The sequence below is a fragment of the Gallinula chloropus genome (genome assembly GCF_964237585.1).
Source record: "Gallinula chloropus genome assembly, chromosome: 13".
In the NCBI taxonomy this organism is placed as follows: domain Eukaryota; kingdom Metazoa; phylum Chordata; class Aves; order Gruiformes; family Rallidae; genus Gallinula; species Gallinula chloropus.
The window spans coordinates 21,784,809-21,898,574 of record NC_140098.1 but is presented as its reverse complement, the minus strand read 5'-3'; the positions used below and the strand labels follow the sequence as shown (position 1 = coordinate 21,898,574).

At 54.6% G+C, this 113,766-nt stretch overlaps 6 protein-coding genes across 7 annotated transcripts; 5 read left to right on the top strand and 1 right to left on the bottom strand.

Moving 5' to 3' along the window:
* Window positions 1-6,611: 6,611 nt before the first annotated feature.
* On the bottom strand, window positions 6,612-19,801 carry CENPT (centromere protein T). The gene is made up of 13 exons (XM_084270275.1): window positions 19,700-19,801; window positions 19,142-19,268; window positions 18,626-18,719; window positions 17,316-17,449; window positions 16,623-16,656; window positions 15,829-15,971; window positions 14,963-15,397; window positions 12,134-12,307; window positions 11,192-11,395; window positions 10,220-10,310; window positions 8,770-8,925; window positions 8,251-8,355; window positions 6,612-7,201 (listed from the first exon to the last, which is right to left on the bottom strand). Exons 1-13 carry the CDS (start codon window positions 19,784-19,786, stop codon window positions 7,078-7,080), a joined length of 1,908 nt encoding a protein of 635 aa, XP_084126401.1. The 5' UTR covers window positions 19,787-19,801; the 3' UTR covers window positions 6,612-7,077.
* Window positions 19,802-20,133: 332 nt separating this feature from the next.
* On the top strand, window positions 20,134-21,674 carry THAP11 (THAP domain containing 11; the record flags this gene model as incomplete). The annotated part of the gene is made up of 1 exon (XM_084270277.1): window positions 20,134-21,674. One exon carries the CDS (start codon window positions 20,134-20,136, stop codon window positions 20,878-20,880), a length of 747 nt encoding a protein of 248 aa, XP_084126403.1. The 3' UTR covers window positions 20,881-21,674.
* Window positions 21,675-25,697: 4,023 nt separating this feature from the next.
* On the top strand, window positions 25,698-44,333 carry NUTF2 (nuclear transport factor 2). 2 transcript variants are annotated; one of them, XM_084270279.1, is made up of 5 exons: window positions 25,698-25,764; window positions 35,745-35,869; window positions 39,543-39,614; window positions 41,977-42,075; window positions 43,755-44,333. In XM_084270279.1, the coding sequence occupies exons 2-5, from the start codon at window positions 35,771-35,773 to the stop codon at window positions 43,866-43,868; spliced, it is 384 nt and encodes a 127-aa protein (XP_084126405.1). In that variant the 5' UTR covers window positions 25,698-25,764; window positions 35,745-35,770; the 3' UTR covers window positions 43,869-44,333. The 2 variants fall into 2 exon arrangements, with proteins under 2 accessions (XP_084126405.1, XP_084126406.1); XM_084270280.1 differs by lacking the exon at window positions 25,698-25,764 and adding an exon at window positions 33,164-33,180.
* A 1,788-nt stretch (window positions 44,334-46,121) lies between these two features.
* Window positions 46,122-80,567, top strand: EDC4 (enhancer of mRNA decapping 4; the record flags this gene model as incomplete). Its single annotated transcript, XM_084270113.1, has 29 exons — window positions 46,122-46,200; window positions 50,649-50,805; window positions 52,112-52,223; window positions 52,838-52,937; window positions 55,708-55,897; window positions 56,858-57,005; window positions 57,377-57,481; window positions 58,347-58,456; window positions 59,304-59,387; window positions 59,917-60,012; window positions 60,831-60,933; window positions 61,368-61,548; window positions 62,979-63,051; window positions 63,499-63,590; window positions 64,136-64,332; window positions 66,198-66,286; window positions 67,029-67,182; window positions 67,779-68,242; window positions 69,912-70,013; window positions 70,889-71,041; window positions 72,359-72,395; window positions 73,295-73,475; window positions 74,139-74,294; window positions 74,847-74,962; window positions 75,563-75,728; window positions 76,617-76,803; window positions 77,548-77,767; window positions 78,412-78,575; window positions 79,806-80,567. The coding sequence occupies 29 exons, from the start codon at window positions 46,122-46,124 to the stop codon at window positions 79,996-79,998; spliced, it is 4,209 nt and encodes a 1,402-aa protein (XP_084126239.1). The 3' UTR covers window positions 79,999-80,567.
* Window positions 80,568-81,016: 449 nt separating this feature from the next.
* On the top strand, window positions 81,017-83,559 carry NRN1L (neuritin 1 like; the record flags this gene model as incomplete). The annotated part of the gene is made up of 3 exons (XM_084270261.1): window positions 81,017-81,074; window positions 83,036-83,195; window positions 83,286-83,559. 3 exons carry the CDS (start codon window positions 81,017-81,019, stop codon window positions 83,557-83,559), a joined length of 492 nt encoding a protein of 163 aa, XP_084126387.1.
* Window positions 83,560-91,724: 8,165 nt separating this feature from the next.
* Window positions 91,725-108,435, top strand: PSKH1 (protein serine kinase H1; the record flags this gene model as incomplete). Its single annotated transcript, XM_084270155.1, has 2 exons — window positions 91,725-92,669; window positions 107,918-108,435. 2 exons carry the CDS (start codon window positions 91,725-91,727, stop codon window positions 108,233-108,235), a joined length of 1,263 nt encoding a protein of 420 aa, XP_084126281.1. The 3' UTR covers window positions 108,236-108,435.
* Window positions 108,436-113,766: the final 5,331 nt, after the last annotated feature.

Genomic DNA, 113,766 nt, shown 5'->3' with positions numbered 1-113,766 from the left:
TGTGCTGTCAGAGATGACACAACACACTGAGGAGAGAATCCTCCTCCTCTATCACAAGACAAAGCCAGCACCACCCACAACTCCCAAGGGGATTTCTTTCCCCTTTTCATTTAGGGAGAACAGACCAGAGTTACTTGGCTCCCCCAGCTGGTGCAGCCACAGGCAGTCACAGTGAGGTTTGTTTCTGATACGAGTCAGATCAAGACCTCGGGGAGAAAGCAGAAGATCAGATCCCTGTTTGGAGAAGCCACAGGTCAGTTCCTGGGTCTGTCTCTGCCCCAAAAGCACCCGAACCAGCCAGGATTCCAGGTCTCAGTCACTCCACAGAACTCCTACTCTACAGGGAGAAGCACAAACCTCACAGAGGGACCAGAATGGCTTTCAAAGACCTGTATTTGTTTAACCCTTAAAAACAGACACGTCCAGAAAGGGGTGGCACAGCCAGCAGCTTCCTGCTGCTCCCACCAGTGTTGCCTGTGTGCACTGGGACAGGTACCACCACCCCACACCCCCGGCTGCCTGTTCAGGGCAGGACTGGGGCGAAGCCACAGGCTCACCAGCAGCTGTGTCACACTGTCTGGCTCAGCGAGAAGGCATCGGAAGGGGGGCAAAGAAAGGCTTTCTGTGGTTTCCACAGAGAAAGAGAGAGAGGGAGAGAGAGGGAGGGAGCTCAGCAGCACACACAGCCAGGGAGGCCACACAAACCGAGGAGAACACCGGGGGGGGGGAAGTCACACTCGCCCTGGCAGCCTGAGAGGGCAGCAGGGGGGTCCCAGCCCGAGCACGGGGAGGGTTGTGCTGGTCCCGCGGGGTATCAGCATCACCTGACAGGCAGGAAGCAAGGCAGGGAACGTTCCAGGCAGGGAGCTCCACTGGCTGGCACGCCTGTGCTCCCTCTCCCACCCTCTCTCCCAGGCCTGCCGAGGTCCCAGGAGCCGGGCTCAAGAGCTTCTCCCATCCAACACGTAGCAGCGATACACCAACCCTGTGACCAGCACGACCATGGGGATGAGCCACGTGGACCAGAACCTGTGGGCAGAGAAACCAGAACAGAACAGAACACACACACAGGGTGTAAACAGTGTGTAAACCAGAAGAAAGGACCGAGTTCAGAACTCCCTCCAGATGTCCATCACTCAGCACACGTCCCTTCCCACCCAGGGCTGGGACAGCAGCTGACACCCACAGTGCTCCAGGGCCCCTGCGCCTCGGGGGGTGGCTGGTGGCTCAGAAACCAGCAGCTCAACTGCTCAAGTTTCCAGAAACCAACCTGGGGCGTTGGTTGTCAGTGGTGGGGTTGTTAGGGGGTTGGTTTTTTCCCTTAAATAAGCCAGGCTGTAATTTGTGCTGTACAAACAGCCAGCTGACTCAAGGATGGAAACGGCTCCCGCTGCCCCACAATAAACCTGCCTCGTGCCTGAGCCACGGGCTCAGCTCCAGCAGCCTGCCCAGCACAGCAGCTCTGCACCAGCTGCAGCAGCACAGGGCCTGGGCCTGGCTCAAAGAGCTCCTGGACCTGCAGGGAAACGGGGCTGACTGCTGGGAGGACCCTCCCAAAACACCCCAGGTGACACTGGTGCTGCATCCAGCTTGGTTTAACTGCCTGAAACCCCCCAGGATTGTTCTTCCTGCCTGTTGGAGCTCACATGTCGTTTTACAGACAGATTCCTGACCCCTCCTCTTGGAACTCCTGATCTAAGAGGATACTGCCCCTGGCTTGGCCTGGGGATGTCGTACTCGGACCCTGGAGAAGAGGGAAAGAGACAAACACTCAACAGCAGCTAAGGAGGCGACCAGGCTGGACATGTGATTACAGACACAGGGGAAAAATAACCCTCCCCTGCTCACCCAAGCCCCCCCATCCCAGGTGTGGATGTTTCTGGGGGTGTTTGCCAGTCCAGCCCCTCCCCAGCTCCACGCCAGGACTCACACCCCTGTCCAAACCAGGGTCTGGCCGTTACCTCACCAACCAATCTGCTCATTTCCTGAGCTGAGGAGGATAATGGGCACTGGGACACAGCCCATCCCTTCCCTGTGACCCCTCTCCAGACCCCTGTCCACATCCCCCACTGCCATCCTGCTGCCTGGCTGCTGAAATGCCCAACCACAACGCTCTCTCCAACTCCTCCCCCTGCACAAAACCCCCTTCCAAGCTTCTATACCTCTCCTTTCAGCAAGCTCAGAGACTTTAAACCCTTTCCCAGCCAGCTGAAACACCAAAGCCTCCTTCCTGCCCAGCCCAAAGAGAATTCTCTGTGCTCCTGGAGAGCCTCAGTGCTCCTGTTCCTGCCCTGACACTCTCAGTGGATGCTGAACACCGACGCTTCTCTGTGGGGAGCGACCGCTGAGCTGTGTGACCAGAGAATGCAGCTCCTTTGCTGTGGTTTCCCCTGTTTGTCTTGGGCATTTCTGATCTCTCTCTCACTGCTATTTTTAAATTACACTCAGACCTGCTTTGAAACCAGGGACACCTCAGCTGGACTGAACTCACTGGGCTTTCTCCTCAGAAGAGGAAAACACTTTTGAAAATAACTAAAGAAATAACTCCTACTGAAGGCAGCTACCCAGAGTGCTGCTCCTTCCTGGGCACACCTCAGGCACGGGATTCTCCTTAGCACAGAATCCCAGCCTGGGCTGGGTTGGGAGGGACCCCAAGGGTCACAGAGCCCCAACCCCCTGCCACAGGCAGGGACACCAACCTCCAGGCCTGGAGCTACACAAGGTTGCCCAGGGCCCCATCCAGCCTGGCCCTGAACACCCCCAGGGACGGGGCACCCACCCCCTCTCTGGGCAGCCCCTTCCAGCCCCTCACCACTCTCTCTGCAAAGAACTTCCCCCTAATATCTACCTTAAACCTCCCCTCCTTCAGCTTTAATCCATCCCCCTCGTCCTGCCATTATCTACCCTTTTAACAAGCTGATTCCCCTCCTGTTCCTCTGCTCCCTTCAGGGACTGGGAGGCTGCAGTGAGGTCCCCCCACAGCCTTCTCTTCTCTTCTCCAGGCTGACCCAGCCCAGCTCCCTCAGCCTCTCTCCATAGGGGAGCTGCTCCAGCCCCCAACCATCTTCACAGCCTCCTCTGACCCCTCTCACCTCTCAGATGGGATCCCAGTTATTACCAGTTCCCACTCCCCCTCCATTTCAAAGGCATTTTTCCAACACCATGCCCAGTTCTAGTCCAAGAGCACCAGAGTTTTAGGCAACACCAATGGTTACAGGGGAGTTAACAGGGAGTTCTTGTTCTGGAGCCAACACAGCCCAGCCAGGCCCATCTCCTGGCTGCTGGTGACAGCGCTGACAGCTCAGTGCCCAGGGGACAGCCAGCACTGCAGAAAGGGCTCTGTGGCTCCTGGGGTGGAAATAACACTGCTGATGTCAGGGGTGAGAGGGCACAGCAAACCTTTCCAGTTTCACACTGCAGGGACCACTGAGCCTCAGAACAAAAACAAAGGTAGGGTTTGCTCAGAGGGTTTACTCCTCACTGCAGCCTGTGCAGACATCCAGCCACAAGCTCCATGGGGAGGGTAAGGGGGGGGAAAAGGCCTGTGACAACCTCTTTGTTCATTCTGTGAGCTAAGATTGCTTCCACAGAAGTCAGCCAGAGAAGTAAAGCACCTTTCTTACCTTAGAACCTTCTTTTTTATGATCCTGCTGTGAAGGGGAAGAAAAAAGACAATAAGATAAGCAGGGAGATCAAGAGAAACCTGCAGGCTTAATGAGGGAATTGTTCTGAACACACTGCTCATCACTGGGGTAGCTGCCTGGACTCAGTCTCAAGGCAACCCTTCCTTCAGCACCCAAAGGCACCCACCTGTCTGTGCAGCAGGTGGGACTCTGGTGTTCTACGCCCCTGGGGTCCCTCCTGCACTCTACACCCCGAGGAAGGGGAGGGGGCTGCTCAGGGTAACTTCTTTGGGTGCCCTGGTTTAACTGCAGGGAGAAATCTGTTCCAAAGGGTGGGAGGAAAAGCCTGGTTTAGCTCTGCTGCACACCCCACGACCGGCTCAGCCTGGGCTGCCAGCAAACCCATTCAGCCACGTTCCCAGGATCCCTGCCCGGCTCAGCACCCACCACTGCAGAGTCCTGGGCTCTGCTGAAAACATCCCTTGTTTCAGCAGCCGAAGGTGCACGTGCTTCCTAAGCCACGTTTCCAGTGAAAGCCAGGAAGGAATTTTGAAGGTCTGGCCCCCAAAACCCTGGCAGCCTGAAAACCAGCCAGCTACACCAGCAGCGGGGGTGCTCGCACCGTAGCAGCAGCCACACTTCTGTCCCTGCCTGTCCCCGTGCAGTGCGGCGCCGAGGGAAACTTTCCCCTGCAAAGGAAGGAGTCGATCCAAGAACTGCTGGATGTGAGCAGGGGGAGGCTGGACAGGGCCCAGGACCTCATCGACTACAGATCCAGCTGGTGATACTCACGTTTTCCTTTAGCTTCCAAGCCTGGTTCAGGGTTTGGTGGGTTTTGTCACTCCCTGGGTTCATCAGACTAACAAAGTGGCAGTGCCCACCGCAAGCTGTGAGAGCCAAAGGCCACCTGCACACAGCAGCAACAGGAGCTCCTGCCTTCCCTGAGACAGGGGTTCATCCACATCCTTTATTGCCACTTCTCACCTGGATATTCCATTCCTCAGAGAGATGAGAGTGCACAGGAGGGGGAAGCCCCTCTGGCCTGGAGCAGACCGCAGTGCTAACGCAGCTGGAATTTCTTGCAGGATGAGGAGGGGAACACCAAACCTTTCGTGGCAAAGCTCAGGAGCCAGGACGTCCAGGAGAAGCAGCAGTACCTGAGGCAGCTGAAGGAGGAGCTGGGAGATTTAACGTAGCCATGGAGGGAAGGGGTGGGGGGAAGAGCAGATCAGGACAGCGTGTCCGGAGGGAACCTGGCTGTGGACACAGGAGCGTGGGCACTACAGAGAGCCCCAGCTCAAACGTGGCAGTGAGTCCCCAAACCTGGCTGAGCTCTGCTCAACAAAACCCCACACAGCATCTGCTCCTGACCCCACGTGGGGATCAGGTCTGCCGGGCAGAACGGCCGTACCAGCAGTCAGTACCCAGAGCCTCGTGTCTCAAGGCTCCTCTGCTCCCCCAAACCAGCGGTCGCAGCCCCGTGTATCCTCGGAGTGGGAGGGGTGAATGGGCCTGACAACTGTGCAAACAGGAGGCTGTGCAGAGAAGCAGCCTGGAGCCAGGCACCGGGTACACCCAAGGCAGGCAGATGCCCACTGAGTTGAGTCCTGCCTGAGCTGGGTGCAGAGTTAGCCAGGGAAAAGTTAGTTCTGGACTAAAGGCGAGCACAGCAGCGTGCCCCAGGGTGACAGTGTGGTCTTCCCGTGTTGTCATGAGTCTCAGAGCCCCTGACTTCAGTTGGGAACTTTGCACTTTGCTCTATTGCACAGATGGGTAAAAACCAAAGGGTGGCTGGTGGCTGGCAGAGGCAGCAGTACCGCAGCCTGCCTGTGCCCTGTGCTCCCAGTGGCACAGATCTGCACCCTTGCTGCAGACACAGCAGTGCTGCTGGCACACACAGGGCACGGCAGTGAACAGAGGTGTGAATGCCTCTGACCTGAAGACCACTTTCCACGCCATCGATCCCCACACCGACGCCCAGACCTTAGACACCTGTGGGGCTGGTTTGATGCCCAGACCTCAGACACCTGTGGGGCTGGTGTACCTGGAGCCTGAGGACGTGGTAGATGTGGAAACGGCGCTGGGCACGCTGTGGGCTGGGGACAGGAGGCGAGCTGGGCCCTCGCCCCGAGAGGGAGGTGGGCGAGCAGACTTCCAGCACTGCAAATACAGAACCACTTGATCTCCAGGCACAGATACCTGGTTGGGAGTCAGGGTTATTCCCCAAGGCAAACCTGGTGGGTTGGGATAAGGAGAGTTTACTGGGACAGGAAAAGGAGGGGGAAGGAACACTGACAGGGCATTACAGCAAAATACACCAAAATACACCCTGGCTGGGGCCAGAAGCTCAGCAAAGCCACTCTATCACTCCTCTTTACAGCTGGACAGGTGAGAAAATAGATAGAGAGGGGCTCAGGAGTGGAGCTCAGGACAGGGAGAGATCATTCCACAATCAGCATCACATGCAGAACACACTCAGCATGGAATAAAGGAAGGAAAACACTCTAATTGATGGCCCAGCCCTGCCCTGCACCCCCAGGGACACCAGAGTCAGGTGATGAGACATGTGGCCAGAGCTTAAAGCACTTTCCCCCCACCCCTCCTTCTTAGCAGACTGCACTTCAGTCAGGATTTCACTCCCTTCTCCCCACATTGCGGCACAGGGAGGGGCAGGGACTAGGGCAATGGGGGTTTGGGTCAGTTCCTCACAAGTTGTTTCCCTCCTTACCCAGGGGCGTGGGGGGCATTCATTCCTCACCCCCTTCCCCTGCCCCAGCGTGGGTCACTGCTATGGGTGCAGTCATCAATCACAGAACATCTCTCAGGCCCAGACTGCTCCAGCCTGGTCCCCCAAGGGGACAAAACTGAAGAGATCTGCCCCCATCCCTCCTACTTCACAGGCAGTGAGCCTGCCTGGAGCTGGCTGACACAGGGTACACCAAACACACGCAGCCCCCTGCGTGGTGCCCACAAACATCACCTCTCCCATGGCCTTAAATTACTTTATTTACATCTCTCTCTATTAAATGGGAAAGGAACAAGCAGCAAGTATAATGTGTGTCCCCCTGGATCAGCTCACACAGGTGCAGCTGTGGTCGCAGAGGGACGCTGCAGAAGGGGGACAAGCGCGCGGGTTGGAAGCCCCGGGTTCATCCCGCTGCCACACGCGGCATCCCCAGCACGGGACTGCAGACTGCACTTCATTTGTTACAGCTCTACAAGTACCCAGAGGCAACAAAAAGCCTGGGGATCGGTGAATTACTTGTGATAGTGGTTGGTGAGGCCCAGCAGGCTGTGGACAGCCACGGCACAACCCACCTCAGGTCAGGAGAGCATCCGGGGGCTGGTTGTTGCCCCGCTATTTACACACGGAAGAGCGTCAGGCGGAGCGGTCACACCCTGAGTCGCTGGGAGGGGGCCGCCCACCCAGCCCAGCGCTGACAGGAGGGCACGCTCACATGCAGGGGATCACTTTGTTTCCACCCACGGCCATGGGAATCAGGAGCTTCCTGTACTCCAGAGGGAAGTTGCGCTCTATCAGCACGTGCAACGGCATCCTGTCTGTCACCAGCCCTTGTCTGGGTTCAAAGAGAGAGCAGAAACAGAGAACAGTTTGCAAAGAGCGGGTCCCCTCACACTCGGGGTCACAGAAAGTCTGTAAAGTTTCCTTGCAGTGACATTTTTGCATTTACTGGCTGAAACGCTGCACTGCTTGTGATGGAAAAGCTACAGGCTCTACCTGCAGGCCAGTTCCCTGGGGATGCACTAGGCCAAGAGCACCAGTTCGCTCACACGTGAGAGCAGAGCAGGAGTTCCCACAGAGCAGCTTCCCACAGCGTTCTGTGCTGACCCTCACCAAAGTGCAAGCTCGTGGCTACTGAGCTCACAATCCGCTCGCCCTCCAGGGACAGGCACAGAATGATGGAACACAACAAACAGCTCACTACCCAGCAGGTACCCATGCCCACTCCAGAGGTGGCTGGTGGTTTCCAACTAGAAAATGTAGTTTTCTAGCTCACCATTTAGCTGAGCAGCCTGATAAAAAAATCATTTCCTGGGCTTGTAGCAAGAACTAAAAGCAGCATTTACTCCTGCTTTCCATGGGGAAATACTGTTCTTATTCATGAACCAGCAACTGCTCCTGAGCAGTGGAGACCTGCACCAATGATGTGAAGTGAGGAGTGAGGAGTTTGTTTCAGGCCTCACATTTTACAAGGACAAATCCCTCAGGGTTTTGGTCCCAGGACAAAGTTCAGCCATCAGATGGGGGAGCTGAGGGGAAGAGCAGCAGCAAAGATGCTCTGAGAACAGTTGGTCTGGGAGGGCAGGGGTCTCCAAGAGGCAGCTGGCAGAGGAACAGAGCTGTAGGACAGGCCAGCCCTGGCCTGCCAGGCTGCAGCCTTCTGGTCCTGCTCCAGCAAGGAGCTGTCACACTTTGAACCCTTGGAGCCAGCTTTTCCAGTAACCTCATCCTTATCCTTACCCTGCTGCTCCTACCGTTCATTTCCTGGCCATAACCACTTTGCCCTCACACACAGCCCCCTCCTCTCCCAGCACACACCCTGGCGCCGAGGCCATCGGAGCAGCACCAAACACTACTAGTGGCTAACAACAACCCTCCCTTTACCTTCTCATGAGGACTTCCAGGTCAGCCATCTCCACTGTCTTCCTCCCTGCATGGCTGCTGTAAGCTTCCAGATCGTTGCACAGCTGCTTGAAGTATTTCTCGACGCTGAAGGAGGACAGAGGAGGGAAGTAAGGTCAGGCTGTGGGGCGTGTAAATCTGCAGCGCCAGTTGTGCTAGAGCAGCGTGCTGTGTGGGTCACACACAGCCTGACAGGGAAAGCTGCAGGAGAAGAACACTCCAGAGCCCCCCACTCACTGGGGGAGCTGAGGAGCTCTGCTAGCCAGAGCAGGCCACCAGCAGTGTGAACCCCAGAAGCTCCCAGAAGGTTGTGTTGGTCACAGGTGCCCCGAGGGCAGCACAAAGCACCCAGTCCTGTCCCCATTCCCATCAGACCTCCCGTGACTCTGCCCAGCCGAACGGGAGGGCTGTCAGCTTGTCAGCAGAGCTCCTGAGAGGGCTGTTCTTTCAGGACACCAAGGCTAAACAGAGTGGGAAGAGGAGTGCTTTGCTGCTGCTTACCATTTCTCAAGGACTTTGACTGAATCTCTGGCCACTGGCATTTTCACATAATGGCTGAATATCGTCTTTATCAAACCGCTGGCAACTGCAGGCTCAGACTTCTTCCTCCGTGACACTCCCAACCTCTTTGGGACTGGCTTGGGCTGCAGCACAGGCCTGGAAGGGAAAATGGGAATTCACTCATCAATCAAAAGGCATACTGGAGAAGTAGAGAATGCCAGGTTGAGACTGAAGGGGTAGGAACTACTTCCGAGCTCTTAATTCTTCCCCCCTTCCCTATTCTTCAGGACCCACAAGGTACAGTTTGCAAACACTCCCCTGGCATTATGACTGGGGAGAGCCAATCTATGGTGAAGGTCTCTGAGCCTGCCAGCAGAACAATCCATCAGCAAACTCTAGTTCTCTCTGATACATAAAGGTGGTTTTCACTCCAGCCCTGCAGCTTCCACTCTCCAGGAACACAGTCTGATGCATCCACAGGCCACCTCTGTCTGCAAACAGCAGAGTCCCGTCTGCAGGGAATGCTCCACAAGTTCTGTCTGCGGAGAAGACTCACCAGAGCTCCTCTCCTGATAGAGCTCCTTCCACAGAACAGAGAGGCACAACTCTTAGACTGTTCCAAACATTTCCCCTGTTGGGGTTTGGTTGGTGTGGTGGAGTTTTGTTTCCTTAAACAAGAGGGTAAGTCCCAAAGCAAGATCCCAGAGCAAATCTGTATCTGTTCAGCTCCACTTCAGCAGAGAATCAAAGGCACCTTCTTCTGTTTTAAACATTTCACTGTGAGTCAACCAATCACCCCACACTTTCCCCAAGCATCATTCACCTTTGTTCCCTGCAGTAAAGGGTGCAAGGATTTGACTTCGTTGTCTTAACAAACTAAAGTCTAGAGTCGTGGGCTGGAACATTCCCCCTGTTCCCCAGGACCTGCTGTTAGGGTTCTGATGAAGCTTTGCTGCATTTCTAGTTAAGAGGGTGACAAATGCTCATTAATCTGGAGAGGACAGGTTCAGCTCTGCCTCTTTACCCAGCACATGGCAATAGCATAGAGCTTTGGGTTCCTCATGTCAATACAAACATGCCATTTCACGTGATCAATCTACCACCACCTCTAAGTCCCTTCTGCAAGGGCCACTGCATCCCAGACTGGAGTCTATGGCTCCAAGTAGAAAAACTCCTAGGAAAAGGGTTTTGGCCTTCCACACAAGAAGAACGTGAAGTGAACAGTCACTGGAGACTCAAAGCATCAGAGCAGCCCTGGCAGAGTACTGACCTTCACCTGACAGAGCTCCATGTTCAACTGCTGAAGCAGCGAGTGAACAGAAGGCTTCACAACTGCTCACTCCCTGCTAGAGCCAACACAGCCCAAGTGACAGGGCTGGGCTCTGCACCCTGCCCCTGGCACTCACACCCCAGACACCTCCAGGCCCCTCTGAAGGCAGCACATACTTACTTGGGCGATGCCGGCTTTGCGGGACGCGGCTCTAACAGCAGTGACTTGTAGGCTGCAGCACGGACAAACGTGGGTGTCTTCATGGAAACCTCTAGAAAGGGGGAGGGGGGAAACACTTGAGTATCTGAACTCTATATTCAGAGTCCCTGCGACAAGCCAGCCAGCTTTCCACACATCTGCTCAGGCTGTGGCTCCACAGCACCCCACACCAACACAGCACTGGCTGCGGTGATCCCACCCACCCCACTGCCTGCTTCCCTCTGGCCAGAGCTTCTGCTGCAGCTCCTCTTCCCAGACAGAGCTTCCAGGCAGCAAGGCAGCTCATGGCCAGCCTGCTAAACGAGAGGGGAATTCTCCTGATTTTACTGCTCTGCTGGTCCCCGTGTTCAGGTGACAAGGGCCAGTCTGAGCAACCCCCATGCTTAGAGCTCTTCATCAACCCCCCTGAGCTAAGGTGAGGTTGTTTCAGTGCCTCACCTCTGCTTTGCTGTGAGCTACCCATGCAGGTTGCTCCAAGCCTAACCTGCATCCTCCAGCTTCACCCCGACACTCTTCCCTTCGCAAGAAGCGAGGGCAGGAGGGAAAACCACGTTAAGAGAACTGGAACTCTGAGCAGCCACCTGTCTCAAGGAGCTGCGGTCACAGAGGGCTCCTTGCCTGCCAGCTTCCCTTGCAAGCTGAGTGCAGCCCAAGAATCCAGCAGGTTTCTCACAGTGTGAGCCTCACAACCCTCCCCAAGAGCTAGCACACCTACCCCGTTACAGAAGATGGGCCCAGCTACAAGTGGCCTCAAGTCCTACTGAGAGTTAGAACTCCCCAACTCAAGGGTCTGGGGTGTCTCAGAAAGCTGGGCTGGGTGAGCTACCAGGCTTCCTCTTGTCAGCCTCTTCTGAGGAGCTACTTCTGTGCACAATGACAGCAGGGAAAAATTTCTCCAACTGCTTTCTGCTACTGCTGCAGGAGTTTTCTTACCTTCACTCTCAGAGTCTTCAGCTTCATCCTCAGTAGGCTTTTCTACCAGATCATTGAATTCTGCCACGATAGCCTGGTCCTCTAGTTCACCCCCTTGTTCAACAGCTTCTTTTAATGGCTTCAAACCAGATTTTTCAGAGGAGGAAAAGGCCTGAGAGCCCCTGCCCAGATTTTCAGCTCTGAAAGCTTCAACAATCTCACGCTCTAGATTTGTAAAACAGGAAAAGTCAGTCACTGAAACAAGTGTCATAGCTAAAATTTCAGAGCAGTCCTGAGAATGAAATCCAGCTTTCTGTTCTTCACAACATTGCCACCTATTATATTCCTCATCTTCAAGGATTAGGATGTCAATACATTAAACTAGATAAGCTAAAGCTCTGATGAATCCTCAACTTTTCCCTCTGCTACACTTAGGTGTGCCGAGGCTGCAGAAGAAAAATAGCACTTGGTAATGTAGAGAAGCCATGAGAACTCAGTGAAATTTTTATCTGAGCTCCATTTAAATTAGTTTCCTTCAGTAAAGACTTTTCTCTCAGAAGAAGTCTCAGCAAAGCCCTCCTGCTGCACACACAGCACAGCAGACCCCCTGGTTCAAGCAGAGTAACTTGGGAGAGCCCGATCTGCCAACACACTCAGGTGGTCTCCATATCTTACCAATTTTTGCCTGATTCTGGAACTTCTGCTAGTAAATTTTAATTAAAGACACCTTCCACAATTAGCTATTTCTAAGCACTATTCCCAATGCAAGTTTGGTTTCTATTTGAGCAAAATGAAGTCTTTCAGCTTAAAAATGCCAAAATTAATTCCATCTTTTGCCAATATTCAGCCCAGATTCCAGAACTCAAAGCATCCTACATTTCTCCCCCAGCACCAATGACAACAACACAGCTTAAGAAGTCTTTGGCATTAGAGATAGCCTTCAGTATTAGAGGCTGTCCTCACCAGCTTCAGGAGAACCTTGGGGTGGTGCAACACTGCCTTCTGCTATCCCTTCTTCTTCTGCAGGGGCCATTTCTGTTTCAACTGTGGCATCCTGTGCCTTGGTTATCTGGGATTCTCCTGTTTTGGTCAGCTGCTTCTCCAAATGCTCAGAGTGTCCAGCACTTGCATGATGCTCTGCAGATAAAACAGGACATTTTATCATCAATCTTACCTAGAGAAACCCCCAACCAACACCAGCATGCAGGGTAACTCAAGATAAGTAAACTCCCAACCAGCATAAGCTATAAACAAGGGAAGCAGATGCTGTTCCTTTCCAAAATTTTACAGCTCAGAAATGCACAACTTCTCCTGTGTTTGCTCCACAGCCACTCAGTCAGGGTGCTGGTGAGATCCCAGCGAAGGGATTTCACTTCTCAGCAGGCAGAGCTCTGCCAGTCTGCCACCTCTACAGCTATTCTCACTTTGGGTGATCCTGTGAAATCTGATTTCTTTCTCCTGTAAGTCTAACAACACAGCGAGTTTGGGCTCAGATTCTCCTGCCCATTGCCTCAGGTTTCCTGAATAAGAAATTTTGGAAGAGCTAGATTGCACTACCAAGAGGAGAGCACCTGGCAGGGCTCTGAACCCTGCAGAGACACTTCTTGCAGGCAGGATAAAGGGGAATAAACGGACACTTGATGTGCATGTCTTTAAAACCTCCAGCTACTGAAGTAGCTATCTGAGGAGTACTTAAACACTCCTTTTCCTTGCATACCCGACAGCACCAGTCTCACTAAGGGGAACACTGGGCTCCCTACACCCCCGCAGGGCACAGTCCGGCTCGAAGGGAAAGGAAGTACCACAGAGCGTCACACTAGCACTGCCCGAGGCGGCACCCGCGGATCTCCGGCGCTACCGGCTCCCTGCTGGGACACGGCAGCTTCGCAGTGAGTACCAGATGCTGCCGATAGGGGCAGGCATCGCTTGGACCCGCTTCTTCCCCCGCTGCTGGCAGCAACCCCTCCTGTAGCTGGGTATAATCCTCCGGAGCCAGTTGCTCCTCTCAAGCCTCTGCACTGGCAGGTCAGGGGGCTGTTTGTTCCCATTTGTTGGCTGAAGCCCCCCTGCAGCTCAAGGCTTTGCTTTTTAAACTTCTCCTACTTCACTCTCACACCACTTGCCTTTTTTCCAGGCTGAGCAGTCCTTATCTTTAGTCATTCAGTGTACAGAAACTGCTCCATATACTGGATTATCGTTCATGGGAAAGCTTAAGTTTTAGCAGGGGCAAGCAACTCCTCATGAGCACTGCAAGAATTCAGCTTAAAGTTCCAGGAACAAAACTGTTGGTGCTGCAGCCAGTCCAGTTTCCACACTGCCACAAGGTAACTCCTCCAAAGCTTCAGACATGTCATTAAGCCTCAGGAAAGCCTCACAGCACAGGGCTTCTCTCATTTCTAGCCACTGCAGAAGGAGCAGTGGGGAGGGCTGTAAAGGGATCCTAAACTGGGAAAATTCAATTCAACAAGTCAGGGGAATTTGTGTCCACAGATACCCAAAGCTTTATGTCAGGACTAGGTAACACCCACTGCCCCCAGTGTCTGTGCAGTTTTCAGCATCTGATTCCAAGGCAACAGGGTTTCTGAGCAAACTGGGAAGGTGCTTGGGAAAGCCAGCGACCTGTGGGATTGGCTCTCCTGGGAAACAAGGAGGTATTAAGGCCCAACCTGCTACTGACACTCTTTGTTACTTAAGGGTGGGCAATCTTCAAACCCTAACCTTGAGAGAGAAAGATGCTGGGTGTACTGGAGAAAGGTAACAGCCAGCATGGTTTAAATGAGTAAAGTATTACAATGTACACACAAAGAATGGGCAGCTGGGCCTATTCCTGGCCCAGAGGGAGCTATTCATGTCTCCTTCAGGAAGACAGGCAGTGCTACAACCCACCAAACAGGAGAATTCCTCCCATTTGCAGTCACAGTGAATACAGGGAATGCTGACAAGAGAGCACATGAACCAGTCACAGCCTATTTTTAGCAAGCTCGTCTGGAAACACTCACAGTGCCCCTGACGTGACTGGAATTAAATCATCTCCAGCATCTACTGCACAATGGAGTCTGACTTCACCCTGCAAGTCACCTGAAAACCTCTTGGTTTTAATTAAAGAACTCCAGCCCCTTGCAACACTGGAAGCAAAAATCTCTTCCTGTTCCACTTCCTTCACTGCATTAGCCATCTCTTCTTCTGTACTGCTTACATCTAGGTCTTCAATTCTATGGGAGACAACTTCTCAAAGACATGCTGAAAGATCTCTGAGGCTTTAGAGTAACTGGGGATCCCACATTTCCTTCGACTTCTGGATGACAAAGAGGAGCTCCATCTATCAACAGCTAGAAATTGAGAGCATTAACGTGCCCTCAGTTTCTTTTTAAACTTTCTTTTCCCTTTCCTGGTAAGTAAAGAAACCAACCAAGCAGAGAGGGGGATACACATAAGGAAATGCAAGTGTTTTGGGTTGTCTCTTAGGAACCAATTGGGAAAGTTCTTGCAACTATTTTGTAATTCACACTGAGGAGCACCATCTCCACCAGCCACCTCTGGTGAAACAGCAGAGCTGTGCAAGCTTAATTTCTGAACAGAAGCACACACTTATTCACTGTAAGGGTTACAGAGCACTGGAACAGGCTACCCACTTTGCAGTCTCATTTCTTGGAGGCACATAAGAACTGCCTGGACACAGCAGCCCTGCTCGAGCAGGGGGGCTGGAGATGACGACCTCCAGAGGTGCCTTCCTACCTCACTCTGTGATTTTAGATACCTACTAAGCCCCCAGTTCTAAGCCACAGTACTCACCACCAACCACCACCTCTTCAGTAACAGAAAGCTGCTCCATAGGGGTACACTGCTGGGAATGATCTTGCTCATCTGCTTGTTCTTTCCTGGGTGCTCTTGGAGATGCACAAGTCATTCTGTCAGCATGCTCACGATCATGATCCTCAGAGTAACTCCGGGTCCTTCTCTTATTTGAGCCCACACTGGATGGGCTCAAATAAGAGGGGCCCACCAGCCCTGCTTCCTCTGGAGCTGCATTAGAAATCTTGCTTCTCTGTGCTGAGGGCTTTGAATCCAATAGCTGTGGTTCAAGAGCAGAGGGCTTGTTTTGGCTCTGTTCACCCAACTGAGGCTGCACAAAGAGCTCCGTGTTGTTCAGCATGATTTCCATGTCGCTCATCTGCAGGGCTGTTTGAATCCCAGATGCTGTCTGTGAGTCCACAAGATAGTCCTGCACTGTTCAGATAAAGTTTTAAAGCTGGTTTTATAAGAAAAACTGCTCAAGATCGTAAGGACACACTTTTCTTACCAAGCTGCATCACTCAAAATTTAAGTCATTCCACCAAATTTTATTCACCCTCTGCAGATCAAACTTCACCACCCCCAACTTTCCGCCCCAAACCATCTCCCTACAGCTACTGAACATGATCCCAAACAGGATACGACTCCTGTGGCATAAATCACATGTGGGTGGAGCACACATTGCAGTGCACAGAATCAAAGCACATGCAGATGCCTCATTCTAATCTCATCTCCCCAACTGCACTGGGTTTCTGAGAATGTTCCTTTAAACCCTAAGATACAGACCAGGCTTCAGCAACTGCTTCTGAACATCACCTTATATAAGGCCCTCCCTCCCAGAAGAGAAGTAACACCACAAAGCAAACCTTTCCTCTTCAGCATGTTCTGTTCCACTCCACCTTCAAAAGCTTCCATGTCAACAGCTCTGCGATTTTTCGGCCGCCGGAGTAAGCCTCTCTTCTGAACAGTGTCTGGTGCAACCAAGGGACCAAGGGACATGCGAAGAGAGCTGCAAAGAGAGGGGGGATTAATTAACATTCCTGACTTGCACACTCCTGTTTTACCCCCAGATTACACACCTGGCACAGATCCCTTCGCTTGGGGGCACTTCCCAAAAGCCATGCCAGTCTGCTTTAAACAGAGAGTTGAATTTCACGGCGTCGCCTCACATGTATCACTGAGATCGGGACACGGAGTGATTTACAGCCTCCCACCTTGAGGGGGCTACAACTATAATCTAAGAAAAGGCTCAGGACTTTTAAATAAGAAAAAAAAAAGGGAAAACAAGTATTTGAGAGTCAAGATGCCCTCTAGATGACAGCAGGATAATTGGATGACTTCAGGAGGAGTCTAAGCAGCTGCTTAGCATGAGCATTCACAGCCAAGTATGGCTACCAACACGCTGCAACTCTTTTGAGATGGGAGCTGAGATTCCCCCTTGTCTCATCACCTGTCACTTGGGTGAAGAGACCAACCCCCACCTCTCTACAACCTCCTTTCATGTAGTTGTAGGCAGCGATAAGGTCTCCCCTGAGCCTCCTCTTCTCCAGGCTGAACACCCCCAGGTCTCTCAGCCACTCCTGCCACGTACCCATATTGCTCTTCCCAGCTACAGAGGTGATGAACCCACCCAATTAAAGAGGCTTTAGTTTAAACTCACCTAGTCAAAACAGTGCTGTCCAAGGTTGACTGAGCTAGAAAAAAGAATCATGACACATCAGTTGAGCAGTTACACTACCTGAGAAATAGCCTTCTACACAAAGGTCTGGAGGAACACCCCATCGACTCCTCCTCCTTCTAGAGTCAGGAGAATCGAGCATGAGAGCTCTAACAAGCAACTTCTGAAAGGGTGCAAGAAGGTTATTTCAAAGTTAATTTAATACAGCACATGCCCTCATGCTCAATATTCTTCTTGCCACATTAACAGCAAGATGCCAGGACGGGGTCTCAGTCACTAAAAAGACTGCATTTTCTCAAGGAAGCAGTCTGTAACCTAACTGATGTAACTGCAACACAATTATGCAGCTTGTTGTGTTTTCAAGCTTCTGGAACTGAGGGGAAAACAGGGATTGCTTCTGTTGGAGACACTTCAGAACTCAAAGAGCACCAAGTTGGAAAAAAAAAGAGTCAAAAATCAAATACAGCCATGGCAAAGCCTGCAACTTGGCTCAAAAAGGCTCGCTTCTGATTTGATGGGAAGGACTTTCACCTTCTCTGCAGAAGATACTGCAGTTCTGAGTCCAGACACACAACTGCCCAGCTGAGAAGTTACCAAGAACTAAACTGCAGCTGATGAAAATGAGTTGACAGCAAATGCAGTGCTGAAGGAGGTCACTTTTGCCCACGGCCTCACCTTGGTTCTGGGGAAGTCGTTTATCTGCTGCTCTCTCAAATTCAGAAATGCTGACTTTCTTTCTCCTCTTATTCATATGGAACATGGCGATGGATGTGTGCTCAGGAACAAGGTCTGGCAGCTGCATTTCCACCCTAGCAATACAAATCAAGCCTTTAACAAAGGACAGCAGTGTCAATTAACTACCCCAGAAGGCTCCCTGTAATGTCACTGAACAGCAAGTGACAATTATTCGTCCTTGCTACAGCAGAAGTAAGGAACTAAACAGTGATCAGCTCACCCAATGCAGGAACATGCTGCTCCCTCCTACTAAATCAAAGTAAATTTCATGAAGAGAATCAAAACTTGAGTGGACATGTGAAACAAGTAAGGTCAGGCTAGAGGGAGAGCCTGGACTTCCAACAAGCTCCACAGCACTCTCCTCCCAACAGCACACAGGAGCAATCAGGTCTGTCAACAGTTCCAGTGCAGATGAGAAAGCTGTCACCACAGTGACATTAGGTATCCCACTGGCACATGGAATGGACAGGCAAGAACCCCACCAGGCACTGCACCATGAGCAGAAGGTTTCTGGGGTGTTTCCCCTCTTCATGGAGAAATCCCAGAACCCCACTCACAAGGGTCCCAGGCAGGCAGCGACTGCTGCCAGCGCCGCACACCACGGCCACGGACCTCGAGCAGTGTCCCTCCCACAGCTGAGACCCCACACTCAGCAGTGTAGGGTTTGCTATCCTTTAGCTCCAGCATCGCAGGAAGGGTGAGGTGGTCTTTTTATGGGTCTTTTCCCCTTACAAAACACACTTCCTACTACTTCAGAAACGTGGCTAAGTTTCCCTTATTCCAAACATAACGTAAGCCTACAGATTGAGATTCACTGGCTTGTTAGGTGGAACTGTGGTGGTTTGGCCCTGGCTGGAGGCCAGACACCCACCAAAGCTGCTCTATCACTGACCTTCTCAGCTGCACAGAGGAGAAAATACATATTGAGAGGCTCAGGTCAGGGAGAGATCATTCCCCAACCAGCATCATGGGCAGAACAGACTCAGCACAGAATAATGGAAGGAAACTCTCTAATTGATGGCCCTGCCCTGCACCCCCAGTGATACCAGAGTCAGGTGATGAGAAGGGTGGCCAGATCTTAAAGCAGCTCCCCCCACCCCTCCCTTCTTAGCAGACTGCACTTTATCCATGATTTCACTCCCTCATTGTGGCACAGGGAGGGGCAGGGACTGGGGGAATGGGGGCTTCAAGTGGGGTGACAAGGCTGGCTGAAGCAAACTCAGGCCCAAACCAAAACCCAAAGTACTTACGTGCTGGATATCCTCTTTGATGGGAGCTCTGACAAAGCCTCTTCTGTTGCCTCATGGTTGGATATCCGAGGTGCTAGAGGTGAAACTTGAGGTTCTGCCAACAAAACCAAATATTACTTTCCAAATTCCACCCAGCAAGAGTGCCAAAATGCAGCAGTGTTATAGCTACTCTATAAAATAAAGACCCAGGGAAAGCTATTGGGGTGAAAACTCCTGGCACACAGAGTGACAAACGGCAGCACAGAGGTTCCCCATGCTGCAGCTGAAGGTTGCAATGATTTGCATGTGATCCTACAGCTAAAGGAAGCAAGATGGTTGCATGCTTGTTCATGGGGATGAGTGAAGACCTGGTCTCTGACAAACAGCTGTGTCGTGTGACCTCATCCAGCTGCCACTGGTTTGCATAAACCAGTCACCTGCTGGTCTGGATTTCTGCTCCACGCAGCAGGGTAAGAACAACGAGGTACCAAACAACACTTCCTACTCTCAGCACCAGAACAGCGTCCGGGTACTTACGGGTCTGGATGATCCTCCTGAGCATCAGCCGCGGCGTGTCACTGCTGAGCTCGGGGAACCCCGCTGGCCGCTGCTTCGCCGAGCTGCTCCTGCGAGAGCGCCTGGCCTTCCCCGGACCCGCCATGCCCTGCAGGCACCAGGCAGAGGCAGGCAGAGCCGTTACCGGCGCTCACCGGCCCTCTCCGCAGGAAGATACCAGCCAGCGACCGCAAAACGCTCCCCGAGCCCCGCGACGGCGCCGAGGCGGCTGGATGCCCATCCCCGGCTGAAACCCGGGCCCAGGGCCGCGTCACCGAGGGGGGCCCGGCTCCCCCCGCGGGCAGACCACCCCCAGGGAGGCCGGAGCACGGCCCTGGCCCCCCGCAGCCCCCGCCCAAACCCAGCCACCCGCGGAAACGCGAGGAAAGCGCGGCGGGGCCGCAAGGCCGGCTCGGCCCCGGCCACCCGGCGGGCGCGGGGCTCGGGGGGTCCCGCCCGCGTCTCCTCAGCGCCCTTCGCGCCCGGGCCTCGCCCGCCCCCTCCGAGCACCCCGCGCACCCCGCGGCCGGCCCAACGCACCCCCTGCGCCTCCTTCGCCGCCGCCCGCGCCAGGTACCGGCCGCTGCGGCTCAGGCTGCCGCGGGCCGGGGGGCGCCTTTCGGCCATGGCCGGGGAGCGGCCGCGGCGTCTCCCGCCCAACCGGCTCTCGCGAGACCGCGGCGCCTCACGGGAAGGGCGGGGCCCCGCCGCGGCACCCCCCGGGAGCTGTAGTCGGCAGGGGCGGGGGCGCAGCGCAGTGTGGGGCGGGTAGTTCCGGCCGCGGCGCCGCCGCCGCGGTGCATTGTGGTCCGCGTAGTTCCGGTGCGGCCGCGGCGGGCGGCGTTGGCGGGCGGCGAGAGGCCGCGGTTGGCCTTGTGGGAGCTGTAGTTCAGCGGGGGCCCCCCTCGCCCGCTCTCCCCGCCGCCGGGGCCGCCCAGGGGTGCTCCCCGCTTCCCCCGGGAGGCAGCCCCGCCATGCCGGGCTTCACCTGCTGCGTGCCGGGCTGCTACAACAACTCGCACCGCGACAAGGCGCTGCACTTCTACACCTTCCCCAAGGACGAGGAGCTGCGGCGCCTCTGGCTGAAGAACGTCTCCCGGGCGGGAGTCAGCGGCTGCTTCAGCACCTTCCAGCCCACCACGGGCCACCGGGTCTGCAGCGAGCACTTCCAGGGCGGCCGCAAGTCCTACCTGGTGCGGGTCCCCACCATCTTCCCGCTGCGCGGCGTCAACGAGCGCAAGGCGCAGCGAGCGGCCCGCCGCCCCCGCCCCGCCGCCGCCGCTGCTGCCGCCGCCTCCGCCGCCGCTCAGGGCTCCGGTGCAGCCGCCGCCGCCGCCGCAGAGGCCCCGGCAGGGGGCGCGGCCGAGGACGTGAAGCCCATCGACCTGACGGTACAGGTGGAGCTGGGGGCCGGGGCGACCGCTGGGCCCGGGCCCGGGAGGCTGCCGGCGGCGGCGGTGGTGGGGGAGGAGGGCCCGGTGGAGGGCGGCCCGCCGGACCACTCGTACTCGTTGTCGTCGGGCACCACGTCGGAGGAGCTGCTGAGGAAGCTGAACGAGCAGCGTGACATCATCGCGCTGCTGGAGGTGAAGATGAAGGAGATGAAGGGCAGCATCCGCCGCCTGCGCCTGGCCGAGGCCCAGCTCCGTGAGGAGATCCGCGAGAAGGACCGCCTGCTCCACGCCGCCAGCGCCGGGACCCGCAAGCGCCATGGCCTCTGAGGGCCCCCGCGGCCCAGCACGGGGGGATACCCGACACGGCAGTGGGGCTCGCCACCCTGGAGCCTCTGCCACCCTTGGGTGAGGTGCCTGGACAGAGCGGAGACACGGGATGGGCTGTAGCCCCACAGCCCCCCCCCCCGGCTCTCGCTGCCTGGTCCCTCCTGCCCCCAGCAGGGCAACCCCGCGCCGTCAGATTCCCCTGGGGTGGCCGCTGTCAGCTCCGTGCCCAACCCCGTTCCCGATCCGACATTACCCCCGAGCTAGCACTGCGGGCTCCTGCCAGCATCCCGGCTGTGCTGGGCCCATCAGCACCCTCTCTGCGCCGGCAGCGGCGGGAAGCGCTTCTTCTCCTGCCGATGGGACCCGTGTCACCACTAAGTGGACCTGGGGTATCATTTTCCGGCAAATAAACTCGCTGTGTGTGAAGTGAGGTAGCAGCAACACTACCCCCTGGAGAAGGTGTGTCTGAAAGCGTGGTTGGCACTGTGCCCTTCATAGGAGCGAACGACGATGTCGTGTTTGGCCTCGCCTAGCAGAGGCACGGGGAAAGCTTTAGAAACCCTCTCAGGGTGATGTGTTCCTTCAGTAAATTACTGATGCCATAAAAGACTACTGTTTCTAGTAGAATCCCCACATTAAGAGAGTGCTCTTGTACTATGTAGCTTTTGCTTTTTCTGCAATACATACGTATTTGTTACAGACGTCTCGATGCTCTCAACACTAGTAAGGATTGCGGTCTGGCACAAAGAACCTGGCAGCATTTGACAGCTGCAGTTTATCTCATTGGCTTAAGAACTCCCTCTAATGAAGCAGAGGCTTTGCAACACGTCGGATTTTAAATCTGTGGCTTTCGTTCAGTGAAACAGGCTGCAACAGAAGCAAAGCCAGTTTCATCTGCAGCGGTTGTCTGATCCTGAACTAGTTGGCATGACTAATAACCTGTACATTAGGCAAGACCTTCCTGAAATGTGCTTGCGTGTTCTAAACCAAGATTTAAAGAGTATTGTAACAAATCTACGTGGAATGAGTGTGTCGTCTCTGTTCCTAGCCAGCATTTTAGCCCCCTCGCTTTCCGTGACAGGAAACCAAGTCCACGTTGGCTAGAAAGATGCAGTGAGGGTAGCCAGGCTGCCAATCCAGCCTGGATCCGTACCTCTGGGTTAGCTCGTGGAACAGATACCTCAGCGCCTTGGAGGAGGAAGAGGAAGAGGAGGAAGGCATCTGGCCGCTTGCATAGCTCTGTGGGGGTGCCCACTTTGGGGGTCCGGCCTCAGCAGCGACGGATGTTGGAAACAAAAGGCAGTTCACCACAGTGTGCCCATAATTGCACTCGAGGGAGGGACGCTCGGGTGTCTCTGGGTCTGCGAGACCTTTCTCCTGTCGTCAGAGTGCGTCTCGCGCGCTAGATCGGAATGTCAGTTTTACTAAATTTTATAGAAGTATTTTCTAAATGTAAAAAAGTACCTTTAGTTTGCAAACATGGTAATCTTTGTAACACTGGCTAACAACGCAGCTTTCCAACTGTCCGTTTCGATGGTCTGTGTGAGTGAACCGAAGGGCGCGCTGGGACTTGGTAGCTGGAGGTGTCTCTGTCGTTCACGTAGCCCGTTCAGCTAGCAGCACCGGCTGCCACAGCCCCCTCTGCCATGCATGGGTCATTGCTCTATTAACGTGTGTACCGAGTCGGGTGGTCGGCCGTAGGGATGCTACAGGTGTGCTCATGTACTAAGTATTTCCCATGACTTCGTTTTAATTTATTTTCTCTGGTCTGATATGTAGCTCTTACCTTCAGCTCCGCAGTGTAATGGATTTCCTGCGGCTCGAGGAAGCAGTGATGTTTGTTTGTTGGGTTTTTTTGGCTTGGTTTGTTGCTTTTATTATTATTTTTTTGTAGGGAAAGTTAAGATACCTGCTACACCATCAGATTTAACATACATCATTGGTCCAGCAGATCTATATGCTCCCATCAAGACAATAGGCAGCACAACGTGTCTCCTCACGGGCAGGAGGGGTTGTGGCTCCTAGCTGCTTGAGAGCGTGCGTGTCGCCACAGTCATGGTACTTTTTCTACCATTGGAATGCACTTCAGGACGTTCAGCCCCTCGGCCTGCTGGACTGGTTAACTGCTGGACGCTTCCACTTCCCCAGGTTACACTGAGGTGCTAACATGCTTAATTTTAATAAAGTCTATTTTGTTTTGTTATGTTCCCTGTCTCCCTGCTGCCTATGGATTCTTCAGAAAGGCTGGTGGCTGTAGCTTGGCTTTTGCAGTGTTGGGGTTCTTTTTATTCCTTGTGAACCTGACTGCTACAACAGCGTGAATATGTACCTGTGGGGTGAGGAAGAGCAGTTTGAGGTCTGTTCAGTGTATTACATGCCTGCCCATGCAGGGCTGTCAGGACAGGGGCAGCTGCTCTCCAAAGAGCCAGGAGGGATCTGAGCAGCCAGAGCCAGGCTTCCTACACGTGGCATCTGCTGGAGTGACAGCATGAGTCGCCCTTGCCATGCGTGGTAGAGAGAGGTAGAAGCCCATCCTCCAGCCTAGCTCAGGGAAGAGCCAGCATGGAGTCTCTTGGAATTTGTAATTCCACTTCCCAAAATCCCTCATTTCAGACTGGGTCAGAGCTATCGGTCTCCAGCGAGTGTAAGCAGTAGGAAATTTCAGCTGTGCCTCAAAAGTTGTATGTTGGGGTTGAACTGGGAATGTTAAATGAAGCTGCACGACAAAAGCAAATGCTTTTCCTTGCTTTTCCCCTTTTGCTGCTAAATTAAGGTGGGCAACGGCACTGGCAGTGAATTAAGAGGCTAATTCAGTGGGGAGGTACCTTAATTTGTTAACAAATGAATTGTATTATTGCTTTTTCTTCCATTCCAACCTTTCTGCATCCTGTATTCTAACCCAGCCCATACCCTCATGGCATTTTTCCTCCAGCATTGACCATCTTTGGTTGCCACATCCTTGTGGATATATACTGTCAAATGTGACCCCAGAAGGGGACTTGAAGAATGGCTTTTGTTGTTCTAAGGGCTAAAACCTTACTCTGAGTGAGAGCAGCCTTGTAACATACGTAGTTTTGACCCAATGGCCCTCTGTGTCTGTACAAGCCAGGTGACCCAGGCCTCTGGATTAAACAGGAGTCCTTCTGAAGGTGGTGTGCCTCATCGCTTGGCTCTGCCCAAAGTGTCTGCGTGTCCAAGGACTGGGGTTTCTGAAACCAATAAGGTAAAGTCAGCCTTTGGAGAAGGGCAGGGTCAGCTCAGATGTGAGGGAAAAGTTCTTCCCTGGCAGAGTTGTGGGGCTGTGGCACAGGCTGCCCAGGGAGGGGGTTAAGTCACCGACCCTGGGTGTGTTTAACAGATGGGGAGATTGGGTACTTAGAGATACAGGTTAGCACAGGAATGGCTAGCGTTAGGAATGATTGGACTTGATGATCTTAAAGGTCTTTTCCAACCTGGGGATTCTGTGATTCTGTGTCTGAGGCTGGCAGCTGGAGATCTGAGAATATCAGGATTAAGGCAATGAAAAAGCTCATTTTCTGCCAGCACCTCAGTCAGAAAACAGGGATGGGGTGATGGGGAAGAGCAAAGTTGTCACCCATTTATTGTTCTGCTACGCTTCACCTGGACTCAGCAGAGTTCTAGCTGCTCCCGGTCTCCGTTTCCAGGGTAAGAAGCTGTGACAAAGCAACCAGAAGCCTTGGCACTCAGTTTTGCCCTTTTCAAGTGGGAGAAACCTGTTGGAAGATGTTGTCGGTGCGACATGAGAAGCTGGACAAGAGGCTCAGCATCAGCCACCTCCATCTCCTTTCCCCCAGCAAGGCCAGACCAGTGCTTTGGGGACCCACCTCGTCCCAGGGTTGCACAATGCCACCTCTCTCCAAGAAGCTGAGGGAGCAAGCGGGGTTTCTCCAGGGCCTTTGGAGCTGGCCCTACACGGTGTTCTGGTCCGGGGCCGTTGCTGAGCTTCCAAGCTTGTCCCTTGCCTGCTAACAAGACTGCTGTGCCTCTGTCAGCTGCAGTGCAGAGGGTGTCGGCCTGCCAGGGCTTTGCACCCGCTTCCCTGGGAGTGTTTCTGTGAGGGGGGTTTCCACCACCCCACACCGTCACCGCTACCTTCTCTTTCACCGTAAGCACGGGTTTTTTTAAAGCTTTTTCACTGTTCTGCGCTCGTTGGGGGAGTTACAGTCACTGACCCACAGCCCTGGCTGCGGCCCCTGGCCACCCCCCCACGCAGGGCCGGCAGCCCGAGGAGGGAGGAAAGGAGCCTGGCCCCCCTCTTTGGGGCGGAATCCTGTCACCGGTACCTCCCGGGGCCAGCTGTACCCCGAGCAGGCGAGCTGGGCCCAGGGCGGGCCCCGGCTCCCCTCAGCCACCGGAGCCGCGGCCGCCCTCCCGCCGCCGGCCCCCGGGGCAACACGGCCCGGCGGCGCCTTCCAGTCAGCCGAGGCCTCCCACGGGGGAACGATGCGGGTGGCTCCGGAGGAGGATGGGTTGGTCGGGAGAGTGGGGGGAGTGATGGAACGGGGCCCTGACCGGGAACAGAGGGCGTGAGGCGGGAGAAGGGGCTGGCCTCCCCCTCCCCGCGCTCCACCACTATCCCACAGTGCTCTGGGGCACCGCCCGCGGGGCCAGCGAGCGCGGTCCCCTTCCCTTCATTCAAATGAGCCACGGCGGGCGGCGCCGCGCGGCACGTCGGGAGTTGTAGTCCCTCGCGCCCCTCCCAGCGCGGGTTCCGGCGGCCGGCGGGACTCGGCTTCCCGGCGTGCCGCGGGGCAGGGCCGCCGGGGCGGGGCGAGGCGGGGCGGGGCGGGGAGCGCGGGCGAGAGAGGCTGAGGGGGTTCGCGCCGCGCACGGTGTCGTCGCCGCCATAGTGGGAGCCTCGGGGTAAGTGTGAGGGGCGGGGCGGCGGCGGGTCCCGGCGAGGCGGCGGCGCCGGGAGCGAGCCCGGTCGCTCGCGGACCGGCGCCTGGCGCCGCCCCGCCCCGCGCCCGCCGGTCGGGGGCCCCGTGGTCCGGCCGCAGCCCCGCCGCGGGGCGCTGCCGGCAGCCGCGGGCCGGGCCGGGCGGGAGCGGGCGGCCGGAGCCGCCCTGACCTTCCCCGTCTTTGAGGCGCCGGCAGCGCGGCCCCTGAGGGGCAACGGCCGGCACCCGCCTTTCCCGCCTCCTCCGACCGGGCCGCCGCCGGCTCTGCCCGGAGTTGAGGGGGCCGGGCGCGGCTCGGCGGGGCCCTGCGTGTGGGTGGGTGGTGCTGGGGAGCTGAAGCGGGGAGGGGGGGAGGGTTGGGAGGCTCCGGCCCATCCCCTCTGCCGGGCTCAGGAGAACGAGGGGCCTTCCTCGCCCAGGCCGCAGGTCCGGGGAGCGGATACCTTCGGCGGGGAGCCGGTCGGTGGTGGTGGTGGGGTGGGGGGGGGGGTGTGAGCGCCGCTCCTCAGCCTGGCGGGACCTCCGGCGGGCCCAGCCTGCGGCAGCGAGCGGCTCCTCGCCGGCCAGCCGGCCCCGCTCCGGCGCGCTCAAGGCTTTGCCGCCGCCGTGACATCCAGAAGCGCCAGGACTTCTCCCCGGGCACCGAGCCCGGCGCTCCGCCGTGCTGCTGCCTGGCACCGCGGGGCGGGGTGGGGTGGGGGGTGGAGGGGATGAAGGCGGAGGTGATGGTTTGCGGGCTGGGAAAGGGGGACCGTGGCTGCGAGAAAGCTGCGGGTATTCTTGACGTCGCTGCCGTCTCGGCAGAAGGTTCTGCGAGGGCTGGAGTTGAACCTGGTGTGGTTGAATCACTTGGTCACTTAGAAAACAAAAGGTTCGTGCGTCCTTGGAGTGGAGCTTGGAACCGTGTGTGTGTCCGTTCAGTGATCGCTGAAGCCTGGCAGCTTTTTCCCTCGAGCTGCCAGGTCATGGTGTCATTCTCCAAGAGATGTTCGGGGTCTCTTCCACCTCTGTAACTCTTGACAGGTTTTTAGCTTTAAAAACAACCCAAGCCTCAAAAACGTAGGCAAGCAAGGAGTGTATGTTGCATTTTGTTCACGAGAGAGCTTTCCACAGACACAAAGTCCCCGAGATGCTGGTCTTGCAGTTCAAATTCTCTTAAACTCCATCATTTCCAGTGTAAAGGGGCCTTTCAGGGTGGGGTTTGTGACACAGTCAACCTAGAACAAAGCCCAGGTACCTGCTTGAGTAGTAATCAGTGGCAGATCTGTTGCTTGAAAGCTGAATGTGATTGCTTAACCAGCCGCCTGCTCAAGTTGGTACTCTCTTGATCTCTTCTGGGAGGAGGGGTTGTGTTCAAGCAGGGCTTGCTGTGTTTGCTGGGGTGACTTTTAAGCTTTCTTCTTGCAGCAAGCAAAAAAAGAAGAAAGGCATTTCACACATCTCCAGGTAGAAGTAGAGAAATCACTATATATAGCATCATTAACAGTGCAATGCATGATCTGATTCAAAGTGCAGTGATACTCTGGCTTACTTCTGGACTATTTAACTCTTTTCCAACTGGGGTCCTAATTAGTTTTTTTAATTTTCCTCCCTGAAAGATTGCAAGTGACTTGGTAGGTGATTTGAAATGCATTTATTTGTTCGGTTCTTTAGAGAAAAGCAAACATAACAACTTTCTGCAGTTCTCTCTGCTGGGGTTTCTTTTGTCTCTGCCATAATGAGGTGGTATAGTTAGTAGCGGTGCGGTGTAAGCTTTGTGTAAGGATTGTGGTACATACTAATAGCTGGTAGTATTTGTAACATGATTTGAAAACTCCTAAACACTGTGGCATCACAGGTGGTTTTGATAGTTGTGTTGGTACATGAGTGATGTCTGTGCTTGCTGGCCGTGCTTCTGGAAGCACAGGGCTGTTCTGTTGCAGGGGAGGGGAAAAGGAAGCAAACAACGTGCTCTGTTGTAAGTGCAAGACACCATGGAAGTTAGGGAGATGCCACAGGAAAATGTTTTGGTGACCCTTTCTTTTTTCTCCAGGGAAATTCGGAGCTCAGCCAAAGCCCCAGTACCAGTTGTGTGGAGGTGAAGTATAAGAATCCTTGCTTACACAGGTGAAAAGCGTGAGGATCATAAAGCACCATGGAGAATGTTGTCCATATTTTGAATGCTGCCAGTCAGTAATTGAAGAATGCTGTGGCTAAACCTGAAAATATAGGGCAATATAATGAAGAATAGTAATGTTAGCTTGGTCCTCCTGCATGTAGCTCTGCACCAAGGTACCTGCAGTTGTGTTTTAGGGGTGATTACCTTTGTTCTGTCTAATCCAGGGCTGGTATTTACACAACTGGCTGCTCTGACAAACACAAAACCTGAGACTGGTTTTCAACTGGGCCAGACTTCAGTTGTGAACCGCAGGAAAACTTGCACAGGTGAAACTGCAGTTCTTGTTGCTAGTTCCCTTTGGAATACAAAAATAATATAGCATGTTACTTTGCTGCTGAGCTCATGAATGAGCAGGGTTAATTTTAAGTAATGAATTGGTAGAGAAAAACAGGTTATAACAGAGATATGACCTCCTTGCTCTCATAGCTTAAAAATTAATTCCTAATTTTCTCTTAACCTGAATTGGTTGAGAGTTAGAGACAGACAGATGGATCTCATATTCTTGGTGTTTAATGTTAGAGTTTTCTTGGTGATTAAGCGCTATGTTACTGTGTGTGTAAGGTAAAGAAGGACATGGTGCAGCAGCTCTCCCCTCCAGTTCCCCAGTGCTCCTCTCTTAAGTTAAAAGAGAGCAGACTTGGGTTTGTCCTGGGCAAAAGTGTGACTTCAGCAGATGTTTTGTTGTTAAGCAATAGCCACGATACTACACATGTCCTCCTCTGCAAATACACGTAATATAATACATGTTTATGCATCTGAAAATCATGGTGAGGGACTATTCAGGACTGTTGGGTTGTCAGGTTGCAGACAGGATGAGCACTGAGCTGTAGGCGCAGTAAAAGCTCTTCCAGAGTCCTCCTTGTGTGTGTTGTTTGCTAGCGACCTTGCACTTGCTCACATCTGTAACCAAAATGTCCTGTATTAATTTGCTGTAGTGAAGTTGGAGTAGAGGAATAAGAGGACTGAGAAGGGGAAAGTCAACCTACTTCTTACATTTCAGAAGGAAACAGTCTGCACCTCGTTACTCTTTGCCTTTCTCCCTGTCCATCCTTCCACTCGTCACGTATCTGGACTTCATTATTTTTAGACCTGAAAGCATATTTAGAATAATGCCTTGTGCAGTCCATAGCAATTACTAGGTGAAGGTCTCTGCTGAAATCAATAATTTCTGATTGGTCTGGAGTAGTAATTTGCAGATTGTTAATCTCTGTGGGTCATTCAGCTCCTGTGGATATGACAGGGAAGATACCAAAGAGAAGCACGTCTGTCTTTCAGGCTCTGAGTGTGTGAATCTGCTCTATGGCTGGAAATGTTGTAGCTTTTCAAATGGAGGAAGATTGAGTGCTAGCCTGGGACTTACCAGGCAGAGGTACACTGTGTGTAGGTGAGTGTCTGATGTATTGTGTCCCTGAGTAAGCTCCAGGGTTTCATCATCTCTGCCAATGCCTCTGCTGCCTGGCCTGGGCAAGCCTAGAGAAGGTTTGAGCAGGGCCTAACTGTAGCCTTGAATATCTGTCAGGCTGTTACCAGGAAAAGGGAGCCAGGCTTTTCACAGGGGGTCATGGTGGGAGCTCAGGAGACAAGGGGCACGAATTGGAGCTGAAAGGATTCCGCTTGGATGCGGCAGAGCTGCCCCCTGCACGGGGACGGTGGAGTGTTGCAGCAGGTTGCCCGCAGAGGTTGGGTAGTGTCCTGCTTTGGGTGCTCCACGTGGATAAAGACATGAGCAAGCTGGTCTAACCTCCCTGCTGACCCTGCTTTGAGCTGGAGGAGGTCACTTACAGCCTGAACTCCTCCTCTGTGATGATTTGCTTAGTTTCTTCTGCCTTTGCTAAGGGAAGATGATCTGTTATCAAGTGATTCTTGGTGTCATTGAATAGATGATCTCTTCAGGAGAAGATTAACTGGTCCTATGATGCTGGCTCCATTGTGTTCCTAGAAAGGGTGCCCTGGAGACGCTCTTATCTTTGTAAGTTTTAGTGGCAGTAGAAAAGAGATTAAAGGAAAAATAGTCTAAAAACTACAGCTTTACTTTTTTTTTTTTACTGCAGTCTAAAAACTGGTCACTCCTTTTAATCTGAGCAATGAAAAATGCATGCATGGTAGAAACTGCAACGAATAACAGGAACTGAAACAATGGAGAGCTCTTTCATTGTCCTTATTTACTCTTGTTAATCAGTAGTGGAGGGTGCAGCTACTGATGGCTGAAGTGATGTTTGCTGAGGATGCGTGTGGACCAGCAGCACCGATTGAGAGGGAGTGTTGGTGTTCTTCTGTTACACTGACGTTTCAGATCTTCCCTAAACCAAGCTGAAGTTCAGCCTTCTGAATAGAGTCTGGGTAGAGTTCAGCTTCAGTGCAGTGGTGTGCTGGTCCAGCTTTACAATCCAGGGAGTGTGGTTTGCTTCTGCTCTGAGTGCTCACAGAGTACGTGCAGGCATAACTGGGTGGTAGATGGCTTTGGGGTTGGGTTGTTCCATTACCCTGTTGGAGTGTAGCAATTGGAGGCTTTTCCTCTTTAAAGTCAGTGTTTTCTTGCTTGGTGTTCTGCAGATGGGAAAGTCTCTGCTGAGCTTATTTGCCTGTAATGGTTTTCATTGATCCTTTCAGCACAGCTTGCTGCTTAAACCTGGCAGTGCCTGGGAGACCACCTTTGTTGTCTTCAGCGCTTGGTTACTCCTTGCTATTGCTTGTAGTCATTTTTGTGGGTGATGTTTTCAGATGTGTCACTTGCAGAAGGGCTGCTCTGCCATGCTTCAATTCCAAAAACACTTCTCTCTTTATATTGATAGCAGCAAGCCTACATGTGTCCAGGTCTGATAATGCAGGAAACGCAGCTGCTGGGTGAAACAATTACTGTGTCTTTCTCCATGCTGCAGACATGTGCTGACAGCCCACCTGCCCCAGATGGCACCGGTGTTTCAGGAAGAGACGCTTCTTTGCCTCTTGGCAGGTGACTTTTGCTGAGTGAAAGGGTGGTTCTTCCCCAAGTTATGCCTCCAGTTAGCTCTGATGATGCTACTTGAATGGAAGGGGGGACTTTGTGCTGCTGCATGCTGATAGAGAATTGACTCCAGGGGGTTTTGTGGTTCCTTTGTTGAAGGAAGCAACGGGAAGAGTTTTCATCCAGACCTTTTGCAGAAATGGGTCCCTTAGGGACTGCTTAGGAGTTAAGGGTAATTTTGGTGTGTTCATCTCTTCGGCCCAGAGTTAAGGCAGAGAAAGAAGAGGGATGAATGTAGATGGGAATGTTGAATGTGTGACAGGCAACAGGAAAGATTCCTGTGTGGATTTTGTGGCCAGTTGTGGCCCATGTGAAGGTTCCCATCTCCAGTCCCCCTCTGTCCCATACCTTGATTCATCTTTCTCCTTGGTGCTGTTACGGTTCAGGTCATGCAACCTCACGTGATGCTGGTGCCAGAGCAGATGGGGCTGTGTGCACTCCATGCAGGCAGTTTTTTACCTTGTAGACCAATGTGACTAGTTGCACAGGACACATCAAGCTGGAGAGGCCTCCAGGGAGAGGAGGGAGAGAGGTTTCGGGCTGCGGACTGCTTTGGTAAGGTCGAGTGGCAGCAGCACTAGACAGTACAGACTGGGCCTGTAGAAGCCCCGCTGATGTTGTTGGTCTCTGCATGTGGAGAAGCCAGGTGTCGTGGGGGACTGGGAAGCTCTGTGTGCTTAGGCTATGAATTCCCTCTCTTGTGCTGTGGGGTGCTGAACATGGGAGCTTTGCTGTGGGTTCGGAGATGTGGGGTATCCCAAGACCGTGCACAGCAGTGGGTGTGCCAGGCTGAGGGATGAGCAAGGGAGGAGCGTGCTGGGGGTGCCATGTAGGATGAGAGCCACAGGAAGCATGGGGAGAGATGTGTTGAGGGACAGAGTTTACATTTGAGGATGTGCCAGTGTGTTACCTGGCAAAGGTATTGGAAAATTTGATTTAGACCTCGCTGAGGGAGAGTCCCCAGTGGAGCAGCGATCCCAGTTTTGCAGTGTCAGCATATACCTGTTGGAGAGAGACTCGCTGGCAGCTGCTGTTTCTGTGCCCTGTATTGGGTTTCAGCTTGAGCACTGACTGCTGGGTGCTGGTTGAGGTGGGGAGAAGGTCTCTAATACGAGCAGAGCCCGAGAAACTGGGTGAGTATGGTGAGCTAAAGTACCCCACTCTGTGTTGGTAGCTGAGCTTTGCTGCAGTGCTTCTGCAAGGAAGCTGCTAATCAAATGGGCTGTGATGTTCTTCAGTGGATGTGACCAGGCTCGTCTGAACTGACAGAGGAGAAAAAAATAATTGGCTTAAGGCAACTGTCTCCTTTTCCATTGGGAATTAAGGTGGAATTACCCAATCCTGCATTTACACAGTGGTGACTGTCAGCAGGTGCCTTTGAAAGGACAAGTGTGCTGCATCTGATGTGCTCTCTAACTTACTGAAACCTTTTCTATCTGGCTTAACACTAACTGAGTAGGCTTACCTCAGTGACCAGACTCCGGGTGAGCCGTGGGTAGGTTGGGCTAGGTGGCTCTGAGGCACATCTGTGTTGTCCTAGTGTTTGACAACACCAGAACTTCCTAGCATTCTTCCTAGCTTTGGGATAGACCTCAAAAGATGTTTATATTATGCTTATCTCATTAAAACACCGGATAAATGTGTCAACACAATCTTAGATGGGTTGTAGCCCATCAACAGGGACTGGGCTTGATGGCACTGAAGATCATTGCTATCTTGTTCCTTCTTTAGGTACCTCTCTAAGCTGCTTATGTCTCTGGTGACAGGCAGGAAATGTAAGGCAGCATGGAGGAAAAGGTGACCAATCAGCAAAGGAAAACAAAATAGTTCAGGGAGAGTGAGAATGTTCAGCCATTCACTCTGTGTGGATGGTGTAGGGAAAAGAGCAAAGTTATAACAAAAGCAATAAATCAAGGGTCATTAATTTCAGTTTGGTTCTTGCTTCTGCCAAAACCAGCGTTATAACTGGTCAAACTTTACACTAATTTTTGCGATGATATTTTACCTACCAAAATACAAATACATTTAAGAAGGAAGTAGCAAACTAACATGCTAATTTTCCTTCTAGAAACCATAATATTACTTTCTATATTTAAATTCCTTGATTTCTTGCTTTCTCACAGTTTCAGGATTGAACAGAAAACATCTGCTTGAGTCAGGAGTTGAAAGTCTCTGGGTCTGAACGAGGTACAGCTTGATCCTGGTTTCACTGGGAGGTACAGACATGTGTGTGAAAATTAATTTAACAGCTTATTTGCTTCTGGAGAAGCTGGTGGGTTTTTTGCTGGTTGCTCCTTCATCTCAGTGTTGGATGTGTGGCTGTTTAACATGATACTGTCGACTAGATTTCATTGGAATGTTTAGGGGGAGTATCTGGTAGTGATGTGAGTTCATGGGCTGAAGTTGAAGCAATGATGATCCATCAAAAGTGAATAGAAGTGTTTTCCACTTGGAGTAGTAGTTGGCTCCACCATGGCCATCCCAAAGCATGCGCCTGTGGGTCTGGAATGGAAACAGTAGGATTCCAGACTAAATAATAGTACTCCTGGCTTTCCAGACAAGACACAAGAGTCCTCGCTGCCCCCAGGGTGGGCATCGCTCCGTGACGTTTCCAGGGAGCTGCTGTGGTGGTTGTAAAGAATTTTGTGTTCAAGAAAACCCAGTCAAATGCAAGCTGAAGTTGTTGGAATTCTACATCTGCTACAGGTTAGGCTGGTAGGTGGCATCTGTAGGTATGCAGCCATTACAAGTTTTCCCATTGTGAAGAAGTAGGTTGAAGTTGTTTGGTGTGTCTGTGTGTTTTGGGGTTCTTTTTAAACCTGTTGTACTTTGGATTTTGAAATTGTGATCTGTTTCCTGGAGGAGTGACCACACTGGGTAGAACTCTTTCAGACTGACTCATGTATTGCAAGTGTTAGTGGAGCACATGTGATGGTGACTGATGCTGGATTGTAGATCATCTTGGAGCAGTTCAGATACTGGTTATCTGGCAACCAGTCTTTGAATTTTCAGTCTGTCAGTGGGCAGGGTAACTGAGTTTGACCATATTGCCTAGGTGGGTGATACTAGTTTAAGGATATTTAAAAATGGCATGGGTAGGTTTCTATCTCAAGTCTGTTTTTTGCTTCATCCTTGAATAAAACAAACCTTGAAGGTACATTTGAGAGCTAATGTGCAGCCAGCATCAGTTGGATGTCAAGAACCATGGAGGCTGTTGGATGTGGTGCCTTGTTTCAACCAAAGCTGCTCCTGCTGAACCTCTCCTCACAGGCTGCCAAGCATCCCATTCTCAGCAGGAGAGCCACTGTGCCAGCTCTCCACTGGCACCTTCTCTGCTCCACACATGCCAACCACTTTCTTCCTGGAGTGGTCTGGGTGTCCGAGCCCCAGCAGTTGTTCTTGCCTTGGTTTATTTTGGCTGTTTAACTGGCTGCCCTGAAAACTTGTATGCTGCCTCCTGTTACACCATTGTTCTGTGAGTCTGGCTAAATCTGTGCGACCCAGAACCTCTTGGCTTAGGGTTGGAACCCAATTCAGTCCCTGTGTCAAGGAGTAAAGCTCGTGCAAAGCAGCGTAGGGCCCAAGATATGGAAAGAGCTTCTTGTCTGGCGGTGCACGGAAAGCCAGGGCTGGTGACACTCACTGTGGAGAAGGTGTGAGTAAGGTTTTGTTTCTCTTGAAATCGGTGCAACAGGTGTGTGAGCATTGACAGTGAGAGGAAGCTACAATAACCACTGTGGCCCATGTCCTGCAGCAGAATGTAGATTCTTTCAGACTCTGTGCATTACAGACGTGTCGTTCTAGGGTTCCTGGTCAGGGATTGCAAAGAGGAACTGGTGGCTTGATGTTCAGCAAGCATAATGGAGCTTGCTTGAAGTGAACTCGTATCTTAAAATGTGAAGTAGTAGGGTTTGAGCACAACATCGTTGTGCTTTGAGTTTTAGCACAGTTCTCCAGTCTTTCAGAGACAGGTGGGCATTCAGAAATGAATTTGCTGGTGTGGCAAAGCGATCGTCTGTTGTGTGTGATAGACCCACTCTAGAAGCTGTCTGGAGCACTGTGTGTGCTGGATGCTTAATCCCTCTAAAAACGAGGGATTTGGAAGTGTGAGATGCCTCTGAGGTTCCAGTGCCTACACTGGGAACTCCCCAGTCAAACATCAGGGTGTGCAGCTCAAAATGACTACGGGCTCAAAGGTAAATGTTGAGTGTGCTTCAGCCTCTGACAGAAGAGGCAGGTAAGCTTGTGTTCAGCAAAGAACCGGTGAGTTAACTCCTGTTGGGTACCACCCAGGGGACACTCGCCCTTAAAATGGCCCAGGGATGGCGAAATGCCCGAGGAGCTGGGTAGATAAGTCGGTTGGTGTAAGCCACTTGCAGACAATCCATATTAACACGTCAGTTGTTTGCAGTAAATGAGATCAAGTGGGAATGGAGAGCACTAGCCAGCTCTTTCAGATGGTGTCATCCCTGAAGTATGTGAATATAAGGTGGCAGCGCTCATTTTTGTTCTTGTTCTCCGCTTCCATGTGCGAGCTGTGACCTCACACTGAAATGGCTCTAGAAAGCACCAGGTGCTGTAATAAGAGATTAAGCTGCTTGGTATCTGAGACTCTTTATTTCACAGAAGTCTGGGATACAGAGGTGAGATTTGTCCTACTTCTTCCAAAGGAGGAAAATGAGGCCAGCTGAGAGGATCTGTGCTTTCTGTTGCTTCGTGCCCAAGTGCTGTGCTTATCACAGTGAGTGCTCTTTCTGATGAGTTTGTTCTTGTTTTACAGTCCCTGGCTTTAGGTGAGGATTCAGAATGGGAGACAAGCCTATCTGGGAGCAGATTGGGTCCAGCTTCGTACAACATTACTACCAGCTTTTTGATGCAGACAGGACTCAGTTAGGAGCAATATATGTAAGTACCTGCAGACGGCGGGGCTGGGCTCTCTCCTGCCAGGTCTCTCTGCTTCGATGGGTGGGAATCCACAGGGTGGGATTGTGGGGTTTATCCTGACTCCCAGATGTTGGTGAGTGCAATCACACTTTTATTTATTGTGTTTCTTTTATGTTTCACTTCTGTTCTGGGCTTTGTCTGCTTTATAGGCAGTCAGACTCAGAAAGCAGTGGCTTGTGGAGGGGGCTGGCGAGGAAATTCTCCATAAAAACAAATGTGCTGGCCTCAGTGTGCCATGAATGGCCAGGTGTGGATTTGCTTGGATCCCTCTTGAAGCACGATGTGATTTAAGTCCTGCTCTGTGCTTAGCAGTTGTTGCAGGGGTTTCTTGGCTCTGCCTTAATCCACAGAACACTTGTCATGGTTTAGCCCCAGCTGGCAGCAAAGTGTGATGAGACTGGACAGTTTGGGACAGCAAATGAAGAGGAAAGCAACAACAACAACAGTACTCAGGATATGCCGAGCGTGTGGTGTACAGTGCAGTTTGTTTGCTGCCCAGAACCCCACGCCCAGCCAGTCCCCAAGCAACTATCCCTCCTCCCTGGCCAGCACCCCCCTTTGTATACTGACCATGACATCACACGGTATGGAATATCCCTTTGACCAGTTTGGACCAGCTGTTCTGGCTGTGTCCCTTACCAGCTTGTGAAAATTAACTCCATCCCAGCTGAAAACCAGGATGACATTAAAATACATTGAAAATTTTGAATCCAGTTTCAATATTTAGGCTTTGTTAAAGAAAACTAAGTTTGAATTTCTAAAAAAAATTAGGCTTCTATTTTTCTCTTTATTTGGGGCAAAGTAGATTTGGCTTCCAAAATTAAAGGCTGTAACTAATGAACCCAAGGAACCTCAGCTCTTAGTTTTGGGGGAAGGCTCCTCTAGAACATGCAGAGTGCTCTGTGTGTGGAGTTCATTACTGGTGGTGAGGAATGCTGCTGGGTGCCTGAGGTGTTTCAGCAAGACACTCAAGTCTTACAGGTCTTTTAGCAGCATATCCTGTTTTTCAGACCTGTTTTTCTTCTGCTAGATGACTTGTATGAAGCCTCACCAAACTCTTGAGGACTGAAACTGTTGCATGAGTACCATCTGATGCTCCTCCTTATCCCTCAGCAGTATCCACTGGCACTGATGTCTTTTGCTCTGTGGATTGTTGTGTGTTTGTTATCTGATGGATCATTGCTGTAGTATTTTGAGCACTCTGTGTACAGAGTGCCTATAAAGCAAGAAAAACAAGCAGCCTGTGTGGCCACAGCTCTGAATACCAAGGCACTTAGTAGTTTGTCCTGTTACTACCAAAACACATTCAGTCCTTTGAAGGCTGAGGAGGAGTACAGGCTAACTTGGCCTTCCACACAATGAACTCCTGGGCTTTTTCCACCATTAGGATCTTGCTGCCTTTCCTCCTTAGACCTGTGAACATGTAGTCAGGAGAACTGTAATGCTGGTCACCATGTGGAGTTCCTAAACTACAGAAGACTGGAGCCTGTTTCATGTGGCTGAAATGCACCGAGGTCACAACTTGTCTAAATGAGAGGAGGTTCTGCAAACTTCTGCTTTCAGTGATGAGCCTCTTGCCTTCAGAGACCCTGTAGGAGCCAGTGCATTTTATAGCATGCAGGAACTGGCTTTGTTTGGTGTTCCTGCATTCCACACTACGAGGTTCAGGTTTCTTTTGGCAGTATAATCCAAGTCAGCCAGTTGAGCTTTGGTCACCTATTCCAGGTAGGGATCTGGCCCAGGTGCTTTTGCTATGAATTATTTGAGTTATGTGAGCTGGAGCACTAAAGCAAAGACTTGTTTTCTCTCCCTGCAGTTGTTTTGCAGGGAAATGCTATAGCTAATTCATTCCTTGGAGTGTGCAGCTCCTTGTAATAAATATTTCCTTACATTTATAACTTTTGGGATGGCAGAGGGGATGCTTCTTGCTCTTGAAGCAGCTGCTCCCAGACTGTTGATAGAGCAAGTGACTCTTGAGGTAACCTATAGCAGAGAGTCAGGTGGGTGCTGGCCAGGTACAATGTGAAGTTGTGGTGTGTTTCAGGGAGAGGATATTTTCCCCACCAGCTCATTCTGTGTCCTTTGTGTGCACCTGCTGATTGCTGAGGTGGGTTTGGTAAGGCAGGTGCTGGGTCCCCTCTGATTTGTGCCATCCCATATTTGAAGGCTGTCGTTTGAAAGCCTGAGAGGATTGTCTTGTTCCCTGCTCCCACCACCTGGCCTCTAGTGAGCAGTGTCAGGGCTTGTTGTCATGTAAGGTGTGAGTGAGGTCTGCCCTGTGCCCTGCTGTGAGACTTCAGATTACCCAGTCTGAGTTAAGCTCTTTTACCCCTAAAAGGGACGTGTCTGATCTCCAGAGAAGACTCTTCACCCTGCTGCTTTTGGGTATGCCTGGGACCCTGGGATGCTTTGTGCTGTTGCTCAAGGTCCCATTCTTTGTTCCTTAGGCTCCTGCTGAACAATATAATTCCTTCTGATGATACCTGGAGAACCAGAACCTGTTTTTAGAGTGGTTGTGACTGTCGTGCAGGGTCAGCAGGGCACGTGTGGCTGAAAAGTAGATTTTTCATGTGTGGGTCAAACACCACACAGAGAGGTGGTGGAGGCCCCATCCCTGGAGACGTTCATGGTCGGGTCAGGATGGATGAATCTCTGAGCACCCTGGTCTAGTTCAGGGTGTCCCTGCTCGCTGCAGGGGGTGGGACTAGATGGCCTCTGAAGGTCCCTTCCCACCTAACACAGTCTAGGTTTCTATGAAAAGCAGGGCCTGGAATATCCACCAGGGAGCATACCCAGGGAGTTCTCTGGAAACTGCCACTTTCTGCTGAGATGCTCAGAGCTTCAGCGATGTGGAGGAGCCTCACGCTGTGTTCCTGGAGCTGTTTCAACTCGGGAGTGGAAGGAAGGTGGGTGCACAGGAGCCTGGGCCCTCAGCTAGAGGGTGAGGGTGCTGTTTGGAGAGGGCAGGGAACAGTCCTTGAGCTCAGGGAAAACCAATTTAAACCTGAGTCTCCTTGCCAAGGTTTAAAATTGGATTTGACGAGGCGGAGCTATGTCAGTAATAGGATTTTGTGACTGGTCTAAACGGAGTATCCCAGGTGGAATAGAAAGTTTCTTGCTGTTGAACCCAAGGTGGCATGTTGAGAACTCCCTCCCATACTGGAAGAGCTTGTGGACTGGATCACCTCAATCACTTCATACTACACCGGGCAGCCCGTTAGTAAGAGGCAGGTTGTACTTTTCTGGGCGTGAGTAGGGTGTACAAATCAGCATCTGGGAGGAAAAAACCTGGTGGTACAACTCATCTTGTCAGCTTTCTTTGTGTTTTTCTTTCTCTGTGTACTTGCCTTTGTGTCCATAATTATTTGTGCCCTTTAGATTTTCTTCTGAAAGCTAACTTTGATCCAAAGGCAGTGACTTTTTTGCTGGTAGAATCATAATGAAATTAAATCTACTTAATTTCTACTTGATCATTCTACACAAAACACATTTTGTGTGTTCTTTTGATGTCTCTTTGAGGCAGTTTCCAAATAGCTGATTCTAAGGATACGTGCCAAGTAAACAATGTCTCTCACAGAATTGCTTAAGGGTTACCAGAGCAGGTTTGTGATTTCTTTTTTTCTTTTCCCCTCAGATTGATGCATCATGCCTTACGTGGGAAGGACAGCAGTTCCAGGGCAAAGCAGCTATTGTTGAAAAACTCTCTGTAAGTCTGTAATTCTTACTGAATGTTTTGGGAAACAGTTCTGATGACTATAAATTAATTGCTCCCAAAAACTTGGTTTTGACCTCAGCAGTTGAAATCTCTGGCACACAGGACTTGTGCTTCCAACTTCTGGTCTTCCAAAGAAAGTTAGTTGTGATTTCATTCTGTGTTCCATCAGTGGCTCTGATGCTGGAATGTTAATTGACTCGGTTTGTTTGCAAGGTTATTTTGTGACTGCAATTGCATTTGACACTGATTTATTTCTTTTTTTAAATGAGAGTTCATAAGCTGACCCTGCCATCTAAAGGAATGAAAAGTGGGGTGTTTTTGTCCTTTTAAAGCGTGCCAAGGAAGGAGCAACAGCAAACCTGTTGTTCACATCTGCCTGTGAGAGGCTGAATGTGTTACTGCAGGAAACAATTGGCTTTCTGATACATAAACCACATTAATTTCTGTAGTGGAGAACTCAACTTGTCCTCAGTGCAGCATTTGCTGGCTGTTCAGATGGGAGCAGTTATGGTTCAGGGCACTGAAACTGGTGTTTGCTCTTCAGCAAGTGAGGGGAAAGCATCTCTCACTGCACAGACACAGATTCCATCTTTCTTTAGTTAAGCTTCTCTAAGTTTTATCTCTCTTGAATAAATCCATGCTTCTGTTAGGGTAAGTACACCCAGCTTGAGACGAGTACAAGCTGTCATGAGACTAGTAAGTTGGGGTGTTTTCCTTGCAAGGTATGCAGAGGGCATGCTGTCTGTCCTTGGATGTTCTGCTCAGAGTGTGCTATAGGGGGCAGATACACCATTTTATTACACACTGAGAAGAAAAGTCTTTAACCTGGGTGCTTGTCTTGTCACACAGCTACTGCTGTGGTGTTTGGGAACTGCTGCTTTCCAAACAAGGCATCTTCAGCTGTGAAGGCTGAGGTTTGCCCTTGGAGCTGTGCTTTTGGTGCCTGCATTGCCTTTGAGAAGGCCACATGCCTCAAACAGCACAGCTTGCAACCAGTTGCTTCTAGATGAGGAGATTCTCAAGCTCCAGAGCTGTGTGTTTGTGTACTCGGTGTTCTTTAGCCTCCTGGGCTAGCAGCCCTTGAGATACCCACCCAGCTCAGCATTTGCTTGGCCACAGTGCCTCAGACCGCTGCCTTGGATCTGGCCCAGTGCAGATTGGCCCCTTTCCCCCCAGAGCAAAAACCAGGGCAGTGAAGCAAAGGCATCAGAGGACAACCTGAGGTGTAGATGACTGTGTGCCACTGTCCTGTGCAGTGCACCAACTCTGGGTACCAGTTGTGCTTGCTCAGAGCTTCATCTCACTGATGCCACTTCTAAAGCATCTAGCATTGCTTACGTCTTTTGGTAGAACAGTGGCAAAAATGCATTGGTGTGACAGGACTGAGATCCCTGTGATAGTTGGTGTGTGCTGCTTGGAGTCATCCGTGGTTGCAATGTGAATGTGGTCAGAGTTGAAAGAGGAGTCCCTCCCTCATGGCTGATGTTTCTCAAGGAGTGCTCCTTCCACACTCCAGACATACTTGCATCTGCTGTGTGAGCATGGAAGGTGTTTATTTCTTTTCAGTATGTGTGCTGTTGATCTCCTTCTCATTTTCCCCTGCTCCTCACAGAATCACTAGGTCAGAAAAGACCTTGGAGATCAAGTCCAACCATACCCATCCTCCACTAACCCATCCCCCTGAGCACCTCATCTACCTGTCTGTTAAACACATCCTGGGTTGGTGACTCCCCCCTCCCTGGGCAGCCTGTTCCAGTGCCCAACAGCCCCTTTGGTGAAGAACTCTTTCCTAATGTCTGATCTGAACCTGTCCTGGTGCAGCTTGAAGCCTGGTACCTGCCTGGTACATGGCAAAGATGGTGTCTGTTGCTGTTTTGGTTCCCCTTGGGTGCTGTTAAGAAGACAAGAAAAAAGGGTAAAGGTAGATGTGTGGATTTCAAGTCCTGAACACCAGCTCTTAGCCAACTGCTTTTCCTTTGTGGGCATAGCCACTTGAACAGAGAAGGGAATTTGGAGTTGCCTGGTAAACCCCAAGTATGAGATGATAGAATCTTTCAGCGCTGCTGAGAGCAGAGAAGCTTTGTGCCTTCATCACACAAACTCTCAGCCTGTAGATTAACTGAAGCTCTTCAGGCAGTGTAACTAGACTAGCAAAAGATACTGCTTAACATACATGGTGACATACTCTCTCATGCCTGGGTGCTTGGACAAAACCCAACTGTTAGGATCAGCACAGCCTGAGTAGTGTTAAGTTGCAGCAGCTCTCTGTGTGTAGAGCTTTATGCTGTGTCTTTGGTGAGTTAAATAACACAGTGACTGTGCACTTGCTTATTTTACTTTCTTTTTGTTGCAGAGCCTCCCTTTCCAAAAAATACAACACAGCATTACAGCACAAGACCACCAACCTACACCTGACAGCTGTATACTCAGTATGGTAGTGGGACAGCTTAAGGTAAACCCTTCCCATTACAGGTTAACAAATGCTTCTGGCTTTGAGTTTTGCAGGATTCTAAATCATCTGATCTCTGAAAGCATTCAAATGCTCTCTTGGGTAGGGAAGCAGTGCTGGTAAGCTGTTCAGGACTGTCAAGAAACTGCTTATCCCATCAGATCACCAGCACTGGGTCACTGCTTGTACTTTGACAGGCAGATGTTCCTGCCAAGCACAGTGCCACAGCTGTACCGAGCGTACAGATACCATGTGAGCACTGGAAGCACCAGTGTTACCTCGATGCAGCAAGTTTTCAGTGTCCTCTGCATTGAAAAGCATCAGTCACAGTGCTCTTGGGTAATAAAAGCACACCTAGGTTACTGTGCTCTTTGTGCATCGAGCTGTGGTTTGCCAGATGTTCTTGGTTATCCCGCTGCCCTGTGGGAAGACTCTGCTTATTCTTTGCTCTGGTGTGAAACACAGCCCAGTGTCTGTTCTGCAGTGGGACTGTTTCCTTTGAGATCAAACACTGATTGTTGGAACAGCTGCTGCTTGGGAAGGACTGGGATTATCTTTCAGGCTGTAGTGTGGTTACATTGCTGTTTGTGTTATACTACTGAACCACGTAAATTTACCCAGTCTTCTTTTGAGGAAATGTTGCATCTTAATATACCAGGGCCACAGACAGGTGAGTTAATAGGACTGCTTATTAATGAAAGGAATTGTCCTGGAATCTGCAGACAATATCCTATATGTGAGGTCAGCCATAGGCAGAGCTTGCACACAGTGCTGCTTTTCAATGTGTGTGTGTGTGGGGGGGGGTTATGCATTTCCCTCCCCTTCCCCTTTTCTGAAGCTTGAATTAGTCATGTGCTGAAAGAACAGAGCATAAACCCTCCTGACATGCTGACCCAAACACGCTGTGGTCAGCATCAGAGCTTTTATAGCGAGGTCTTGTGTGCTGTTGGGATTCAATCCTACTGTGTGACCTCCAGCTGATTTGGGAGAAACTCTTGTTGTTTTGAGGCTTTAGTTCCTGCAGGATGTCTCTGAGGAGGCTGGTAAACAAGGGGAGAACTGGTCTCCCTCTCATACAGTTCCCCACTCCTGTAGTAGTAGAGCATCACAGTGCAGGCACTGTAACCCGCCAGGAGAGGCAGAGCTGAGGCTGTGCTGCAGAGGTGCTTGTGTGTAGGACATGGTGCTGCAGCTAGAGCAGATCCATCGCTCCCTTTGAGCTGTTCCTGGAGAGTGGAAGTGGGAGGTACTGCATCACGGGCCAGCTGCTCTGGGAGCTTTCAGAGGCCTGTCTAGATCATTTGGGCAATGTTGCCACTACAGACTGGTTCAGAAACTCCCTTCTGTCATCAATCCAAAGTACAGCAGCCAAAACTGACATTGAGAGACCCTGGCCCAAAGGAAATCACAGCGGTGGTGTGAAGCTGCTGGCCTGAGCTGTCTGTGAGTGGCAGAGGAGCCCAGCTTCAGACACCCTTGCAGGATTTTGGGGTCATTGGGCCCTAGGTGCTTGTCTGCAGAGGAGCTTGGAGCAGGACCTCTGGGTGTGGGAGCGTCTCTGGAGGTACTGGGCAGCTTACTGCACACAACATCACTGTTGATGCTGGCTTTTAAGTCATCTTATGAATTTCAGAATACATTTCTCAAAGAGCTTTGTGAACTCTTTTCTCTCTCTCTTACAGGCTGATGAAGATCCTATCATGGGATTCCACCAGATATTTCTATTAAAGAACATCAATGATGCCTGGGTTTGCACCAATGACATGTTCAGGCTAGCATTGCACAACTTTGGCTGAGCTGCCAACCCCGAGGCACCTGTGCTTTTTCTTTTTTGGTTTTTTTTTTGGGTTTTTTTTTTGTTTTGTTTTGTTGGGTTTTTTTGTTTTGGTTTTTCCTCCTCTTACTGGTATTATTCACACTCACAGAACATTCCAAATATCATACACAAACCTGCAGCACTGCAGAGCGTGAGCAAGCAAGACCTGTGACCTGCCCTTCTGCTGAGTTTACATTGTCACTAGATGAGTCTCTTGTGCATGATGTTTGGAAGTTAGACTTAGCTGCCTTTGACAGGAGAAATTTGTGTTGTACCAGCATGCCTCGGAGAGAGTTTATAAACCAAGGTTGTTGTTTATGTACTGACGAGATGCTCTATAACCCAAAGAAATGAAAGAACAGCAGCCTGGACAGCCCAGATATCGATTTGTTCAGATGTTTCAATGCTACACAATAAAACCATGAGATTTTCTTAACAGTTTAAATAGTTTTAATGAGTTGGATCTGATGCTGCTTGCTTGGGATACCCTCACTGCCCGGTTGGGGGAGAAAACAACCCCTAAAACTCTGATGCTGAAGAGCACTTGGTAGTCTTACTGCTGAGGGCAGGTTATTGGGGTGCCCTTGGCTGTACAACTTTCACCACTGACAAGTTAAAGCTAAAGGTGGGAAGGTTTAGATTAGATATTAAGGGGAAGTTTTTTACAGAGAGAGTGGTGTGGGGCTGGAACAGGCTGCCCAGAGAGGGGGTGGGTGTCCCGTCCCTGGGGGTGTCCAAGGCCAGGTTGGATGGGGCCCTGGGCAACCTTGTGTAGCTCCAGGCATGGAGGTTGGTGTCCCTGCCTGTGGCAGGGGGTTGGAGCTCTGGGACCCTTGGGGTCCCTTCCAACCCTGACCAGTCTGGGATTCTGTGATTCTACGAAGTTCCCAGCTAAAAAGCCTCACCTAATACACGTGTATGCCCAGTCCCAGCCAGCTCCCTGCTCTGCCCTGTCCCTCATCCCCTCCGTACAGCAGGAGCTGGGCTGCAGAGCTGCGTTGCTGGGCGGGTTTTTACAGGGTTGGCTGCCGTCTGCCTTCCTCCCTGGAGGCGGCGGTGTTCTGCCCGCGGCGGCATGCACGGAATGGGTCCTCGCCGCACAGCAGCAGGATCCCAACGGCTGTGCCTCTGGGCAGCGCTGAGCCTTCAGGCCCCGCTTCAAAGGGCTCAGTGCACCTCCCCGAGCTGGGTGCTCACATACCCCTCGGCATCTCCCTTTCCGAGATGGGTCAGGAGTGCCCTGGGTGGGGTCTGCTCAGGCTGGTCCCTTCTCGGACCCGCCTGCTTCGGGGTTTGGGTTGGAACGGGGCTGTCCCGTGCTGCAGCATCCTCCTCCAGTCCCCGGTTCAAATACAGCGCTGCGCTGCCGCTGCTTCTGTGCTACAAACATCACACCCAAAATCACTCCCTTGAAGGGACGAGCTCCCTCGGCAGCACGGGCGTTCCGTGTGGTCGCTGCTGAACCAGGCTCCTGCTGCTGCTGCTCAGGGTCCCAACGCAGCCTGGCAGGGAAAGGGAGGATCTAAGAATAGGTCTGGCTTCGGAACCCGGTCTGCGCGGCCAGGGGAGGGCTTTGAGCAGCAAGCTGAAGCGGGCAGGAGGGCGCTTGCCTAACAGCCCGGCTCGAGAAGCGATACACGGGGATGGGGCTGGGGGTCGCTGGGCGGTCACCAGCTCTACAAGGGTCTCTCGGGCCGACAGAGGTTCACAACACTTCCCCTCCGGGACGGGCCGCCTGGGGGAAGCTCCCTGGGGTTCCCTTCCTCCGCCCCAGCCCTGCCTTGTGCTCCCGGTCCCTCCGCCTGCCTGGCTGCTGCCCGGCGCCTCCCGGGCCCGCAGCCCCGCCGAACGCCGGCACGTTCCTCTCGCACCCGCGTTTCCCGCCGGGCCCCGGCGCTCACCTCGGCGGAGGGGCGGTACCGCGGCTCGGGCGCTTGAGGCCTGCGGCAACCCTTCAGCGGGGCCGGGAGGAGGAAGGGGCGGCCGCCGGGCCTCGCTCCGCGCTGGGAAGGGGCCGAGGCTGCCGGTCCCGGCGCTGCCGCTGGCTCCGTCCGGGCCCCGTTGCCTCCGCCCCGCCCCGCCCCCGGCCGCGCCCGGAATCCTCCATCCCGGAGGCGGTTTCCGCCCGGCGCACCAGGCCCGGACCGGAGGCGGAAGCGTGGGCGGCGGGCCGGGCCGGGGCAGCGCGGCGGCGGTTGTGCGAGCGGCGGCGGCGGGAAGCGGGCCGGGCCCCATGGCCTCCTCCTCCAGCATCGACATCGAGGACGCGACCCAGCACCTGCGGGACATCCTCAAGCTGGACCGGCCGGGAGGTGAGGGGCCGGCACCGAGGGGCCGCGGCCGGGCCGGGCCTGGTCTGGCCGGGGCGGAGCCGGCGGCCTGTCCCGCGCCTGGGGGGCTGTACGGCCGCCCTGCGCCGGGCCCGGCTGCCCTCGGGAGGCTGGTAGCGTCGCCCTCCGCCGGCTCCGTCCCTCTCGGCCAGGCCGTTCTCCCCGAAGAAGCCGGGAGGCCGGGGGGGAGGCGGCGGCCGGACATCCCTGTGCCGGGGGGTAGGGAGAGGAGCGGGGCGCCCGGCTGGAGGAGCCTCCCCGGGGCAGAGGAGCAGCTCGGACCCGAACCGCGCCGCTGCTGCCGGGCTCGGGGCCCTCCTGGCCCGTGTGGCGAGCGGCGCTGGCCTCCTCCAGCCACGGGCCCCTCCGGCATCGGCAGGGCTGGCTGCCGGGCCCCACGCAGGAGCCGTTGGGCCTCTCTGGGACCCGAGATCCCAGGGGCAGAGGCCTGGAGGAGGCTGAGCCCGGAGTGTTGTGCGAGGCCTCTCGTGTGGGGGAGTGAGTACGAGTGTGCTGCCTTCTGCAGGGCCGGGAGGCTGAGGGATGGGCGCAGGAGGCTGTGGGAGGGCTTGGGCATCGCTCGGGGTGATGGAGCAGACCTCCAGGAAGACACCTTCAGTAGCTCTACTGCCCGTAGCGAAGCTGCTCGTGACTTGAGGTAGTTTCTCCAGTTTCTGGAGCACTTGGGTGCTCCCAGACTGTGATTCGTAGGAGAAGAGACATTTGTCCTTCACCAGCTGGCACCCTGTCCCCCAGTGAGCGAAAGGAGAACTCGGGGCAGGGCTGGAGCACTCGTCCCCCAAAGAGTTTCTAAACCAAAAACGTGCGTCACGGCTGGGAAATGGTCGGAGCTGTTTCTGTTCTCAGGGTGACCTGACTTTCCCCTGAAGCGGCTTTTCCTGTTGCTTAGAGCAATGGAGTCGTTTGCCCAGTGTGGCTTATTTATTTTTAACTTTTTCTCCTTTCCTGTTCCTTCTCTTCACGCGTTTCCTGTCGGTTCTAGTGCTCAAGAGGAAGAGGAGCAAGGGGACAGTAAGTCAAACAGTAAGGAACCTGTGGTGGTTCTCAGCAGGAATCACTGCCCAGGTAGTAGCAAGTAGATTTGAAAGAACTGGATGGAATAAAGTGAAGAGGAAGAGTGCTTCTTACCTGAGAGCCTCTGGAATTCCTGTTGGGATGTCAGAGGAAAGGGAAACGGCCAGGTCCTCAGAGGCTTTTGGAAGAGAACAGAAGCAGCCTCCTGAACTGTGTGTGTAGGGCTACTCTGGTCTGGTGTATAGTTGCCATAGTGGAGCTCCTGTCTGGTTTTGGTTCCTGTTACACCCTGGGTTTCACTTACAGGTTTCAATATCCGGCAGAGGCTGGTGTAGCTGCTTCCCAAGGCTGTTGCTGCAAAGGTTTTGTTGTACTACAGGCATGTAGCCATGAGGTCACTCTGGGTGCTGTGCAGGCAGGTGACCAGGAATGCTCTCAGCTTGGAAGAGTTTACAGCTCTTGTGATGCTCTTCCTCTTTTTTTCCTTTTAATTCTGCTGGGTTTGGTGCTTGTGAAGATACCATCCACCACCAGAGTCTGAACACAGTTTTCTCCCAGTTTCTATGAGCATCACCCGTCCCTTCAGCCCTCTTTGGATGCTGGGCCCTTGCAGAGGCTGGCTGCATGCTCAGACCTCCCAGCTGGGGCACGTCAGGAGGCTGCCAGAGGCTGCTTGCTGGGGAGCCCAGTGTCTCCTGGGGCTGTGGGCAGGATCCTTCAGCCCACTGATGTCTGTGCTGCTGCCGGGTGTTCCGTGGGCTCCTTCGGCCGTGGCAGGGCAGAGCTCCCTTCCCTGCACAGCACTGGTGGGGCAGGGCAGCGCCTCAGCTCTGATTGTCCCCGGGTTCCTGCCCCTGCAAAGGTGATGGATATGCCTGCACCTCTCTCCCTGCAGAGCCCTAGAGCTGCTAGTTTAGGGTAGTGGTCTGGTTTTGCTCATGTGCCTAACGACTGCTGAGCCTCTTCCCCTCTCCTGTGCCTTCAGGAGCTCCTGCGCCTGCCTGGCTCCCACTGAGGCAGTGAGGGGCTGAACCCCATTCCCCAGCTTTGGCACACCGTTGTTGTGCCCAGCAGGCTTCCTTCCTCCTTCCCCTGGAGCCAATGTCACCATCCTACTGTCTACCAAAGACCCAGAATCCTTATGTGAGGCATTCCTGTTGCTGCAGGTCTAGCACAGGACGGGTCACCTTTCTCTGGCTGCTCTTTCTGCAGTGAAGTTTCTCCCTGGCCTGAAGCTCCTGTCTGAGTGCCACTGCTGAGATAGAATCCCAGCATCTCCTGAGCTGGAAGGGTCCCACAAGGACCATCAAGTCCCACTCCTGGCTCCACACAGGACCAGCCCAGTCAGAGCATGGGACTGAGGGCATCACCCAGACGCTTCTTGCCCTCAGCCCAGCTCGGGGCTGTGACCCCTTCCCTGGGGAGCCTGTGCCAGTGCCTGACCCCCCTCTCAGCACAGAACCTCTTCCTGACACCCAGCCTAACCCTCCCCTGTCACAGCTTCACACTGTTCCCTCCCTGGTCCCCAAGGAGAGGAGAGAGATTGGCGCTGCCCCTTCGCTCCCCTGGTAGGGAGCCACAGGCCCCATGAGGTGTCCCCTCAGCCTCCTCTTCTCCAGGCTGGACAAACCCAGGGACTCCAGCCTCTCCTTCCCCTCCAGACCCTGCTCCATGCTCGCTGCCTCCTCTGGACACTCTCCAACAGATTTATGTCCCTCTTGTCCTGTGGCTCCCAAACCTGCCCCCAGGACTGGAGGTGAGGCAGCGCTGAGCGGGACAATCCCCCCTGTCCCGGCTGGCCGTGCCAGGCTGGATGCACCCCAGGATGGGGTTGGCCTCCTGCCTGCCTGGGCACGCTGCTGGCTCGTGGGGAACTCGCTGTCCACCCCCAAACCCCTCTCACACGGCCTCCAGCGCCTGATCCCCCGGGCTGGGTGCGCAGCCAGGGTCGCCCCTTCCCAGGGGCAGGACCCAGCACTCACCCTCAGCAAGCTTCGTGCTGCTGGTGCCTGTCCAGCTCCCCAGCCTGTCCGGGCCTCTCTGCGAGGCCTCCCCACCCTCAGCAGGGTCGGCAGCCCCTCCCAGTTTGGTGCCCTCCCTCCCCTTCACACACTGCAGGTAAACTGGGGTGAGCATCCCCACGGGCCCTTTGCAGCCCCTGTAATGACTTTGCTGAGAAACAGGCAAGTTTGTGGTTGTTCCTGTGGGCAGCAGCACCCATCCCAGCACACTAAAGCCTGCTTGGGCCCTGGAAGCTCACCTTGCTTCCAGAGGACGTGCCTCTCACCCACGGTTATGGGCAGGTTTGCTCCGTGTGCCGGCACCGGAGGAGCTCCTGGTCCTGGGAGCAGCCATTTTGCAGGAGCTCAGCAGCAGCTGTTACCTGGCAACAGCACAGGAAACTTCACTTTTCAAAAGTGGGGAACATTTCAAGGGAGGGTTTGGCTGAGGCACGAGGCTGGGGCTGGCTGTGTTGGCGTGGAAGCCCAGTGAGGATCACCGGCTGTCTGCCCTCCTTTGGGAAGGGGTAGCGGCCTCCTGGTGCCTTGTGCTGGGCCAGATGGATGAAGCTGGGGGGCTTGCAGCCTTCAAAGCACGGCTGGAACTCTGAGCTTGCTTTGTGCAGAACTTGAGTGCTCTGAACTTCAATAGGAGTAGACACCCAGGGGAAGAAAAATTGGGAATCCCATGGGCAGAGCTGCGGTTTGGTAGTTAAGTTGCTCCAACTCCCAGGCCTTGAGGTCAGGCCTCGCTCAGGAGGCAGTTTGAGAAGGTAGATGATGTGTTATTCCCAGCTCATGGCTGCATTCACAGAATCACAGGGGTTGGAGGGACCTCCAGAGCCCATCAGGTCCAACCCCCCTGCCCAAGCAGGGTCCCTGGGACAGGTCACACAGCTCAGTGTGCAGACAGGGCTGGAACCTCTCCAGAGAAGGAGACTCCACACCCCCTGGGCAGCCTGTCCCAGGGCTCTGTCACGCAGAGCGTTGCTGGACTTGAGAGATCTCTCCATGGGAAGGAGGGTTGGAGATGGCCCTTCAGGAAGCCTGCAGTCTGGCACTTGTGTACGAGGTTGGGTGAATCTGGCCCTTCTGATCCGGGGTGATTTGCTCCTTCAGTCTGGTGAGTTCCTTGTACCTGTTCCATGGTGGTTTTGTGGGACCTGCTTGCATGAGGAAAGAGCTACAACTTCCCTCGATTTGGGGAGAGAAGTTTCTTGTATGGAAGGTCTCTTCCATATCTTTATTGGAGAACAACACTTTCCCAACCAATTCAGTGTACTCTACCCAGCAGAGCAGTCGAACCTGACAAAATCCACCTGGAGGTGGTGTATTCCACCCAGCTCCTTTTCTTTTAAAGGGATGTTGTGTGCAGTTACTCCCACTCTTCCCTAGGTTCAGTGAATGAGAACCAGAGACCATCAAATTCCTACAACGGAGACCTGAACGGCCTGCTGGTGCCCGATCCCATCGTGGCTGGGGATGGACCTCCCTTGGCTAAGCCAGTGCACCGCAGCGTTGCTCTGGGAGCCCTGCAGGAGAAGCAAGTCATGTGAGTTTTGCTGGGGAAAAGGATGAGAGCAAAGAGACAATGGTTAAAAATTCCTTCTGGTGAGCCTGGGCAGGCACACTGGGAGCTGGGCAGGCAGCTCTGCGTGGGGTCTGGGGAGAGCTGTGTGTCTGTGCTGTTGGCCAGGGCTTTTGTAGCTTTTACAAGGCCAGTGCATGGAGCCTGCTGTCCTCTTGCACTGGTTGGGAACCAAAGGGCATTGGCAGAGCTGTTTAGAGAGAGGGGCAGCAGGGCTGGCTTGTCAGAGTATTTATTTCCACATAACGTAGGACAAAACAAATGACCCTGAGCCAGATTCCTGCCTCTTCTCTGAGCTCTGTGTGTACCTCAGTGTGGGTTGGACAGTCCATGTGCGTTTGCTGCTCGTAGGCAAGATAACAGAGGAGATAATGAGTGTAATGCTTGGCATCCTGGAATCACAGACTGGTCTGGGCTGGAAGGGACCCTGGGGATCACAGAGCTCCAGCCCCCTGCCACAGGCAGGGACACCAACCTCCAGGCCTGGAGCTACACAAGGTTGCCCAGGGCACCATCCAACCTGGCCTTGAACACCCCCAGGGATGGGGCACCCACCCCCTCTCTGGGCAGCCTGTTCCAGCCCCTCACCACTCTGTAAAAAACTCCCCCCTAGTATCTCATTTAAAACTCCCTTCCTTTAGCTTTAATCCATCCCCCTTGTCCTGCCATTATCTACCCTTTGGAAAAGCTGATTCCCTCCTGTTCCTCTGCTCCCTTCAGGGACTGGAAGGCTGCAATGAGGTCCCCCCACAGCCTTCTCTTCTCCAGGCTGACCCAGCCCAGCTCCCTCAGCCTCTCTCTGTAGGGGAGCTGCTCCAGCCCTTCTATCATCTTGGTGGCTCCTCTGAACCCCTCACACCTTCATGTGCTGACTCTTAACCTTAGAGCTCTGGTTTGGGTTCTCTCCTTGTGGCTTTGGCCAAGGATGCTGTGAGAACTGTGAGCAGCGTGTGCTGAGGGTTCAGCGCCTTGGCGCTGGTCTCTTCACACAGCAGTCAAGGCTGCTTTAGCCACACGTGGGGCTGTGCTCGTGTCAGAGCAACTGGGGGGCTTGAAGCTGAAAAAAACCAGGTGTTTGGTGTCCTCAAACCTCTGGCGTGGGGAAGGGAGACAACTAAGTAGCTTCTGGGTTTGGTTTTCAGTTCAAACCTCCTGTGTGCACAGTTACTCCTCCTGCACCGCTGGCAAAATGCTGAGTAGCAAATACCTGACCTCTGCTCCCCTCCAGTGAGTCCTGTCTGATCTTTTTCTCCTTTGTTTTTCTTAAAAGCTGCCTTTCTGGGGATGACAGCTCCACTTGCATAGTGATAACAGCAAAAGATGTGGAGATCGTGGCCAGCAGTGATTCCAGCATCACCAGTAAGGCCAGAGGGAGTAACAAGGTAAAGAGCAAGACAAAGCATTGTTCTGTCTCTCTTTTTTTCCTGTCACATCAGCTCATTCTTGAATGTTTCAGACAGAAGTTGTTTGCTTCCCTGTGTTATAAGAGCTTGCAATTGTGCAGAAGTTTGTTTTCCATGGGTACTACTGAAGACAGACATGAAAGGGAGGGTCACTGCTCTGACTTCCAAAGCATTAGTTCTTTGCTATCAAGAAACAGTGCTTATCAGGCAAGATTAGGACTCTGTTCCTTCAGAAGCAGTACTAAAGCTGAGAAGCAATTGCCCACGCAGCAAAGGTGCTTCTGTGTTTCCCAAACTGGGAGTCCAGGCACGGTGCTGCTGAGGGGAAGGGGCAGCGTTGTCTCCGCGCGTCGCTCTGCGGCACGACAGCGTCAGCGACCCGGGTTCCTCCTGGCGCTGGGAGGAGACACTCAGCAGCCCCTGGAGCTCTGAATGGTCAGGGCTCTGCTGCTTGATGGGCAACTCATACCAACTCCTGCTTCTCACAGCTTCCCAGTCAACAGAGGCTTCCCTAGAGGTAATCCCACGCTCTTCTGGGAAAGAAAAGTTCATTCCAGGCTCTTCTCATGGTCTGTTTTCTCTCTCCTGAGCAGGTGAAAATACAGCCCGTTGCAAGATACGACTGGGAGCAGAAGTACTACTATGGCAACCTCATCGCTGTTTCGAACTCCTACCTGGCTTATGCCATCAGAGGTGAGCTGCCCTCTTGTCTCAGCTGCAGGCTGTGTCCCCTTGCTCTGCAGAGCTCTGAAAGAAGCAAAGTTTGTGTCACTAGGAGGTAACTGGGGGTAACTGCCTACAGCTACCTGCCAGGAGGGTGCAGAGAGGTGGGCGATGGTCTCTTCAGCCAGGGGACAGGAGATGGGACAAGGGGCAATGGGCTCAAGCTGCCCCAGGGCAGGGTCAGCTCAGCTGGGAAGGCAAAGTTCGTCCCTGAAAGAGTTGTCAGGGCCTGGAACAGGCTGCCCAGGGAGGGGCTGAGTCCCCAGCCCTGGGTGTGTTTAAAACAAGGGTAGATGAGGTGCTCAGGGATATGGTTTAGCTTAGGGTGGGAATGGTTGGACTTGATGATCTTAAAGGTCTTTTCCAACCTTGTGTTTCAGTCCAGGGCAGGGTGCTGTTGTAGTGGGAACGTCAGCAAAGCTGGAGCTGTGCAGGAGGAAAGATTTGGTGGTGCAGGAGAACTTCCACTGAGAAAATAACATAGGAATAAAAGGAAGAGAAGGACTCAGTGGGGATGGAGGAGAAGTTGAAGGGTTGGATTGGATTCCCTGGTCACTAACCCGATGTTCATCTTACTCCCCTAATTAAATACTTCTGCAGCGATCAGGCTTCTCTGTAGCTACACACAGAAACAGCCCTGCTGTAATTTGAGCAGAGAGATGTTTGTGAAGGATTTGCTTGCTTAAATTTAGAGTTGAGTTTCAGGCTAAATTTAGGGGAGCCAAAGAGCACCGCGGATGCAGTGTGTTCTGCAGCTCTTGCCTTTCTTCTTGGTTCCTGCACCCATGTCATGGTTTTACCCCGGCTGAGAGCTGAGATCCACACAGCTGCCTGCTCCTTAAAGGAAAAGAGCAGGGGAAGAGGGAAGGGGGGTGAGAGGCAAGGGAAGGGAAAAGGAAGGGGCAAATAACCCCAAAACTAAGAAACTAAAAGGCCCGTGGGTTGGGATAAGGACAGTTTACTAGGATAGCAGAAAGATCAAATCTAACAATGCTGACAGGACTTTAGAGCAAAAATCTCTGAAGCTGTTGCTACCCAATGCAGCTTCTCACCAACCCACAGCTCAGGCTGTGCCACCCAGAGCCATCCTGGAACCCGACCGTCCCCCAAAAAACACACGTCCTGGAGCCTCCTGCTCCTCCCCTCAGCCCCCTTTATACTGAGCAGGATGGAATTGGCATGGAATACTCTCTTTGGCCAGTCTGGGTCACCTGTCCTGGCTTCGCCCCTCCTTTCTCATTAATAGGGAAATACAAAGAGCTAAGAGAGTCCTTGACTGTCTGACCACAACTAAACCCATCAGGGTGTTATCAGCACTGCTGTCATTGTAACACCCAAACACAGCATTCCATCCACTGCTGCAGAAGAAGTTCACTCCATCCTGACCACCACCAGGACAACCCATCAGTTGGGCTTTTCACTAAACTCCTCTGCTTCTGTAGGTTGTTGGGGTGGGTTTTTTCCTAGCTGAGGTGATTTTAGAGCAGATTTAGGGTGTTTTAACCCTCTTCTGAAGTACTAAAGCAAGGCTGCAGTAACAGTACAGAAAGCTGCCTGGCCTGCTTGGGCTGGCTTGGGCATCAAGTGGGAACCGTGTGGACTCCATAAAGACTGTCCACATGATGGTGGTGTTTGCCTGAAACCAGGAAGCTAGAAACTCTGCTTGGTACATGGGTGCTGTATAGCATGTTCTGTGTCAGTCCTGTGAGCCAAAGAGCAGTACTTTTTGCCAGGGGAGTGTTTATGGGTTCTGTGTTCCCCTTGAGAAGGGGCACTCGAGCTGCCTGCCCCTCAGGGAGTCCTCTGCTCCACCCACCGAAAACGAAACCCTGGTTAAAATGGATTCACCATCCTGAGGTCAGTCTTGGAGGCCTGGTAGCTTCCTCATGAGCTCTGGATAAAGATGCAGGCCTGGCATTTAACAGAGACATCCTGCATGACAATAACCACTAGGAGTCAGATTCTGGGGACTTCTTCTTAAGTAGAGCAACGTAGAACTTGTGGTGCTTAAGAAATCATGGATGATACGGGGAATTAAGCTGCCCCTTACAGAGGAGGCAAAGTCCTTCATGCTGCCCTTCCAATCTTCTGTGCCAGAGCTCACAAGTGCAATGTTGGTGTGTGTGTCCTGGGTCTTGGAGGGGTTTGATAACGTGGTACCTTCTGATAGAGGTTGTTGGTGTGCTGCCGGTGACGACTGATTGCAAGGTGGGTGCTGGAAATGCAGAGCCCACAGATGGAAACAAAGGCATGGGTACAGAATCCCAGACTGGTCTGGGCTGGAAGGGACTCCAAGGGTCCCAGAGCTCCAACCCCCTGCCACAGGCAGGGACACCAACCTCCAGGCCTGGAGCTACACAAGGCTGCCCAGGGCCCCAGCCAACCTGGCCTTGAACACCCCCAGGGACGGGGCACACACCCCATCTCTAGGCAGCCCCTTCCAGCCCCTCACCACTCTCTCTATAAAGAACTTCCCCCCAATATCTCCTCTAACCCTTCCCTCCTCCAACTTCACTCCATCCCCCTTGTCCTGCCAGTGGCTGTCATTTGGAACAGCTGATTCCCCTCCTGTTCCTCTGCTCCCTTCAGGGACTTGAAGGCTGCAGTGAGATCCCCCCACAGCCTTCTCTTCTCCAGACTGACCCAGCCCAGCTCCCTCAGTCTCTCTGTAGGGGAGCTGCTCCAGCCCTCTGATCACCTTCATGGTAGATGATGACTTCTCCCTCTGTCTTTCCTGCAGCTGCCAGCAACGGCTCGGCCATGGTGCGGGTGTTGAGCGTCAGCACCGCTGAGCGGACCTTGCTGAAAGGATTCACAGGTGGTGTGGCAGACCTGGCGTTTGCTCATCTCAACTCCAGCCAGCTGGCGTGCCTGGATGAGGCTGGCAACCTTTTTGTCTGGCGCCTGGCCATAGATAAAGAAAAAATCCAGTATCCTGTCAAAATGGGCCTCAGGAGAGGCTGGAATGCTTAGGTGGGATCTCAGCCTCAGGAGAGGCTGGAATGCTTTTTTTGGTAGCCTTTTCAGAGTAGCAGCTCTCAGGGGGAAGGTCAGTAGCTCTGCCCCTTCCAGGGTCTGAAATCAGTCATTGTGAGCCTGTGTTCAGCACTGTGTTATGTGGCATTGGGTGTAACTTGGAATTTGAGGAGCAACACCTTGGCAGAAGTAGCCAGTGAGAAGCATCAGTCTGTACGAGCTGGCATGGCATGTGGACAGTGTCACCTTGACCATGCAGTGGTGTTTTTTACTCACATGTGTGTGGTTCTGGCTCTTTCCTCAGTTACTCTTCTGGGGAAGAGGATGTAATGTAATTCTTCCCTTCTGCTCCTTCTCTTCCTTCCAAACCTGTCCTCCCTCTTCTTTTGATGGGCCTGAAATATCTTTTCAGTGTTTGATTTGCTGCTCTAAATCTTCTTCAAACTGCTAGGAGTGCCTGCCCAGTGCTCTCAGGAGGCGTGCCAGCCTGCAGGATGCACCCCTTCAGGTTGTGGCTTCTTCCTTTAATCCTGGGCCATCATCTGGAAGGGAGCTGGGTAGGATCTGGTTCCTACCAGTGGCCCGGCTCGCTCAGCCTGGGGCAGTGGGGTTGTGTTTCTGCTTCTGAAATCATTTAATCTGTTCCTCAGCAGTTGCTCCTGTTGTGTTTGTCCTGTACCAGCAAGAGAAAATGGTGAGAATCTCTTAACTTCTGCCAGCTGACCCCTTCTGGCCACACAGACGGGCTGGCTCACCCTCTTTCTGTGCAGAACCCCTCCAGCTGAGTTCTTCTTGAATCTCAGTGATCCAAGACACCTTGAGGTTTAGTATAACTCACCAGAGGGCCAAGTCTGGATAGGGTGTTGCTGAGTGTTGGTGGCACTGCCAGAACGTTCCTTAACCATGGTGATCAGAGAGGAGATCTTGGTTAACATCAAGCGGCCTGACAGCACCCCGCTGAACACGTCCCGGAGGATCATCTGGTGCCCTTTCATCCCCGACGACAACGAGGAGAGCAGCGAAGAGGGAAGCCAGACACTGGCATTGCTGCATGAGGACAGGGTGAGGAGATGTTGAAACGTGCCCCTTGTTTCCTTTAGAGGGAGAGAACCCAGTGAAGGGCAGAGTCCATACGGTTATTAGAGTCCCAAAGGCTCCTGGTTGGTCTGTGCTGGGGATTGTCCCTCAGTGTGGGATGGGGGGGACAGAGGCACCAGGGAGGGGCTGGTGAGCAGCAACTGCAGCTGCCAAGAGCAGTTCCCTCTACTTAAGCATAGCTGGTGTGCCAGGGAAGCATCTCATGGCTAGACTGGGTGGAAGTGGGAAGGTCTGTATCACATACTTGCTGCTGGGCTGGAGTGCCAGGGTATCAGGGTGCAGGGTAAGGATCTGAGCGCTGGCTGTAGAAATGTGCCCCTGTCTTTGTTTTCCAGGCAGAGGTTTGGGATTTGGACATTATCCGGACCAACAACAGCTCCTGGCCAGTGGAAGTGCCTACCATCAAAGAAGGCTTCATCGTGGTGAAAGGCCACAGCACGGTATGAACCTGTGTGGCTTTGTGTTTTACTGCCACCTCATAGGGCATCAGCATAAGTTTCTGTTGGGTTGTGGTGTCCCAGGAGCTGCAGTCCTGTAAAAACCCCCAGTTTCTTACCCATCCCACCCTCACCCACAACCCCTGGCTGTGTACACATGCTGTGGGCACAGAACCCTTGTGTAAAGAGCCACAGGGAAGGTGGAGTCCTTTGCTTTGAGAATGGCTCTTGAAAGAAACCTCATCTGTATTTCCAAGGACCTGTTTGACATCCTGGGCTGTATTCCATCTGTTTTACCTCCTGGTAAATGAACTCTCAGCACTGCTGGGTGAGAGGGGGGAAATGAAGCCCAGTGTCACCTTTCTTCTGTGATTTCCCTAATGGGTGTAGTTACATCTGGGAGTACAGCAAGCCAGGACTGCAGCTGACTATCCAGTAGCTGATATTTTGAATGTAAAAGCAACATCTGGAAAGAGTCCAGTTTCACTTCTTGGACAGGCTGATGACAAAGCAATGAAGCAGTTATAATTGTGAAACAGTAAAGGCTGTGAAAAGCCAGAAGATCCCAAACTAGAGCGACCTCTGTTCCTAATAAGGCTTAACAGCAGGAACTGGAGCCGTGCAGCCCATTGTACTTAAACTTGCTGTCTGGAAAAGGCAATTGTTGATTAATATTACCCAAAAAACAAGTCATCTTGTCAATGCTGCTGTGAAGGGTGAAGTTGTCTGGTGACATGTCTGTGAAAAATCACTCCGACCTCCTGTGCTGACAGTCAGATTCCTGCTTGAAGACAGTACTCCTCTTCCCAAAGAGCTCTAAAATGACTTTGCTGACTATTTCTTGTCTTTTTCTCCCCTCTGTGTTCAGTGCCTGAGCGAGGGAGCGCTTTCTCCAGACGGGACTGTGCTGGCCACAGCGAGCCACGATGGCTTTGTCAAGTTCTGGCAGATCTACATTGAGGGGCAAGACGAGCCAAGGTAACCAGAGAATTTGGAAGGGAAGGATGTCTGAGCAGAGAGTGGGGCTTTCTCTGTGGAATCCCCTCTGACAGAGCTGCCTGCAGTGTTTGTGCAGGCGAATGCTTGGAAAGTAATTTGTTGCTGAAGAGTTGTATCATTGAATAACGTGTTGGGGAAGGGGGTAATGGGGAGAGCTGTGCCTGGAGAGAGGAGTTCTGTACTGTCCCTGTGAGTGCTGCTCTGAGCTGTTCTTCTCAGCGCTGACTCTTGTGTGTCGTGGCTTCGTTAAGACACCAAACAGCAGCTCATGGTTTCTTCTGGTTTGTTTGCTTGTCTGACACACTCTGGGGCCGTGTGGGCTGCGATCTCCATATCAGCCTCTCCATGTTTTCATACACTGTAACCAGCTACAAGCCATGAGCACTTGGTGGCTGCTGCCTTAAAGCTGTCCTTGCACAAGGGGTACACTGTTCAGCACCCACCTTACATTCCTTATTAATGGTTATCAATATCTGAAGGGTGTGACACAGGGGGACATGGGCAGCCCCTTTTCAGTGTCTGTGGGGACAGGACAAGGGGCAATGGCAGCAAGTTGGAGCACAGGGAGTTCCCCACCAATCTGGGGAAGAACTTCTTCCCAGTGAGGGTGAGGGAGCCCTGGGACAGGCTGCCCAGGGGGTGTGGAGTCTCCTTCTCTGGAGAGATTCCAGACCCATCTGAATGCTGACCTGTGTGACCTGTCCTAGGGAGCTGCTTTGGCAGGGGGTTGGACCCGATGAGCTCTGGAGGTCCCTTCCAATCCCTGTGATCCTGTGATCCCCTCTGTGCTGCTCCCCACACACTCAGCCTTTCTGATTCTCTCTAGGTGTCTTCACGAGTGGAAGCCCCACGATGGTCGGCCTCTTTCCTGCCTGCTCTTCTGTGACAACCATAAAAAACAAGACCCAGAGTAAGTCCCCAGACCTGACTATCATAGTTTAAGTAGCATCTTCTACGTTTGCAGGGTCCCTTGTATCTGTGTTGTAACAATTCAGCGTTGTGGCAGGAGTATGTCCTGAGCTCCCTGTAGTCGTTTTTCTAGTGATGGAGGAGTAAAAAAAGCCCTGGAGTGCAGCCAAAGTGACCTCAGTCCTAGTGTCTGTCCCATGAAAGCCATGAAAATCCTAAACTGATACATCCTTCTGGGTTTGTGGTTTGGGCCTTCAGATTTCTGCTGCAGGTCATTACAAAGAAATGGGTTTGGGTTTAGGTTTTTGGATTTGCTTTCTTAAATTTTGATTCTTTCTTCAGTCAGCTGTGGCCTTAAGGCTCTTGAGAGATGTGGTGGTTTCTGATCTGCCTCATAAGCAAGAGATCTGTGAACCTGAGGACACGGCTGGGCAAAACCAGCTATGGGCAGCTCATGAGGAGCTCTTCTGTGAAACGCCCTCGTGAGAAGGACCAGATCTTTAAGAGCCCTAATTCTGCTGTGCCTGCAGGGTTCCCTTCTGGAGGTTTCTCATCACGGGAGCAGATCAGAACAGAGAGCTGAAGATGTGGTGCACTGTGTCTTGGACCTGTCTGCAGACTGTCCGGTAGGTGTTGGGACGCCGACTCCCCCGGACCGCTGGGTTTACTTTGAGCCGTGGATCATAATGAAGCTCTTGATTTCCAGATACACTTACTTTGCAGAGGTGATTCTTGATCTCCAGCAGAGTCTGCTCTGGCCCCAGTTGGAGCCACCTCCTCTGCTGCTCTGCCCTAACTGCTGAAAACTGTCCAGGCTGCAGCAGAGTGTCAGGTCAAGGCCATGGAGGTTGATCCTTTTGTACAGTCTCCTTGGTGTTACCAAGACCTGTTGTCTTTGTTCTGTAGAGCAGACACATGCCTGTGCATGAGGAGAGGCATTCCAAAACTGCTTGCCTTGAGTGCTTTTTTCTGTAAAATTACTAGTTCTCAATAACCTATCCAGGGTCTTCTCCTATTTTCTGAGTGAAATAACGGGAAGCTGCTGTGTGGGCAGAGGTTAAGCGATTTTACAAGGCTTAGTTGGTCCAGAAGTTCAAATTCTGCTTCAGCCCACCCATTCACTCAGCTTATGTTGCCTGATTTGACTTTTCCAACGGTGGATTATGGGCTCTCCAATCACACCCACACTTAAGGCCGGTTCTGAATCGCCCTGATACAGTGGGAAGCCTGTGGCATGCAGCTGAGTGCTGCTTCTCCCACCTTGTACTACAGGAGGGCCAAAGCTGGTCACACTGTAATGTGGCTCTAAACATCATAAGGTGCTTTTTATTTTAACTGGATGTTGGGGGTTTTTTAACTAATGCATTCTTTACAGCAGCTGGTCTGTCTGTGCTAATCTACCTTGTTTTCTGTACCTCCTACACCTCTTCTGTTGTGGTTCTAGGTTTTCTCCTGACATCTTCAGCTCCATGAGTATTCTTCCCAGCCTGAAAGTCTGCCTGGACCTCTCCGCTGAATATCTGATACTGAGTGATGTGCAGAGAAAAGTAGGTGCTTTGTTTTGTTACTGGCCATGTGGATGATGCTGGTGGGAGGAGGAATGGCCTCTGTGTGGCTGATGCTGCTGCCCAGGCTTTGCACTTCAGGACCTAAAAAGGCTGATGTTGGCCTCAGTTATTTCACCGTGAGATGACAAATGGCCTCAATCCAGCAGATTAATCTTGGGGAGCCTTAAGGATCCTCCTCATTTGGAGGAACCCATGTCTGGCACAGCAGGATTGTGTTCCTGATCAGTGCTGACTCAGGAGTGTGCTGCTTCTGGTTCCCTTGGCTGTTTGGTTTCAAGATAAAATGGCCCAGGCTTTGTCCCTCATGTTATCCCCATTGTTTCAACACTCATCAGACACCAGGCTTTGTAGTTCACACACATACATGTGGTCCACTTGAAAGCCTGATGAGTTACTGCTTCTGATTCTTCCAGGTTTTATATGTGATGGAGCTGATACAGAACCAAGAGGAGGGTAAAGCTTACTTCAGCTCTATCTCAGAGTTCCTCCTTACCCACCCAGTCCTGAGTTTCGGCATCCAGGCGGTGAGCCGCTGCCGGCTAAGGCACACTGAAGTGCTCCCAGCAGAAGAGGAGAATGACAGCTTGAGTGTAGGTATGTGATGAGGAGAATGTGCCTGCTGTGGTGGAGGTCTGCCTTGTGAAAGGCTGTCTCCCTTCTCTTGCTCTGTATGAAATACGTCTGTGTAGCTGAAGTGCTTCAGAGAAGCGCAGTAGAATTGAATACAGGGGGCAACTTGAAGTCTCTGGTCCAACCTGTTGCTGGTGGTAGATTGGGTCATCTATTTTTTCAGGTAGTTGCTTTCTGGAGGCCCCCTAGGGCTGCACCCTTTCCTAAAGAGAGTGGGCTCACAGGAGCAGGAGGGTTCCTGGAAGAACTGGCAGGATGTGTTTCTCCATCTGCTTGCCTGAGTAAATGCTGTGTAGTTAAACATCAGAGGTGTGAGCACATTGGCTGAGAAACCAATTGGCTGCTCCTGAATCATACTGCCTGAGCTGTGCCAGGTGGGATGGCAGTTTGCAGTTGGAGTGGAAGGAGGTGATGCAGGTTCTCCATCGTGTCTGGAAGGCACGTTGCCAAGCCCCAGAGCTTCTTGTAGCTCTTTCAGAGGAGAGACACATGAGGTGTCATCTCTGGCTGTTCCTACAATGAATGTGTTAGTGAATCCTGTGGCAAATGGTCCCATGCAAGTGTTCTTCCATCACTGCTTCAGATGTTGGCTTGCTCCTGATCTCCTGCCTTTCTTTTAGTCAAGTCTGGGACGTTGCTTTGAATGGCATCAACATTTTTACTGGTAGAGAGATTCCTGGGCTGCCCATGCAGCTGTATGACATGCTTCCCTGTGCCTGGTACTGCACATGCCAGTAGCTAAACCTACATTGCTGTTGGTGGTGTTTGTGGCATCTTGCTGTGAAATGCAGCAGCCAGAATGATAGATCCATGTAGCCAGTCTGGAGCAGAGAGGACTGACACTTCAGCCTTCAGAGCTGGGGCGATTTGCTTAGGAATGCCTGATGCCTTTATGGGGTTTTGGTGGTGAGGTGGGTTTAGCTTTCCTGCTCAGCCTCCTTAGCCCTGACTGGGCCAGGTGGCAGATGCCATCAGCACTGGCTGATGGGAAGGTACTGCAGAGCCCTTCACAGCGAGCGCAGTGTGCGCCAGGGAAGGGTGGTGGAGCCCTAGTCTGAGCAATGCCTGTACAACAGAACTGAGGTGTATATCCACCCAGTCACTTCCACAGCCAGAACCAATCACTGACAGTTCCAGCTTCCTCCTCCTTGCCTTTTTCTTTTTATCTCCCCTCCCCACCCCTTTCTGGATGCTTATTTGGCTGAATCAGACCAGCTTTGATTTCTCTCACATTGAGGAGGGTGTCAGCTAGGTATTCCCTTTGCAGGGTGACTCCACCTCTGAAGTCAGAGGTGATGGAGCTGTGTCACACTTGTTCTCTGCTGTGATGTTTTGCTAGTACTTGGTCTGCAGCTCCCCTCTGACTTGATGTTTTCCTTTTGCCTGTCTTCCAGAAGGTGCTCAGGGACCTGGGGCTGTTGAATCAGCAGCAGGAGTCCTGATAAAACTCTTCTGTGTGCACACCAAGTGAGTATGTGTACAGCCACCACGGGCAGCTCTCTGGCTGTCCTGCTCCTGTGCTGACCTGTAGAAACTCAACTTCACCAATTCCTTTTGCTCATAACAACAACTCCTCAGACACACAGAAGCTTCTAGCAGTTGTGTGCTCCATGTGGCCTTATAAGGAGGTAGCACTGCGTGGTGCTGTCACAAGCCTAGTATTTTTGTCACCATGAGTATGTGGTGACTTGACTTGTGCTGTTGTCAGTGCTGGGTGATATCTCTGAATGCTCAGGGTGCCCGAACTGGGTGACCCAGCTGAACGAGGATCAGCTCCTGCTGCTTCTGTCACGGGTGGCAAACACTGCAGGGTATTCCAGAGGAATTGGTTGTGTGAGGAGGAGTCTTCTAAGTGTCAATTAGACTTCTCTTGGCGGCTCATAAACTGATGGGAGGTGCTGTTGTGTTTTTCAGGGCCCTCCAGGATGTGCAGATTAGATTCCAGCCTCTTCATAGCCCTGACACGAGTGCACCCATGCCTTCCCACGGCGCTCACGAGGAATTCGGTGAGTGTTCCTACTCAGTCAGCCTTCAGTGTCACTGAGCCTTTAAAAGTTGTCAGGGTGGGGGGGACAGCAGGATCCTGGTGCAAGTGTGGGGTGTGGGGATGTGTTGGGCTAGGGGAACGAAAGCTTTGTGCCTGCTTGAGGTCACCTTGCAAGGTGGTTCAGTGCTTGTGCCAGAAACTCGTCTCTTGTCAGGCAGAAGAGATGACAGTGACACCGGAGCTTTGGGAGTGGAGGGGCTGGGGCTGTGTGTGATGTGCTCTTCCAGTTCACTCACCAATCTGGGCTGCTGCTGAGCTTGCCTGGCATTTAGGGTGGGAAGGAAGCTTGGCTCTCTTCCTATCAAAGCTAGATAAGATCCACTCTTGAGCATCACGTGGGGTTTGCCTTGCCCTAAGCTGCCATTAGGATGTTGCAGGAGTTTTGCTCGTTCTTTTTGGAACCAGCATGGCTCTGCTGGCCTGAGTTCATCCTTGGTGGGATTCAGGCTTTAGCTTTTGCGGGGGGAAGTGCCTGTAAACTGATTTGTCTTTCTCCCTTGGAAGCCTTTCCAGACCACATGGCTGATCTAAGCACGGAAGGGCTGGGATCTGAAAAAGGCTCAGTGCACGGCTCCCAGCCGGACCTGCGGCGCATCGCCGACCTGCCTGTGCCAGCAGACTTCCTGTCTCTCTCAAATGATGCCAAACCAAAGCTGATGACACCAGATGCATTCATGACACCAAGTACTTCTCTTCAACAGGTAGCTGGAGAGCAGGACTGTTATCACTGGTGCAAGGGGATTTGATAGTTTTGGGAACTTTTTCTAGAGGGTGGAAACACTGTGCAAGGAACCAGACTTAGTAAAGACATGTTGGCCCATCTGAAATGTGAAGCTGGCCTAAGGTTTTGTGGCAGGGGCTGTGTGTAGCAGTGAACCTGCTGACACACCTGTGTTGTGTAGAAATACAGGTTGGCCAAGTAACTGTGTCTGAGCTGGGAGGCTGGTTTACACACCTTGGTTGGGGTTGGGATTTAACTGTAATGGCAGAAAGTGCCATCTCTGCGTACCCTGTCTGATGGGGCCCTGCAGGAATGCCACTCTGAAATGCCCAGGTAGGGTGATGGGACTGTAGCATCTTATGGCTGGATAATTGTGGCAGATCTCATGGAGTAGCTCAGTGTTTGGGGCTTCTAATCTAGCGTGGCAGGCCTGAACTTGGGCAGAAGGCAAGTCTTCTGCCGCTTGTGCCTGGGATTTCAGTACTGGGAAGCATGTGAAACACTCCTCAGGGTTTGGTGATCTCTGCAAAGGACAGCAGAGTGTCCTGGTGAAGAGCCATAAGCAAGCTCTACTCCTCAGTGGAGCTCCAAGAGAGCAGTCAGAACACACAGGCTTCCTCTGAATGCTCTGTCACACGTGTGTGGCCACATCCTGCACCTCGGGGTCGCACCAGGCATGTCTGGAGGCTCCGTGCATCTGTCTTAACTCAGCACTGGTTTCTGCTGCCTCTTCTTGGTGATACCAACACTCAGCAGTGCAGGAGCTTGCTGTTTCCTCACCAAACAGCATGTTGCTTTGCCTTAAACCCGCTCAGATGTTCGTGATCAGCAGTGTAACTGCAAGGTGTGGGCTCTGCTGGTGAAGAGCCTGCTGTTTGTGCTGCCTCTGCCTTCCTGTGAGAGAGAAACCACCAGTTATTTGCTGTGCTGATCCACATCTCAGCAGCCAGGAAGACACCTGTGAGCAGCACCTGAGTACACACCCCAAGGCAGGGCTTCCCCCACCCAGGGAAGGTGCATGGCTGTCCCTGCAGTGCATGGCTGTCTCCGCAGCTTAAGTGTCTGCTGGAGGAGCCTGGAGGGTGGCCAGCATGTGGAGATGTGCAGGAAGGAGAGAGCCACCCTGGAGACAGCTTGGGGAGCAAAGAATAAGTTAAACTCCTGAATGTTTTGATGTTGCTGGCAAAGCTCCTGAGTGCAGGTGTTAGTTTTGTGGCTTCTCAATGCAAAGGTGTCCCAGGGGAGCAGTGGCAGGTTGTTGATGGGGTGATGGTTGCACATACTGATTGCTGTGAGGATCAAGCTGAGGAGTGGCTCCTTAAACAGTTCAGGTTCAGCCCAGCTTTTCACTGCTGCCTGTTTTGTGGCCACCACCAGCACCCAGGAGTACCGCAGGGTGGACACAGCCTTGAGTTTAGCTCCATCTCTGCTGTGAGTGCTGTTGAGCGTATGAAGGTTGGCTGCCCCAGCTGAGTGCTTGGTGCTTACGTCTGTGTTCTCTGTAGGGGTGGCCAGAAGCAGCAGTGGGGGTCAGCAAATCCCACTGGGCTCTTCACTGCTAGCCAGCGAGCTGGGTGAGCGATGCCTCCTCCTGTGCACTGGAGCATTCTGCTTCCAGGTATTGGCTGTGCAGGTCCCAAACCCTGCACAGCCTCTGGCCTCACTCGTGGCAGCAGGCCTGGAGAGGAGCTGGCCATGGCCAGCCCGCTATCCACCAGCACTTCCAGGTCTCTTCTATGCCCTCATCACCCAAAGCTCTTCAGGAGTTCCAGAGGTTCTTCCATTCTCAGATTAAGGCTGTTGGACTCATGTGTCTCACCCTGACCTAAGTCTGTTTTCTTCTAGATCGCTGTATCCCCAGGCAGCAGTGTCAGCTCCCTGACTGCAGTCACAGCCCTGAGCAGCACGTCTGTCACAGATGCCTCTCTGCCCAGGTAAACAGCTCCTGTCTTTAAATAAATAATACATCCTCAGCTGAAGTGATCTGGCCCTTGGGGGCAGCGCAGAGCTGCGGTGTGTCTGGGAGCAGAGGAGACTGTAACCAGAGTTAGAAACTGGCCCGAGTCCCAGTGTCCCTATGTGGACAACTGTTTGCACCTCTGGTGCAGCCTGGAGTGTGCCTGTTGTCAGACGAGGGGCTGATGGCCCTGTTGTTGCCTTCATGGCTCGTAGGGATTCTCTCCTTGCCTCTCAGTGGTGTTGCTTTCCATGCTTCTCCCCAAGGGCTGCCCTTGTTTACAGGTAAGAGAGCGCTGCAGGGCAGGGAGATAATTGGGACCTTTAGGAAAATCTTACTGGTGTCACAGTGGGTTGGGCTGTGGACAGGCAGAAACTTCAGGCCTGGGGCTGGAAAGAGGACAAAGACTGATGCTATAGTGTCCTGTTCCTCCCTGAGCTCTGTGCAGTGCACACTGGAGATACAGCCAGTCCTTTCTCTCATGGACCCCTCGACTTCCAAGAGGTTGCAATGCCCCTCATCTCTTCAGGCTGTGTGGGGACAGGGAGATGGAGGTGCAGTTCACAGGGAGTAGCTGACCCTGCTGAAAAGAGCAAGGACTTGGAGAATACCAGTGTGCAGCTTGGGTTGGGCTCCTCTGTTGACCTGCAGATCCCATCTCCTCACCTTGAGTGTTTGATCATTAGGGTGACCTGCTTGATTTGCTTGTGTCTCTTCAGGCCATCAGAAGACTTGACTGTGAGCCCCAAGATGCAGCTGGACACGAGCCTCACGCTGAGTAGCAGTAGCAGCAGTCTGCAGACCAGTCCTAGGAGCCATTCAGTTCTTATCCCAGGCCTCCCCGACAAGCTAACACCAAAGGCACCTGTTGCAGTAAGGCTCCCAATGCTGCTCCCTTCCTCCTTCTCCCAGACCAGGCAACCCCTCTGTGCTTCTGCAACCTGCAGTTAGACTCATTTGGATATCAAGAGGGTCAGCACCTACCCTTGGGAAGAGACAGCTGCTGGCCCCGATCTGCAGCCTGTTAACAGAGCCTGACCTCATGTCAGCCAGCACGGCTCTGAGCACGAGACTGTTCTTGCTTGGTCTCTGCCTCTGCATCAGGAGTCAGTGCACAGGTTTCCTCCTCCTCATTGGTCTGATGGGCCTGAGACAATAATTTCCTGTTCCTAATGCTTTCTTTCCAGGTGTGATGTAAAACAGGCTATGACCAAAGCTTGACATGGAAATAAGCTTTTGGTCCAGGAGGCACTCTGTGATAAACCTAATGCTTTCCCTCTGGGAGAAGGGACCTTGGAGCAGAGCAGGGTGTTCCAACTGGCCTGAAAGTGTGTCCAAACTAGCCTTGGTTTCATTGTGGTGTTAGCTGAGCTGAGAGTCCTGGGGCCCTTCTCTATCTGCTGAGCAGAGTCGGGAGCTCTTGGGGTGTCTTCACGTTCTGAGGGCTCTTGTTTGCTTTTTGTATTCAGGTCGTGCCAGGAAACTCCTCTCTAGCACTGGAACTGCAGGAGGTGGAGCCCTTGATGGTGCCCCAAGCTTCTCCCACCCGTGAGCGCTCGCCAGACGTCATTTCCTCTGCTTCCACAGCCATGTCCCAAGACATCCCAGAGATCGCTTCCGAGACCTTGCAGCGCAGCTTCGCGGCAGCCCCGTCCGGGCTCCCCGCGGAGGTGCTGGAGCCCTCTCACCACGCAGACAGTATGGCATCCGCCGCCTCAGCCTTGCATCTGCTGTCTCCGAGGAACAGGCACAGTTCCGAGCACAGCCACCACTCTTTGGACATGCCTCCAGTGGAGGTGGACAGACTGAATGCTCCGTCGTTACTGGAGACTGCTCTAACTCAGGAAAATGCGTCTTCTGACAGCATGGTGAGTCAGCCGTGGCCAGCAGCTCCTGACATAACCAGGGAAACCAGGAACAGCATGGCAGACAGGTAATCACTGGGGTTTGTCTTGCTTAGGGCAATTTGGGCAGTGCAAAGAGATGGCCAGCTTGGTGGAAAGCTCTTGCGGAGTCATTAAACCAGAGCAGTTCTCCATCCCTCCTTTCCTTAAAGCATCAGATGACTCAACCTCCCCGCGTGCTTGGTCTGTCTGCGCGGTGTCCTGACCTTCCCAGGCCCGCTCCAGCACTTTGTCTCTCTTAACACCCCTTGCAGCATGAATGTTAAGAAGGTGAAATGTCTACTTCATTGGCCTTCGTGTTCCAAGTGGGAGTGGAGGCTTGAGTTGGGATGTTGTTTGATTCCAGAGTACAAACCCCCCCCAGACCAGCACCAGTTAAATTCTGCCCCTGGCGATGCGTTCATGCTTCGTGGAAGGGTATCCATCACCACGTCTGACATGATTTGTTATAGGGTGATGGCCAGTCTCTCTCCTAGGGTTGTCCCTGTGCAATGAGCACTGTAGAGTGAGTATTTCAACAGTCAGGGGATGAATGGCAGTGTCTCTGTGGAGCAGGCATGCTGAGTGGGACCAGGTCACCTGCTCAGCTTCCCAGGAGTGAGCTGTTGCACTGGAGCAGTGCTGGGGCTTGGCACAGCATCAGTGTCTGTCTTGTAGTGGGAGGGGAACAGCAAGATGCACCCTCCGGAGTCCATCTAGGCCAGGGCTGTGTGCACCCTGAGAGCCCCAAACCCCTTCCCTTTCGGCAGGAGAGTGTTGGTGTTGCCCCTCAGACCACTCAGGGCTGTACCCTCCCATCAGAACCGAGGGAGACAGGCCACACCTTGTGCCTCCACACCTGAGGACCCTGCCCCAGGACACGGTCTCAGCCCTGGTGGCCTTGGGGAGGGCACTGAGGCTGTCTGCACAAAGTGGCTTTGCTTTTGCTCGTCACTTCAAGTTGAGAAAATACTTGCATAGGAGTTTGGAGCTTCCCTCAATCCCACTCTGCCTCTGAATTCTTCAGGGCTGCTCCTATCAGAGGGTCAGGTATCTCTGGATCCATGAGTGTTCTTTTTTGCTTTACATTCTAGCACAGTCAAGCACATGAAACGTGAAAGTAGCAGGTGGTTGCTGCTGTTCTTCCTGCAGGCTGAATTCAGATAGCCCTAGTTTGTCTGCAGCTTAGAAACACGTGCAGTTTGCTTTCAAAACCTTTGTGAGGCTCGGGCTGGGCTCACCGTTAGGATTCCATTCTGGGTGGCAGAGCTAGCCCTTCATGTTGCCACACTGCCTCAGGCACCTGAAGGAACGGAGAAGCACTGATGACTCTTGCTCCAGGGGTCAGTGTGATGAGAGGAAACCCCAGCCACGGTGATGCTGTTCACTGAAACACGCAGTACTGCCCATTTTGGGTAGTGGCTTCCTTGTCTTGCCTAGATATCTGTTGGGAGAGGGTTCTTGGTTGGTCCCTGAAGCATAGCTGAGCTGCTTCTCCCTAAGGCCCTCAGAAAAACCTGTGGAGAAGTTTGAGTGTTTACTGCCTCTGACCTCTACCCGCCGCTTTCTGGATCTATGCAGATCGGTGGGAGGTTCTTGTTTGGTTCAGACCTTCTAATCAGGTCTCTCATGAGAAGTGGAGTGAGCAAATACCCAGGCTAGAATGAGACTTCCACAATCATATTTGTTATCCTCTTTGTTTTTTCCCCAATCCTCTAGCCCAAGGGACGAGGTTGAAGAAAAGCACAAGAGCTCTTCCTACCACCGGCACAGCTACCACCTGCTGCAGCACGACAGCCAGGATGCCAGTGCAGAACAAAGGTACCAGAGCCCCCTCTCCCACCCCGTGTGATGCAGCTCAGGCTGCATTCGCCCTTCTGTCCCCAGGGAGCCTTCACATGGAGTGAATGCCTTTGCTTTGTCTCCTGACTTCACATGTGTATGCTGTGCAGCTTCCGTCACGTTCTGATGGCTTCAGATCAGTTTACTGTCCGTAGGGACAGCTCTGTGTCGCTCCTAAGAGTGTGGATGGAGCTGGGTTTAATTGCCAGTGAAAGCCTATGAAGGGATCAGTTTCCAAATCCTGTGCCTGAGCTAAGGCAGTAAGGGTATCTCGGGGGTTAGTTTCTTGCTTTTGACATCCTGGCTCCCTGGTGAGCCATCCAAAAGCTCAGCGGGCACATTCTGCGTGGCTGGCAAGCTCAGCCCTGTTTGTCACCTTCAGAACCCAGACTTCAGCTCTGGCTGAAACACGCTGCCTGTGCTGGACATCCAGTCAGCAGCTGAATGCCCCCAGGGACCACAAACTTCATAGGCTCAGCCCAGTTATGCCCTGCTCCCCGATAGGTGCTGCGCCCAGCACGGTCTGTCCATGCGGCTCAGGGTGTGCTGTGCCTGGGCTCCCTGCTGCCTCAGCCCCACGTCCCAGGGTGGGGTGTGCCCCGAGGACAGGCAGCACCTCGTCACGCTGGCTGAGCCGCGGCGGGCGCTACCGCAGAGACCCTTCCAGCCTTGTTCCGCGCAGCGCTCGAGCTCGGCTGCGGTAGCCCTGGGTCAACTGGCACAGCCGTGCTGGGGTGTGTAGAGGTCAAGGTGGTGGTGGTGTCCCTGGCTGCGTGACTCTGGCTGTGTGTGGCAGAGTGTGACTCCCCTGAGCGCCGGCGAGTGACGTCTCCTCCCCCGCTGTTCCTCCATAGTGACCACGATGATGAAGTTGCAAGCTTGGCTTCTACGTCAGGGGGATTTGGTGCCAAAGCAGCTACGCAGAGGCTGCCTGTGAAGGACTGGAAAGCCAAGGCGTCCCCCAGGGCCTCCCCAAAGCTGAAGCGGAAGGGCAAGAAGGATGACGGGTACGCTGGGCTTGCCGGGACGCAGGCGGCTGCGGGACCAGCCGGACAGGACCACGGCCTGTTAGCAGTGAGACCAGAGTGGGAGGCTGGGCTGGGGTGCTCCCAGCACACACCCCGGTCTGCAGGTGGCAAAGGGCTGCTGGTTACTCAGCCGCTTCCTGCTACTTAGGGCTGGGGGGGTAGGTCTGTACTGCCTTTGGAGCTGGGGCTCAACGCCCAGAATACAGCCTGGGCTTCGGGAGAACGTGTGGGAGGTAAAGTGCAAGTTGGGGGTGGGAGGACTTGGGCCTGTTTGCTGGTTTTGGTGAAGGTGTCATCGGCATTATGATGCTGTGAGTACAGCTTAACCCGGCCCTGGCCCTGATTGACCTGGGAACGCCGGTGCAGTGCCCCTGTTCAGCAGTACCTACCACTCCTTACTTGCTTGCTGCTTCCCTGCGTTCCTAAACGTTCCCATATGGATGTTGTAACAGCAAACTGACAACTGGGAAGGGGCTGCCCGGGGCAAATTGGATGAACCCGTCCACATTAATGCAAGGAGAGCTGCACAGGGACTGCTTGTGTCCCTCTGCTCCTCTCCCCATAGCTCTGTGGTTTGGATTACAGCAGAGATGGGCTGTGGTGTTATGTTTCTGGCTTGGTCCTGTACTATGACACCCAGAAACTCTTAGTCTCTGAAATTACTTTGATTTTTTCCTGCCTCAGGCCTTCTAAAGCTGCTGAATGGATGCTGCCTGGGAACAACAACTGCTTCCTTTCCTTCTGGTAGCCTTTGAGTGTTCATAGATCTGTGACTCTCGTGGAGATGTGCAATATTAGTGGATCACTTCAGTGTTTTTCTTTATTATGCTGGAGTGCATCACTAGTTTCTTCACCTCAAGAGCTGGAATCTACATGATTTGAGGCTCATTAATTCTGTATTTAAGAACCAGGTACTTTGTTAAATACCAGGAGATCTTCAAAAAGTGTTTTGGCAAAGCTTTCCCCAACTTTGGATTTGGACAAAACTGGACAATGGGTGTGTGCTGTACATTGTACAGTCCTCATTTGGGCTTGGCTCCCATCCTCTCCCTGGAAAGGACCAGCTTGTAAGGAGCTTGGGGCCTGTGGTAGAGCAGGGGATGGTGTGGTGGTGCTCTGAGAACTGGGATTCCATCACCTGCTCTTCATGTTAGTCTGGGCAAAACAGGAGTGTGAGCTGGAGTGTAAACTGTAAAGCTGCTGTAAACAGTGTGAGCTGTTCTGGCAGAAGGCTCGGATAATAAGGGCAGTTAATTGGCGTAATTGGATTACCTCTCTTTCTCTTTTCCTTTCCAGGGACATGAACCAGTCTCCGAGGTCATCTAACCACCAGGTGAGTCAGAGCTGGCTGAGTTGCAGCCCAAGGCAGGGGTGCTCCAGCTCCATTTCCTGTCCCACAAAGGACCCAAGAGAAAGTTCATCCCTGTTCCTGGAAGTACCCCAAGTCCCTGTGGTGCCCGAGGGGCTATGCTTGGGCAGCTGCTTTGACTCTGCAGCAGAGGAGGAGCTGCTCGGTCAGGAGCCATGGCTTCCTGCTCACCTCTGCACACCCATGTACCCAAAGTGTCATCCAAACCTCCCCCTCTCATTTCCTCCTCCCTGCTGAGGTGACTCCCGTGCAGGAAAAGCCATTCCCAGCAAAGTCAGGGTCATGTTGGGACTGGCCTGTTGGGATTTCTTATCCCTGTTGGTCGTACCTTCATATCTGGCAGAGGTGCCCCTGGCAGAGTTGCATGCTCTTCTGCTGCCTTGGCATGTAGTCCTCTGCTGGATATTTTGAGCAGGTGAACAGCCAGCCAACTGTGTCTGTACTTCTCCAGGGATTGATGATTCATGAATAAATGGGGAGCTGTAGGGAAGCTCCTGCCTCAGCAGCTCGCTCGCAGGTGTCTGAGGCCGTTACTGACACAGAGAGGTCCAAACACTCAGCACCCAGCCAGAAGCAAACAGAATGTGGTCTTCTGCCTTGTAGATGCCAGAGCTTAGACTTGGATCTAAACAGTTGAGGCCACCATTTATGAGTGGTCCCATCATTTGGGACCTTCATGTACTTTTATCAGTCTATTTTTGGGACAGAAGCATTAGGAATGGGCATTGAGCTGTCCCTGTTCCTCTCCTTCGTGTGTTATGTTTTGGCCCTGGGCACAGGGTCACCTTAATATGTAGCAGAAAGCTTGGACTGATCCTGTCCTGAGCCTGTGAGAAACAAAAGTTTGTCCTCTCCATGTGTAGGTGACACCAGAGTTCCAGGATGAGCTGATGTGCATATTGAGGAGCCAGCAGCGGGAGCTCTCTGAGCTGCGCCAGAGCCAGATGGAGCTGCTGCAGAGACTCACGGATCACCTCGATGCCATCCAGAGCTCCCTCATGGGCCACATGGAGAGGGTGATTGACTCCCAGCAGGAGCAGGAGCGTATCCTTGTTTGGAAGTGCTCTGTGAGAGCTGCACAGCAGGCTAGAGATAGAGAACCCCGGACTGGTGTGGGTGGGCAGGGCACTCAGAGCCCCACAGTGTCCCCCTGCCATGGAGAGGGGCACCACTAGCCCAGGTGCCCCAAGCCCCATCCAACCCGGCCTTGAACCCTGACAGGGATCCAGGGGCAGCCCCAGCTTCTCTGGGCACCCTGTGCCAGGGCCTCCCCCCTCCCCAGGAAGGATTTCTGCCTCCCAGACCCTCTCCATTCCCCTCCTGCAGCTGGAGGCTGATCTCAGCCTGTGAGCTCTCTGCTTTCACCCTTCCTGTCCTCTGCCCCATCGCTGCAGAGGAGCCAGCGAGTGGCTGCACGGGGCTGAGCTGCCCATGGGCGCAGCTGGTTTAACCTGCAGGGAGCTCTGCTGCTGAGCTTTGCTGGCTGTTGGGCTTTTCCACCTGCCTTCCAGAGCTCTTCCCTCACCCTGATGGCTTCTTTAAGAGCACCCTGTTGTTTCTTGCAACACTCCAGCCGTGTTCCAGGCCCCTCTGTCACCAGAGCCTCACGCTTGCTCTCGCTGAGCCTCTGGAGGTGAGGCTGGTGTCCCTCCTTGAGGGCAGGGAGGAAACCTGTTGTTTGTGCTCCTTAACCTATGTCCTTGTTAGAGAGGAGACTGGACCGAGCGCTGACGGAAGGGCAGCAGCGCAACGGGCAGCTCCAGGAGCATCTGTCTCAGCAGCTCTCTCAGTCCCTTTCCACTGCTGTGTGCAACCGCCTGGAGAGGACCATCCGTGAGGAGATGAAGAAGACTGTACCCCAGTGTGAGTGTTGAAGGTTTGAAGGTGGATCCCCTCCCAGAGGAGATGCCCCTCCAGAGAGCATGGTCTGACCTTCTGTTCCAATCCATAAAACTCGTGGAGTCTGTTAGGTGGGGGAAAGCAAAGGAGGGTGATCAGTTTGGAAGTGTTGAGGTTGGACTGGAGCAAGCTTGAACTTGTCTTTGCCCTTCCCTGATGCACCAGCACCATCTGTGTAAGGACATGCTCAAAGAAAAGCTGGTGGAAAAGCCTTCTGCAGCCACCCATGTCCACCACGCTGCGTGAACATGCTGTTCTAGATCAGGTCAGCTGTGACTCAGGGCAAATCTTGAAGGTGGGAGATCCCCCAGCCTCTCTGGTGGCTCCCAGAGCTGTACCACCTTCCTAGCAAAAAGGGATGGCCTAATGTCCAACCTCAGCTTCCCACGTCAGAGCTTGTGACCATTGCCCCTTGCTGTGCCATATCCAAGAAGAGTTTGACTCCTTTGTCTTTCTCAGGGTTTTTAAAGCAGGACTCCAGGCTTAAAGCTGCAATTTTCCTGTCTTTGTGCCTAGGCATTTCCAAGAGCTTGGACCCCATGGCCAGCCAGCTCAGCAGCACTGTCGCCACCAAGCTCGCTGCTGTTGAGGGGACGCTGAAGGAGAGCATCACCAAGCTAGTGAAATCAAAGGTGAGGGGAACCAGGCCACAGCTTTTCCTGGGACACTGAGTAGTCACTCCTCATACCTCTTCCTCACCTTATCCCTCCAGATAAGGTTGGTTTAGCTGCCAGTGGTCCCATCAGCAGAGTGAGCTGCTTGTGTCCTCCCGTGCCTGCTTTGCCTCTCACTTCCCTGTCTGTTCCTGTTCTTTGGGAGCAGGGAATTCCCACTGCAGCCGTGCCTTAGGGCCACCCACCAGCTGGAAGTTTGTCCCTCCTTCTCTCTGTTCTCCATCTCCCCAGTATTTAGGGAGCAGAAGCTTGGTACTTACCTCAGTGGGGAGCTGGGGGTTGTTGGAGGGAAGGGGAGAGAAGCCATTGCTGGCCGTGTCCCCTTCCCTGGCTCTGCACCTGCTGTGTGGGGACGTGGTGCTGTCCTGGGGCAGCCCCTCGGCGAGCGGGAGCTCTGCTCTAGTCACGGCACAGCCCACCCAGCGCACGGAGCCGAGGCGACACGCGCTCTGGCACCGGCCTCCCCTTCCCTGGGGGAGGGTGTTGGAGGCCCCCGTGGGGGTTGTTCCCCTCTTGGGGCTGCAGCCAGCTGTTAATTCTCTCGTGTGTACCTGCCAGAACCTGACGGACAGCGTGGTGCGGGCGACGGCTGATACCATGCAGGGCCCCATCCAGGCGGCGTACAGGGAAATGTTTCAGAGCGTGGTGTTGCCAGCCTTTGAGAAGAGCTGCCAGTCCATGTTCCAGCAGATCAACGACAGCTTCAAGCAGGGCACGCAGGAATGTGAGTGGCTCTTCTTCTCCAGGCTTCCTCTGCACAGCATGTTTGTGTTAGCTCTCCTTTCCTCATGTCCTTGCCTTTGAGAGTCTCAGTGGTGGCTCCTTAAGCCCATCCGTGCGCTCTGGCTCACGCGTGGGGCACAGAAGCAGGAGGGAGGAGGCTTTGCTGTAAGGACAGGGATTCTCCTCTGCACTCTCATGCAGTGAAACGCTTGGCCTCACTCTGTGAGTCTGTGACTTCATCTGTTGAGCAATAAACACGTCAGGGAAGGTTTAGAGAAGGGTACAGGGATGATCAGAGGTTCAGCAGTGGCTGGACAATGTTCGTACGGTCAGGCTGGAGGCAAGAAAACTCCACTCTTAAGTAAGGGCGACTGTACGCTGACCCCCTGGGGAGGATCCTTCCTGTGCTCAGCGTGGGGTGCTGTTCCCCAGCTCCCTGGGAGCCCAGGCAGGTGTTACTCTGCTGAGCAGGTTTCTGAGGGGCTGAAGCTGGCTGGTGCTAGCACAGCAACTTCTCTTACCTGTAGATCTGCAGAGTGTCTCCAGCTGCTGTTTGGTTTGTGCACCCTTCCTTGCCCTTACAAGTCTCCCACTAGTAAATAAAGTTTATTTACCTTCCTCTCCCTTTTGATCTGACTAGTTCATAAATTATTATAAAATCCAGCTTTTGGATCTCTGCAGATGTGATTTTTCCTTTGGTCAGAAATGTTGCAGGGAGGTCGTTAGCCTAACACAGCCCAAAACAAGGCTGGTGCGTCCTCCCCTCTCTCCAGTGCCTGCTCAGACATCATTTCTGCTGGAGAACACGCAGGGCCTGGCAGCTGGATTTCTGCCCTCCCACCTCTGTGGGGTACCCGTGTCCCAAACTCTTCCCCTCTGCTTGTTACAGATATCCAGCAGCTTGAGACTCACATGAAGAACAAGAAGGTACGAGAGCAGGAGGCCCGGGACCCGCTGCTGAACCAGCTTCGGCAGCTCATCAGCAGCTTCCAGAGCACCACCGAGCAGCTGGCGTCCACCATCGCAGCCAGCATCCACACAGAGGTGCAGCACCAGCTCCACATTATTGTTGGCAAGTAAGTTGGGGGCTGGGTTGGCAGAGGGAGATCCCAGTGGGGTGTGTACGTGTGTGCCACAGAGACCCTCCCGAAACGAGCGGTGTGCCACACAGGGTGAGACAGCACGTGGGCTGCCCAGCACAAACCAAAGGCAGTTTCTGACAAGGCACCCCAATATCTCCTCTAACCCTTCCCTCCTCCAACTTCACTCCATCCCCCTTGTCCTGCCAGTCTCTGCCCTTTGGAAAAGCTGATTCCCCTCCTGTTTCTCTGCTCCCTTCAGGGCCTGGAAGGCTGCAATGAGGTCCCCCCACAGCCTTCTCTTCTCCAGGCTGACCCAGCCCAGCTCCCTCAGCCTCTCTCCATAGGGGAGCTGCTCCAGCCCTCTAATCACCTTCATCTTGTTCTGAAGGTGTCATCTGAAGGCTGGGACGCTGCACCTGACAGATGCAGAAAGCTGGGCCCATTTGGGGATGAACCTAGAGCTTTGTAACTGTGTCAGTAAGCCAGAGGTGTCAATGATCTCAAACATGGTGTAATGAGAGACATAGCTCCCCAAAACATGCCTTTCCTGCTCAGAATCCCAGTGTCTTCCACACGTACCTTGGGATGCCAGGGCCTGGCTGCAGAGCTGCCCTGGGCAGTGCGTTTCTGGTGCCAGTGTGTATTAAACCACGATACACTGGCCTGCACTGTGTGCTGTGGGGTCCCTCAGCTCCTCAGTTTGAGATGCCCCTTTGGGGTGTTTGTGCTTGGTTTTAGCATGCAGGAGTCTATTTTGACCCAAGTCCAGAGAGTCATTAAGGGGGAAGTGAGCCTGGCTATGAAGGAGCAGCAAGCAGCTGTCACCTCCAGCATCGTCCAGGCAATGCGCTCGGCAGCCGGGACTCCGATCCCCTCCGCACACTTGGATTTCCAGTCTCAGCAAACTCACATCCTTCAGCTGCTCCAGCAGGGACAACTCAACCAAGCTTTCCAGCAGGTACCTGGGCTCCCTGGCAGTGGGCACAGCTGCTTGTGGGGGGATGGAGGAGGGGAATACAGAGCTATGTGGGGCGAGGACATAATCCTGCAGCAGCTCGTACAGGAGGTGGCTGCAAGGCCCGTGGCAGTGGGGTGCAGGACAAGTCAGAGCTGTGCAAGGTCTGTGACTCGGTGGCAGTGAAGTTCTTCCCTGCTCTGCTGGAGGGTTTTGTCCTCAGTGGTGGCATGTGGTGCACCCCTGAAGAGCAACAGCTTCATAAGCCTCTCCAGGCAGATCTGCCAGCTGGGCCCTGACCTTGGGCCTTCAAATACATGAGCAGATCCCTTTGGGCTGCTGCAGACAGACCCCAGCGGTGCTGTGCTGGGGGATGCAGACACAGTCCTGCTCCCTCCTGCCAGCCATAACCTGCTGCCCTCTCCCTGAGCGAGGCCTGTTCTGCTTCGAGCAGACACGGGGTCCTCCCGGTATGGACCGAGAGCCCAAACCCGGTTCCGCTTGCACCGCGTGGTGGCTCTGTGGGAAATCCCACTCCCAGAGGAGGCTGGTGAGCCATCGAGCTGCCTCCTCCTGCCCTGTGTCCCTCTGTCCCCCATCCCTCACCTGCCTGTGGTTCCTCTGCATTTCTACCTGTGTCCCTGCAGGCTCTAACCGCAGCTGATCTCAACCTGGTCCTGTATGTCTGTGAGACTGTGGATACTCAGCAAGTATTCGGGCAGCATCCCTGCCCGCTGTCCCAGCCTGTGCTGCTCTCTCTCATCCAGCAGCTCTCCTCAGATTTGGGTACTCGCACGGAACTGAAGCTGAAGTGAGTACGATCAGAGCTGTGGGTCTGAACCCCTTCCTGGTTCTTGGCTTTAAATTCACTGCCTGGAAGAGGAAGGTGGTGCTTTGATGAAGGTTGGAGCTCCTGCAGCCTGTTCCTGGCACGCAAACTGCCGGTAGTGACTTGGGAAAAAGGTGCAGGTGCTGCCCTGGAAAGCTTTGCTGCCAGGGGGTACCCAGCAGTGGGTGCTGGTCCCTTCTGGGTTGTCGCCTGTAAATACTCATGGTCTGTGCCACAGCCTCCTTTAACAAAGGGGCAGCTCCCCCAGGGAGGCAAAAGGAGGGGGATGGAGCCATGTTTCCTGGACAGCCTGATACCCAGAGCTGCTTCACTCTGTCCTCAGTCCTTACCCTGCTGCTGTGCTTGGTGTTGGCAGCATCTCGTCGTGACTGCTGGGCGGGCTGGGTGGGAGGTGGCAGCAGGAGCTCCTGAGAGTACTGTCTATTAGAAGTCCTAAGCAAAGCTCCTGTGACAGGACCGTGACTGTGCTGGTATTTGCTGGGAACATATTTAGTGATTGAGTCAAAGCCCTTTATCTGCCCTAAGAAGGAAACTTGGGAGGGGACCTGTGGGCTCTGACTGTGGCTTGTATGGGAAACAACTGAGGTGAAATCATACTGGCAACTTAAAACCTCAGAGCAAGCCAGAAAAACTGAAACAGGGCTTTAAGTTACAGATGAGCTGATAAGTGGTGAGTTAAGGCCGCTGGTGTTGAGTTCAGCCCTTGGCAGTGATCTCTTGCCCTCAGTCTGCTTCTCTGGGCTGGTATGAAGAGCTGCTCTTGCCCCATCCCTCCTGCACAGGCAGCAGGGAGCCCTCACCACACCCTTGGCTACAAGAAGCCTCACCCCTGAGCATGTTTGCTGCTCATCAGCATCAGATTCTGCTAAAAAGGCCTTCAAGAAAATAGCTCCAGAGCTGTGACCCAGAGTGGCCTGGGGCCAGGTGCCACCCCTGGCACTGCAGGGAGCTGTCGCTCGGCTGTGAGAGTTCGGATCACGCAGCCAGGTTGTGTTCTGTGCCCAGCAGGCTGGGGGCTATGGGTTACCTGACAGAGGAAGTAGGTGGCCCCTGCTGTGAGTCAGTGGTGTGGTTCATTTCCTCATGGCTGAGCTCACCGGGCTGTTTTGGGTGGGTGGGTGAGCAGAATTGTACAAATGAACCAAATGGGATTGGGGTTTGGTTCTGACCCCAGTGTCTCCTCTCCCTCAGTTACCTGGAGGAAGCAGTGATGCACCTGGACCAGAGCGACCCCATCACCCGAGACCACATGGGGTCAGTCATGAACCAAGTGCGACAGAAACTCTTCCAGTTCCTCCAGGTGGAACCCCACAACACGCTGAGCAAGCCTGCCCGTCGCCTCATGATCATGCTCCAGGGCCTGGTCACCCCTGGCATGTCCTAGGAGGACCTGGCTCCCTTGGGGGCTGCTCCAGGGAAGCCCCCCCAGCAGCTCTGATAGTTACTAACCACGTATGGCTTGTGTTAAGAGCTCTTGCCAGGAAATCTATCAACATGTGTGTGATGTCTCTATGGCAAATGCCATCTGTGTATAGTTCCAAATAGTCACTGAACGCTCACTTGGCTTATTTTTTCCTAAATAGCCTCTTGTTTGAGAGAGTTAAGTCCCCTGTGCCCCCCTGGGGCCTGGCCCCCAGCCCCAGGCACCACCAGCAGCTGCGTTTCTTCCCTGTTTAGTTCAGATTCTGCCACCGTGCGCAGCGAGGGGGGGTCTGTGGTACCCCGAGCAGGGGGTGGCCAGCCACGTGTCCTCCTCCTTGGCTGGTTCCTCCTACCTGTATCTTGTGAAGGACTCAAACTCTTCCTCCCCAGGGGGAACCAAGTCGCTGGGAGGGGGTTTCACGAGCTCTGGGGGGGTGCCCAGCCCCTCGGCCGTGGTGCTGGGTGTGGAAAGGGCTGGGGTGCTCAGAGCTGTGCCAGCCCCGGGGGCATCAGTTCTGTTGTGTGTTGGAGTTGCCCGTGGTTCGGGCTGGGGTGGGGGGGGGGGTTGGTTTACACCAGGTTTTTCTTTTTATCTAAATTTCGACTCTTTTTTTGTTTTGGTTTGTTTTGTTTTTGGTTTTGTTTTTTTTTTTTTGAAATAACGTTGAGAACGATTCAATAAACAACTTTTGCAGGAAAAAAGCCAGAGAACAGCTCGTGGGGCTGGGGGGGGGGGCTGCGTGGCCTTTGGAGCAGTCCTGGAGCCCGGGAACCCTCCTGGGGGGGACACACCGGGCTGCCCTCTGTCCCCTAACCTCTGCTCCAGCCCCCCGGGCGCTCTCCTGCCCTTCCCGTGGGGATGCTGCCCGGGGCCGGAGGAGGCGTCTCCTCCCGGGCCGGAGGCGGGGCCGGGGCGGGGCTGCCGCTGGCGCCGGGGCTGCCGGTGGCACCGGATCCCGGAGCACTCGCGGGGCCGCACCATGGGCGGCGGCTGCTGGCGGCTGCTGGGCGTCGTGTGCCCGCTGCTCCTGCACCTCGGTGAGTGTCCCGGGGCGGGGGGGGGGACGGGAACCGATCCGGCCGCGGCTCGGCTGTCCCGGGTCCGCGGGGGCGGGGGTCGAGGGGGGAGCCCCGTCCGCGGTGCCCGCTGCCCGCTTGCCCCGAGGCGCCCGGATCCGCTGCTGCCGGGCGCTGCCAGAGGCTCCCTCTGCTCGGGCAGGGACGGACGCCGGGCTCCGGCTCTCCAGCCCGGGGCAGCCCCGGCCGCCGGCTCCGTGCCCCTGCCCGCCCTCCTTCCCCCGGGCCCGGGGGCAGCATCCTGCCCGCCGGGGAGCGATCGCCCGGAGCATCCCGCACGTCGCCTTAACGCCGTCCCGCTCCTCCCACCCCCCGGCTCCGGGCACGGCGGTACCCCCCGGCACCCCTGCCCCGCAGGGGGATGCGGTAGCCCGGGGGCCAGCTTGGCCCGGGGCAGTTTTGGGGCTCGGCGGGGGCTGGTTCAGGCCCTTCCCCAGCAGCGGGACGGTCCCACTGGCGCTCTCCCGGAGCCAGCGATGCTCAGCAGCACCCCGGGGTCCCCTTCCCCTCCCTGCCGGGTTTCCTGCCCTGATAGTAGGGAGGATGGGCTCTCTAAAGCCAGGTTCTGTGCTCGCGGTTCTGCGGTTGGGGTAGCGGATGCGATTCACCGCTCTGGTTTCTCCCACTTCCCCTGCCCAGCCCTGTGCTCAGGGTGCTGGCCGTTAGAGGAGCCCAGCAGCCCAAACCCCAGCCTGCAGCAGGGACCCATGGGCCCAAAGAAGGTGTCTGCTGGCCCAACCCTGCCTTACAGCCACTGTCCCAGGGCCAGTGTGTCCCTGGGCTGGCAGGGGGGTGCCCTTGTTGCCTGGCTGGGTCAAACGAGAAGCAACGGATCCCACTTTTTCCATCACCACCCGCGATATCTGTGCCCCATGTTGCTGGCATCACCCCAAGACTTTGCTTGGCAGTGCAATGGGGGTTTCTCCTTACGGGCACCCACCATCCTCTGGGATGGGCTGAGGTTTCAGGCTTGTCCCGCTGTTAGTCTTGGCCACAGCCGCTTTGCTCAGGGCCTTGTTCCAGGGGGGCTGGCATGGGATGCCAGCAGCTCGGCACATGGCTCCCTGGAGACATCCTGGCTGCCTTGGGCAACCTTCAGCTTCTTCTGGGGGCTCCTTCCTGTGGGGAACACCTCCAGGTCTGTCCTCACATCTTTTTAGCACCCTCAGCTTAGAGAGCTGCTGGCTGCACAGGTGTGGCTCCTCTGAGAGCACCGTTACCTCCTGTGACGTGGCCCCATGGGATCCTGGGGCAGAGCCCCACTGACCACCGTGTTTCCCTGTGACACACCAGCTTCCCCCATCCCTGGATGGTGCTCGCCATCATCCCCCACACACCCTGTCACCTGTGGCTGCCACCGGGGTTCAGGCAGTACTGGGGGGTTCATCCCTTGGGGAGCAGAGCAGGGAGCCGGGGCTCCTCGAGGCGGAACAGCTGGAGCTGCACTTGTGCCTTTTCCCTTTTGCTTTTCGCCTTTTCCTCTTTTCCTTCTCTCCCCCTGCAGCCAGCGGGGATCCGGCTTACGCAGCCTCCGCTCCTGTGCTCGGGTTGGGGGTTTTCTGTTGTAGTCACAAATTAATCTTCGCTGTCAGGGGATAAAAGCCGGGACAGATGGCTCCGGGCAGAGCCCGGGAGGCCGAGGCGAAGCGGCCGGCACGCTGCTCTTCCCCTGGGGCTAATGGCAGCATCGCGTGCGGGGTCATCACGCCACGGCGCTCCCGGGCTGGGAGCAAAGGTTCACTCTGAGCTCCTGGGGAGGGGATGCAGGGGAGGCCAGCGGGGTGCAGGAAAGGGCGGCAGCTGCTCGCCGCGTCTCAGAGCCCAGCGTCACCCCAGCCTGGTGATACGTCCCCCTGAGCGGGGCAGGCGGTGGCCCTCGGGGTGTCGGCGGGGGCTCAGCTCCGTCTCTCCATCTCCCGCAGCCACGAGCCAGGAGCCCGTCAGCATGGCGGGGAAGTGTGACACCATCTACAAGGGCTTCGCCGGCTGCCTCATCAGCCTGGGGGACAGCATGGCCCAGAGCGTCCGGCGGCAGCGGGAGGAGGCTGGCGAGGAGGCGCAGGAGCTGGACACCATCTGCAAGTGAGTGTCCCCGTGTCCCCGTGGGAGCCGCTGGGACGGGCGGGTGACGTGCCGCCAGCGGTCCCCCTCGCTCCTGCCCGTCTCCCCCAGGTCCTGGGACGACTTCCACGCCTGCGCCAGCGAGGTGCTGTCCAGCTGCCCCGAGGAAGCGGCTGCCATCTGGGAATCTCTGCGCCAGGAGTCCCGCAAGATCCAGTTCCAGGGGAACCTGCAGGAGCTGTGCAGCGCCCGGGGACGCCTGGCCAGCGCCCGCGCCTCACCGGCCACCAAGACCAGCCAGGCCACGCTGCGGGGCTCGGCCACCCCCCCGCACCCCCGGCTCCTGGTGCTGCTGGCCCTGCCGCTGCTGGTGCCCCGGCTCTAGCCCTGCCTGCCTGCGGGGTGCCCGGCCCATGCCCTGGCTCTGTGCCCTGGCGCTGGCTGGGCACTGGTACCCGCGGTCCCTGCCAAGCCCACCCCCACCCCCGGCCATGGCTGGCAGGGCTCAGTCCTCTCCTGGAGCCCTTCAGATGGATTTATATTTATATTAAAAGACGCTTTTACATTTCTCCTGTCTCTCTGCCCTTCCCAAACTCCAGGTTTGCTCCAGGGATCAGAGGGGAAATGCTCCCTGGACCAGCATCGGGGAGGGTCACAGGGTCTGGGGGCTCTGCAGCTCTGTCCCCCCAGCTGGGCAGCCCATGGGCGGGGCTGGACCTGGAATTCCCACCACCAACTGCTTGTCAGGGGATTTATTCCCTGTCAAAAGGGGTCCAACAGTTTTATTGTGAGGGGCATGGTAGGAAAGCACCGATGGCTTGTTCCCTTACAGGTCATTTTCTGAAAGAAATCCCGTCCTCCATCCCTTTCGGTTTGGTGCTGCTGGGTTTGGTCCTGTCACTGGTGGTGAAGGAAACTGGGCTTTGCAGGGAAAAGGAGAGGGGTTCAGATGAGATGATCTAGGTGAAGAAAAGCGGGGAATCAAAGCTCTCACACAGCTCCTGAGTGAGACTCCCTGAAATTAGGCCAACCCTGGTCGTGTCGGTGGAAGGAAGATGCACCCTGACTGTCAAAATCGTCTGGGCAACTTGAGTACCACCATGTGCCAGGGCTGCTGCAGGAGCCATGAGGAAAGCAGGTACGTGCCGTGAGCAGCAGGATGCTGTGCTGACTTTGATCCCCAGGGTAACTCCAAGGCCATCCCAAAAGCATCCCCACGCCCGGGCACGGGGCACGGGCCGTGGTTTGGTCTGCGGAAGCCTTCGCACGCTGCCCCGTCTCTGAGCCGGTAACGTGTGGGCAAGAGGCTCACTCAGCGCCGTCCCCATTGGACGGGAAAATTATTGCTGGTTTTACTGGAGAATCTTTTCCTGTGAGGTCTGGTCACTCCAACCTTGATCCCCGACCTCTGGGATGGCGCTGGGGCTGCCCCGCTCACCTGCAGCCCCCGGGGCCGGGCTGTGCTGGGGTGCTGTGTGAGAGGCTGAGAGGTCCCTCGGCTTTCCCAGGGCACCCCACATTTATTTCGGGTTATTTACTCCATGAACAGGCCTGGGGTGGCCTTGGGGAGGGACACAAAGCTCCACGTGGGTAAGAGTGGGGATGGCACCGGGGACGAGCCCCCCACAAGACGCCGTCCCGGCTCTCCTTGGCCGGCAGCTGCCGCTCCCCGTGTTTAACGCTGGTGCCGGGGGGATAATCCGCCGGTTCTTTCCTTCCAGCTCCCGGCAATCCTGTGTTTAAGGGTGAATTACAGCCGGATCCCCGCAGGGTGGGTAAGAGGATAAACGCCGGGCGGGCGCCAGCCACGCACCGCGTCGTGCCCGGCACCCCGCCGGCACCTCCGCGGGCTCGACGCCACAGCCCACACCCACCGTCCTCTGGTGGGGTGGCAGGAGGTGGCTGTGGAGTTGGAGGGGCCGCTGTCCCCGTCCGTGTGTCGCCACACAGCCTGCAGCACTCACAGCTCTGGGGAGCCAGGGCTGGGATCTGGGGGTGCCAGGCATGGGACTGGGGGTTGCCACAGCTTGGTGACCCCCCCATAGCATCATCGCCGTGTCACACCCAGGTGCCTGGCTGGGAGTGGCAGTGTGACAGCAAGGATGGGCATGCCAACCCCCAGGAAAACTCTTTGGGAGCTCCAAAACCCCGATGAGCAGCTGGTGTCCACCCTCCTGCTGGGTCCACGGGCTCGGGATGGGTTTGCAGCCGTGCCCCAGCATGGGACGGCACATTCCTGCTCCCAAAACTGACCGGCTGGCTCCCAGCACGCTGACTGGTGACACAAAGAGCAGTGGATGGGGGAGGACAGGACTGGTGTCCTCCCAGCGCGGGGTGCTCTGAGCACCCAGCACGCTGCGAAAGCCCATCGCCCCGGTTATGAAACTCCAGCGACCTACTTTGCGCTCCCCGCTCCGGTTCTTAATTCCCCGACATGGCTGCTCTCCAGGTTTTGCCCATCAAGGCAAATTAATTGGAGTAGATCCTAATTTGCTCTCTGCTATTCTTTGGGCAGAAGATTAAGCGCTCCACAGACATTATCTCCCTCTCTCTTTCCTGAGACAAACCTGAATTATGAGAGAGGGGAGGGAAGGGAAGGGAAGGGAAGGAAAGGGAAGGGAAGGGAAGGGAAGGGAAGGGAAGGGAAGGGAAGGGAAGGGGTAAAGAAAGGCCACGTTAGGCTGAGTCGCCGGTTGAATTCCCTGTTTGTAATCGCAGAGGGGGCCGGGGAGGCCCCCACAGCCCTGGGGCAGCTGGAACCAGATGGTGACACTGGCTGTGCGGCGGCGCACGCGGCACAGCGACACGAGGGCCGACCTCCCGGCCACGCCGCCTCCTCCACTCGATGGGTGAATCCTCCCTTCCTTGGCCCAGGGAAATCCCTGCCTGTGAAGGTGGCAGCCAGGGGGGGACTCCCTGTCAGCGGGGACACACTTGTCCAACAAGATGGGACAAGGCTGTGCCGGGGCCACTGCCGGAGCTGGGATGGCTGCTTGTCCCCCCCCCCCGCCTCCCTCCAGTCCCCAGCGCTGTGTGAGCTAATGAGGGGATTTCTCCTGAGCAAAACGTCCAGCTTTCCCTGAGGAAATGCCAACAGGCAGCCTCAATCCCCGCACAGCAGCTGCAGCGTGAGCGGCTGAGCTGGAGTCACCTCTGCCGCGGCGGCCGTGCTCAGCCCCCAGCCTGGCACCCCGTCTGTGCTCGGCTTTGGGACTTTTTTCCCTCCAGAGAGGCATATGGGAAGTTGGATTGCTTTGTAAAGCAGCTTTAACTGGACATCCTCCCGTTCCGACCTCTGCTCGGCCTTGCCAGGACACCCTTGAGCTCCAGCCCGGCGCTGAGCCACAGGCTCCCCCTGCTCGGTGGTCCCAGACTGCCTTTAGTGGCTCCCATGGGAGCAGCCCCGGGGCAGCTGCTGGCAGGAGACACCAAACCCTCTGGGGAACCTGGTCCTGCAGCAGGACAGCGGTTCCCTGGAGGGAGCAGCCTGGTTGGTGCTTCTGCTGCTGCCCTTGGGAGTCCCCAGCTGGAGTCTGTGTCCAGAGCTGGGGGCCCAGTACAAGGGAGATGTGGGACTGTTGGAGAGGGGTCAGAGGAGCCACGGAGATGCTCAGAGGGCTGGAGCAGCTCCGCTATGGAGAGAGGCTGAGGGAGCTGGGCTGGGTCAGCCTGGGGAAGAGAAGGCTGTGGGGGGACCTCAGTGCAGCCTCCCCGTCCCTGAAGGGAGCAGAGGAACAGGAGGGGAATCAGCTTGTTAAAGGGCAGAGACTGGCAGCACAAGGGGCTGGAGTGAAGCTGAAGGAGGGGAGGTTTAAATGAGATATTAGGGGGAAGTTCTTTGCAGAGAGAGTGGTGAGGGGCTGGAAGGGGCTGCCCAGAGAGGGGGTGGGTGCCCCGTCCCTGGGGGTGTTCAAGGCCAGGTTGGCTGGGGCCCTGGGCAGCCTTGTGTAGCTCCAGGCCTGGAGGTTGGTGTCCCTGCCTGTGGCAGGGGGTTGGAGCTCTGTGACCCTTGGGGTCCCTTCCAACCCAGACCAGGCTGGGATTCTGTGATTCTATGAAGATCCAGGACCCTGAGGTGAGCCCACCCTTGCAGAGCAGTTATCCCTGTGCCAGCCCACTGCTCTATGCCCATCCATAGCAGCCACAGTTTCATTTACCAGTGGCACTGGGCTGGCATCACCTTGAACAAAACCCAGCCTAAAGGAACAGGAGTGACTTTAACAGGGACGTGGACAGGGCTTTACCTGTGGGGTGTGAGCTAAAGCACCGCCCAGGGACAGTGGGGGGGATGTGGAAACATCTCCAGAAAACAGGGGGTGTGCAGGGGTGAAACACACCAGCAGCTCCATCACTGTGTTGGGAAGCAAGAACAGGCTGATTTCCTCAGAGGAAGAGGGACAACTCACTGGTTCCTTTTCCATTCCTGAGCCGGAATCACCTGGAAGAGAAGCTGCTGCCAACAGTGTGCATCAGCAGGGAGAACGCCTGTTGCTGTGCGACTTCCCAAGCGTTTTAAACAGCTGAAGAGCCCAGGGGCATGGCAACAAACCCAGCTATTTTTAAAAGCACGGTAGGAGTGTGAAAATAGCCCCTCTCCACCTAAACCACGGCGGGAATGACGCGACAGCCAGGCTGGAAAACAAACTGAGCGGCGTGTTTGTGTCTCCCCTGGAGAGAGAAGTGCCGTCAGCACCTCTTGGGGAAGGTGTCATCCCTCATCCTGCTGCTTTCAGGCCACCTAGAGTGGAAATGAGGGGCGTTTGGGGAGGAAAATCCCCCCCCCCCCGGTTCCCAAGGAGGCTGCGCGGGTCCGGGGGCACTGGAGGAGCTGGGGAAGGAAAGGAGGAGGGCACGGGCCTGGTTCCTCGGCTGTGGGCAAGAGCCGGGGCCCCGGCTGTCCCTGCCGAGGGGAAGGGCTGATGTTCCCGGGCGGTTCCCTTGCAGGGGGAGTGTTCTGGAGCCCTGCGGGGAGCCGCTCGGTGGGGGACACGCGTGGGCCGGGCCTGGCTCCGAGCAGCTGCCCAGGAGCCGGCCCTGCTCTGGGAGCCGCTGACTGTGACATCCCTCGGAGACGGGGCTGCGGGAGCGGGAACACCCTGCCCGGGGGGTCTGCCCAGCCTGGGGGGGCCTGGGGCTTGTGGGGCTGAGGGCAACCCGGGGCCCTGGGGCTGAGGGGCTCCTGCGGGCCGTGGAGCAGAGGGGGGTCCGCAGGAAGCCCCAGGGCCCTTTGGGGCTGCGGGGGGGGCACGGGGGCCATGGGGGTGAGGGATGGGGGATGAATCCGGGGCCCTGTGGAGTGAGGGGGCCCAGGGCCCTGTGGGGGGCTGGGGAGAGACCCTGTGGGGCTCGAGAGGTCCCGGAGCCGAGAGGCGCCGGGGCGGGTGGGGCTGGGGGAGCCGGGCGGGGGGTCCCGGGGGCGGGACGGGCCCCGGGGCGCTGCCGGCGGCCCCGACAGGGGGCGGTAGAGTGCGGGGACGGCGGCAGCCCCTCCCCTCCCCCGCCCACCCCGCCCTCCGCCTCCTCCACCAATCGCCGCGCGCGGTGTCCACGCCCCCTCGGGCGTCCCCGGCGCTCGGCGATGACGTCAGGAGGCGGCGCCGAGCCGCGGTCCGGAGCGGGCCGAGGTGAGTGTGGGACCGGCCGCCGCCCCGGGCCGCTCGCCCCGCTCCGGGCCCGCGGGCAGCCCCGCCGCCCGCCGCCTCCCCCCTCTCCGTCCCGCCGCCTCGGCCCCGCGGCAGCCGCGCGGCCCGGGAGGGCGTGGTGGGGGCTGCGGGCCTCGGCCCTGCCGCTGCCCGGGGCCGTGGGCACGGGCGGGCCGGGGAGGGAGCCCCGGCCGCCTCCCGGAGCGTCCCCTCGCCGGGCTGGGCGCGGTGCTTCCCGGGACAGGCTGCCGGCCCGGCTGGGGGAAGCGGGCTGGCCCGGGCCCGCAGCCAGAGGTTTGGGAGTTCGGGGGCGTCTGCCCGGCCCGGGCCTGCCGCCGGCCCCGGCGGAGCCGCCCGCCCTGCTGGAGCAGCCCCGGGCCCGGGTTCCCCCGCTGCCGAGCCGGCGGGGCAGGGCCGGTGTTTCCAGAGCCCCGGCGCTGGCCCAGCCGCTGCTGGCTGGGAGGCCGCAGCGTGTGAGCGCCCCTCAGGCGGCTGAGAGCCGCGACCTGCGCGTGTCCCTGGCAGCCCCTCGTGGAGAAGGGATTAAACGGCTTCAGGCTGTGAGGTGTTCCCGGGGTGCTGCTGGAAGGCCTGCGAGGGCCCCGGCTTGGGGGGTGGCTCACACCCCGTGTCTACTGGGCTGTCCTCGGGTGTTGAGCCACTAAGGCTCTGATCACTCCAGAGAGGTGGAGGCCGCTTCTGAATGAGCGAGAGCTGCAGGGAATTGACCCCACTGAGCTGTGGGATACAGTGTGTTGGTTGTCCAAGCAGAGAACTGGTTAGACACAGAAGCATAAGCCTCCTCCTCAGTGCTTCCAGCCGTGGCTCAGAGGTGCTGTCCTCACCCAGGCAGTTTGGCCCCTGTGATTCCCTGCTCAGAGCAGGCTTGTAACTCTTCATTTCTCCAGTGCATTAGTTGTGCTCCCACACTCTTGGTGATGATCCCACAGGAATGGTCCCACCTGTGCTTCTCTTGCTGGCCGTAGCAGGTGGCTCAGGGTTCTGTAGGCTTCACTGGGATCCTGAGGTGTGTGAGGAGGAGCTGCTGGTGCACTGGTAGCTGATGCCTGGTCTCAGTTGAAGTTATTAGTGGTTTATACCCGACAGTTTCAAGCTCAGTGTTTGACCCTTCTCCCTGGCTTTGTTGAGGGGTGGCACATTGCCCACAGGTGCTTCCCTGCATGTGGGATCACTCTGTCTACAGATGCTCTCAGCTTCTCTGTTAACACACTTCAAGGCACAGCAACCCTGGGCAAAGCTCTCTGGGGAGGGTGTTAGGACTAGCTGTAACGTGTTACTGTCCTGGTGCTCGAGTCCAGGAGAGCCCTTGGTGGAAGCCAGTGAAGCTTGGTGGGAAGCTGGTGTTTGTGCCTGCTCAGCATCCTTTGCTGTGCTGCTGGGAGCTCTTACACAAGACAATACCTTCTTGATGTCCAGTTTAAAATCCAATCCTAATGGGGGCCTTGTTTTCTTTCCAGATTGGATGCAGAGCCTAAACTGCTTCCTGTGCGTCCCTCTGAAACACTTCTTGCTTCTCCACGTCATTCTCCTGATGGAAGAGCAGCCTGGGGGCCCCTTCCTGCTGTTTGTGCCAAATAGTTGCTTGGAGAGGTGGTGAATGAGTGAAGATCTGCTTGGTGATGGTAAGGCAGTGAAAAGCTGCTCTGCTTGAGCAAGGGCTGCAGGGGATGCAGTGAGGTGATGGGTAAAGCCAGCACGCCTCTGTCTCCCAGTTCCCTGCCTCCTGCAGAGTGTCACTGGACCCAGGGAGGGGGTTAAGACACGGGTACAACTTCAGCATGGAGAAAATCTTAGGAAGGTGTAAGTGGACAAGTTGCAGAGATAATTCATGGAGCTTCTACTGAGACATGAGTGAGGAGATGTGGAGTGGCTGCTGTCTTGGATCCGAGTGAGTGCAGCGATGTCACGGCCAATGCTCGACTCTTTCCTTGATTTGATTTCTATTGATCGGTGGGGGCTGAGCAAGAAGAGCTCCAGAGATCTCTTCACAGAATCATAGAATCCCAGACTGGTCTGGGTTGGGAGGGACCCCAAGGATCACAGAGCTCCAACCCCCTGCCACAGGCAGGGACACCAACCTCCAGGCCTGGAGCTACACAAGGTTGCCCAGGGCCCCATCCAACCTGGCCCTGAACACCCCCAGGGATGGGGCACCCACCCCCTCTCTGGGCAGCCCCTTCCAGCCCCTCACCACTCTCTTTGGAAAGAACTTCCCCCCAATATCTCCTCTCACCCTTCCCTCCTCCAGCTTCACTCCATCCCCCTTGTCCTGCCAGTCTCTGCCCTTTAACAAGCTGATTCCCTTCCTGTTCCTCTGCTCCCTTCAGGGACGGGAAGGCTGCAATGAGGTCCCCCCACAGCCTTCTCTTCTCTTCTCCAGGCTGACCCAGCCCAGCTCCCTCAGTCTCTCTGTAGGGGAGCTGCTCCAGCCCTCTGAGCATGTTCATGACCTCCTCTGACCCCTCTCCAACAGTTCTCTTCCCACCAACCCCACCCGTTGTGTGACTGTGACTCAGTGCTGAGCTCTGTGAAACAGACCAGGCTGAATACAAAGTGATACCCCTGTGATTTCCCCAGGCAGCTCTTCTGACCACGACTGGCTTTGGAGAAGACACTTCCCTCCAGAGCTGGTGAAAGCAGCACAGCCCAGCACGTGCTCTGTAGCCCAGTGACAACCCCGAGCTCTCAGGCTGTGGTAGCTTGGCTCTGGTGAGACACAGACCACCCATGTGGGGTTTTTGTTTTCCCTGTTTGAATCTTCCTTTCCCTGAGCCCTGTTTTATCTGTTTCTTTTCCCAAGGTTCAAATGTGGGAGCTGCCCCCCGTGTGGTTGCTGCCGGTGCTGCCCTGGGAAAATGCCTTGATAGGGAATTAACACCCTTCAGTGATGGGCTGTGGGACAAGCAAAGTGCTTCCCGAGCCGCCCAAAGATGTGCAGCTAGACCTGGTGAAAAAGGTTGAGCCTTACACGGGCCACAGCGACGTGTACAAGCATTTCATCAGAGATGGTTGTGGAGCGGCCATCAAAGCCGGCTCCCCCTCGCCCTCCCGTCGCGCGAACCCCCACCCTGGGAACCCGCTGCCCGCCCACGGGGACCAGCCCGAGCCTCGCAGGAACAAAGTGGCCAAGTACCGCGCCAAATTCGACCCCAGAGTGACAGCCAAGTACGACATCAAAGCCCTGATCGGGAGAGGGAGCTTCAGCCGCGTTGTCCGGGTGGAGCACAAGGCTACCAAGCAGCCCTACGCCATCAAGATGATCGAGACCAAGTACCGGGAGGGGAGGGAGGTGTGCGAGTCGGAGCTGAGCGTGCTGCGCCGCGTGCGGCACACCAACATCATCCAGCTCATCGAGGTGTTTGAGACCCAGGACCGCGTGTACATGGTGATGGAGCTGGCCACGGGGGGAGAGCTCTTCGATCGGATCATCGCCAAGGGCTCCTTCACCGAGCGGGACGCCACGCGCGTGCTGCAGATGGTGTTGGACGGGGTGCGGTACTTGCACACGCTGGGCATCACCCACCGCGACCTGAAGCCGGAGAACCTGCTCTACTACCACCCGGGCACCGACTCCAAGATCATGATTACGGACTTCGGGCTGGCGAGCGCTCGGAAGAAGGGAGACGACTGCCTGATGAAAACCACGTGCGGGACCCCCGAGTACATCGCTCCTGAGATCCTGGTCAGGAAGCCCTACACCAACTCCGTGGACATGTGGGCGCTGGGCGTCATCTCCTACATTCTCCTGAGCGGCACCATGCCCTTCGAAGACGACAACCGGACCCGCTTGTATCGGCAGATCCTGAAGGGAAAGTACAGTTACTCGGGAGAGGTGAGTGTGCCGAGGGCTGGGGTGAGGGGAGGTCGGGCCAGCAGCTCTCTTAGGTGGGTCTTTGAGATGACCCGAAGCTGGCTGTCACGTGCAGGGTGCTCACATTAGGATAATCTCTGATTCTGGCTTTCCAAACCCTTTCCTGGTTTCCGTCTGCCTTCCCAAATGGCTCCTTTAAAACCAGCGTGCTGAAAGACAGGTGTTTTCCTGTAGATGAGAACTGGAGGGCTTGACAGAGCAGGGGTGCTCCTGGGTTTCATGCTGGGGGGACGTGCTAAAGTGCTGTCTGATGCTTTGCTGCTCAAAGTGCTGCCAGGGTGACGGGAGTGAAACAGTGTGTGCACAGACCCACTCTGATTTCTGATCCAAATCCGAGCGTCAGCTGAAACACCCTTCTGCTGAAAGGCGAGAGTGTGGCAGGCAAAGGGCCACTTGCTTCTTGCATCTGGAGAGGTGAGTGTTTCTGGAATGGATCCGTGGCACCTCCCAACCGTAGCGTGTGACAAAGTGGAGGATTAAATGATGTTTTTCTTGGATATTAGTGGAAAGAAGAACCCCAGGGATAGATTTGAGGGAGACAGTGGTTCCTCCAAACCCCCAGAGTCCCACTGCTCTGCAGAACACCTGGGTGCCAGGCTGACACAGCTCCTCTGGACATGCTTCTGGCCGTGGTGGGATGTGGTGATTGTGTCTCCCCTGGCAGCACACTGGCCAGCATCAGCATAGCCTCACTGAGAATCACCCTTCTAGGAAGCGGGGGCATCTCTAATTTGCAAGTTGCTTTTCTGCCTATATCCCTCACTAGAAGTATAAAAAATGAAGCTTTTATACCCTCTTCTTCAATATGAGAGTGTTTAGCTTCCTGAATGCCATGACTCTGTGAGATGAAGCCCACTGGGAAACCATTAACGAGTGGCTGAGTTGATGATTCTGAAGCAATGGTAAACTAACCATCAGAAAACCCCAGGATAAGTTAATGATTGTTCTGGTGGGTTTAAGCCTGCTGGGTTTAATGACAGCAGGAGCCTTTCCACGTGTTGGGCTGCTTTAGGGTTGTGTTTTTTAACACAATAAATCACTCCCTGGTGGGTGTTCTGAGGCATTGGCGAGTCTTTAAAGCTGTCAGGTCACCTGTGCCAGTAGTTGGAATCCCCCAGCTTCAGTGAAGCTGAGGAACGTTGGTGCCTGTGTAGGACACCATGGAGGAGAGCCTGGATTTGGCAGCTTTGGGAATGTTGTTACTCCTGCTGTGGGTGCTGCTCAGAAGGTGTCCTGGTGCATGGAGGAGACCCAAGCATGTGGGGTTGTAAACCCCCAAACTCAGCACTTTTTGGGCTGAAGCTGTGGTACTTCATTAGTTTCTTGCCAAAAATATTCTCTCAGCTGCTTCTGTGAACTCCAAGTGGCAGCTGATTTAGGCAGCCTTGGCTTCTCTTGTTAATTTGCTGGGTTAATTTGATTTCTCCACCTGCTGCAGGTTTCTGAGGTTGCAGTTTTCCTAATAATTAGCATTCTCCTCATGCAGAAAGTGATGAATTACCATTTTCAGGCTCACCCTGAAAGGCAAAGCCCCAGCTGCCTGTTTTACTCCACAACCAGTGGTAGTACATGCAGTGGTTTTTGGGGATGACCTTGGTTCTGTGTCGTGCCTCCAGGTGCCAGAAGCTCAGTGAGGGTGTTGACTCTGAATCTGCTTCTTCCTGCCTGGGGAGCTGGTTTTATTCCCAGCCTCTGTTCCCTGTGGTGGTGAGGAGTTCTGTGGCTTGTTTAAAAAACACATGGAAAAGGTGTTCCTTTCTCTTCAGTATTTGCCAGCTGCCCTTTCCCTGTGTCCATCTCCTTCACCCCCTCTGCTTGAGAAACTTGTGACTTCTCCCTGTCCCTCAACTTTATATTTCATTAGTTTCCTCCATTTTTTGAGGCTGCAGACCTGTCTGTGCCTGGTGCCTCCTATGGAATATGTCCCTAGATCTGATTTCTGCCATTACCCTTCCCTAGGCTACTTGTAATCTCTGAGACATGGGGTGATGCCTGAGCACCATGGCTTCGTGCCCTGGCATGGAAAGATCTCTCTGGTGCCCCACAGCTTTCTCACACAGGGTGTCTGGTACTGATGATGTAGGGAGTGATCTGCTGTGACCCTGAGAGGTTTCCTGACTGTTAAGAGCTGATGTGGGGATGTCATTCCATTTTGTCACTTGCTGTTTTTACCTTTCTGCAGATTTTTTTAATAGAATCACAGAATACTTTGGGTTGGAAGGGACCTCAATGATCATCCAGTTCCAACCCCTGTCCACCCCTCACTAGCCCAGGGTGCCCAAAGCCCCATCCAACCCAGCCTTGAACCCTGCCAGGGATCCAGGGGCTCCCACAGCCTCTCTGGGCACCCTGTGCCAGGGCCTCCCCACCCTCAGAGTAAAGAATTCCTTCCTCACATCTAACCTGGCCCTGCTCTCTGTCAGCCTGGAGCCATCGCCCCGTGTCCTGTCACTGCACTCCCTGGGGAACAGCCCCTCTCCCACCCTCCTGTGGGACCCCTTTGAGTATTGGTACACTGCAGTTAGGTCCCCCAGAGCCTTCTCTTCTCCAGGCTGAACAACCCCAACTCTCTTTGCCTGTCTTCATAGCAGAGCTGCTCCAGCCCCCGATCACCTCTGTGGCCTCCTCTGGCCTCGCTCCAACAGCTCCATGTCTTTCCTGTCCTGGGGACCCCAGAGCTGGACGCAGCACTGCAGGGGGGTCTCATGGGGACAGAGGAGAGGGGCAGAATCCCCTCCCTCAACCTGCTGGCCACACTGCTCTTGATGCAGCCCAGGACACGGTGGCCTTCTGAGCTCACTGCCAGCTCACTCTGAGCTTGTCATCACTCAGCACCCCCAAATCCTTCTCCTCAGGGCTGCTCTCCAGCCATTCTCCACCCAGCCCGTTGTTGTGCTTGGGACTGCACCAACCCACGTGCATGAAGTTTAGCACACCATCCAGGGCAGGTTCTGCACGTTAGCATGAAACCTGGGAGTTCTGGAGCCTTAGGAGCAAGTGGTGGGTACAGGTTTGACACCCAATAAATGATGCTGATGACACTGAGCTGCTGAGGTTTAAAACCACGCTGAGGTGTGGTGCAGTACCAGGGAGCGACCGCACGGTAAACCAGCTGGTCTTTGGTCTGGATGAACTTGAGCTGGTCCCATGGGAGGATGGGCAGCCTGAATTTTCCATAAATGAAGGCAGGCCCTGAAGGTGCTGCTTGCCCCTGCTGAAAGAACCATCTGAGGTGCCCATCGCCCACCTGTGCTTGAACACTGAGTGTGGTTCTGTTTCCCTTCCCCCCTGGAAAAAAGCACCTGTCAGCTGCTGCCCAGTGCATTGTGACCAGGTGCCTTCTGTTCTTCCCAAGCCAGGGAAAACAGGGGCTTTAATTTACCAGTGTAATCAAGCCTGTACCACTAAATTGGAGGTGTGTTTGACTGTAGCCAGGTATCTGCAGGAGGTGGAATAACGGGCTGCCCGCTTTCTGAGTAAATCCCAGGTGGAAACCAAGTGAGCCAGAGATTTAGAGGTTCTCCAAGGATTTTCCCTCAGCCTTGCCAGCTTTCTTAAAGCCATCTTCTGGGCTTTTCAGAGCTTCCAAGTTTCTGATGTTGAGAGGAAATTGCCGCCCTTTGTTTTTTACGTCACACTGGAAGAAGAGGGGAGATGCCAGCAGTGAGGCTGCCAGTGGGTTCATTAGACTAATGGGAACAGCAGGAGCCCTGAGTCCTGGTTTACTTGGAGCCAGAGCGGGCAGAATACTGGCAGGCATTGCAGAGCTGCCTGTCTCTGGTAGATGCAGAAGCAGAGATTTCAGGGAAACAACTGCTTTTCTTCCCTGTGAGAGGTGGAACAGGAGAGGAAGTGTCAGAAGCAGCATACAAAGTGCCTGGAGCAGTGTAGCTGAAACAGGTTTTATCTGGGAAGCAGGGAGCCATCCTCCAAACCACACTCCTGTACCACGTCGTGCAGCAGTGGTGTTTGCTGAGAATCAGTGCTTTTTTGAGGGCTCTGGCCTCAAAAACCTGATCTGAGAGGACAAAGGTGTATCCAGAGAAGAATAAAAGCCAAGATGCAGGGTGACCTGAGAATTAGCTCCATCTTCTTGAGAAACAAGTGAGCTCACATCTGGCTAATGTAATTGCTTTCTGCCTGGGACCTTCTCTCCACCACGGTCCTGTTCTGGTGTGAGGTCTGCCTGAAGAGCCTATTAGCAGATCAATAGGAGAGGTCACCTGTAATAGCTTAGTGAAGGTGCTGCTGACATCACTGCTCTGGCTCTCTCTCCTGTCTCCTCTCCTTTCTGAGCATCTCTGGGTAATGGGGAGGGTGAGGCATCCAGGAAAGCTGGCTTTGTAACTTGGCACGCTTTCTTCTGAGCATCTCTGGACACCTACCTGTGTGCCCTGTCCCAGGGACCCTGCTTTGGCAGGGGGTTGGACCCCATGGGCTCTGGGGGTCCCTTCCAACCCCTGTGATTCTGTGAAAATGGGCACCAGACAGATCCTAAACCGTGTTTGCAGGACTCTTTACGTAGCTGTAGGAGTCTCCAGGACTCCAGGGAAGAAAGAGATTTTAATTACAGCCACTGGTCCTTTTATTTCCTGTGAGCCACACTAGATGCTAGAAATGCTTCACACTTGTCCTGTCATTAGTGGAATGCACACACTTTTCTCTGACTATTCCACCTGTTATTACAGATACAGATATTTTTTTGGCATTTAAGGAAGAATAAGGTGGTTTTTTTTCCTATGAACTGCTGAATGCTTTGCCTGGAGAAAGGCAAAAAACCCCACCCACCCAACCCACCAAACCAATTTACAGAGGAATGTGCCTTCTGCATTTCATCTGGCTGGGGGCAGGCGGTGATGCTGAAGTGCAGCAGCAAGAGCGCCGGCGAGATGCAGTCGGCTGGCTCTCGGCTCCAAAGGGCACTGTGCTCCGCTTTGAAGAGCCCAGGCACTCCAGCAGGATGAAAGTGAGCCTGGCACAAAGCCCCGGGGCCAGCCCCACGTCTGTGCTGCTCTCAGCTCCAGCTCTTCCTTTTCTTCTAATGCACCTGCTTGGTGGGTGTGAGTGTGGGGGGATCTTGTGTTGCTCTGTGCGTGTCTGAGAGCTCAAGTGTTTGTGCAGAGCTCTCCGGCGGTGGAGTGGATGTCTTGGGCTCTCTGCAACGCCACCGGCTTGGTTAAGACCTGCTTAAGGAGGGAAGGGTTAGAGTAGATATTAGGGGGAAGTTTTTGCAGAGAGAGTGGTGAGGGGCTGGAACAGGCTGCCCAGAGAGGGGGTGAATTCCCCATCCCTGGGGGTGTTCCAGGCCAGGTTGGCTGGGGCCCTGGGCAGCCTTGTGTAGCTCCAGGCTGGAGGTTGGTGTCCCTGCCTGTGGCAGGGGGGTTGGAGCTCTGTGACCCTTGGGGTCCCTCCCAACCCAGACCATTCTATGATTCTATGAAAATCCTCCCACCCTCCTGCTGGTGTTAGCAGCTGTCTTCCTGCCAAACTTCAGCCTGCTGTGTGGTGAGAGGATTCCACACCTGGAATGTTGTGTCCAGTTCTGGGCCCCTCAGGCCAAGAAGGACAGGGAGTTACTTGGAAGAGCCCAGCACAGGGCCACAGAGATGATGGAGTGGAACCCCTTCCTCATGAGGACAGGTTGTGGGAGCTGGGGCTCTTTAGCCTGGAGAAGAGGAGACTGAGGGGTAACCTCACTAATGTCTATCAATATTTAAAGGGTGAGAGTCAGGAGGCTGGAGCCAGGCTCTGCTCATTGATGGCAGCGACAGGACAAGGGGCAGTGGGTGCTGCTGGAGCAGAGGAAGTTCCATGGGAATGTCAGGAGGAACTTTGTCCCTGTGAGGGTGTTGGAGCCCTGGGACAGGCTGCCCAGAGAGGTTGGGGAGTCTCCTTCTCTGGAGACATTCAAACCCACCTGGATGTGTTCCTGTGGGATTTAGTCTGAGTGACCCTGCTCTGGCAGGGGGTGGAACTGGATCTTGCAAGGTCCTTTCCAACTCCTAATGTTCTGTGATTCTGCATTGGAAAACGCTCTATTTTTCCAGCAAAAGCACTTTGAAACCAGGCAGGAGGAAGGGCAGCAGCAGAGCACTGTGGTTGGGAGTGTGGGTGACAATCTCAGTTTGGGATGGTGGCACACAGTGTGTGACATGTAATCACTGCAAGGAGGGAGGAGGGTCTGAGGGAGGAGGACTCTGGTATTATGTTTTCATTCCTGCATCGCTGGGCCCTGTAAAATCCTGTGAACAGCAGGATAGTATTTCTGCTGAGTTAGGAGTGGAGGGATGGAGGTGGGTCAGCAGGGCAGGAAGAGAATGTGAAGAAAGGATTTCAGCTATCAGCTGCCACTGATGCCTTTGACTTCTTCACGCTGGGCAAGCTGCTCTCCTCTTGTACCTTTGGCTGCTTCATTCTTCCCCTTCCTGAGCACGGCAGCTGCCCTCTCCTCCCTGGTGTTGGAGATCTACACCACAGGGCAGAAGCCAGTGCTTCTGGGCAAACCTGTGTTTGAAGATCAGCTGCTCCTGGAAGAGGGCTTGAGCTGGGATCAAGCACTCATCTTGTCCTGGCCTTGCTGTGACACACAGGGGGGGATGATCACAGCAAGTCCTAGGGCAGGTGGAGGAGGGGTAACATCTCAGATGGCTTTGACTGGACCTGCTAGACCTGATCTGGTGAAGACCTGAGGGTGATGTGGCTCCAGGAGATCACCTGGAAATAGAAAATTCAAACAGTGTGACTCTAGAGGCATGGGGAGCCCTGACTGGTACCTTTAAAATGTTTTTGAAGTGAGGTTTCTGGTGAGTGTTGTTAAGTGTTGCACCCTGGAGACCACTACAGCATCTCCCTAGCTCACAGCTGAGCCCCCAGCCCGAGCCCCAGCCTTGGAGGTTTGAAGAGCTGGCATCTGGCCATAGTTCCAGCTGGTCTCCCCTGCTCTGAGTTTTAATTTATCAAAACCAAGCCCTGTGAAGAAGGGCTGTAAGCACACACCTTCTTGCAAATCATGTTGTGGTCTGGATTAGACCCTGCCTTAGGGAGAGGCAGTTGGACATGATGTATTTGGAACAATCTGCCTTTGAAAGTTGGCTCAGATCTCCTCTGACCAGGAGCTGGGACTTCCCTACGCGTTGCAGTGTGCTCCTGCCCTGGTATGAGACAAAGAATGAGTTGACCAGCATACATGACATAGGTAGGAAGTCACAGACTGGGAAGGGTTGGGAGGGACCTCCAGAGATCATCAAGTCCAACTCCCAAGGCAAAACTTTGCTTTCAGGCAGTTAGAGTCTCTCTTCAGCTGCAAAACCCAGTTGGAGTGGCTTCTGTTGGTTCAGGGCTGGGAGGCTGGGGGGCTCTAAAGACGCTTCCTAAGCACGGCATTCCCTTGGCAGTGTCTCTACCTAATCCCCCAAATCCCTAAAGCTGACAAGATTGCAACTGAAGCTTCTGAGCTGGGAGACACAAGGGAACTGGGTTAGTTGCTTTGAGCTGGGAGGGGAGGCTCGAGCCAAGGGCAGCTCCTCCTACTTCCCCGTTTTGGAGCGTGAGCTTCGGAGCTCTCCTGCTCTCCTTGTTCTCAGCACCCTGCTGCTTCGCCCTCTGCTGTGCCGCAGGGGTGCTCAGACACACATCCCCAACAGGACTGGTGTTTAAAGTGGATGTTTTGTATGGATTTTCCTGAAAACTGAGCTTTCACTAATACACCGAATTAGCCTCGATGGGTGAATCGGGACAAGCTGAGGAGCAGCAGAACGTCCTGCTGGTGGTTATGAAGAGATACACCCGCTGCTAGTGCAGCGTGCCTGGTCTGGATGTATTCCTGGCTGTGTGTCTGCAGCTCCTGAACTCCCATCAGCACGATAGACCTGGTGCATCAGATGCACCCAGTGTTTCAGGCACCTTGATTAACCAGAGAGTTTGATTTTGTACCTAACCAAAGGTGGAATTGGACTGCCTAGGAAAAAACCCACCCTGTTTGCAGGTCTCCTACCTCTTTGTCTGTGTCTGAGGAATAATTTTGGAGGGATTCTTTCACAGTCTGATTGTTTTAGGAGTGGTTAGGTAGCTCTGATGTAAGAAAAGTTCCTTGTTACATCTGGGATGACTCAGAAGGCTTTATATCCTGTCACACCACATGCTGATAGGAATGCCTGACTTACAGCTTCTTGGCTCTTTCACTTTAAAGCCCTCTGTTTATCTATATTTTTTTTTCCCCATTGCTTTTAGCTTTCCAAGCTTCAGGAATTCTTGGTGGCATTCTTAAGCCACCTTTTTTTTGCCCAAAGGGTTGATTTTGAGAAAGGAAGGGAAAGGAGCTTGGCTCTTGGGTGAGAATGGGAAATCATTCCGTGGCGTAGTCATCTTCCAAAGTTCGGAGGAGTTCCTGCACCTCCAGTGTCTGGCAGAGGGGCCTGGCATAGAGGGATCTGGCACTGGAGGTGTCTTCAGCTGTTTCATGAGAGTGTTCCCCAGGCTCTGGAAGCCCCCTGTTTGGAAACATGCTGTAGCACTTGACAGCCCTGCTTTGGAAGCTGCCTGTGTGTGCTGAGTGTGTGCCAGGCCCGTGGAGCTCCCGACCAGGCGCTGTGGGTAAATCCGGTGCAGCAGTGTGGTAACTGTGCTTAACAAACCCAGGTGGGGAAGTGATCGTATCTGCAGGCCAAGGAGAGATGGGGTTTGCAGGATTCCTCATCTCCTGGAGGCGAGGAGCCTTCCTCTCTCCCCTGGCTTTGGGCAGGCAGCGTTGCCTCACATGTCCTCCACATCAACAGAGGCTTCTTGCCTGCTGACCTTTGGTGTCAGCAGCCAGGAAGCACTGCTGGAGGGGGGACACCAGGAAAAACTGTCCTTCCCCACGTGCTGCTATGGATTGTTTTCTCCACATCTGCCCCTTGGGCAAAACCTGGAAGCTGGGAAGGGAATCAGTTACGGCCTCAAGCTGCACCAGGGCAGGGTCAGATCAGACATTAGGGAAAGATCCTTCCCCAAAGGGCTGTCGGGCTCTGGCACAGGCTGCCCAGGGAGGGGGGAGTCACCACCCCTGTGTGTGTTTAACAGATGGGTAGATGAGTGCTCAGGGATGTGGGTTAGTAGAGGACGGGTACGGTTGGACTGGATGATCTCAAAGGTCTTTTCCAACCCTGGGATTCTGTGGTTCTGTATTACCCCAGTTTAACAGGCCAGGTACTTCCCCAGGCATTACAGTTGGAGGATCTGTCCCTGGCTGAAGAGAAAAGCTTTGTGTTGCTGGTTTCTGCAGCCGCTGTGGTTTCTCTGTGTGAGTGGTGCCGAATGCCCAGTGCTTGTGCAGGGGAAATGGGCTGGCTCTTTCCATTCGAAAAGCTGGGTTATGGAAGTTCACAGCACCAGATGGCTGCGCATACTTATAATGCTCTGGATTATTAAAGAGCTGTTGTATTTCCCTCTTTCATCCTTCCTTTATTCCTCCTCCCCACATCAACAAATTACTGCTGAATGCCTGGGAATCTGTCCTGTGCGGGCTTGAGCACATTACAGCTTTTCACTGGAAACTTTTTGTTCCAGCCCCTTTGAACCTCTTGGTTTTGATCAGTTCCTACAGCCGCTCCGGGGCTCGAGCGACGCCCGGGCCTGTGCAAACCCCCTGTCCTTGGAGCCCCTGTGCTGTCTCCTAGTTCCTGGCCCCGACCTGCTCCATCAGGGTGGAGGCTTTCCCTTGTCTGAAGTCAGGTGGGAACCTCCTGAATCAGACAAAACCACAGAGTCACAGCATCACACGATTGGAAAAGACCTTTAAGATCATCAAGTCCAACCATTCCCGTCCTGTGCTCAACCATACCCCTGAGCACCTCATCTCCCCATCTGCTAAACACACCCAGAGGCAGGGACCCAGCCCCTCCCTGGGCAGCCAGGGGGTAGAGCCAGTCATTTTTGTGCAAGACACCTGTGCTGTTGGTATCCATGATACCTGGGTGCTGTCTGTCTCCAGATGGACTTCCATGTTCATGGTTTCTCGTGGTCCAGGTGTCTTTGGTGGGATTGCAGAGTGATACTCAGTGAACATGGAGTGGAGATGTATGTGAGGATGTGTATGTGGCTCCAAGCAGTGGTGTGTCTAGAGAAGGCAGGTGTTGCAGGCCTTGCATCCTGTGCAGGCTCTGTGGGGCGGGCAAGCCTTGTCCTTGAGCGTGGACCTAACATCCAGAACAAAGTCCTCCATACGAAGAGCTCTGTCTGCCCAGGTCAGGGGCGGTTGGTCTTTGCAATTTGTTGAAGAATGAGATCTCCCAGCTTGACCTCAGAGGGGTACGAGTGTGTTCCTGGGGGAGGACACGCTGCTGGTGTCTGGAAACGTCTGAAATCTGATTTTAAAAAACACTTCATGTGTGAAAAGTAACTTAGAAACTTGACTATGGGAGAGAGATTTTCCTGTCCAACAGGAAAACAGGTCGGAAACACCTTCACCCTGCATCTTAAGGTAGAAACGGAAAGGCAGCATGAACCAGTTGGCTTGTTGGCTCGTTTGCTGGTTGTGGGGACCACCTGACCACAGCCTGCGCTCCCAGCATGGGCAGAGGAATCCTTGGGGCCCCTGGTAGTTAAAACCTGCCCCCAAAACTGCTCTGCCTACAGAGTGCCGGCTCCCACCCCCTCCTAGGTTTGGGTTAGTTAGTCGACTGAAGGCTGGTGCCGCGGGTCAGGGTGTTATTGCGGGAGCTCCGTGCCAGCGTACGCCGGTCCCGTGCTCGGCTGTCAGCGACAGAGGTGGGGTGGGTGGTGGTTCAGGCTGGAGAACAACGCGCTGCTTGTTTCCCCGCGCCTCCGGTGCTGATGGCGCCTCAAGGGCTTTTAATGCTGATGTGAATAGTAAGGAGCGGGGCAGGGGGTGGTCTGCGTGGGTGGGTTTCGTCGCAGAGGGCTTAGCGCTGCACGCAGTCGCCGAGCCCGAGTGGCCCTCGGAGGAGGATGGCTTTGCTTTTCCTCCTCCAGACCTGAAGCCCGAGTCTGAGTAAAACACAGCGCACTGGAGAGCACTTCAAGGCATCATCAGTGAGGCTGCTTTTCCCCGGGGTTTGTTACCTCACAGGGCTGAAGCTGTGGGTCGGCGACGTGCCCCGTGCTTCGCGCGGCGCAGAAGCTCGGGAGGGGCTTTAGTAGGAAGCGCTGGCACGCCTGGGAAGCGACAGCTGGCATTCTGGAGGGGCAGAGCAACCAGTCTGCACTGCGGGAGCTTCTCCCGGTGTGGTTAAGGCTGTGAGACAGACAGACAGGCGGACAGACGGCGGCATGGGCGTCGTGCTTGCTTGGAGTGCTGCTAATTCTGGACTCTGTGCCAGCCGCTCACTTGGGCTGCTGTGGCGGCAGCCGGGCGTGAATCACACTGCGCAACGGCGGCTCAGAACCCCCGCTGAAGGATTAACAGGAGCTCCCAGATCTGCCTCACTTGGGCTGCACAAACCAGATCATCCCTGGGCACGCAGTCAACCCAGGCTGTCTGTTGAGGCAGGCTCATTCCCAAGAAATCCTCATTTTTGTCTTGTGAACCTTCCAAGTAGCTGTCTGATGGTTTTCTGTAGGTGTGGCAGGAACCTGTGTCCTGCCATAGGGCTTCTCAACCTCCCTGGTGGTTTGAGGCTTCTCTGGAGCTCCATCAGACTCGTCCTAGGAATCAGTGGGACTGGGATACAGCTGTAGTAACATGCTTTGTGCTTCATGGCTTTGGAAAGACCTACTGGCCTTTGCAGTTCTGGGTGTCCTCACCTTCCCTGTAAAGCTGCCTTTAGAGCTCAGATCGGTTCTCCTGGAATCAAACATGGCATGGGTAGGGATCAGGAAATCAGTGTGTGTTTTTCCTGTGGTGTCAGGACTAAAAGCAAAGCTTGGAAAGGCAGATGACCCATTCTTTTAGGTTGCACAGGGTTAACCAGAAGATCCCTCTGTGGCTTCGTGTCTCTAGGGAAAACGTCGAGGAGCTTCAGTGTGTGTGTGCAGGCTTGTGTACTGAGTGCTGTGCCTGTGGAGTCGAGGAGGCCCCTCAGATGGCCAGAGAGGAGTTGCTGTTGGCTTGGAGACTGCTGTGGTCAAGCTCAAGCAGGTCACCTGTATGAAATGGGTCTGTCTGAAGGCTGTCTGGTTGCCATCTCAGACTTCCTTCAGGGTTTTGTCGCATGAGGCTTGGGAGGGGAGAGGTGTGAGCTGTGCCTCTTGGATACCTGAAGTCTGTATACGTGTTTACTCCCTTCCCCACTTCCCAAGAGGCCTCTTAACCTCTGGGGTTCAGTTGTTGGAAGGGATCACTGCACAAGAGATGCAGGTGAGGAGCGAATGACCACGCAGCTCGTCTCAAGCATCATGAGTTACTGATCGCTGGTTTCTTCTCAGAGAAGCAGAGGGGCAAAACTCTTGTGTGCTGCGCTCGTGTCCTTTGTGGTGGTCCCCAAATACACCCATGTCGACCTCCCCCCGCTCTTCCGCAGCGTCCCATCGCTGCCTGGCACTGGTACTCAGGAGGCTTCCTGGGGTTTCAGCTACGTTAAAACTGCTGCTCTGCCAACTGGTGCAGAGTTTCTGGAGAGCGGGTGCGTTTCTTGGGGAATGGGGTTGAAGACTGCTGAATTCTCTCCGCTCTGCCTCAGTAGAACACAGTCTTGCTGGTGTTTAAAGGAAAGGCTTGAGCGAAATAAACCCAAAGCTGTGCAGGGAATGAAACCTCCACCTGTGTAAACAGATCAATACACTGATCTGTGTTTGCTGACCAGAAGAAAAATCTAATTGCAGGTACTCCATATTCAGCATTTGTGGTGAAACTGGAGTAATGGGAATAATGAGGAATCCAATCTGCTTTGGCTTCGGAGTTTATTCATCTTTAGGTTTCATTAAGCTGGGCAGATGGCAGCGCACGGGCCCCTCGGCTGCGGCTCGGGGCAGGTCACAGCAAACTGATTGTACTGAAAGCAAAAGGCAGAAAAGCTTGAGGTGTAGGAAAAATTTCTGAACTGATTGAGGTCTTGATGCATGGAAGGGGGCACGTTTTGGATGTGGTTTCAAAGCACAGAAGTCGTGTCGGATCCACAGGAGAAGGCTGCTCTTCCTTCCAGGCAGCAAAAGGATTTCCATTTCCACCCTCAACACTTTCAGGAACATTTATAGGTTCCTTTATTTTTTTCATTCATGTACCAGTATTTTCTTTCTGTCAGGTGGCTCCTGTCTCTGCACTCACCTCCCTTGCACAGTTATTGATCATGTATCTCCCCGTAGCGCAGCCAGACTGTGTTACTCATCCTTGTAACAATAGGACCGATGAGCAGCCGGCTGCGTCGCTCCAGCCCGGGTTCCTCCTCCCATGGACCAGCTCTCTTGCTGGTGCTGCTGAGTCTTTGGAAAAAGGGGGCTGCTTTTGGTAGCAATAAATCACAGCCCTTCACAAAAATCAGGACACAGCTTTTCTTTTCCCTTTTACACAAGAAAGGCACGTTAGATCTCTGGTGGACCCCGAATTTTAAAATAGCTGGGCTCTGTTCCTCCTGGGCAAGGAGGAGAGGAGAGAGGAGAGGAGAGGAGAGAGGAGGCAGAGTGTGGCAGCCTCTCCTTGGGCTGTTTCAGCTCGGTCACACACCCGTGCTGCTGCTGCCTGGCCTCAGTTAGTGCCTCCAGATCTTCACTTTCTGCTGTGAATCTGCTCAGGCTTATTTTAATGCTGCTTGGGATGTGGTCTCCCTTGAAAAATTCAGTCCTGGTGGCTTTAGGAAGGGTGTGACCCACCCAGCACCCGGTGGCTGCAGAGGCTCCAGCGCCTGCGGCTGTAGGCGGTGGTCTCGGTGCGAGTTGTTGTAGCCATACACCTGTGAGCAGGGGAGTTAATTCTGGGACTAGTTCATTATTTGGGGTTTGTTTCTGTAAAACAAGTGTTTTGTCCCAGATTTCCTTCTTTCTCCATTGGAGAGCATCCCTGAAAGTTCCTTATACCTCACGCTGACCTGCATCTGCAACGTCCTGTGGGGTTGTGTCCAGCTGGACTGAACTGGCAGTTGCAGTAGCAGCATCTCCTGGGTTTCCACATGGGAGTGAGACAAGTCCCCTGGCAGGAAAAGCTCTCTGGTCCTGGGTTCAGAGTTGATGCCGAGGTCAGTGCTTGGTGGCTGGATGGTTAGAAGAGATCTCAGGGTCTCAGGCTGGTGTGGGTGGGCAGGGCTCTCAGAGCCCCCAGTGCCCCCTGCCATGGGCAGGGACACCCTCCCCCAGCCCAGGTGCCCCAAGCCCCATCCAATCCAGCCTTGAACCCTGACAGGGATCCAGGGGCAGCCCCGGCTTCTCTGGGCACCCTGTGCCAGGGCCTCCCCCCTCCCCAGGAAGGATTTCTGCCTCCCAGCCCCTCTCCAGCTGCCCTCCTGCAGCTGGAGGCCGTTCCCCTGGGTCTGGCCCTCCCTGCCCTGGGCACCAGCCCCTCCAGCTCTCCTGGAGCCCCTCGAGGGACGGGAAGGGGCTCAGAGCTCTCCCCAGAAGCAGCCTGGGCTGAGCCAGCCCAGCTCTCCCAGCCTGGCTCCAGAGCAGAGGGGCTCCAGCCCTCCCATCATCTCTGTGGCCTCCTCGGGACTTGCTCCCACAGCTCCATGTCCCCCTTGCCCTGGGGACCCCCGAGCTGGAGGCAGCGCTGCAGGGGGGTCTGTGTCCCAGAGCAGAGCAGAGGGGTATCAAATCCAGGGCTCTGGTGTCCCGATCCATCCTCTGTGAGCAGTGCAGCTCGTGTTGAAGCTGTGACATCGTCATGGGACATCAAGTGCTCAGGCTGAGGAGGATCTTTGGTGGGAAGTGGTTGCTGTTCTGTAGAGTTGTGTGGGTTTGGAAACTGGCGTGAGGAGAGGAGGTGGGAGGTCTCAGGGCCGGTACCTGGAGTGGGACATAGGTCCAGGAGCCCAGGTGTGCCAGAAGTGCAGCAACTGGAGAGATGGTTGAGTCTGGGGGCTTGAGGCACCTGGGCAAACTGGGACCCAGAGCCTACTACTGGGCAGGCTGAGCATGTGAGCCTGGCTGGTGGGAGGATCCAGGCTGTGGTGCACTTGAGGTAACTGTCTTGTTCCGCTCGGGGAGATGCTGGGAGGTTTTGAGCATCAAAGAGGGATGGGGAAGCAGCAGAACACCCTGAAGTGCCTTTTGGGCAAGGAGGGAATTAATTCATCATTAGAGCTGCACTGGGATGTTTTATTCTAATCATCTCCTTTGTGTTCCAGCCCTGGCCCAGCGTGTCCAACCTGGCCAAGGACTTCATCGATCGTCTACTCACGGTGGACCCCAGTGACAGGATGACAGCCCTTCAGGCCCTGAAGCACCCGTGGGTGGTCAGCATGGCAGCCTCTTCCTCTATGAAGAACCTGCACCGCTCCATCTCCCAGAACCTTCTCAAGAGGGCGTCTTCCCGCTGCCAGAGCACCAAGTCCGCGCAGTCCACCCGCTCCAGCCGCTCCACCAAATCCAACAAGTCGCGGCGTGTCCGGGAGCGGGAGCTGCGGGAGCTCAACCTGCGCTACCAGCAGCAGTACACTGGCTGAGCTCTGGGCTGGGACCTGCCGGCCGTCTTTCCAGATGTCTTCCCTGCGCCGTCGGCGTGCGGCAGCCTTTGCCGCGCGCTCGCTCAGTGAGGCCCACACAGGTGCCTCCCTCCCTCCTTCCCTCCAGGCGTGTCTCCCCCCCTCATCCCTGAGGAGGTGTCCCCCTGTGCGGAGGAAAAGGGAACCTCGTGGTGGCCAGCGCACCCCCCCAGCCCGTGGGGTCTCGTGCAGGGAAACGGGGGAGCCCTCTGGGGCTCGGAGCCTCCAGTACCACACACACTGAGGAGCCACGTGGGGAGAAGAGCTCTTTCTGTAGCCCGGGAGCTCGGTTCTTTGTAGTTATTTATTCCTTCCAGAGTGTTAAGTTTCTCTCTCTTGCATCCAGAAGACGTGAAAGGAATCGCTTGATGCGTGTGCACACGCTCGCCCGTGTGTGCGCCGGCCTGAGCGGGTCTGTGTCCTTAAAACTCCCCTGTGCACACGTTTCAGGTGGGTTTCCTCAGGCCCTGCCGTGCCTCAGCAGCGTGAGTCACACGCAGCTGGAAGTGGGAGAGCTCTGACTCACCGGCCTGCTGCCCACCAGCTCCTCACCAGGAGATGCCAGGCGCCGTTCACCATGACGGCGTCGGGTGACGCCGGGAAGCGGCGAGGTTCCCCAAAGGGCTGCGGCCGCCTGGTGACGTCAGGGGCTGCGCAAGAGCTGCTGCCGTGCAGGTTGGGAACACGAGGCCCAGGTGCTGGGAGCTCAGAGCTGGGGTCTGGTTCCTCTGACCCAGACCGGGTGGGTGGTCCTGATGGAGGAGTGGGAAGAGGGTCCTCATCCTGCCGGAGCCTCACGGCACGCAGAGAGACGCCTGAGGCGAGGTGGGTTTTTTGGGGGGTCTGCCTTGAGTTCTCCTTCTGCTCTTTGCCCAGGTTTGTTCTTCTTGCTGTGAGGTGGCCCTGTCGTGTCAGTGACTTGTGAACGTACCTGTCACCCTGCAGACTGGTGTTACCACTTCCTCAAATCCTGGGTGGTTCCAGGTTTGGCTGGTTTTATGGGGCTCCCTGGCTGTGTGTGCCTGTCCTGCCCCATGCTGCCGTGGGCACGGATACCCTCCAGTGCTCTGGAGATGTTGTGTTACCCCCTGGGAGCTGATAGGTGTGATTTAAATCCAGTAGGGAAAAGCTGCCCTTCAGGTTTCCTTGTGCTGGATGGGTGATGTGGGGCCTCTTGAGGAGGACCTCTTGGGGAAGGTGGTGCTGTAGAGCTGAGCTTTGGGGCAAGTCTGCCAAAACCATTTTATCCCAGCCTGTGCTGGGTTGGCAGGGACCTTCAGAGGCCATCTAGTCTCCATTGCAGCCTTGAATTAGATCAGGTTGCTCAGAGCTTCATCCACCCTGACCTTGAATGTCTCCAGGGATGGGGCCTCCACCACCTCTCTGGGCAACCTGGGCCAGGGTCTCACCACCTCAGAGGGAAGAACTGCTTCCTCACGTCTCATCTAAACCTGCCCTGCTCTAGTTTAAACCATCACCCCTCGTCCCATCACTCCCTGCCCTACAAACAGCTCTGCCCAGCTTTCCTGTAGGTCCTTCAGGGGCTGGAAGAGTGTTGGAGCTCTCCCCAGAAGCAGCCTTCTCTTCTCCAGGCTGAACCAGCCCATCTCTCCCAGCCTGTCTCACAGCAGAGCTGCTCCAGCCCTCGGATCATCCTCGTGGTCTCCTCTTGCCCCGCTCCAAGGGGCTCCAGAGCTGCACACAGCACTGCAGGTGAGGTCTCACCAGAGCAGAGCAGAGGGGCAGAATCCCCTCTCTCAATCTGCTGGCCACACTTCTGGTGATGCAGCCCAGAGAGACCTTCCCCAGGTAGTCAGAGCAGCAAAGCAGGGCTGGTGACACGGTCTCAGGGTGGATTTGGCCCCGTGCGATGCGCAGTGAAGGAGAACGCTGACTTTGGAAGCTCTTCAGGTGAAGCCACGGGGTTTGCTTGGTGCTGTGTGCTTGGGAAGGGTTTGCTTAGCTCAGGGCTGGAGCCGTGGGCTGCACAAGCTCCAGGAGCTGTGGGCATGGCCTTTCTGCCCAGGACAGGTGGCTGTGCCGCTGCGTTCTGGTGCTGGCGAGGGGTGAAATGGTCCCTCGCGTCTCCGGGGAGCTCAGGGCCTGGCCACAGCCTGTCTTGGTCAGCAGACAGCAAAGGCAGGGCTGCTGCAGTGGGAGGGGCCCCAGCTCTGTGCTAGGGACAAGGAGTTTGTAGGGATGTGCTTCCTGCCCCGAAGCTGGGATGGGCCCTGACCGCTGTGAGCACAGGGTGCCCGAGGCCGGCCAGCCTGGGTAGCAGGAGGGAATCTTAACTGCTTTGGGTGGCTTTGTGTGTTCTGTTGGAAACTCTGGCTCCCTGGCAGCCTGCCCTGTGTCTGCATGGCCCTCTGACTGTATCACACACAGCCTGTCACCCAGCAGTGCTCACCCATACTGCAGGATTACAGAAAACTGGGGTTTTTTCCAGCTCTGTAGACTGCAAAAGAGAAAGCTCCTGTTTGTCAGCTCCTGTTACCTTCTGCCATGGTTTCCCTGGTTCGTCACCATGACCTGGAACTAGCTGGTGAGGCAGGCAGCTCAGCGTCCTGCTCAGTTCAGCGGTACTCCAGACAGCTCTTCGAAGGCAGCAGCTGCTCCCCTGCAAGGGCCAGCTGGAAACCTGCTCTTCCCATGTAGGACAGGAGGGGGCAGGGTGCTCTCCCTGGTGTTGGAGGAGTCTTCTGCACGTTTGGAGCATCACACCCAGGTTCTGTGATCTCTGTTCCCCCCCAGGTTGTTTCATGTACCTCCCCAGACTCTCTTGCATGTTTGTCCTTGAAAATAGGTATGTTTGCTTACACGAGCAGGTCAGGCTGAGGAGCTGAGCCAAGAGACCTCTAGAACCTGAGACCTTCTCCATTAACCACTCGCTGCTCAGAGTGCAGGGTCGTTGTGCAGATGTCCTGCTGTGCTGTTCCTTCCTGCTTTCCCTCCTGGGGGATAGATGAAGGTGGAGAGGAGGGTCAGGATGTGGCACTGTCACTTTTTGGCAGTGATGTGCTGTGACTGGGATGTGAGTGAGGATCTTCCCATGGAGCTGGAGAGCTGCAGCCTCTCTCCCTGGTCTGGAGATGTCCTCAGGCATCATGCTGTTAGGGAATGGCACTGAGGAGGACCAAGTCCATCCCATACAGGGCTTTGGTTTTAAGAGAAAAAGACCTCAAATTCTCTTTACCAGTGCAATGTTTGCTTGTTTGCATGGAAAACTCAGCGGAATCAGGGGGAAGATCTTCAGGGGCTTTCCTTCCATCCTTTGATTTCCCCACTCTTGGCTCCAGCCCTCTCTGGGATCTGCAGGAACTCTTATGCCCCAGCAACGTGCGGGCAGAGGGGAGGCTGGCAGAGCTCCATCCACATGTCCCCTGGCGTCCTTGGTGATGTTTGTGGTTTCCCTCTGCCAGGGTTGAAATGAAGGGTTTCTCAGGAGCTTTCATCCTTGCAACTGGCACATTTTCAGCTGGGTCTGGTCAGGGGGACAGTTGGGGTGTGCTGTGATTTTGAGCAGCAGTTTCAGGTGCCTTCAGTCTGTCCTCTGCAACGCTCTTCACTGTGAATTATTGTGATCTTCCACAGAAGCATCTCAGCCTCACTTTATCTGGAGTCTCAGGAGCTGACACTTCCACCAGTGCCTTGTTTCAGGGTTTTAGAAGCTAAAATCTCTCTCAATGGATTTTTTTCCCTGCTCTTCCATTTAATCTTCTTTTAAAATCTCCTTTTGCTTTTATAAGTGTAAGCTGGGGTGCAGGTCTTGGAGTGCCTTTGTTCTCTGTTCTTTTCTTCACGCCCTGAAAATGAAGCTGGAAGGACACCTAGTGGCAAACCCTCATGGTCCCTGTCCAAGTACAGCCTTCTCTGTTTTCCAAAGAGGTGCTTTTCCTGAGAGGAGTCTGGGTTCAGTGTCCTGGACCACCCCTCCAGTGCCAGATCTTCAGCTTTCCCAAAGAAGGGCGTTTGTAGCCTGAGTGATGGGCACGAGTCCACGAGAACCCCCTGGAAGGGGAGGCTCATCAGTGGAGGAAAGCATGTGTGGGATCCCAAGGAGGGGCTTCACATTGCCCTGCCTTGGGGAGACCCCGTGGGGGACAGAAGGAGAAGGCAAAGCCCATCGTGATGCTGAGGCTGGAGTAGGGAGGGTCAGGACTTTCTCCCATCATGAGGCATGATGGAGCAGCTCAGGGTGCTGCTTCCCAGTGCATTTCTGTTCCGGGGAGAAGCAGTTTGCAAGACTAGAGGGAATTATCACAGAACCCCAGACTGGTTTGGGTGGGAAGTACCCCCTACCCAGGAAGAACACCCTCCCCTACCCAGGGTGCCCAAAGCCCCTCCAGCCTGGCTGTATGGTGGGTTGTGTGTTGGAACTTGGCTGTACTGTGTACAGTGTTGCAGGAGAATTGGCTCCAGGGTTGCCTGTTAATTGCTTTTAATTTCCTTTTGAGGGTTATTGGAAACAAATGTGAAAAGCTCTCCAGACATACCCACAGGTGGTCTGCAGGCTCGTTCAGCTTTGCATCGGGATTTTTGAGCACATAATGTATTTTTCTAAGTCTTTTTGCTAAGACAGCAATTACTTGTCTGTGTTTGATTGGCTCCTCACCCTTCTCAGGCTTCCAAAACACCCAATGTAGCAACCCAGCAGCAGCAGAACCCACCCTTCCCTCAATCCAGGAGTTGTCTGTGATACTGAATTGTGAGTCTGTGCTATTGAATTGCTGAGATTGTGATAGTGTCCCCATCTCCTGCCAGTTCCCAGGCTGCCTTGTTCCTGGACAGGTACAACAGGTACAGCCCTTCGACACCCCGCTCCGTGTCCTACCCACGGGAAGTGCGAGTGCAGGCGGCTCCTACACCGTGCGCAAACCAGAACAGGAGTTGTGGTTCTGACTTGGCTGCTGGGCAGGGTTGAGATTCGGATTTGGCTCTGTAGGAGCTGTGCTGAGCCCTGGAGCAAGGGGAGAGCATCAGTAGGGTGCTGTGCAGGGGGGAGAGGGTCCTTGGAGCGCCCTGCCACGTGAGCTCGGCTCAGGGCATCCCGTGCGTGGCTCCCACGCAGCTCTCAGGGACATGTTCCTGTCACGAGTGGGGATACTGAGGATTTGGGAGGGGTTGCAGATGGGTAGATGAAAATCTCAATCATTTGGCTTTTAATTTAGTTTTCAAGACGATGCAGAGCAGCCTTGAGATGGGCTTTGTGGGGAGATCATGATCCCAACCTGGGCAGTAGTGTGTTCCAGACGAGCCCTTGGATTGGCAGGGGGGGCGGTTGTGTCCTGACCTCTGGCCAGCTCGGCTTCATCCTGAAAAGTCACACCAAGTGCCTGTGCCCCTCGGTGCCTGTACCCCTCGGTGCCTGTGCCCCCCGGTGCCTGTACCCCTCGGTCCCTGTACCCCTCAGTGCCTGTGCCCCTCAGTGCCTGTATCCGTTGGTGCCTCACACCGAGCCCCAATAGGAGGGGTTTGGTGCATGGTTTTTC

Excerpts from the sequence above, each read along its gene's own strand:
- CENPT (XM_084270275.1), bottom strand. The coding sequence starts at position 19,786 with ATGGCCGAAAGGCGCCCCCCGGCCCGCGGCAGCCTGAGCCGCAGCGGC. Across the intron at positions 19,269-19,699 it reads CGGCGAAGGAGGCGCAGGGG|GGCATGGCGGGTCCGGGGAA; the intron begins GTGCGTTGGGCC and ends TGGTGCCTGCAG. Across the intron at positions 8,356-8,769 it reads GTCAAAGTCCTTGAGAAATG|CGTCGAGAAATACTTCAAGC; the intron begins GTAAGCAGCAGC and ends GTCCTCCTTCAG.
- NUTF2 (XM_084270279.1), top strand. The coding sequence starts at position 35,771 with ATGGGAGACAAGCCTATCTGGGAGCAGATTGGGTCCAGCTTCGTACAA. Across the intron at positions 35,870-39,542 it reads CTCAGTTAGGAGCAATATAT|ATTGATGCATCATGCCTTAC; the intron begins GTAAGTACCTGC and ends TTTTCCCCTCAG. Across the intron at positions 42,076-43,754 it reads TGGTAGTGGGACAGCTTAAG|GCTGATGAAGATCCTATCAT; the intron begins GTAAACCCTTCC and ends TCTCTCTTACAG.